This window comes from Eumetopias jubatus, unplaced genomic scaffold (genome assembly GCF_037043125.1).
Source record: "Eumetopias jubatus isolate StellerSeaLion01/CBP00866 unplaced genomic scaffold, mEumJub1_p1.0 scaffold_16, whole genome shotgun sequence".
Classification (NCBI taxonomy): Eukaryota; Metazoa; Chordata; class Mammalia; order Carnivora; family Otariidae; genus Eumetopias; species Eumetopias jubatus.
Genome location: NW_028274822.1, coordinates 86,938,588 through 87,057,067, shown reverse-complemented (window position 1 = coordinate 87,057,067; position 118,480 = coordinate 86,938,588). Strand labels below are relative to the sequence as shown.

The 118,480-nt window shown below is 39.8% G+C and overlaps 2 protein-coding genes across 6 annotated transcripts; one reads left to right on the top strand and one right to left on the bottom strand.

Moving 5' to 3' along the window:
• Positions 1 to 21,917: 21,917 nt before the first annotated feature.
• KNTC1 (kinetochore associated 1) lies at positions 21,918 to 97,280 on the bottom strand. 2 transcript variants are annotated; one of them, XM_028092439.2, is made up of 64 exons: positions 97,197 to 97,280; positions 94,747 to 94,917; positions 87,252 to 87,372; positions 85,598 to 85,713; positions 85,159 to 85,237; positions 84,255 to 84,335; positions 83,345 to 83,379; positions 82,638 to 82,748; positions 81,739 to 81,832; positions 81,322 to 81,374; positions 80,991 to 81,106; positions 80,606 to 80,660; positions 79,784 to 79,882; positions 78,503 to 78,546; positions 78,125 to 78,190; positions 77,951 to 78,026; positions 74,685 to 74,810; positions 74,505 to 74,594; positions 74,095 to 74,148; positions 73,451 to 73,512; positions 68,796 to 68,907; positions 67,637 to 67,780; positions 67,389 to 67,445; positions 67,194 to 67,295; positions 64,443 to 64,562; positions 64,207 to 64,350; positions 63,602 to 63,700; positions 62,874 to 62,977; positions 62,364 to 62,463; positions 61,628 to 61,762; positions 59,930 to 60,049; positions 58,080 to 58,152; positions 57,406 to 57,473; positions 53,703 to 53,983; positions 52,932 to 53,104; positions 52,405 to 52,502; positions 51,830 to 51,968; positions 51,263 to 51,319; positions 50,615 to 50,778; positions 49,266 to 49,370; positions 48,749 to 48,877; positions 48,023 to 48,139; positions 47,109 to 47,218; positions 44,421 to 44,625; positions 41,502 to 41,591; positions 40,435 to 40,606; positions 40,292 to 40,350; positions 39,932 to 40,148; positions 38,946 to 39,019; positions 38,464 to 38,674; positions 38,223 to 38,332; positions 35,813 to 35,859; positions 33,901 to 33,979; positions 32,587 to 32,705; positions 31,933 to 32,068; positions 31,190 to 31,285; positions 30,774 to 30,830; positions 28,031 to 28,085; positions 27,879 to 27,942; positions 27,222 to 27,351; positions 25,604 to 25,693; positions 25,002 to 25,147; positions 24,132 to 24,222; positions 21,918 to 22,147 (listed from the first exon to the last, which is right to left on the bottom strand). In XM_028092439.2, the coding sequence occupies exons 2-64, from the start codon at positions 94,873 to 94,875 to the stop codon at positions 22,127 to 22,129; spliced, it is 6,627 nt and encodes a 2,208-aa protein (XP_027948240.2). In that variant the 5' UTR covers positions 94,876 to 94,917; positions 97,197 to 97,280; the 3' UTR covers positions 21,918 to 22,126. The 2 variants fall into 2 exon arrangements, with proteins under 2 accessions (XP_027948240.2, XP_087875501.1); XM_088019375.1 differs by lacking the exon at positions 30,774 to 30,830.
• A 286-nt stretch (positions 97,281 to 97,566) lies between these two features.
• Positions 97,567 to 116,321, top strand: RSRC2 (arginine and serine rich coiled-coil 2). Of its 4 annotated transcripts, none has more exons than XM_028092441.2 (10): positions 97,567 to 97,703; positions 101,488 to 101,644; positions 102,814 to 102,857; positions 105,329 to 105,519; positions 106,331 to 106,534; positions 109,039 to 109,161; positions 111,795 to 111,874; positions 113,505 to 113,734; positions 114,155 to 114,244; positions 115,674 to 116,321. In XM_028092441.2, exons 1-10 carry the CDS (start codon positions 97,698 to 97,700, stop codon positions 115,851 to 115,853), a joined length of 1,305 nt encoding a protein of 434 aa, XP_027948242.1. In that variant the 5' UTR covers positions 97,567 to 97,697; the 3' UTR covers positions 115,854 to 116,321. The 4 variants fall into 4 exon arrangements, with proteins under 4 accessions (XP_027948242.1, XP_027948241.1, XP_027948245.1 ...); XM_028092440.2 differs by having other exon boundaries at positions 113,502 to 113,734; XM_028092444.2 differs by lacking the exon at positions 97,567 to 97,703 and adding an exon at positions 103,668 to 103,745 and having other exon boundaries at positions 101,602 to 101,644; positions 105,307 to 105,519.
• The last annotated feature ends 2,159 nt before the right edge of the window (positions 116,322 to 118,480 follow it).

The window sequence follows — 118,480 nt, the reverse complement described above, 5'->3', positions numbered from 1 at the left end:
CGTCTGCCTTTGGCTCAGGTCATGATCCCAGGGTCCTGGGACTGAGCCCCACATCGGGCTCCTGGCTTGGCGGGGAGTCTGCTTCTCCCTCTCCCTCTGCCTCTCCCCCTGCTCATGGTCTCCCTCTCTCTCTCTGTATCTCTGTGTCTCAAATGAATAAATAAAATCTTAAAAAATAATTACATACTGTACAATCCCATTTACGTAACATTCTTAAAATGATAAAATTATGAAAAAAATAGATCAGTGGTTGCTAGAAGTTAGGGAAAGGGTGATAGGCCTGGTAGAGCGTGAGGATGTTTCTTTGGGGTGAGAGCCATTTGTATCCTGAACATGGTGGTGGTTTTACAAAATCTATGTATGTCTGGGGCACCTGGGTGGCTCAGTCTGTTAAGTGTCTGACTCTTGATCTCAGCTCGGGTCTGAGAGGGCGAGAGAGCACAAGCAAGGGGAGCAGCAGAGGGAGAAGGAGAAGCAGGCTCCCCGCTGAGCAGGGAGCCTGATGCGGGGCTGGATCCCAGGACCCTGAGATCATGACCTGAGCCAAAGGCAGACGCTTAACGACTGAGCCACCCAGGTGCCCCTGAGTTTTTATTCTTTATGAGCATTCGGGTATATGTACACATGTGCATGCTTAGGTCAACTGACGACTTCAGCCACCACCCATTCTGTTGATGAGGCCCCCATCTGACCAGATTCAGCTTATCCTCCACCTTCTTTTGCATCCCTGCCCCCAGATGCCCTTTATGTTTTAAAGATTTTATGGCTAGCCACTTGGGAAACGGATAAAAGGTAACCCAAAATAAGCTTGTTTATAAAAAAAACTAATAAGATTAAAAACTCTCACAAAATGACCATGGAAAACTTTATGCTGACTGGAAGAAGCTGGAGCAAAAAGGCCCACATAGTGTGTGATTCCATTTATATGAAATATCCAGAACAGGTAAATCCACAGAGACGGAAGGTAGAATGGTGTGGTGGCTGCCAGGGGCTGGGGGAGGGGAGAATGGGGAGAGACCGTTAACCGGTGCGGGGTCTCCTTTTGGGGTGATGGAAATGTTTGTGAACTAGACAGAGGTGGTGCTGCGCAGCATTGAACGTACTAAATGCCAACGCACGGTTACGTTAGGTGAATTTCACCTGATTGAAACTAACAAAAAAATGGGTGGGAGCAGATTCTGTAGAGTAACTGTCCCTGCTTCTAGCTCATCCGCGCTCCTGTGCTTCACTTCTCCATCTGTCCCCGGTTCTCTCCCATGTCAGGCCAGACTTCTGCCCCAGAGACACTGAAGGGGAAGTTAGGGCAGGATATTAGGTATGAGCCAGAGTCTATTGTGATTGCTGGAAACCTCTAGATTGGGTGATTCTCATGTAACCATTTTCCTTACTCTTGCAACCCCTTGGAGTGCGACATGGAACCAGAGCATCTGACTGAACTGCTTTGTTGAAGTCCTAGCCCCCAGCACCTTCGACTGTGACAGTAGTTGGAGATAGGTTCTTTAAAGAGGTAATTAAGTGAAAATGAGGTCATTAGGATGGCCCGAATCCCACAGAGCTGGTGTCCTTATAAGAAGAGGAGGTTAGGACAAGACACACACACAGAGGGAAGTCCGTGTGAGGATGCAGGGAGGACACGGCCGTCTACAAACCAAGGAGAGAGGCCTCAGAGGAAACACCACCATCACCGTCTTGACCTTGGACTTGTGGCCTCCGGGACTGTGAGAACTAAATTCTTGTTTAAGCCCCCAGTCTGTGGACCTTCTGTCATTGGTGGCCCTCACAGACTCACAGGGTCTTATCACCCTTCTTATATGCCTCAGGCAGCCAGTGGTTCCAGAGCTCAGCTGGAACGTCCCATGTGTTTATTTAAAACCACTTATCACCTATAAATCTGAAGAGAATTTGACATAAGGCCTGCCATGCTACACAGCAGAGAAATTCAACTTTAGAGAAAGTAGACCAACACTAAGGACAGGTTGACTTTTCATAGGCAAACAGTGTCCAACTGCTTCTCTCTCTTCCTCTACCTTTTGTTTGATGTTGGAAACCGATCTCAGAATTTATTAAAACGCATATTTTTTTAAAGGTTTTATTTATTTGTGTGACAGAGAGAGACACAGCGAGAGAGGGAACACAAGCAGGGGGAGTGGCAGAGGGAGAAGCAGGCTTCCCGCGGAGCAGGGAGCCCGATGTGGGGCTCGATCCCAGGACCCTGGGATCATGACCTGAGCCGAAGGCAGACGCTTAACGACTGAGCCACCCAGGTGCCCCTCAGTCATGCTTTTAAAAATATGTATCTTGGGGCACCTGGCTGGCTCAGTCGGTAGAGCATGGGACTCTTGATCTCAGGGTCGTGAGTTCAAGTGCCATGTTGGGTGTAGAGCTTACGTTAAGATATATATATATCGTAACAAAATTACTAAAATTATTATAGTCAATCAAAAAAAAGCCTTCCTCAATATTCTTATCCACTGTTATTTCTTTTTTTTTAAAGATTTTATTTATTTATTTGAGAGAGAATGAGAGATAGAGAGCACGAGAGGGAAGAGGGTCAGAGGGAGAAGCAGACTCCCTGCCGAGCAGGGAACCTGATTCGGGACTCGATCCCGGGACTCCAGGATCATGACCTGAGCCGAAGGCAGTCGCTTAACCAACTGAGCCCCCCCCAGGCGCCCTCCACTGTTATTTCTAACAAAAAATATTCACATAAAGCTCCTAATGATTATTTTCCTAAAACAAAAAAACTGAATTGTATCTTTTCCTGCTTTGGAAACCTTCAGTTATCAATAGAATAAAATTCAAACTCAGCATGGCCTTCCCCTGCTGGGCTGCAGGGTACCCGCACAGTATGGTGGACGTGAAGGAGAATGGCCTTTGGAATCAGGATGAAATTTCAGTTTTACCACCCACTGACCAGGTGCCCGGGACGAAGAGAATGAAAGAGGCTGAGGACCTTTCCAGCTTTTGCAGCTCCTGATTTATTTTCTTACTGAGATATAGTTCACATACTATAAAATTCACTTTTTTTTTAAGGCTACTTATTTTTATCTGTGCTGGACACTTTCTGACATTCAGACACATCCCTAGAAGGGCTGAGAGGGTCTGGACAAGCAGGGCACACAAATCTGAATTGACATCAATGCCCTTCGTGTCTTTCCCACTGCGGGCTCCGCCAGCGCTTTCCTGCACTTCTCGACTGCCCAGGGGTCGGTCCTTTATTACTGATAGAGTGAAATGAAGACAGGATTGAGGAGAACCAACCAACAGAGGGAAGCCGGAGAGAGATGGCCCTGTGATTCTGGCAGCCGCAACAAGTCCCCTGCGGGTGGCCAAGTATCCGTGGTCAGGGCTGGCTTACAGACGCACCACCTGGATTCCCAGCCACCCGAGCCATTTTTGAAGAAACCAGTACGCCGTGCAACTCCCAATGACCCCGGCATCAAGCTCTCAACATTGACCCAGCCCAGGACACCTACGCAAACCGTACTTACACTTGATCTTGGCCAAGAGGACTAGAAATGATAAATCCACCCTTGTAAAGTGGTTTTTAGTATATTCACAGTGTTGTGAGGCCATCCCCTCCATCTGATTCCAGAACTTCTTCATCATCCCCCAAAAAGAAACCCTGTACCCGTTAGCAGTCCGGCAGAGTCCCTGAAGCCCCTGACAAACACCAATCTACCATCTCTCTTTATGGTCATATTTTTAAAAATGAAGAAATGCGGGGCGCCTGGGGGCTCAGTCAGTTGGGTATCCAACCCCTGATTTTGGCTCAGGTCGTGGTCTTGGCATCATAAAATTAAGCCCCACATCTGGCTTGTTGTGGAGTCTGCTTGGGGTTCTCTCTTTCCCTCCGCCCCTCTCCCTGCTCTCTCGTAAATAAATAAATAAATAAATAAATAAATAAATAAATTTTAAAAATCTTGAAATTCTTAATACTTTTTTTGTTTTTGAAATCTCAATACTTGTGAGAACAGTTTATTGAGATGTAACTCATATAACAGAAAAGTCACCCATTTAAAGTGTGCGGCCCAGGGGCGTCTGTCTCAATTCCTGGCTTGTGGAAACCGTCAGAGATAATAAATATCGTTGCTTTAAGCCGCTATGTTTTGGGGTAATTTGTTACATAGCAATAGATAGGTAAAGCAGGCAGAAAATAGTGGATTCTGGGAAGAGCCTCCAGGTCTGTAGGTTCTCCAGAAGGAAGTTTCCCTTGGCTTCAAATGAGCATTCTGGGTCTTCTCGACTTCCCAGAGCTGAAGTTGAATGAGCTAATCACCCGCAGGACGCTTGAGAATGGTACCAATATTTGCTGGCAGTACCGCTGCCATTTTCCTCTCTCCAGGAGACCTAGTGGAGAATCTAAACCCAGTGCAGCTTCAACTAGTGGGGTCGTCACCTCATACAAACCCAGTGTTTCCATAGGCTTCACTATCTAGGTGTTTCAGTGTAAACAAACTCTTTCAATGACATTGGAAAGCGATTTGGTGGTCTGTAAGTTCAAGAAAGCATTATCTCTTTTTTAAGATTTTATTTATTTATTTGACAGAGAGCAGGAGAGAGAGTGAGAGAAAGCACAAGCACGGGGGAGCAGCAGAGGGAGAGGGAGAGGGAGAAGCAGACTCCCTGCTGAGCAGGGAGCCCCATCTGGGGCTCGAGCCCAGGATCTGGGGATCATGACTTGAGCTGAAGGCAGACACTTAACAGACTGAGCCACCCAGGCACCCCAAGAAATCATTATCTTTAAGGAACAATCTCTCATGAAGCTGCTTGGGTATAACATATGTATAAATATATCTGTATGATACATTATTTTTTGAAAATTCAAATGACCTATTTGGACGACACTCATATGGTTTATGTACTTTAACATCCGTAATCTTACAGATGATTTTTTGTATTAAAAATATAATTTATAATCCGATCCCTTTCTTTAAAAAAAGATTTTTTAGGTTTTATTTTTTTTTAAGATTTATTTGTTTACTTGAGAGAGAGAGAGCGAGTGGTGAGAGGGGCAGAGGGAGAGGGAGAGAAAATCCCAAACAGACTCCCTGTTGAGCTCAGAGCCCAATGCGGGGCTCAATCCCACAACCCCAAGACCATGACTGAAGACCACGACCCGGGTGAAACCAAGAGTCGGATGCTCAACTGACTGAGTCACCCAAGTGCCCCAAGTTTTTAAGTAATCTCTATACCCAACGAGAGGCCTGAACCCCAAGATCAAGAGTTGCACCCTCCACCAACTAAGCCAGCAAGTATCCCTATAATCAGATCCCATGTCTTTTTATTGGAAACTGAGGCACAGAGAGGTTTAATCAGGGCCTTCTGACTCTAAATGAGGTTAACATTGACTCTGAGAAACCCAAAAGACCAAGAAGAGAGTGAAGATGGGCTGAGCATTCCCCTGGCACTGGGCAGCTCAGGGAGACTGTTCCTGGCACACAGCTCCTAAAGCTCTTGTGGTCTTCAGGGATAAGAGCATCTTTTATATGCTAATGAGGTTGACTGGTGGCTGAGGACTCCTCCAGCACTGTGGGATGGGGAGCTGATTGCCAGAAAGACCAAGACATGATTGGAGGGTTGGAACTTTTAGCTCCCTCCCCCAACATGTCTCCCCCAACTTCTAGGGAGACTGGAGGATAATCAACAATGGCCAATGATGTAGTCAGTCATGTCTCTATATTGAAATCCCCATAAAAACCCCCAAACAGGGGCACCTGGGTGGCTCAGTAGCTTAGGCGGTTAAGCACCTGCTGTCAGCTTAGGTCATGATCCCAGAGTCCCAGGATCCAGCCCCGCATCAGGCTCCCCTCTCAGTGGGGGTCTGCTTCTCCCTCTGACCCTCCCCGCTTTCATGCTCTCTCTCACTCTCTCAAATAAATAAAATCTTAAACAAACAAACAAAAAACCCCTAAACAATGAAGTCCAGAGAGCTTCTGGATCATAAAGCATCATTATGCTGGGAGACTGGTACACCCCAAATTCACAGGAATAGAAGCTTCTCTGCTCTAGACCCTTGCAGACCTCATCTATGTACCTCTTCAACTGGCTGTTCATTTATATCCTTTATAATATCCTTTCTAATAAGCCAGTAATAATAAGTAACTCACTTTCCTGAGTTCTGTGAGCCATTCTAGCAAATTGCCCAACATGAGAAGGGGCCACGGAAGCCCCTGATTCAGAGCTGATTGGTCAGAAGTACAGGTTGCAACGTGGGACTTGCAGCTGGTATCTGAACTGTCAGGACAGTCATGTGGGACTGAGACCTGAACCTGTGGGGTCTGATGCTAACTGCAGGTACTTAGTGTCAGAATGGAGCTGAATTCTAGGACACCCACCCAGAGAGCTGGAGAATCGGTTAGTATGGAGAAAAAAACCCACACATTTGTCAGAAGTGTTGTGAGTAAAAGCAGATCACTCATACAGAGGAACAGAGGCTTTTTGTCAGCTTGCACGATGTCGGAAAGCCTCAAGGATGAAACCTCAGCCCCAAAGAGCTGACCCCGAGGAATAACAGTCCATTAAAGGGGTCCCAGCACCCAGAGACAGAAGTGGACAGAGATGCCTCTGAATTTAAAACAATCATAAACAAGAGCACTTCAGCAAATCCAAATACAGCACAGAATGAACTTTCCAGAGCTGAAATACATGATATTCAAGATTAAGAAACTCATGAGTTAAAAGTGAGTAGGGTCTAGGGCACCTGGGTGGCTCAGTTGGTTAAGCATCTGCCTTTGGCTCAGGTCATGATCCCAGGGTCCTGGGATCCAGTCCCTCATCAAGCTCCCTGCTCAGCGGGGAGTCTGCTTCTCCTTCTCCCTCTGCCTGCCACTCCCCCTGCTTGTGCTCACTCTCTCTCTCTCTCTGTCAAATAAATAAATAAAGTCTTTTTTTTTTAATGTACGCATATGACTTTTTTTTTTAAAGATTTTATTTATTTGACAGAGAGAGCGAAAGAGCCCAGGCAGGGGAGCAGCAGAAGGAGAGAGAGAAGCAGCCCCCCCGCTGAGCAGGGAACTTGATGTGGGGCTCAATCCCAGGACCCTGAGATCATGACCTGCCCAAGGCAGACGCTTAACTGACTGAGCCACCCAGGCGCCCCCGCATGTCACATTTTAAATCTAAATGGAGCAGAATACACTGGGATTTGTGGAACAGGGAAGGACTCTTAAAACCAAGCAAAGATCCTCCAAAGGAATTCTTACAAATACTGGATTATCTCAGCCAAAACTGAGAGAACAAGATGGGGCATAAAGAGTGTCATGGGTCTCAGTAGGAAACACACATGGGGAAGGAAAGATGAGGAAGTGAAAGTGTTCTAAAGGTCTCATCCCACTGGATGAGGGAGAAGAGGAGGAAAGAAATCAAGGAAATGGTTAGTTATGTGCCTCTGATTATGGGAGCAGGGAAGTTCGTCACATAAGAGATACGGGGATCTTAACCAAGCCAGGGAACTCAGAAGCCAGGAAAGAAAAGATGGATATATTTCACTATGTGAAATTTAAAATGTTTTGTGTGACAAAGGATACCATATATACAGCAAGTTCAAGTGATGGAGCTGGAAAAATATTTGTAATATAAATCACTGTCAGCAACTGGAATTGCCTTATTATGTGCCTGGCACCATTCCGTTGACTCTACGTGTAAACTCATTTGTGTCTACAGCAATACTCTGAAGCAGGAATGGTGATGACAGTGATGATCACTCTTTTTTTTTTTTTTCCTTTGGGGAGGGGCAGGGGCAGAGGCAGAGGGAGAGAGAGAGAGAATCCCGAGCCGACTCCACGCCCAGCACAGAGCCAATGCAGGGCTTGATCTCACCACCCTGAGATCATGACCTGAGCTGAAATCAAGAGTCAGATGCTTTTTTTTTTAAAGATTTTATTTATTTATTTGAGAGAGAGAATGAGTTAGAGAGAGAGAGAGCATGAGGGGGGGAGGTTCAGGGGGAGAAGCAGATCCCCCGCTGAGCGGGGATCCCGATGCGGGACTCGATCCCAGGACTCCAGGATCATGGCCTGAGCCGAAGGCAGTTGCTCAACCAACTGAGCCACCCAGGCGCCCAAGAGTCAGATGCTTAACCGACTGAGCCACACAGACACCGTGATGATCACTACTTTATTGATGAGTAAACTGAGGCCTAACAAGGTTAAACAATTTGCCAAGGTCACATGGCCTGTCAGGGCCTGAGTTCTGATGCAACTCTTGGCAGCCCCACCCAGAAAACAGTGGCCAAATGGACACTATATAAAGAGCTTTACAAATTGACCTAAACAAGACAAACAATCACTACAGAAACAGACTTAGATTATCGATAGACTGTTCATAGAAGAGCAAAATGAAATGACTAGCAAATGTACAAAAACACCCTCAATTTCAACAGTGGTCAGAAAAATGCAAATTAAAGAAACAACAAGACATGAGACTGACACAAACGGAGAAGAGAGATCTTGTCAAATGCTGGCAGGAATGTGGAGGAAAGGGCGCTCTCCTACATGTGGCTCTTACAGCCATTTGGGAAAGCTTTCTGGCAACATGTGTTAAAATTAAAATTAAACATACCCTTTCACCCATTAATCCCACTCCTGGGAATCTGGCCCAAAGAAATAAAAACACTAATACTTAAGGACAAGGATGTTTATCGGAGCATTGTTTTTTGTGGCAGAAAACCTGTCACAAAGTGAATCCCCATTAACAGGAAAGGGGATCCATTGCCTGAATTATGTTACATCCACTGTATACACATTTCAATAAAATAAAATCAATCAGGCTCAGCAACATGGCAGCCCACTGGCCCAAAGGGCTGGCTAATGTGCTTTTCGTGAGCCAGCAGTGTTTTTATAAATTCCTGCAGGCTTCTGCAAATATTTCCATTAGACACAGAGCCTGCCCTCCATAGGGTCATGGTACATAAACAAATACATGGTGTATGTGTGGTATTAGCATTTCATGGTGGTTGGAGGGGAGGTTGGCAAGCAAGTGGAGGGATCAGAACTCTGCTATGTTGCTGGTGAGACGTACAGTGGTGCAGCCGCTGTGGAAAACAGTTTGGGAATTCTCAACAGGTTAAACATAGAGGTACCATATGACCCAACATTGCCACTCCTGCAAACATATCCAAAAGAATTGAAAACATGGGTGCTCAAACAAAACCTTGAACACAATATTCACACCAACACTATTCATGACAGCCAAAAGGTGAAAACAACCCAAATGCCCATCAGTGATAAATGGATCAACAGATGTGGCCGATCTGTACAATGGAATACAATTCAGCCATAAAAAGGAGTGAAGCACTGACCCTGGCACAATGTGGATGCACCTTGAAGACATGATGCTGAGTGAAAATGAAAAGAGGCCAGACACAGAAGGTTCTGTGTTGTTTGGGTCCATTCTAGGAAATCTCCAGAACAGCTCAATCCATAAAGACAGAAAGACGATTAAGGGTCACCAGGGGCTAGGGGAGGGCACAGGGGGAACGACTTTTCAGTGGGTATGGAGTTTCTGTTGGGGGTGATGAAAACGTCTTGGAACTGGATAAGGTGAAATGGCTGCACGACATGGTGAATGTACTTAATGCCACTTTACTTTTTATTTTTTTTCAAAGATTTTTTTATTTTTATTTTTATTTGACAGAGAGAGAGCACAAGCAGGGGTAGCAGCAGGCAGAGGGAGAGGGAGAAGCAGGTTTCCCGCCGAGCAGGGAGCCCGATGCGGGGCTCAATCCCAGGACCCTGGGATCATGACCTGAGCCGAAGGCAGACGCTTAATGACTGAGCCACCCAGGCTCAGGCGCCCCTAATTTTTATTTTCTTTAAGGAAAGGCAGACTACCACATGCAGCACCTCCTTTGGATGTGTCTGGAGTCTTGGAAGCTTGACTACCATACACTCTCCTGCAAGTGGACCTTGAGAGCTTGTTTGAAGGCTCTAGTTGGGGATATCATTGGGTATAATAGTCATTATCCAATTGTAGTAGGTTGAATGGTGGCCCTGAAAAAGATATGTTCCCCAGCCTAACCCCAGGCACCTTATTTATGAATGTGACCTATTTCGGAGAAAGGTCTTTGCAGATAATTAAATTTAGGTCAACAACATGAAATCATCCTGGACTACCTGGATGGGTCCCAAATCCAATCACAGTGCCCTTATAGTAGGCACACAAAGAGGAGCGACACAGAGGAGAAGGTGACATGAAGACAGAGGCAGAGAGTGGAGTGAGGCAACCACAAGCCAAAGAATGCCTGGAGCCACCGGAAGCTGGAAGGGGCACGGAGGGATTTTTCCTTAGAATCTCTGGAAGGAGTATGACCTGCCAAAACCTCGATTTCAGATTTCTGGCCTCCAAAACTGTGAAAGACTAAATTTCTGTTGTTTTAAGACACCCAGTGTGTAGTAATTTGTAACAGCAACCCTAGGAAATGAATATGCCAGAACAGAGTGCCTTTTTGAGCAAAACTTAAACACCAGGCCACCTCGGGGGCTGCCGGTCAGCCAATGGACGATCCCCGGGCATGCGTACCACTAGCTGCTCTAATCAGCTGTAGCCAGAATGGGGACAAGACGTAGTATTTGGGCCACAGACTTCTCTTCCAGCATCACACAGAGAGAGCGACACGAGCGATTCCAATTCAGTTTTTAAAACTTCCCCGCTCTGGGATTTATGGGTATAAAACAATCATCTTCAAACTTAGTTTGACTTTTCTCATGAACATTAAGCTGAAAATAAATAGATGCCCATTGTGCTCCAAATAGTGTCTCTGGAGCCTGCCCTTGGCCTTGCTGGCCTATTAAAGGACTTCCTTGACATTTCCTTGCTGTAACCACTTTCCCCGAGCCACCACATTAGGGGAGCACTTGTAGCCTCTCTACTGTCAAGGAGGGTCTGATCAGAATCCTTCCTCTCTTCTGTACTTTCATAGGACCCCGGGTTTTTTCTTCTTCATAGCATTTATCATAAAGTAATTAAGTAATTATCTGCACAATTACTTGTTTAGCTTCAGTCTCGTCCACCACACTGTAAGCCCCGTGAGGGCAGGAGCTATGTGTCTCTGGTTGCTATCATTTCCACAGCATCTTGCATAGTGCCTGACACATAGTAGGCACACAATATACATTTGTGGAATAGAGGAATAAATGACTTCCATATCACAGTGGTGGAGGCAAAGGCAAATCTGGGTACACAAATCAAAATCTAGAAGACAATTAAATCAATGAAGCACATTCTCATTTGATGCACACCCCCAGGGTCTCTACAAGGATACCATAGGCAAGGCATACTCTGGATCCACCAGGGTCCTTCCTCTAGTATTTTTAAGGTCTTCTACTTCACATGGCCTTGATCCTCTGGCTGTTTGTTATGACTCTAGTACCCACACTTCTTCATTAAGACAACTGTTTATAGAATAGACAATCCCTAAGGGAAAGGTTGTTTGGCAGCTAGAACAGAGAAGTTCACACCCTTGAACAGGATACAGATTGCTCTAATATTATTGAAAGGGGTGGTTGGCAGAGAACTTGCTACCTGCGTCACGGTGTCCGTGCTCACGGTCACCACCTTCTGCAAATGGCCTTCCTCCCAATGTCCGTGTCCTTCAGAGGTCACTGGGTTCAAAGCCAGCTCCAGGGTGTGTGAATCTTGTGAGGTTAAGCCAGTCGTGGCTTATTATTCTCCTTGCCAAGACATTGCCGTAGGTATGGAGCTGCGACACAGTTCTGACTAGTACGATGTTAGGGGAAGTCTTCTAGGGACACTTTTATGAAAATTTCCCAGCAATGCCATTGCTGGGTATATGCCCCCCAAAATTGAAAATCAGTTACTCAAACAAGTGCATGTCTAAGCATGTTCATGGCAACATTATTCACGATAGCCAAAAGGTGGAAATAACCCAAATGTCCATCAACAGTTTGATGGATAAACAAAGGGTGGTGGATCCATACAATAGAATATCATAAAAAGGAATGGCAGGCTGTTACAAGCCACATTGTGGATGAACCACGAAGACATTAGACCAGTGAAAAAAGCCACAGAGAGGGCCTCATATTGTATGATTCCAATTTTATGAAATATCTAGAATACACACATCCTTAGAGACAGAAGCTAGATTAGTGGTTGCCCAGGGATCAGGAAGGGAGGAATGGGGAGTGACTGTTTAAGTGGGAATGGGGGTCTCCTTTGCGGGAGATGAACATATCTGGGACTAGAGAGAGGTGGTGGTTGCACAACATTGTGACTGTACCAAATGCCACCTTTAAAGAAGGTTAATTTTATGTTGTGTGAATTTCACCTCAATAAAAAAAAAAAAGGATTTGGGGGGAGAAAAGACTTTTGAAAATTTTGAAAATTCTTGAGAGATGTAATGCTTGGAGCAGCTGAGCCCTTTTGCATTGTGAGGAGACAAACCAAGGACAAGCCAGAACAGTAGAGAATGGCCAAGTGGAAAAATGGAAAGAATCTGAGCCCTTGATTACATCATTGGCAAGTTGGGGGAACTTGGTCTCTAGACTTCTGATTATGCAAGATATAAATGCCCTCTTTGCTTCCAGCCACATCTAGTTAGGTTTTCTATGACTTGCAGCCAAAGTCAGTATAGACTTCAAGGTTCTGAAAAAGCAAGGCAAAGACATTAATTTTATCCAAATGGGAGCAAGAATCACAAGACTAACAGTGGCCACCTTCACACACTTTATGGGTGCTCTCATGGGAGAGAAAAGATGACATCACGCATTCCTATGGCCAACATGAAAGAAACACCCCTCTTCAGCTTGTAGGTAAAGAGCAAATGATGACAAATTCTTGAGAGCAGTTCATCCTCAGGGTTAGGCAGAGAGAGAGTGTGTGTGTGTTCCTCAGGATGAACCCCAATCTCATCCTCCCTGTTGTCTCTAGCCAATCTTAGTGTTTCAAGAAAAGGATGGACTAGATTTAGGTGCAATCTTGAAATAATTATAGCTGTCGGCTCTGAGCACAACAGGCGAGATAGAACCACTGGCCACGCTATGGTGTCTGTGCGGCTTCTCTTGGGATTTGAGAGCTTAGCATCTAACACTGACACGTGATCAAGCCTTATCAAAAACTCCGGCTTTCTTTTTCCAATCTATGTGGTGAAGGTGAACACTTCCCTTTTGAAAGACAGGTTGACTTTTCTGCATCACTAGGTTGTGACCTGGGGAAAGCAGTGAGAGTTAAGTAGTCCTGTCTCCACCGTGTTTCCTTCACTTTCCCATGGTTCTAGAAAGTCCTGGCAGCGCCACCTTAGAAGGTTCCTGCTGGACTCCACACATAGAAAGCTTTCAGGAAAAGGATAATGCAGCTGGGTAGGCTTTTATAAGGGCATTTGAGGGCTAATATTAGGGATTAGTACTTGAAGTGTTGTTGGATTTGATCTGGCTCTTCTATAGTTCTTGGCACCTAGTCCTAAATCATTGTGTAATGTGTAAACTATGAAAATAAATGACTTAAGTTGCCTACCTTAAAAACCTGTTTCACAGCTGATGGATTAAAGGAAATAGGTCCTTTGCCTATGCTGATTGAGAGGCTACATTTGTCTATAAAGTTTGCAGGGAAATAGCCATGAGGAAAAATGAATTAAGTTTTATCCCTCCGAGAATATTTGATAGGGATGCGGCATTACATTTCTCCGTTTTCACACCGTGATTTTTTTTTTTTTTAATTCAGCTAGGAATTCAGAGAGTCAATGGGTCTTGTCTATAAAGAGGTTGAGTTGTTGATTCAAGAAGTCTTCAATCGCCTGGAATGTGAGGTATTTACAAAACAATGGGTAAGTGTGCTAAAATAAAAGGAAACAAAATACAAAATCTTGCTGACCTTCAGAGGACCGCCCGCAGGAGGTCACTGAGTTCTTGGAGCTAAATCTAAACCATTGGCGACGTCCTGGGGGGTTTGCCTGGGAGCCAGCTTCAAAGAAAGGAAAGGGATAGAGAAATAAAAAAGATTGTTCTTTGAGAATTGTCCTTCTGGTTACTCTTACCCACTTTTGAAACCTGTTGATTCCTTAGCTTTCCTAGAGATTTGGTAGTGGGGTAATTAAAATGCACATGACATTGGTTCCCAGGGCAAAAATGACAGGACCCAGAGCAGAGGGCTAGGTTCTGTTTTAAAAAACCTGAAACACTGAAATCTGTAATCATTAAGGAGGAAAATGCTAAAGAAACATGCATGGTTTATTCATTAGAATCAGGGATGAAAATAAGTAAAGATAGAATCATAAAAATCCAAAGAAAGGAGGTTATGATCACCTTTCAAAAGAATAGGGTTCCTGGGGCGCCCGGGTAGCCCAGTCGATTAAGCGTCTGCCTTCAGGTCAGGTCATGATCCCAGGAGTCCAGTGTCGGTCTCCCTGCTCCGCAGTGAGTCGGCTTCTCTTCCTCTCCCTCTGCTCCCCCCCGACCTCGTGCGTGCGCGTGTGTGTGCGTGTGTGCGTGTGTGTGTGCGCGCGCACGCATGTGTGCACCCACACTGTCTCAAATAAATAAATCTTTAAAAAAAGAATATGGTTCCTGATGTGAGGAACAAAGGCAAAAAACCTGCAACCCGTTGACAAATACTTGAGGCAGGCAGAGTAGGACTTGACCTCCAGGAATTCCCAACTGTCTTAATATTAATGCCTTGCTAGAAGAAGAAGGCCCTTAGCTTAACAATAACTAGGCCTCCGGAATCCTGTGCGTCTTGTTTAACATATGAAAGTCCTTTTGGAGACGTCCTTTTGTCTTTACCTCCCCCAACTCCAGAGTACATAATCAGTTGCTCCTCACAAGCCCACAGGTGCTGTCCCCGGGCTTTAATAAAAACCTTTTTGCACCGAAAACAGCTCAAGAATTCTTTCTTGGCCGTCGGCTCTGAACCCCAACATTTCCCATCAGTTCCTGTAGTGTTCAGCCCTAAAAAGGAAGGAGACTCTGACACCTGCTACAACGTGGATGAACCTGGAGGACATTGTGCTGAGGGAAATAAGCCAGTCACAAAAGGACATGTACTGCATGATTTTACACATAAGAAGTGTATTGTGTAGGGGCGCCTGGGGGGCTCAGTCGGTTGGGCGACTGCCTTCAGCTCAGGTCACGATCCTGGGGTCCCGGGATCGAGCCCCGCGTCGGGCTCCCTGCTCAGCGGGGAGTCTGCTTCTCCCTCTGACCCTCCCCCGTCGTCTCATGCTCTCTCTCTCTCTCATTCTCTCTCTCAAATAAATAAATAAAATCTAAAAAAAAAAAAGAAGTACATTGTGTAGTCAAATTAACTGAGACAGAGAACAGAATGACGGTTCCTGATGTGAAATGTTGAGGTTCGGGAGTGAATGGTCAAGAAAGAATTCCTGAGACGTCTTCGGTGCAAAAAAGCAGCACGGGGACAGGACCCGTGGGCAGAAGAGCTGCCCTGGGGTTGGGAGGGGTGACTGATTTAGTGGGGCTTAGGGAGAGCCCAAGTCTCTAAGGAATTTGGAAGCAAGATTTCCAGGACCTGGAGGAGTCATTCACTACTGTCTACTAAAACCTTAGGAGACCCTTCAGTTGTTTAGGTGGCCATACGCTTGGGGAATGATTGTCAACGTATAGCTTGGGGGTCGGGATAAAAGGAGGTTCCAGAGGGATTTTTATACGTTGAAGAAGACTTGCAGGATCCTGGAGGTCGGGCTAATGCCATACTAAGGTTCCTTTTTGCCCTTAGCAAAGTATTAACATCAAGGCAGTTGAAGTCCTGGAGGATGGTCACTCTGCCTGTCCCAAGTATCTGTCAATGGGCCACAGGTTATAAGTGATGTGGTTTTGGAGTATCGGTGAGGTGTAGGGGGGTGGCGTCCGGAGCCGACGGCCAAGAAAGAATTCTTGAGACGTCTTTGGTGCAAAATGGTGGTTTTATTAAAGCCCGGGGACAGAACCCGTGGGCAGACAGAGCTGCTGCCCCGGGATTGTGAGGGGCGAGTGATCATATACTTGAGAGTTGGGGGAGGTAAGGAAAAGGGAGGTTTTCAAAAGAACTTTCATATGTTAAGGACTCACAGGATACTGGAGGCCTCGCCATTGTCAAGTTTAAGGTTGCTTTCCCCTCTAACAAGACATTAAGATAGCTGGGAGTTTCCTGGAACCTGTCACACAGGTCCTACCTGGCAGTGTGGGGATGGGGGTTGCAGGTGTCAGCTTGTGCTTTGTCCTCAGCTTGCCTTCCGCTCCCTCATCACAGAGACCGAAGTGGACTTTGAGGAGCTTGTAGTGGGTCGAACAACGTCCACTCCAAGATTCACGACCACATGGAATGTGACCCTATTTGGAAATTGTGTCTTCGAAGATGTAATTTAGGGTAAAGATTAAGATGAGATCCAACGACAAGTGTCCTTATAAGAGACAGAAAAGGACATTCAGAGACACACAATGGAAGCCACGTGATGATGGAGGCAGAGACTGCAATAAAGAGGACACAAGCCAAGGACACCTAGAGCCACCGGAAGCCAGAAGAGACAAGGCAGGATTTTCCCTTAGAGCCTTTGGAGGGATCATGGCCCTGCCAACGCCTTGGTTTTGGACTTCTGGCCCCCAGACCTGTGAGAGAATAAATTCCTGTTTTGTTTGTTTAAGTTGGCTCAATGCCCAACGTGGAGCTCGAACTCACAACCCCCAAGATCAAGAGTTGCGCCCTCTACGGACTGAGCCAGCAGGGCACCCCAAATTCCCGCTGCTTTAAGGCTCTCGATTCATGGTAATTTGTTATAGCCACCTTGGGAAGTAAGAGACATTCGGGGCAAACGGGAGAAAGTGAATTTTCGACAACTGCGTTTCAAGAGACCTAACATAGGAGGCCAACAGAAAACTCGGCGAAGACTATGGCTTGGTTTCGTCCTTCCGGGCCTTTCTTCCTTCACACTTAAGATCTCTTCATCTCCCTTATGACCCTCACCATTTACCTTTTCTTTCCATCCTCACTGTCAGTGTCTCTTGTCCACCTCTAAGCCCAGAAGTAAAAATGAAAATCTAGAAAAGTCCCACCAGCAATCCAGATGAACACAAAAGCATGTAACTTCCTGAGAAAAGGTGACCCGTTAATCCATGACTATACAGAATTCTTACTTCCACATGGCAAACTTATGAATGATTGAACTCAATGTTGAAGACTGTGCTTGGTTAGGAGTGTTTTAAATTTTTAAAAATTTTTTATTTTTAAAAAGATTTATTTATTTATTTATTTATTTATTTGAGAGCGAGAGCCCGGGAGCAAGGGGAGGAGCAGAGGGAGAAAGAATCTCAAGCAGACTCCCCGCTGAGCAAGGAGCCAGATGTGGGGCTCCATCTCACAACCTCAAGATCACGACCTGAGCCAAAACCAGGAGTCGGATGCTTAACTAATTGAGCCACCCAGGTGCCCCTTCATTTTTATTTTTTTTTAATGTTTTTAATTTAAGTAATCTCTATACCCAATGTGGGGCTTGAACTCATGACCCTGAGATCAACGGTTGCTTGACCTTCTGACTGAGCCAGCCAGGTGCCCCAAGAGTCTTTTTTAAAAAAGAGGGTGAGAGGGATGCCTGGGTGGCTCAGTTGATTAAGCATCCAACTCTTGATTTCGGCTCAGATCATGATCTCAGGGTCAATGAGATGGAGCCCTGTGTCTGGCTCCGAGCTGAGTTTGAGTGAGCTTGAAATTCTCTGTCCCCCTCATCCTGTGCTCCTCCCCCTGCTCATGCTCTCTTTCTCTAAAAATAAATAAAATCTTTAAAAAAATAATAATCTTGGGGGGCGCCTGGGTGGCTCAGTTGGTTGGGCGTCTGACTCTTGATTTCGGCTGAGGTCATGATCTCAGGGTCATAAGATTGAGCTCCACATTGGGTCTGTGCTGGGCATGGAGTCTGCTTAAGATACTCTCTCTAAAATAAATATTATTTTTTTAAGATTTTATTTATTTGACAGATAGAGAGAGAGAGGAAGCACAAGCAGGGGGAGTGGGAGAGGGAGAAGCAGGCTCCCCACTGAGCAGGGAGCCCGACATGGGGCTTGATACCAGGACCCTGGGACCATGACCTGAGCCAAAGGCAGACGCTTAACCAACTGAGCCACCCAGATGCCCCATGATCATTGAGTCTTATCTGGTATCTTAGCTAAGTCTGGGTATACATATTGGAAAAAAAGTTGAAACTTTCTAAAAGTACCAAGATGTTTCAAAAGCTATTGGATATAGTGATTTTTTTCATAATAGCCAAAAGGTGGAAACAACCCAAATGTGCATCAATGGATGAATGGACAAACAAAATATGGTCCATCCATAATATAGAATATTATTCTACCATAAAAAGGAATGAAGCTGTGACACATGCTCCATGATGAACTTTGGAAGCAGCATGCGAAGTGAAAGAAGCCAGGCACAAAAAGACACAAATTGTATGACTCTATTTATAGGAAATGTCCAGAATAGGTAAATCCATAGAGATGGTGGTTGCTTTGGAGAAGGCTAGGGTTGGAGGCGGGGAAGTACGGGGCTAGCAGCTAAAGGATATAGAGTTTCTTTTAGAGGTAATGTAAATATTCTAAGATTGACTGTGATGATGGTTATATCCGTGAAACATCGAGCTGTACACTTTAAATGGGTGAATTGTATGGTACCCGAACTATATCTCAATAAAGCTTTTTTAAAAAAAAACAGTAAGAGTAGTTATCCAGGGAAAGTCAGTTTAGAGGTCACATTCTTGAGTCCTATGAACGTTGGAAGGTGAGGATTGCTCTAGAAATTTGTTTTCCCTTTAGAAAATATTCAGCTTTGGTTGGGTCTAGAAGCACATGCTCTTGTTTTCTGGTTGTTTTCAAACATGTAAAGAACGCCAGACACCACCACCACCACTTTGTCTTTCTCTAATGCTTCGTAGAGTTTATGGTAAGACTTAGCTGTTTTGAGTTAACATTTAGACTCATTTCGAGGGATCCAATGTGTTAACATAAAAACTGCAAACAGGTTCCAAATCTCTGGGCCCCAGAAGACACAGTAGAAAGAACACTGATTATCCTACATTTTTCCAGGCCAGGATTTCTATCCAGAAGGGAGGGGAGGGAGAGCACTCCACTAACAAAATTCTCTACTCCAAGTAGTCAAAGCAATGAAAATTTAGCCACCTCGTTCAAAGCAAGAGTAGATGAAAGTCTGGGCATGAGTCATGAGAATATAGTAGTGCCTTTTACTTATTTAGTTGTTGCTAACTTCCCCCTTTCTGTATAATAAGGTGCTATCACATGTTCATGTTAATAAGTTAGCTACCCATTTTCAGGGTAAAATACTTTCAAGGAAGGAATTTTACCCTGAAAATGGGTAGCTAATTTATTTCATACATATTTATTAAGTCTATTATATGAGACTCTGTTTTAGAGTTTGGGGACGACATGATGAGTAGTGAGACAATCAATAAACCCGTCAACCATGATAACTTTGGATTGCTTTAAGAAGAAAGTAAATATGTTAACGCCATAGCAAGTGACTAGGGTAGGGGGGCAACTTTGGTTGGGCTGGTGGGGAAGGCGAGTCAAAGGAGAAAGTGGTAGACATTCAGGCTTTTAGAAAGTTAGGTGGGGCTGAATCGTGCAGGACCTTCTAAGCCACTGTATGAATGGCAGGGAGCACTGAGCTGTAACTGAAACCCAGCTTTCTTCCTTTCTTTTTTTGTTTTTAAGATTTTATTTATTTGAGAGAGAGAGAGAGAAAGAGCGTTTGCGAATACCAGTGGGGAGAGTGGCTGAGGGAGAGGGACAAGTAGACTCTCCGCTGAGTGAGGAGCCCCATGCTGGGCTCAATCCCAGGACCCTGAGATCATAACCTGAGCTTAAGTCAGATGCTTAACCAATTGAGCCACCCAGGTGCCCCTGAAATCCAGCTTTTAATCCAGTGCATCATACAGATGTGACCGTTTCCAGGGAGTGCCTTTTTGCATTAGATCTACCAAGAGGAGAGCCTTTTATTTATTTATTTGTTTTTAATGTAGGCTCCACACCCAGTGTGGAGCCCATGGCAGGACTTGAACTCACAACCCTGAGATCAAGACCTGAGCTGATATCAAGGGTTAGATGCTTAACCGACTGAGCTACCCAGGCACCCCTGAGGAAAGCCTTTTTATAACTCATCTTCCTAAAGTGGATTCTGTTTCTAATTTGAACAAAGGTGCCTGTGTGCCTCAGTTGGCAACTTGGGTCTTGTACTAAGTGAAATGCGGAGCCAGTAAAAGTGTGATGCAGGCACAGACGAGATCTGGTTTGTTTTAAGGATAAACAGCATGGAGAATGGCTGTATGGAGACAAGAGTATAAAATAATCAAGGCTAATAAAAATATAATAAATAGAACAACAAGGACCCTGCCTAACTGTATTTTTGAACTTCAAATGAACTGAAAATAAATTTTAAATTTATATTTCAAAAAATTACTTCCATGGTGTACCTAAAGCTCACCCTTTGCTGATCAGAACTTTATTGGAAACACTGAAACCAGTGTTAAGATTGGGAAAGAATCATGCAACTTAGCTTGAGTCCATCAGGCGTGCAGAGTCATTTCCCATTTGTTACCTTCTGGTGCCACCACTTGACCCCTTCCATTCCTTGCACATTTATGCCCAAGAAGACAATTCCAGGCTCTGTTTTCAAAAGCAGTCAGATAGTTTTCGTAAGGTTCCATCACATAAATATCAAAGAAATACAGACATAAATAGTGAGATACCATTTTCACCTATCATACTAGCAAAAGGTTTTTAAATGTCAGACTGGTCCATGTTAGGGAGAAGAGGTAAAGCAGACATGCTTCTTGCTGGTGAGAACGGGCATTTGTGGAGATCTTTCGGAACATAGGGAGTCTGGCAAGGTGCATCTAGGGCTTTTAAGATGTTCTTCATTCCCTTTCATCTGGTCAATCTGTTCCTGCAAATCCATCTTAAGGAAGTAATCCCAAATAAGGAAAAAGCTTTGTGAAAAATATTGGTGTAGTCTGAATGTCCAGAACAGAGCAAGTGGAGGATCATTTAAATCTCCTTAGGAGGTTTTACAAATGCAGGAACTAAGGCTTTGAGAAGTTACAGAACTTGTCCAGGATCGTTAGGCAGCTAGTACGGGAAAGAGCCAGGATTCAAATCCAGACTAGTTTTACCCCCAAACCCAAGTTTTTAATCACAATGCTACACTGAGTTTTCTGTATAGAAATAATGTTTTTGTCAACGGGAAAAACAAAGGAAAGCTCATTCTATGTATAAAATTCAACTTATTCAAGTTATACACCCGTCTAGAAAAAGACTACAAAGACGGAGTAAGAGGTGCGGTGGTTTCTGCGCGGGGTGGCAGCTGCGGGCTTTCAGCTCCACACTGCCCCCCCAGGCCAGCCTGCGTACTGCTGCCGCTGACGGCCGGCGACCCGCTGCCGAACAGGTTCCGGTTTGGTTCTGTCATTCTTGGCATTGGCACGAGAATTAGAAGGTTGGAAAAAGCAAAGACTTGCTTCTTTTCTCTTCTGGTGGTGGCCTGACAGTGGCTCCCCCAGCTCAGTGTTGCAAAGGCGGGGAGGGGAGCCAACCCAGGGGCGGCAGCCTCCAGATCTCAGCTAACAGCCCCTTCCCCTCTGCCTCTCTAGCCCAACCCCTCTCCACCCATCTCCCCGTTGCTTATTCAGTCCTTTTAACACCTTTGCAACCAATTCCTGGCATCCAATCCTTCTCTGCCTGAAATAGCTAGAGTGGTTTCTATTTTTCAGGCTGGCCACTGATACGGTCTGCTGCAAAACTTAGATACATATTTACTAGAATTACATTAAAAATATTGACATTATTCTTATTTATATATGAAGATACAGGATATAAGTAGTTTTTTATCTTGTGGAGGGAGCAAAGTATTTTTGCATTTAGTTTCCTTCATATGGGGTGCAAAAGATCAATAGTCTCCATAAGTTATACAAGTGACTGGTAAATAAAAGGTTTATTAATTCAAGACATGAGTTCTTCATAGGATAATCATACTGCTATGAAGCACCTTAGTTGTTACTTGCTGGTTAACATTTGACAAGTTATAATATATCAATTGTACAATTTTAAAACTGTAATAAATATGATTAGTTAATAGTAGACTCCAAGCTTCCCTTTGTTCTTAAAAAAGGTTGGATGATCCACTATGATCCACTAAGGAACATCTAAATGGGAAGAAACACAGAAGCATTTTTATTAGTGTCATTTAGTTTTTTCAATAGAAAACGGTCTGATAAACTATAAAACTGAGGGCTTAACTGTATTGCTAAACATCTACATGTAAAATTATTTGACATTTAGATAGATAGGACTAGAGAAAAACAGATACATTTTATTTTTTTTTTAAACAGATACATTTTAAGGGCCACAAATTTGTCTCCTGAATCAATAATCTCCCTTTTAAAAAAAAGTAATCTTATGCCATTGAACACAACAGACTGGAAGTGAACAAGGGAAGTTATTAATTAAAGTTAAAATGTACGCTTATTTTAACATGCTTGATCTGGACCAAAGGAGGGGGGGAGAAAAAGCCCACAATAATTTAATTAGGTTTACTAAACTACCAAAACATGATCAAAGTAAAAAATTTTAGGGGTGCCTGGCTGGCTCAGTTAGTGGAGCATGTGACTCTTGGGTCTCAGGGCTGTGAGTTTGAGCCCCACGCTGAGCATAGAGATTACTTAAAAAAAAAATGAAATATTGGGATGCCTGGGTGGCTCAGTTGGTTAGGCATCTGCCTTTGGCTCAGGTCATGGTCCCAGCGTCCTGGGATCGAGTCCTGCATTGGGCTCTTTGCTCGGTGGGGAGTCTGCTTCTCTCTCTGCCTGCTGCTCCCCCTCCTCATGCTCTCTTGCTCTCTGTGACAAATAAAAAAATTTTTTTAAAGGTTTTATTTATTTGAGAGAGAGAGAGAGAGCGCATAAGCAGAGAGAGTGGGAGGCAAGGGAGAGGGAGAAACAGGCTCCCCAGGGAGCAGGGAGCCCGATGCAGGGCTTGACCCCAGGACCCCGGGATCATGACCCGAGCTGAAGGCAGACGCCCAACGACTGAGCCACCCAGGTGCCCTATTTTTTTTTTCAAATAAATAAAATTAAAAAAAATAGGATTTTTTTTTAATAAAGATTTTATTTATTTGTCAGAGAGAGACACAGCGAGAGAGCACAAGCAGGGGGAGCAGCAGAGGGAGAGGGAGAAGCAGACTCCCCACTGAGCAGGAAGCCTGATGTGGGGCTCAATCCCAGGACCCTGGGATCATGACCTGAGCCGAAGGCAGATGCTTAACTGACTGTGCCACCCAGGTGCCCTCCCACCAAAAAATATAATCTTAAAAAAAAAAAAGAAGTAAAAAATTTTACCTTATATTTAAGTTAAGGATAGGAGTAAGAACAATTTATATGCATATTTTACACTTGAAAACATTTGGAAGGATGCATACTAAATCCTATTAACAGTGATCCTATTTCTGGGTAGTGAGATTTCAAGAGATTAGGGATTGTTTTGTTTTTGGCTCTTGCAGAATTTTTTTTTTTTTTAAAGACTTTTTATTTGTCAGAGAAAGAGAGCACAAGCAGTGGGAATGGCAGGCAGAGGGAGAAGCACACTCCCTGCTAAGAAAGAAGCCCGATGCAGGACTCAATCCCAGAACCCTGGGATCACACCTAAGCTGAAGGCAGATGCTTAACTGACTGAGCCACCCAGGTGTCCCTCAAATTTTTTTTTCTATAGTGAACATATGTTTTTGGTAATTAAAAAGGAGAAGAATTAAAAGCAATTAATGCCCAAGCACAACATTAATCAATGCTTTTTGAAATTTAGTTTTTCATTTGCTTCAATATGAAAAATAAGACTTTATGAGGAATTGTAATGCTGGAAAACACCCAAGAGACCATGTGGTCCAGATCCAAAAACTAAACCCCGCATAGGCTCAGCGACTGGCCCGAGGCCACACTGCCCAGAGAGTAGAATCATGGCCTCTTTGATTTCTGGTCTAGGACCCCCTTACACAAAAAGCAAAATACAAAAATATACACAGTTACACATAAAAATACATTTATCTCCACAACACCAGAACAAGTTGGTTCAATGTCAAGACCCTAAAAATATAAATGGTGTCAGGTTAGAACCCAAGTAACAGTGGGCCAGCTTTACCTTCAGGATTTCACAGGGAGCGGTGTCTGGTGGTACAGGCTTCCCACAGTGCTTTGAATATTCAGTTATAAAGACTGAAGCTTCATCTAAACTATGGAATTGGAAAGAAAAAGAGCATCATGAGGAAAGTCTCGGGGGGGGGTTGATAAATATGTTCGCTATCTTGACTGTGGTGGTGATGGCTGCAAGGGGGATATATATGTCAAAATTTATCAAACTGCATACTTGAAATATGTGTAGCCTATATGCATATATATATTGATTATATCTCAAAAAATAATGTTTATAAAGGAGAATGTGTAGCTCTGGTTGGATCACAAGCGGTAAACAAGCAGAAGGAAATGCATGGCATGGAAATGCATGGCATGGTAATGAGAAAGGGACGCATCCCAAGTGGCCACCACAGTTAGACTAAATGTGGGGATGGCCCAGGAAAGACTTCTGTCCTGACCAGGCTGCCCTTCCTTAGTACCAGCCATTTCTCCCTTCTCCTTTTCACTTTCCAAATTCATTCCCAACCCTAACCCAAGCAGCTGATTTCCAAACTTGTGGGTGCAGGAAAATTAGACAATCAAGCTTAGCAAAAATTATATTACATAAAAGCCCCCAATTCTCTGAGCAAGTGTCTAAGGAATAAAGCTGTAACTCAGGTTGTAAAGCAGGACTGTGAGGGGCACCTGGGTGGCTCAGTCGTTAAGCATCTGCCTTCGGCTCAGGTCATGGTCCCAGGATCCTGGGATCGAGCCCCTGGGATCACGACCCAAGCCGAAGGCAGACAGTTAACGACTGAGCCACCCAGGCACCCCCAAAATAAAGGTAAATTTTAAGAAAATTCTACAGTAAGGTGTTTTTGTTTGTTAATTAACTTACCTTAATTCACTTGCCAGATAGTTTACCAGGTCAGTGATGTTGTTGGTATTCATCATGTGCAATTTCAACACTTGAAAGTATTTTGTCTTTGCCAAAATCCCAAACTCCTTCTTACTTATGATATTATTGAGAATTAGATTTCTAATCTATAGAATAACAGGTATCATTATATTAAAAATGTGTGAAATTCCAAGGCCTTATTCAATACCCAAAAATTTCTTACAATCACAAGTTAAATTAGCATTGTGTTGTGACTAAGCCTCTTTTTTAATGAAGTGGGGAAGGGGAGATGTTTTGGCCCATTTTAGTAATGGATTAAATCAGTAAGAAGTAATTGCTGTTAAGCACTTTGGAACTTTTTATGAGGAAGATCTGTTTACAACAAGCATTTAAGGATATAAATTTTCCACTGAGTACAGTAGCATATAAGAGAGAGGGGTCTCTGCCTTTTAAAAAATTTACTGAAGTTTTAATAAAAGCCAAACAATTTTACATATTGCCAAACAGATAGTAGTTTTTAGCTTAATTTTGATTTGGGGAAAATTATTACCCTCTAAGATCAAATTTTTCATAGCGAAAAGGAAATGAAATTTGCCTCTTACTTGATGTGAAAATCCTGCCAACTGGCCAGTATTCATATGTTCTTCTAATTGTTGCAAAATGATCTGAGGACTGCACGAGCCCAGAAAATTCTAGAGGAAAAAAAAATCAAAACCACAATTAATGGAAAAGTGCTATTACTACTAATTTCTGTTAAATCTGAAAGATTTTCATTCTTAAATTTGGAATATTTAAGAATTTCTATTATAGGAAAAAAACCACCTCTATCATGTAACAAAAAATTATGGAAATAAGGAAGAAGACATTTTACAAATACCTATTGTAACAGCAAGAGCTGTTTAACAAGCATTTTGTCATTCTAAGTGCCAAAAAGAATCTATTTAAATAATAAAATTTTGAAAAGCATCAACGGATGAGTTTATAAATAGTAAAAAAAAAAAAAAAACCCAGGGGCTCCTGGGTGGTTCAGTTGGTTAAGCAACTGCCTTCGGCTCAGGTCACGATCCTGGAGTCCCGGGATCGAGTCCCGCAGCGGGCTCCCTGCTCAGCGGGGAGTCTGCTTCTCCCTCTGACCCTCCCCCCATCTCATGTTCTTTCTCTCTCTCTCTCAAATAAATAAATAAAATCTTTAAAAAAACAAAAACCAAAACCCAAAGTCAAAGACAAGCACAGATGGCTGTGAAAAAATGCAATGAATAGATCAAATGACAGATAAAAAAATATGCGTGTTCTTTTATATAGATCTCTATCTACTGGCTTATCTACCTTTGGGGAAATCCCGCAAAACATTCCCAAGTGCTTTGTTCTCTTTGTTCTGTATTGTAAAGGGAATGAGTTATTTTTTTAAAAGTTCTGTCCTCAAAATGCTCCTGGCTCCCTTTGTCAGACAACCACACACAGAACCCTCTCTCTTAACTCCCACATGCAATCACTAAGTCATGCTGCTCCATCCAGGTCGCTCTCACTGCCACCACCCTGATACGGGGACAAATGCCCACAAGCCTCTCCCACCCATCCACAGGCTGTTGTGTGTGGCTCCAGTGAGATCCACGTCCGGTCAAGTGCAATAGCTTCCCACTATTCCCTTCTTGCCTCCTCTCTCCTCCGATCAAGCCCATGGACTGTTCCTTCTGAAACAGGGCCTGACCATTTCACTTTCCTCTTCCAGGAAAACTGTGTTCCCCCACCTCCACCAGATAAAGAACAAGGTCCAAATCCCTCTTTTTTTTTTTTTTAAACATTTTATTTATTTATTTATTTGACAGAGAGAGAGAGAGAGAGAGAGACACAGCGAGAGAGGGAACACAAGCAGGGGGAGTGGGAGAGGGAGAAGCAGGCTCCCAACTCAGCAGGGAGCCTGATGCGGGACTCGATCCCAGGACCCTGAGATCATGACCTGAGCCGAAGGCAGACGCTTAACTGACTGAGCCACCCAGGCGCCCTGGTCCAAATCCCTCTTAAGGCATCTCTCAGTTAGACCCTGACCTACCTTTCAGGTTTACCTCCTGCTAAACCTGTATACAAACCCCCTGCCCCACTCAGACTGATGTACTCATGCTTTGCAGGACTGGTAAAAAGAAAATGCAACCCTTCTGCAGGGGACATGCAGTATGGGACCTTCTGTTTTGGCAGCCCCAGAGGAATAATTTGCAAAGATACCTTAATTTGCTGATGTCTTTTTTCCGAGTGGGGCATAAGCATTAGACAGGCCAGTGCAAAAGCCGGAAGCTCTAACTGGACATACTGCCTGGCTACTCCAACCATGTCGAGATCATCTGAAACTGGACATCTTCAAGAGAACACATGCATTTGTTAATATTAATTAATTTAATTTGCTACCTGACTGTGCTTTCAAAGACTTTAAGCATTAAAATGCTGGGGCATAACATACACTTAGTAATGAGTAGCTCGAGTCTTTCATGGCATTCTTCGTGTAATAAAATAACCTACCTACTGGAACACAGAGTACTTCTTGCTGCTGTGATTATGTCTGAAAGTCCACACATGCCTAAAGACACATTCTCAGAAGACTCAAAACCTCCGAGACAGCACTGCGTGATTTAGGGTAGTCGTAAAAGTACTCTATACATACATTAAAACTAATTATGGAGAACACTTACTGACTATCCATTTATTAGCTGCACTGCATGTGGAAAGTAGACATTGTAAAAATATGAGACAGTTTACCTTAAAAACAAGTGGTGTGCTTAACTTCCCAAGAAGAAGGAATTACTTGAAAGACAGGTTTATTAGAAAAGAATTTTATAAGCAATATATATGACTTTTTTGGGATAGGAAAACAAGTATTTTACTTACTCTAGAACAGCAACGAGACTCTCACAACAATCTGATAACTGACTGGGGCTCAGAGGACAAGATGCTGAAAATAAACAACAATAATGTACACACACACACAGGTATAGAGCTATAAAACGCTACTGTCAGTGTTTCAGGGGAGAGAAAAATACCTGAAAGTAGGGGTATCTGAACCACACGCTGCCAAGCTTTGCTGAAGTAGGGAACCTGGGGAGATAAGCACATTATGGGATTCACGCCTGGGGTATCACGAACTCTCTTGGTTTTGCAATCACGGAACTATATGCTTAGAGCTTATGTTCTGAACGCTAAGACCAAAATCATAAATTGGTATCTTCCTGTTTGAGATGGTTAGATTTTAGGGTAATTTTCTTTCCTTCCCTCCCTCTTTTCGTTCCTCCCTCCCTTCCTTTCTTTCTCTCTTTCTTAAGTTTTCTTTTTCAAAGTAAACTCTACACTCAAACTCATGACCCCGAGATCAAGAGTTGCATGCTGGACTGAGCCAGCCAGGAGCCCTTGGATAATTTTCTTCATAACCATATAGTTCAGGATCATATTATACAACCTTGGCTGATACATTACTGTTTCATTTGGGGGAAAAAAAGCATCAGAATCCAACTCAGAAAACAGAATTTATACTGTTGTGTGCCAGACATTGTGTAAGAGCCACAGGAAAGGGGCAAGCAGACAAGAGAAAGGATTTCATTTTTGTTTGTTTTTAAAGATTTTATTTATTTGACAAAGAGAGAGACAACGAGAGAAGGAACACAAGCAGGGGGAGTGGGAGAGGGAGAAGCAGGCTTCCCACGGAGCAGGGAGCCTAATGCAGGGCTTGATCCCAGGACCCTGGGACCATGACCTGAGCCGAAAGCAGACGCTTAACGACTGAGCCACCCAAGTGCCCCAAGAGAAAAGATTTCAAAAAATGCATACGGCAACAACATAAATTTCCACTCATAGGGGAGGAGTTAAGTGACTTACGGTACATTTTACTCCTTATTACAGAGAATAAAAGTTAAAAGCAATGAGATGTCAAAAAAGATTAAATGTAGAGGTCTCATAAGATCCAACAATCCCACACACCTAAGTATATGCTCACAAGAAAAAAAAAACCCACATACACCCACATAAAAACTTGTACACAAATGTTCACGGTGCAGTGTTATTCTTAATAACCCAAAAGGGGAAATAACCCAAATATCCATCAACTGATGAATGGATAAGTAAAACTTGGGTGTGTTTATACAGTGAACTTTAGTTGGCAATAAAAAGGTATGACATCTGCCTGACATCCGCTACCACACAGATGAACCTTGAAAACATGATGCCGAGTGAAGGGAGCACAAAAGGCTATGTGCTGCATGATTCCACTGACATAACATGCCCAGCATAGACACTCCAGGGGCTGGAAGAGGGAGGAATAGGGACTGACTGCTAATGGATATGGGGTATATTTTTGGGGTGAAGAAAATGTTATAGAATTAGAGAGTGGTGATGGTTGCACGTGGTGAATATACTCAAAACCACTTAAATGTACATTTTATTGATGTATTTTTGAAACTTTTATTTTTTTTAGTAATCTTTACACCCAATGTGGGGCTTGAACTCCAGACCCCAAGATCAAGAGTCACGAGCTCCACGCACTGAGCCAGCCATGTGCCCCTTAACTGTACGCTTTAAAAGTGTACATTTTACATGGGAATTATATCTCAATTAACAAAAGAAAATAGGTCTCTATGTGCTGTATGGAACAGTCTCTGAGGCACCAACGTTATGTGGGGCAATAAAAAATCTAGAATTCATTGCATTTATATGTACAAAAATGTATACACACCCACACACGTACAGACGCACACATGCACGTGCTCATATGGTAATAGGAAAGTTCTAGAAGAAAACAGTGTAAACAGTAGTTACTTCTGGGGAGATAATTTTGATGGGAAATGGTAAGGGAGAATTTTCATGTTTTACTCAGCATGTTTCTATATTTTTCTAATGTATTAAGCTAAGAATAGATGAAATATTTCCACATTATATAATGATTATATGGTACACAACTTGTGAAATTTAGAAAAGATAAATAAGACATGGTGTCTGATTTAAAGATCTTCCAAGCCCAGGAGGGGCAGTCGAATGTGTAACACAACAAATTACACTGTGACAGGTGTTACGGCAGAGCCAGGGTTTGGAGAGCTTGCGTGAAGGTGTGGCTCAGGAGGCCTGGAGGGCTGGGGCTGGCGGGGTCCTCCAAGAGGCAACCTCTGAGCCAAGTACTCTGGGTCCTGGCACCATTTTTTTTTTTTTAAGTTTTTATTTATTTGACAGAGAGAGAGAGAAAGAGAGAGAGCATACAAGCAGGGGGAGCGGCAGGCAGAGGGAGAAGGAGAAGCAGGCTCCCCACTAAGCAGGGAGCCCAATGTGGGGCTCGATCCCAGGACCCTGGGATCATGACCTGAGCCGAAGGCAGACATTTAACCGAATGAGCCACCCAGGTGCCCCCCTCAGAGCCATTTTAACGGGACATCAGTTCTATCTGAGGAGCTGGTTACTTTACCTCATGTACCCGGCAGCCACAGGGCCATTGAGTATAAATATTAAATTCTTTTTGTTGTTGTTGTTGCTAAAGATTTATTTATTTATTTGAGAGAGAGAGCGAGCATACGGGTACAGTGTACACGAGTAGGGGGAGGGGCAGAGGGAGAGAGGATCTCAAGCAGACTCCCTGCTGAGTGCAGAGTGTGCCATGAGGCTCAATCCCAGGACCCTGACATGAGGCTCAATCCCAGGACCCTGAGATCAAGACCTGAGCTGAAATCAAGAGTCAACACTTAACTGAGCTCTCCGGGTGCTCCTGAGGATTAAATTCTATAAAATTTACTTCAGGAAACTACATACCTGCCATAAAGAATGGATACTAGAGATGGCGGTTAAAACTTTCCTTAGATAAGGAATCTGGGGGGGGAAAAATACAGTTCAGAAAATCACCAAAATGGAAAACTTCAACATGAAATATCAGATTCTTAAATTTTCAAAAGAAAATTTCTACCGTGAGAACGACCAGGGAAGTTCACTTACTACATCACAAATATCAGAAAAGGTCAGGGAAGCTTCCGTTTGTTTCCAGGGAAATTTATGTCATTTTTGAGTTAGCACTTCCTCTAGCCCGAGACCAAGTTAAGCTTGGCACGAGCCCAAGGACGGTGGACGTTTGCAGCGTACATCTGCTCAATCACAAGTATCCGGGCAGAATGCTTAAGAGTCGCTGTGCGAAAGCTTTCACACAGACGGCGGTCCGGGGCACGGGGTCTTACCAGATTGAAGCCAAGAAGCTTTTGCAAGAGTCCATTCCAAAGTTGCAGGTCGTAGATTTTGTACTCTAAACAAAGTTCCGTCACCAATCTGACCGCCTGAAGCGGAAGATAAATTTAAAAAATAATAATAACCATACTGCTTCAAGATACCAGGGGTCAAAGCACCTGTGGAAAAGGTAGGCCGGCTACACGAAAATACGCTCATAATGTAGGTGCGTCTGTTGCCTAATTTCAGGGAAGGCCCCCCATCCCTCTAATGAAAGAAAAAAAGAGACTAAGGTTATTCTGTTTCTTTCCTGCTGTCACGGATTCAAACGGCATCTTGGACTTTCCCTGCTGCCTTCCTTCTACCCAAGAGCAGTTTGCCTGTTGGCCCCGTAACCTTCTCGCCCTAGGCTCCGACTGCCCCAGAGACCGGACTCCCGCAGGCAACGAGAAGAGGAGCGGCGCCCCTGCCGGCTTAGAGGCAGGCTCTCCTCCCCATCTGGACGAGGACACACAGGCCCTGGGACGGGACTACAGAAGTGTCCTCCTGCTGGTGGGGCTCAAGCCCCAGGCTTTAAAGGACAGACGTAAGGGGACCCCCAAGTTGCGTGTCACCTGGCAGGATAGGGAAGTAGAAATGGTCTCAGAGCAGTAGGCTTGCTCAGGAGTGAAGAGTGTCTCTGGTTTCAGGCATTTGGGTGAGTATGGTGCATCAGAGAAGATGGCGGACCCACCCTCAGACAGCTCCAAGTACATACCATGGATTCATGGCTGTGGTTTTTCCATAGACCCTTAACCATTCCTTCTTTAGGACTGTTGCAAAATAATTCATATGTGATGGGGATATTCAAAGTCTCAAATGACGCCAGAAAAGTTATACATTTCAAGTAAGATCTGGAAAACAGAGGCATGGATGGGACTCATTCTTATAGACCACATTTACATTTAAGATAAAAGCCACCATAGGGCAATATTAGGCCTCTTTGTTTTTAAATGTCTATTTTTTAGGCTTCTAAATATATTCACTGAATATAAGAGTAGAAAGAAATCAATGTGAACAAGATCAAGAAAACACTCAGTTCCTAAATGCCTCAAAAAACTAGGGAAACAAGATGTTCTCAGAGGCCTATGTCCCCTTTGCCAAAATGGCGAGGACATTCAAGGCAGCAGAACTAGGTTTACTCGGCTATTCTAACGCACTCTTACAAACTAAGGGGCTTAACGTACACTTCCAAAGAACCAACCTGTTTCCCATTTCTTTTCTTTTTTTTTTTTTTTAAGGTAAGCTCTACACCCAACTTGGGGCTTGAACGCATGACCCCAAGATCAAGAGTCACATGCTCTACTGACTGAGCCAGCCAGGAGCCCCTAGTTTCCCATTTCATAACACAATTTAAAAAAATTCTACTTACTTCACTTCTTCTATGGGTTTTTTGAAGAGAGATTCTATAGTTTCTTTGTCAGCCAAATACAGAAGACACTGAAGAGCTCGTGCTCTGTGGGCAAAAGTTAACTGGCGCACACCCAGGGTCTGTAAAACCAAAGCAGATCTGCAGAGACGCACGCATGCTGTGGCTGCGTACATGAGTTTCAGCTTAGGTAACAGAAACCTCATTTTTTTTTTAACATTAAAGTCAATCTCTGCCCTTAGGGAACCAGTGGTTCTCAAAGTGTGGTTCATGGACCCCCGGCAAGCCTCCCTCAGACTCTTTCAAGTGGGAAAGGGTCAAAGTTCCTTCACAATGATACTAGACGTTCTTTGCCTTGACACCGCATTGATACTTGCCCCGGTGGGTAAAACTGCTGGGGCCAGTCAGGGTAGGACAGACAGCTAGCCGCTGGGCTGCCAGGGCGTTCTTCACTGCCGAGCAAAGGTGACTTCCACTTACCAAGGTTCTTGGTGGAACAGTAAAAATTAGTTTATGAAACCTCAGCTCTTGAATACATTAACGAGTGCACACCTGAATACATATTCATTAATTAAAATGTATTCGTCAATGTTCTGGGTGACCAGACGGGAAGCACATGTAGAGCATACTGCAGACAGATGGTTTTTCAGGGAAAAGCACGTATGTGAATGAGCTGTGAGCTGAACTGGGCACTTTTCATGGAACGCCATTTTTATCTGAAGCAACGACTAACAGATAAACTAATATGCAAGGAAAGATAAAAGGGATTTTCTCCCCCTCTTGCTGTCGAGGACATATAATCAGCATCTGAGAATTCCCCTCTTTTCTCCTTCTAGCCAAGACCCATTTGCCTCCTGGCTCTACACCCTTTCTCTCCCTCTGTTCAACTGCCTCAGAATAGTTCCACAGGCAAAAGCCTGAAGGCCAAAGAGGTGATGTTGCCTTTAGGGAAAAGGGAAAGTTTAGTGTAGCTAAAGTTTAGTGGGGAGGGAGGGAGCATGACTAGAGGGTGCAGCCCGTCCTGAAGGGCCCCTGGTAGTAGGAATGTTGCCTAACCAAGGAGTTAATAACTATGAACACAGATAACCGTGGGAACTGTCATAGGTTCAGTCTGCCAAACAGGATGTTATGGAAGCCAGCACTAAATGGGGCTTGCAGATACTACAATCCTGATTATGAAGTAAGATATGCACTACTTTGAATAAGTGAACATTATCTTAATCATCTGTTAATGATATCAAGCATGGTAAAATATGCAGGAAAAAAATGCTAAGCTGAGATGCAAAGATGAGTTCTGACTCCGTGTCCAGGGCTTACAGTTGTAGCTGATGTTGCAAACACGAACAGCATTCTTGAACTGTAATCAATTGGACGAGACTGAAGGAGATATAGGACTCTGGGAAAAAATATTTTAAATTACATTTAGATTTTAATTTAGTGACAGATTACCCAAACAACAGACCTGTTTTACAGTCCTTAGAAAAAGTCACTAGGCATCCCAAACATGGGCCTGAAGGGTTATGGGTCAAAGGCATTTTTGCTTTTCCCTTTAACGGATGCTTAATCTTTTCTTGAGTTCTAATCATAGCTAAAGATAATAAAAATAATAAATGCTAATCGTCTCTCGGCCTTTTGGCTAAGGTCAAGTGTAATAATAAATGCTAGGCCTCAGTCTTCTCATCTATCAGCTAGTCAGTCTCTGACAATTTAAATTCTATTTAAGGGGCGCCTGCGTGGCTCAGTCGTTAAGCGTCTGCCTTAGGCTCAGGTCATGATCCCAGGGTCCTGGGATCGAGCTCCGCATCGGGCTCCCTGCTCAGCAAGGAGCCTGCTTCTCCTTCTCCCTCTGCTGCTCCCCCTGCTTGTGTTCTCTCTCTCGCTGTCAAATAAATAAAATCTTTAAAAAAAATAAATTCTATTTAAGAATTTTTTTTTTTAAGATTTTATTTATTTATTTGACAGAGAGAGACACAGCGAGAGAGGGAACACAAGCAGGGGGAGGGGGAGAGGGAGAAGCAGGCTTCCCGCAGAGCAGGGAGCCGGATGCGGGGCTCAATTCCAGGACCCTGGGACCACGACCTGACCGCTTAACGACTGAGCCACCCAGGTGCCCCTCTATTTAAGAAATTAATGCAAACTACAGCTACAAAGTACATTGGACACATGGAAAATTCTGTGTTAATTCACAGGACCTGTTAAGTGTTCAACCTCTAGACTCAGGCCTGACTGGCCCCCTCCAGAGGAGAGTAAGATGGACATGGTGGGCAAGGGTACAAGGGAGGGAGAGGATGGAACTTTCGGTGGGAAAAGGCAGGAAGTTACAAAATTGGCATGAAGTACCCCTTTGAGATCTCCTTAGGATCTTCATTTTTTTCTTCTCTCTCTTTGAATTGTTTCCCTCTAAGACTTTCCATTGTGACTGATTCAGTTGGACGTTGCAGGATGAATCTACCTCTTGCTTAGACAAAGGTGCCCCTGTGTCTGAACGACTAAGCGAGGACAAGGTGGGGTCCACAGGAAAGGAGTGACTGGAGGGGGTGGTAAGCCAGCTCTGGCCAAGCCAGGGGAAATTCTTCTCTTGGGTTTGCCGTTCCCTATCAGATCTCCAAGGCTGATGCAGGGCTTCACAAGTTACTTGACCCACTTTTGGTCTAGAGCAGGAATGGCAAAAAGCTGCCGTGCCTGTCACCACTCCCTCTCCCATGCCTGTGCCGAGCATCATTAATGGATTACCACATCTTTTTTGATCTGGGCCCAGATACAGTTGGCAAGCCATGACCAATCAGATTTAGCACATTAGATGAAACCAATGTGCCTTCCTAGGTCTGTCTCAGGTTAGAAGGGGAAAGGAATCCTGGTGGCCCATACGGGAACCAGCCCAGCTTACCAGGGTGAGAGAATACATAGGGGTCTGGGGCCAGAGTCCTAGCAAATAAAGAGAGTTCTCCTTTGCTTGAGGTGCTTTCTTTGCTAAAGCTATTCTAGGAACCCTCAACATTGGTAGGGACTCACTGAGGGTTCAGAAATTCTGGATCTTGGTTGTTTCTTATTTATTCCACTGGAGACAGTTGTACATACTCATGGCCATATATCAACGGAATGATTCCTCTCAGAGACTCTGACCCAAGTTACATGAACAAAGTCTTTTCAAAACCAACCTCTGACAGATTTATTGTAAGATTCTTACTGGGCAATAAGATAAAGGCACATGTAAGTAAAGAAAGAGTACCTTCGTAGTGCTTCGTCTTCTTGAAGTTCAAATAATTCTGACGGTTTCTTTGAAAAAGTGAAAAAATAAAAAATAAAAAAACTACTGAAAGTTTGCTGACTATATAAGCTAATATAATCAGACGAAAAACCCAATATACAGAATTATGTTTACATAGAAGAAATCAGAGTAAAACCCATCACTTTATGAAAAGATTTTTCCTTTAAAAAGGGGTTTCCTCACATTTATTCAGTCAGTAAATGTTTACTGAGCACGTACTATGTGCCAGGCACAATTCCAGGCACAAGGTGGCCTGAGTGAACAAAACAAATGTTCCTGTCCTCCTGGTGCTCACAGTCATTGGATAACTTTTAAAAGGAAAGGACTCCATGGATTTTAAAGAGTCGTTCAGTAATTCGGTATATCCTGGGACTTACAAAGCCATGTGCAAGGTGCTAGGTACAGACACAGTTCCTGGCCTCAAGACGCTGTCGTTCAGTTCTCCAAATTTACGTAAAAGTTAAAACATGCCGGTTTCTGAGTCAACCAGATTCTATGTGGCCTAGCTATGTGGCCCAGCTATGCTTCTAACCGTGTCCAATAAAGCACAGTCCTTGCTCTTCATAAACACTTCATAAACAAAGAAATACTTGTTACAATGAATACCAAGGGATATAAAAACTAATTAAAAATCTAATGTCTTTCCAGTTATAGTATTTGTTTATAAATAGATTTTTTTCAAGCATATCTGCCTAGCTGGATAGAGGAAGTCTCTCTGGCTGAATTCTGCCTGAAAATGCAGAAGCAGTACAGAAAATTCTGCATTTGGAATGCCGAATCCCAGCATAAATTTAGATGTTAATGACACTATTTCTAAGAAACTGACACTATGTGCCTACTGATGTGATACACTAAAAAGAACACGTCACCTATACGGTGTTCTTACCAAGAAGACACAACCTGAATCTAATCATGAGAAACATCGTGAGACCGAGACATTTTGCAAACCAACTGGCTGGCGCCCTTTAAAAATATCAATATCCCATCACAGTCAAAACAGACTGGAGTAAGAATCATCAGTAGATGCTAAATCGGGTTATATGTGTGGTGGGGAAAGGAGTTTGAAGAGGAGCAGGTTATTAAATTGTCTCCCCTAATAGTTACAAAAAGAAGAAATACAGTATAACTATGTTAATAGGGACACTGACAACATCGTAACCAAGTTATTTAAATTCACATCACCTATTAGGGCAAATAGATAGAGGCCTCCATATGTCATACCCTGAGAAGGACACGACATCACTTAGGCAGGATTCTAGCCCAAACTGCATCATTTGAATCTTATCATGAGGAAATATCAGACGAACACAAACTGAGAGGCAGCTTATAAAATAACTGGTCTGTACTCTTCAAAAATATCAGTGTCATAAAAGACAAGGAAAAGCCATGGAGCTGTTTTAGATTAAAAGAGACTAGAGACACAACAAATACATGCAATGCATCGTCCTAGACTACATCCTGGTCCCAGTGAAGGAGTGGGGAGGGGAAATTGCTATTAAAGACCCTTATTGGGACAATTCATTATATTGTAACATGGATCATAGATTTGAGCCTATGTTTGTGGTATATCAATAATGTATCAATTTTCAATTATCTAATTTTGATAATGATAGTGTGGTTAAGTAGGAGAAAAGCCTTGTTCTCAGGAAATACAAACTTGTTAAGGGGTAAAGGGGCATGCATAGGCAATTCATTCTCAGACAGCCCAGAAAAATATTATAAATATATATATATATTATAGGGTGAAACAAATATGGCAGAATGTTAAACATTGATGGAACTGGGTGAAGGATGTACAGGAATTATTTTCAACTATTGCAACTTTTCCGTATATTTAAAATGATTTCAACTAGGGGCGCCTGGGTGGCTCAGTCGTTGAGCGTCTGCTTTCGGCTCAGGTTGTGATCCCAGGGCCCTGGGATCGAGCCCCGCATAGGACTCCCTGCTCTGCGGGAAGCCTGTTCTCCCTCTCCCACTCCCCCTGCTTGTGTTCCCTCTCTCGCTGTGTCTCTCCCTGTCAAATAAATAAATAAAATCTTAAAAAAACAAAAACAATGCAATGTCCCTTTTAAAAAAATAATAAAAAAATAAAAAAAAATGATTTCCACTAAAAAGTTAAATCACATGACCCTAAGAACAGGCCACTCTTTTATACAAGAGTTAATCTAGAATCACCAAAAGGTAAAATAGTTGCAAAACAATATTTAAATGAAAAGAAAAAGGAAACAACCCCATTAAAACTCATCAGATAACAGAAGGTATTAAAAGGAGCCAACGTTCCTTGTTCTAAGAGTCTAAGCCCCTCGTTAGAAGGTTCTGTCAGTGCGGGACAAGAGACAGAACAACAGATCCTCCGGGAGAATGGACTCACCTCCCCAGGCTTTGTGGGCGGGCATAGCCACTTCTCCAACAACATGTCCCAGACCTTCTCCAAATTAATTTCATTAACTTCAGCAATTTCTTTGGCAGCTGTGTGAATATCTAAGATATTCAAGATAAAGAATTAAAAAAAAAGAAAAGAAAAGAAAACCCCAAGCTTTCAATGCAAGATAACTGGGAATCAAATTGATAGTTCTCCTTGAGCAGAAAGATGTGCGGCGTCTTGTCCTCACCTGGATAGTCTTTGCTGGACGAGTTCTGAATTCGTTGACTGATGCTCGGGTGTTCGTACAGACTGACAAGGAGATGTGCGGGTTTTCCTATGACTCTCAGATACTCTGCCAAGTTCAGCTTGTGGGCTATGAGCACGGCTTCAGTGCCTGACCGCCGATACTGGATATGAAGCTTCTTCAACAAAGCCTCTGCTTTTTCACGTGTTTCATCCTTTAAAAAAAAAAAAAATCACAAGCAAAAGGAAAATGTTCATCTCTAAACCTCAGGTGAGGCAAAGAATTCATCTTTATCAATCAAGGTCCCTCCCTGCCTTAGTTACGTCCTTACAGAGCTACACAAACCCTAATCTTCTTTCTCCATTTTAGGCATCCAACCCTCCAAGATGCCCATCCCCGGAGCAGGATGAGAAGGTTCACCAGGGGAGCACGAGTTAAGTGAAAAGAGAGAGGAAGGAGCCTTCCACCAAGCAGTTCAGACACACCTGAGATGGGATGTTCTGCAGCCATCTCTCAGCTAGATACAGGCAGAATTTCAAGCTGGACATCTTGAAGGAACCTGAAAAGACAAAGAGATTTATAAGCAAATTTTAATCAAGACAAATTAAAAAGGTTATTTTTTTAAAATGAGAATACACACTCAGAGTAAAAAAAATAATTTAAACAGGACAGAAGGACACACACATTTTAATCCAAATGGAGTAAGATCATACATGTAGTACATACAGTTCACTGTTCTCACTATACAGATTCCTTGGCTATCTTTCCAAGTCAACTACATAGTATTCCATTCTATGAATATGCTCTATTTTTTTTTTAAAGATTTTATTTATTTATTTGACAGAGAGAGACACAGCAAGAGAGGGAACACAAGCAAGGGGGAGTGGGAGAGGGAGAAGCAGGCTTCCCGCGGAGCAGGGAGCCTGATGCAGGGCTTGATTCCAGGATCCTGGGATCACGACCTGAGCTGAAGGCAGATGCTTAACGACTGAGCCACCCAGGCGCCCCTATGCTCTATATTTTTAAACAAGTTCCTGACAAATGAACATTTAAAAAAAATAGTTATTTTCAATTTCTGTTACAACTAAAAACATGGCAGTGCGTGCCTGTGTTTGTGTGCTCGTTTGGTTATGTAAGAACACGTAATGATTCATTACTAGAAGTATGAGTGGATACTAGGAAGCATCAATTTCTATCCCTACCGACAAGGTGGAGAGCACCCACATCCCTGCACCCTGATAAGCTACAGGGAGCCTTGCTGACTTCACCGGAGCCTTTTCAACATTCAGCAAATTTTAACAATGTCAGCAATGCACCAAGTGAAGACAGAGGGCACACATAACATTTTTAACTACCATCGATAGTTTTAAATGCCTCTCCTTAAAGACAGAGAGTCCATTTTTTTTTTTTAACTGCAAGTTCAAAACAACAAGCCAACCATTTTGAGCCCATTTAGAGGAAGAATCCATACCTTCTGGGATATCCTGGGCAAGACTGATTCCAATAGCCACAGCCCACTCTGGGTTAACTATAGACAGTAAGTAGGATTCAATGGTTTGAGTGATCTTAGTTATTTCCTTGTTAATCAGCATTGAGGATTTAGCTTGTGTTAACTTCAGGAGCTTCGGCTTCAGTTTTTTTTCAAAAACATGCTTGGCTGTAGACACATAGAGAGTGTCCAAAGAGAACTTCAAAGAGAGGACAAGAAAAGTTAAGGCTGATTTATATGCGCACCTTTAAGGGTTTACCTGAAAGCAGCACAAAACCCTACACAGGGTCTAAGCTAACTAGAGGGTATAAAGATATGTCTTATAAAGTCTCAACCCATTACCTTCATTAATTTAGAAATTAAGAGCAGTGTTGGGAAAGATTCTTCACTGAGTTCTGTAGCTAAAAAGGAAACAAGAAGAATATGATTTGCTTAAGAAAAAAAAAATTAGCTATTCAGTAATACTGAAAAGTTAAGGAACATACAGAGAATTTTCCAGAAGTTCTGTGCTGTGCCAAAGAATATTAGGTGAAAAGGCAGTCTAGTTTGGGCAGCTGATGGCAAACTTATCACATGCTCCAACATATACTGATATTCTAGGTCCACTGGAGGAGATATTCTTCTGTATGATTTCAAATGTTTCAGAAGACTCAAGGCCTAAAAAAAAAAATATATATATATACACATATAAATGTAATTTCCTGTGAGATTAAACCAATCTTGTTTCTGAATTGTCTAACTTGATAGCATCATGGATTTCCATTCCCGAAAAGGTCTTGTTTTCATAAAGATACACAAAAAGCTTTTGTAGTTTTACCTCTAAAGTTATTCTTCTAAACCAAAACCATAATTTATACAATGATTAAAGAAATTATGTGTGGAGAAACTAATGGAACCCTGTTGTTGGTGGGATGTTTATGAGTTTGACAGTTCCTCATGTCGTGTTTGAACAGTCTGAGATATCTCAAAAATACCCTATTTCATTTTAAATACATAGGCAGTAGATCTAAAATTAATCCTCTATATCCCTTATATTTCTTGAGCTTATATCTGATATTTTTGGGGCTTGTAAAACCTTTTGAATCAACCCATTGTCTTTTAATTTTTAAAACTCCAATTTAAAAAGAGATAAAAGCTACTATGACCAAAATTTAGAAAAGACTAAAAAGTTACTGAAAGCACTAGAATTGAGTCAGTCCTACCTACTAATATAGAAAGTGGAATCTAACTCTGGGTCTCACATGCTATTTTTTTCCCCCTTCTTCTGAATCACAAAAATTTTGCTTTAATTCTTCCAAATCAGTACTTTAGTGACTTCATGCTCTTGGACAAATTTAAATTGCTTTAGTAAAGCAAGAACGGGATTAAGATAAATAATAAAATACAGAGAGCATGAGAAGTCTTTTTACTTCTGTATCCCTTTCAAAGAAGACAGGAATAAAATAGGAAGCATAAAGGATAGTCCAGAAAGATACTACGTGACTGCAATTCTGTAAATGATCCAAAAAGAAGCATAAAGATAATTTTTAAATGTATAATATATTAGTTATACCTGATTAATATTAATGTTGGTTATCCTTTCATCGGCTCTTTCTATAACTTTTAGGATGACTTCAATCATTTCATAATCATAGGGATCCAACTGTATAAAAGTAAAAATATATCAAAACTTAAGATGGTCAGGCCAGGAGATGGTTTTATTCAATTATGGTCATCAACACAGGTTACAAATATAAAATCTCACTGCACCATGGTGTTAGATTAGATTATTCTTTTAAAAATGAACTGAAGGGGCGCCTGGGTGGCTCAGTCGTTAAGCGTCTGCCTTCGGCTCAGGTCAGGGTCCCAGGGTCCTGGGATCGAGCCCCGCATCGAGCTCCCTGCTCGACAGGAAGCCTGCTTCTCCCTCTCCCACTCCCCCTGCTTGTGTTCCCTCTCTCGCTGTGTCTCTCTCTGTCAAATAAGTAAAATCTTTAAAAAATAAAAATAAAAATGAACTGAAATGGGGGCACCTGGGTGGCTCAGTCAGTTAAGCGTCCAATTCTTGACTTCAGCTCAGATCATGATCCTCAGGGTCATGAGATCGAGCCCTGAGCCCTGTGTCTGGCTCCATGGTGGGCGCGGAGCCTGCTTAGGATTCTTTTTCACCCTCTGCCCTTGCCCCCCTACCCCTGCTTAGGTGCTCTCTCTCTCAAAAACAAACAAACAAAAAAACCCTGAAATGTTCTTAGCTCAAAATTAGCTCTTTATTAGTTCTATCAGGATAAACAAATGTTCTTTAAAATGTTTCTGAAGTGACTTTAAAAAGAAAGCTGTTCCTAGGGTACTAAAAATCTAGAAACAATAAATGTATTAAAATTTCATAATTTTGTAAAATTTTTTATTTTTTAAATTTTATAAAAAAGATTTTATTTATTTTCTGTCAGATAGAGAGCACAAGCAGGGGGAACGGCAGGCAGAGGGAGAAGCAGGCTCCCTGCTGAGCAAGGAGCCCGACACAGGACTCGATTCCAGGATCCTGGGATCATGACCTGAGTCAAAGGGAGACACTTAGGGGCGCCTGGGTGGCTTAGTCGTTGAGCGTCTGCCTTAGGCTCGGGTCATGATCCCGGGGTCCCGGGATTGAGCCCTGCATCAGGCTCCCCACTCCGCAGGAAGCCAGCTTCTCCCTCTCCCACTCCCCCTGCTTGTGTTCCCTCTCTCGCTGTGTCTCTATTTGTCAAATAAATAAATACAAAAAAAAATCTTTTAAAAGAAAGGCAGACACTTAACTGACTGAGCCACCGAGGCGTCCCTGTAAGATGTTTTAATTAGAATTCTTTTTTTTTTAAGATTTTATTTATTTATTCGACAGAGAAAGACACATCGAGAGAGGGAACACAAGCAGGGGGAGTGGGAGAGGGAGAAGCAGGCCTCCCACAGAGCAGGGAGCCCGATGTGGGGCTCGATCCCAGGACCCTGGGAGCATGACCTGAGCCGAAGGCAGACGCTTAACGACTGAGCCACCCAGGTGCCCCTAGAATTCTATGTCTTCCATTTAAAACAGGAGAAGTACAATAGGAGGAAATGGACCTTTTCTTGGAAATGATGTAACTGAAAGTGTGGACCCCCAAGCAAAAGTTTTTCAAAGGATTGCATTCTTGCTCTAATCATATACTGAAATGCCAGAATTAATTGGGTGGCATCTATATATGTTCATAAAGAGAAAGGAAGTATTCTCTTTGTTCTTTGTTTCTGCCCACACACCATTACTTTTTTTCCATTTCTTAAATGCCAAATAAAGTCAAAAGAATAACACTGAACTAAGTGGGAAGATGATTTCTGTAGTACCTAGAACTTTTGAGCAAGTCTATATTATTTCTAGCTGATTTTCAGGCAAAATATAAAACTGAAGTATTTCTTGTAGTCTTCTAATCCTCTTTACCCTTCCACCCACTTTGACTCCCCCAAGAAACTACCCTTCAACCTAAAAGTTTTAATTCTCATAAAGATCTACTAAGAAATAATCAGACAAGAGGGCAAATATGTATATATATGAAGATTTTCATTGTAACAACTTATTTTTTCTTAAATATTTTATTCATTTATTTGACACAGCGAGAGAGGGAACACGAGCAGGGGGAGTGGGGGAGGGAGAAGCAGGCTTCCCGCGGAGCAGGGAGCCCAACGTGGGGCTGGATCCCAGGACCCCGGGGTCATGACCCGAGCCGAAGGCAGACGCCCAACGACGGAGCCACCCAGGCGCCCCTCATTGTAACAACTTATAATAGTGAAATGTACAATTTAAATGTCCATCCATTAAAGGCCTGGTTAAATACAGTATGTTTTTTCCACACTATGGAATAATACATATCTGTTAAAAATGAGAAAGATGTGTATTGTCATAAAAAGAGAGTAACAGGGTAGGATCTTTAGCCTACGATAGTCACCAAACTACTAACATTTTTATCTATGGGAATGGGGTTATAGAGAAATGTCACTTTTTAATTTATACTTCTACTTTGATCTTTTCAAAGAATGTGTACTATTTTCAAAAATCTGGAAAAAAAAAAAAAGGCTATTTCTGGGGGCACCCGGGTGGCTCAGTCGTTAAGCGTCTGCCTTCGGCTCAGGTCATGGTCCCAGGGACCTGGGATCGGGTCCCACATCAGGTTCCTTGCTCGGCAGGGAGCCTGCTTCTCCCTCTCCCTCTCCCTGCCATTCCCCCTGCTTGTGCTCTCTTGCTCTCTCACAAATAAATAAATAAAATCTTTAAAAAAAAAAAAGGTTATTTCTATTTTCAGAAAAAAAAAAAGACCAGAAAATTGTTGTATTAAATTATTAAAAAGATAGAAATCTAAAATTATCAAAATTGAAAGTTGTAAAAAATATAGGACTTGCATGTCCAGCTTGTTGCTCAACGTCTCTAAATAGACTAAGGGTTGGAGGGATGGCTGGTGTGACCCGATACATTCATTTCCCGTTCATCTACCTTGTGGAGTATTCCACTAAGACTGATGACCAAATCTTTTGTGCTCGTCAGTAGAGGAACCATTTCCAGGGCTTTGGCCAGGAGTCTAGGGTGCTGCTGCTTTGCGGACTGCGTGCTCGCGTCTCCCTGGCTCTGGCTGGCACTGGTGTGTAGCAGTGTTTCGATGAATAGCTGGAGAGCTGCATCACAGTCTAACTGAAATGTGCTAAAAGAAGTATTCCATTACACATTAACTTCCCCGCATGCGTGGGTGTCCATACAATTTCTCCCCTACACGCTCCCATCACTGGACTCCAATAACCCTCTCATTGCCTAGTCTCATTATCAGATCATATACCTGCCATCAGGGTTAATTACTGCCTTTAAAAAATCAGAACTTGTTCTTGGCAGCCATGTTGACACGGCACAATACTGGAGAGAAATTTGTAATAAAATTGAAAATATTTAATTCCTTTCATAGGGCAATTCCACTTTCACACACTTTGCAGAAGTCACCAAGATATACATATAAGGATGTCCACTGCAACAACTGTTTGTAATATTTAAAAATTGAGAACCACTCAACCATCCATTGATATGGAGCTAAATAACTTATTCATACAAAGGAATACCAGAGTTCAAGAGCTATGAGGAAGGGCTATATGTCCCAGTCTTGTAAGACATCTTGCTAAGTGAATGATGCATGCTACAAAATGGTTTGTAAAGTATGATTCTGTTTTTGAGGAGTGTAAAGAATGCATGTTAGCATTTGCATAGGGGAAATAAAGAACAATATAGGCCAAACTCTTTTAGCAGTGATTATTCCTGAAGGGTGAGACTATGTGGAACCTTGATTTTAATATGTTCCATCTGAATTAGAAAAATAAAGACTTAAAAATTAAGAATGAGATTAATATAGACAGAGACAATTCCAATGTCTTAAACCCTATCAATAAGATGGTAGTTTAATCTGCTGCACAGAATAACCGAAATATCAAGAAAAGCTTTAAGAAGTACCATTTTAAAGTCATTCCCTGAAATTCTAAAGGCCATCTAAATTTATTCAGCTGGACTCCTTGGGGTAAAAGTGTCACTATCACACAAATACAAATCATTAATGCCACACGAGCAACAAGAATGTGAAATGAACTTGACATTATTCTAGCTATTTACAGCTCAGAAAAGGGCTCAATACTACAAAACCAAAAGGCAAAAATCTACCAGGAGTTCAAATTAATAAACAAGACAGTGTGTGCACCCCATTCTGGATTTGTAGCAGTCCAAACTGAAGAATGGCATGGTTTTGTTATTTCAAAGTACAGTTAGTCGAAGCTAATTAGAGCTAGGAGCAGTCTATAGCTTTTGACTTGCAGGTTCAGGATGGTGGCAGCCAGGGTCCTCACTAACCTCTCCTTCATCCACAGGAAGAGCTGGGTACCTGCCTGGTGAGGAAGTGTGCTCTTAACAGTAATTCAGACTTCACTCATCTGTCACCAACTGGATGAGGGTTATAGCACTTAGTATTTTATTTATTTTTTTTTAATCGTTTTTTTTTTTTTTTAAGATTTTATTTATTTATTCATGAGAGACAGAGAGAGAGAGAGAAGCAGAGGGAGAAGCAGGCTCCCAAGGAGCAGGGAGCCCGATGCGGGACTCAATCCCAGGACCCTGGGATCATGACCTGAGCCGAAGGCAGATGCTTAACCATCTGAGCCACCCAGGCGCCCCTAGCACTCAGTATTTTAAAAGCAGTCACTTATTATTTGACCTTGAGCAGGTCACCTAATATGGGGTTTGTTTTCTCATACATAAATTGGTGAGAATATGCAATAAAAATTGTAAAAAATTAAATGGTGGTGTGTGTGAAAGAACTTTGAAACTGATAATGTGACAGCAAACTGGTCATCCTATTTATTAAATAAATGCCTGAGATTATTTATTCCTACTCATCACACTGAACTGTTATCTATAAACAAAACATTCAGTCTTAGTTTTCTCTATTCACTTATTACTTTTAAAAATTCTCCCTAAATCATATTCTTCATTATGTCTTAATTTAAGATGACCCTGAGTTAATCTGATTTATAAGTTCAATTGCTCGTAACCATATTCTCAAACTTTCCTGAACATGGGGATCATCTGGAACTCCTCATTAAGGATTAGATTCCTGGGCCTCGGCCCAGATCTGCTGAGTCAGAACTACCAGGGAGGGGCCCAGGAATCTGTATTTTAGATCAGGTGCCCCATCGGGTGTCCCAGGTGATGCTCATCATGAGGCAAGTTGGGGAAACACTTAACAGTGGACTTAAAGGGTGATAACTTAAAAGAATTTAATCTGGTTCTGGGGTTTACTCAGTTTGGGGATAAACAAAAGTAAACATCAGAGGTCCATGGACCACATGGAATAATCAACTTTAGGGGCAGCTGGGTGGCTCAGTCATTAAGTGTCTGCCTTCAGCTCAGGTCATGATCCCAGGGTCCTGGGATCGAGCCCCACATCGGGCTCCCCACTCAGCGGGAAGCCTCCTTCTCCCTCTCCCACTCCCCCTGCTTGTGTCCCCTCTCTTGCTGTGTCTCTCTCTGCCAAATAAATAAATAAAATCTTAAAAAAAAAAAGGAATAATCAACTTTATTATTGTGTTTTTGCAGTAAGGACTTCCAGTTTGTTAAGCTAACAGCAAAAAATACCACTAAGGTTTAAAGAATTACCAGCAATATTCCAGAATGAGGCTGGTGTCCATATCTATATTCTCCACAAGAGCTTTAATGAGGTCCTTCTTGGTGAGAAAATGTTGCCTGAAAACTGGCTGGAAAGAAATCTAGAAATAAAAAGAGCAAAACAAAAATCCCAGTAAAGTAAAATGTACTAGAATAAGGACACTGTGGTGATTTGCCTTTTTATAGAGAAATATTTTTCTAGACTCCTCCAACTTTCTGTTTTTTTAATCATCCTACTCAGCTTGACCATGATTCTGAGGTTTCAGGTATATTTGGCTGTGGGTCCAATATCTCTCTTAGTCACACTAACCTGTGGCTCTTCATCAGTCAAGCGTGGTTGTTAGCTATAACCAGTCCCATTACTGCATACGAATTAGGCTTCAAAACACATACCACTTCTGCAGTGATTACATTCCTGATAAGTCCACTATTTGCGAATAAGGTAAAATGTTTTTCATGCATAGTATAATGAAAATAGGGTTTTGTTTGTTTTTACAAAGTGAAAAATGACTTTTCCCTAGTAGGAGTACTTAAACCTCGGTATATCTGTATATACACTGATGTTGTCTTTAACCAAACAGCAGCACAAAAGTAGGAGGCTAAAGGCTAGGTCTGAAACACCTTAGATGTTAATGTTAGATATATTTCTATAAATGAGAAAGCTAAGCATATAAAAATGTCAAGCCCCTTCTGATTTCCTTGAAAATATTGAAAAAAGGAAATGAAGCAAACGGTCCTTATTTGTTTGAAAACACCAATGTGTATACTTAATATAACTAAAATCTATGAGTCCACAATATACATCCTTTCTCTGAAGAAAAGGAAAATGAGATCTTTGTTTTAACTTTTCCTGAGGAAAATCATCAGAATGGATGAAACTTCATGGCACTCCAAAGAATACTCACACCAAGTTTGCCAAGACGAATACCCCACCGGGCATCAGTACTGAGCTCACGGAACTTAAGCTCCGTTTCTATTTCCTGATAGAGGCTGGCCAGCTGAGAGCCCACCAGAGATATTGCCTAAAAAATTAAAATATAAAATTCAGTTGCAAATAGAATACATTCTAATACCTTTTAGATGAAACCCAATAATGAAAATCATAACCTCTCTTTGTAATAACAGGATGGAACGTTACATATTGCGTGATACACAGTCATTATTCAAACAATAGTTAGGTCACTCAACTTTTAGTATGATGCCATAAATTTAGTCTGGCTTTCCTTCAAAGAAAAGGCCAAATTTTGGTTATCCTGCAAACAAAACCCCCACAAAAAGCAAATTTTAAAACAAAGAATATCAAAGAGAAGTTTTGCATCTGTTAAACTTGTCCTACAAAAAGAACAGGCTCATGGGTCTAAGACTTGAAAATAAGTAGAAGAAATCAAGTTCTATGGCTGCATACATATTTAAGAAATTAAAAATATAATTCTTTGGTTTGAACAATGCTTATAACCTGCATACACATTCACCAGTGAGCCACTAGTCAAGGAAAAGCTGGTAGAAAGTAAGCGAGTAAGCTTGACATTTCTTTTGCATAAGTCTTTAAGATCTGAGGGCAAAGCCATTTCATTTCTTCCTTAAATGTTTTAATACTTCAAGAACTGAGGCTGTTCTTCCTCCGGTCATACCAAAATTTTGTCGTAATTATGCCATGCTTTATCTATGAGCTTCCAGAGATTTTCAAACACTTCTTTTTGGGGTAAGAGAGTGCAGTAACCCAAGGCCAAGTCAAGATCCACCAGGCGACAATTAAACACCTATCAGAGGAAAGCATCAAGAGAAGAACATTCTTTACAATCAAAACAAAATTTGGTCTCTGAAGGCTCGTTACTAAATTTAATTATAGACCCTAGGAAAGAATAAGTGTTTCATGAAAAGTTATTTAGAGTAACTCAGTTCCAACTTGTTTGCTTCATTTTAACATCCTTTATCATTATCATAAATTTAAGGAAACAACTCTAACAAGTTCTATATAGCATGGAACTCCTTTCTTCTCCCCTGTGTGACAATTCCATCACTTCTCTTCAAACCCCCAACACCGTCTCCCCATCCCTCACTCTTATCCTCACTGAGAAATCAGAAGCAACCAGAAGAAAGGAGGAAATAAAAAGAGAAAGAGAGAGCTTACCAAGAACAGATACTCACTTTGTGCAGTAATGTTGTAGCATTTCCCCTGATAAATGTAACGGCTTTCTCTTTCAATTCCGTAACAACATGCTTTGATTTAACTAATGTAGCCTCTCCAAACAACTTTTAGAAAAGAACAAAAGAACCTTTAGGTCCATTTCTGTCTATGCATCATTCTGAAAACTTTCCTCAAATATTAAGGAACTTTGAAAATTCATCATTATATGCAAAATGTGTTGGCATTTAATTTACAATGACCAGACCACTACGGCTGGAGGGGAGGGGGGTGGTGGAATTGACTGGGAAGGGGCAAAAGGAACCATTTCAAATATTCTCTATCTCGATTGTGGTGTTGGTGACATGGTGACTACATTGGGTGATACACTTAAAAATGTGCAATTTTGAAAGTTACACTTAAATAAAGTTAAAATTTTTTTTTTTTTGAAGAATTTATTTAGGGTGCCTGGGTGGCTCAGTTGGTTAAGCAACTGCCTTCGGCTCAGGTCATGATCCTGGAGTCCCTGGATCGAGTCCCGCATCAGGCTCCCTGCTCGGCAGGGAGTCTGCTTCTCCCTCTGACCCTCCCCCCTCTGATGTGCTCTCTCTCTCGTTCTCTCTCTCAAATAAATAAATACATCTTTAAAAAAAAAAAGAATTTATTTGTTTATTTGACGGAGAGATACACAGCGAGAGAGGGAACACAAGCAGGGGGAGTGAGAGAGGGAGAAGCAGGCTTCCCGCAGAGCAGAGAGCCCGATGCGGGTCTCAATCCCAGGACCCTGGGATCATGACCTGAGCTGAAGGCAGACGCTTAACGACTGAGCCACCCAGGCGTCCCAAAGTTAATTTTTTTTAATTGGCATTTAATAAATATCAATAGAACAGTAGAAGTGAATACAATTCTCCCTGAGACTACTCTCATAAGCATGTTGTCAACAGGTACTTTGTCTTCTAGACTCTTTTCAATGATGCTGTCAGGTTATAATTATAATAATTTGGGTCACAGTAAAACAAATAGCAGATAGAGTTTTAACCTAATGGGGTCACTGGGTTTGGAATAAGATGACACACTACTACAACCTAAAACCTCAGACGACTGATTTCACCTCCCTCAGTCTGCTTCTTTATTTGCAAAATGGAGACTCTCCGGGTGGTTGTCAAGATTGAGTATGAAACGAGTACAAGAACCCTGAACTATACCCGAACCTCAGCAGCTGCTCAACAAATGTTTCTTAAATCTGACAAATTATCATTGTCCTTGCTCCAGAGCCAAACTAGAAAATGCGGACTGTAAATTCCTTTGTTTGGCAGTGCTTTTGTAATCTGTATTCATCCAAAGTGAAAGCATTTTGTTCTCAAAACTGTACCTTTCCACTCAGACTGGCATTCATGAAGCTTGATGCAGAGTGCTGAAGACAGGTACCAAATGAACCAATGACAAATCTTAGGGCCAGCTCCCACTGGCTAGATTCCTGAAGGTTCTGGAGCAGGGCAGAGATGGAGTTTATAATAGGTAAAATAAGATTGTCTCCTGTGAAATGACAAAAGTATTTTATTTCAGTAAAAGTACTTTAATCCATTTAGATTTTTTCAAAGAAAGAAAGATCCTATTACTGAAAATTGTTTCCAGGGACAGCCTATGTCTTCAATGGAGTTGAGGTCATAGAATTGGTTCTCAAAAGTGAGTATATGAATTAACATGGGCTTGATTTAAACCAGAAAATAACTAAGTTTAATTGTAACTTGTCTATTTTGAGATGCTTAAGTCATTAACCGAAAAAAACCCACTTCTCCATTGGGAAGACCAAATTTATGAACAGATACATAAAAGTTACTGTTATAAGCCAAATGACACACTTTCCTGACCTGCTGGAAGAATAATATGGTAACAGTAATAACTAAGTAACCACATCAAGAACATTAAGTTAGACTCGTATCCAAGATTTCAAGGAATTTCTGTATTGGTGTATTTATAAAATCTTAACACAACAGTGTACATTTCTGATGTCAAATACCTTCATTAATAGAGCGGTATGGTAAACTTGTAGAATCCAAGGGATGTCTCTTGCTTTCTACAAAAAAGAGTAAAGTACATAAACTAAATAAAACAACTCGCTCATATTCCAAGAGATATTTAAATATTGTGCTATTATCAAAAAATGTCCTAAAGTAAACTGCCACTGTAAAAAAAATTTAAGTATATATAGAAAAATACACAGATGAGTGTACAACCCGATAAAGTGAATATATCCATATAACAGCACCCAAACCAAGAAACAGAACCTTACTAGCACCTGAAGCCCTGTCTTGCCCCCATTCCAGTCATTACCCACCCCTAAGGTAACCTAACCAGCCACTCCCCTGATATCCAACAGCACGGCTTCCTTGTAGCCTGTCCTTGAACTTTATGTAAATGAAATCAGACAGTATGGTATGTCTTCTTTTGTGTCTGGCTTCTTTTGCTCAGCATTATGCCTGCGGACTCACCATACTACCATGTGGGGTTCTAGTTCCAAACCTCCGCAGTTTAAACTTGCATAAGGCAGAAATACATGGAAAATAACAACACAAGTGACATTTACCAGTGAGAGGCACGAGTGATGCAATCAATTCATAAATAACCGGGAGTACCATCTGCGACTCAAGTACTATCCCATCTTCACTGAAGAAGTCACTGTAAGACCACTCTTCATATGGGTCTTTGTGAGTTCCGAAGGAAGTCTGAATGCCAAATCACACAGAAATGACACAAGTAAATACAGTCCAAAACACAACTACCACCTTCACCAGGCAGAACCCAAGAGCAGATGTATTAGAGCCAAATGCAGTTTTGAGGGTCAAAACCAACCGTGGAGTCTGTTTCTTCAGGTCTGTGGCTCATAATAACGCCATTTTAAATTAAATTGTTATTCTTAAAAGGAGGACAATGTCCAGAGATGCCTGGCTTGAGTCCCAACATTCCAAAAGATAGTGCAACTTAAATTGGCCCATAAATGTGACTGGAAAATAGGTCTCATGCCCTTGAGATTTCTGGCCTCAAATAAGAAAACACAAGAGGTGGATTTGGTATTTTGTAAACTATGCAAGTGATTTAAAAGTGGTACATAAAAGATGGGTAGGGGTTTTGTTTAAGGAAAAGAAATTTAAAAGCAATTACTTTTATTAGAATTCCACAGTCATCCATTTGGCACTGCCTGGAAAGCTCTACTGCTGTTAAGGTATATTTACATAGTTCTAAAGCATCTAGTAAAAAATCTGAAAGAAAATGGGAGAAAAATCATTATACCAATATTTCATGTGTTTGAAATAATGAAAACAGTCTTCCAGTAACTACCATTCAAAATTCTACAGGCAGCCACAGGGTAGAGAGAAAAGTTTCCACAAAGCTCTGACTACCCTAAATAATGCAGTTCAACTTTTTTCTTCAGCTCAGCTGAGAAGATCATAGATGGAGAGGCAAGGAATTTCACAATCCCATCAAAGTGAGTATCAATAGTTGGAAATGACATTGTTAACACCTGTAAATATTTGCAAACAGTAGTCCCCATAGAGGATCGATTATAACTGGCTCTTTATAAAATGGAGACAATGATCTTTTGTCCTTACAGCAAGGTCCATTTGTACAAAGACAGCATGTGGAAGACCAGTATGAAACAAAACTATGTGTATTATAAATCTTGTCACCTGGGCTGCAGATGGTGGCAGCTTGGCAAGCTAGCGCATGTATTTCTGAAGGAAGATTGAGGCCGACAGGTGTTGCCATCGGAACGTCGTTAGCCACCATGTGACAAAGCTTCTGACACATCAGAAACAGCAATTTTCCGGTGTCTGCGTTGCAGTGATACTTAAATAAGTCTCTGGAAAAAAAGATGTGTCAGAAGTTAGAGCACACAGAGCAAATGCAAATGCATTTGCCTTTCTTGGATTAATATATGACCACCACCATCATTTAAAATGTTTTTAAGATGTATTCATGGTATCTAATGTGCTTCGTCTTCAAACTTATCTGGGACACCATCAACTGTCGGAGTGCAAGACAGTTAGGTTACCCAACAACTCCTTGTTAGTTACTTGCCTTCTATGCCACCACTTTTTTTTTTTTTTTTTTTAAGAGAAGGAGAGAGAGAAAGAGAGAATGAGGGGGGATGGAGGGGCAGAGAGAGAATCTCAAGCAGACTCCACACCCAGAGTGGAGCCCGACACGGCTTGATCTCACAACCCTGAGATCACAACCTGAGCCAAAATCGAGAGTCGGATGCTTAATTGAGCCACCCAGGTGCCCCTATGTTACCACTTTCTGACCCTGAAACCCAAACTAGGCTCTGAGAGTGAGAAACCAAGAATGACTTCCATGAAAATGAAAATGTCACTGGCCTGACCCTATCACCACAGAAGTCAAGGAAGCAAGTGTTCCTTGCTTCAGATAAGCCATGCCTGCACAGGGCTGGGACTCACTTGCACCTTCTCAGGGCTGCTTCCAGATTCCCGTGGTTTAAGGCTCTCAAGGTCAGCTCGGCCTCCCGCTCTTGCACGGATACCTGCAGCACCAGCGCCTGTCTGTGTAGCTTGGACTCAGCGCTGAGGCTCTTGTCCTCAGTAGGTGCAGGCTCTGCAGTGCCCTGGGATTTGTGTTTGGTCTGTGTGACTTCGTGAGCTTTGATGTACTGTTCCCGGAGCTCTGCGACCAGGGCACTGTTGCTGTAATCTCCAAAGGACAGGAAGACCTCAAAGTTCTCCTAGCAAGGCAAGCAGGACAGCGTGTCACATCTGTTCACTTCATCTATTGTTAAAAAGCATTGGCAAGGCTCAAACCTCTCCTTATTTCTCCCTCAAAGACTACTTCCTTGTAAATTAAGAATTTAAGATTTTATATTTCAAGTTATGAAAGTAACGATATCATAAACAGTTTGGAAAATAGGAAAAGCCATTTTAACCCAGGATTTTCTGTGTCAGCACTACTGACACCATTTCTCAGTGTCAGATCATTCTCTGTTGTGGGGCCTGAAGAGCAGGAGAGACAGATTAAGTATTAGATTTGGGTGATTCCACCCTGGTGGCTCTAAGAACCCAGCTTTGCTCTTTTCTGTAATAACTCCTGGTTGGCTGCTAAGTCCAAACCTGGAATTTATTTTTCTGACCCAATAAAAAAATCCCACTGAGGCCCATGGAAGGATACCAACAAGTAGCGACAGTGAGTCCGCCCTTCCTCTTCTTTTTTTAAGTAATCTCTACACCCCATGTGGGGCTCAAACGCACCACCCTGGAATCAAGAGTCACATACTCTTCCAGATGAACCACCCAGGCACCCCTAGACCTTCTGTTTTGATGCCACACTTTAGAGCAAGGTTTCTCGATCTTGCCGGATCATTCTTTGTTGTGTGGGCTGCCTGTGCATTGTAGCAGCATCCCTCGCCACTAGCCACTGGAGGCCATGGGCACCCTCCTCGCACTACTTGTGACAATCAAAAATATCTTCAGACAGTGTCCCCTGGGCACAAACACACACCTGAGTTGAGAATTGGTTAACCTAATAAGCAGTGACCACTTACTTTGTATTTCTTCTGAGTGTCTTTTACCAGCGTTTTGTGGCTACATGGCTAATTTCATATATTACTTTCTCCAGTTAACACTATGGCTTTTCCACTTTCTTCATCACTACACAGATTCCACAAATATTACTATTATTTTTTTAAAGATTTATTTGAGAGAGAGAGAGAGAGCATGTACCAGCGTTTTGTGGCTACATGGCTAATTTCATATATTACTTTCTCCAGTTAACACTATGGCTTTTCCACTTTCTTCATCACTACATAGATATCACAAATATTACTATTATTTTTTTAAAGATTTATTTGAGAGAGAGAGAGAGAGCATGTATGAGCAGAAGGAGAGAAGCAGACTCAGCTGAGCATGGAGCCTGACGTGGGGCTCAATCCCACGACCCTGAGATTATGACCTGAGCTGAAATCAAGAGTCGGTTGCTTAACCAACTGAACCATCCAGACACCTCACCACAAATATTATTTTTGACTGTTGCATAACTTAATTTATGGTGCATTCTTTATAAAATGTAAAATTTTGAAACTGATGTTTTCCCCCCAAATATCAGTGATCTTTCCCAAAGGGGATGCATCAGGTAGAAATACTTATTTATAGAAATACATTTAGTATTTCCTATATTTACTACAGATAAGATTCATTATATGTTGCAGTTCCTGCCTTACTAGGAACCACAGAAATGTTTATGCTTCTATCACCATAGACTGTCTCTGGAAAAATACACAAGAAACTGGTGATGGTAGTGGCACCTAATGTGGGAACCTGGAGAAGCAGGAGTGTCAGGATAGAAGGAAGACTTGTTTTGCACTATATACTTTTTTAAACCTTTTTTTTCGATCAAAGAATTAATTCCTTATTGTTTACAACACTCAGTACGGAATTTTATTAAGTTTATTTTTTATTGTGGTAAAATATACATGACATAAAACTTACCATTTTAACCATTTTTTAAAACCTTTTGAATTAGGTATCATCCACATATAATCTAGTCAAAGATAAACATAGAAGTGATTAAACCAAGAGGTTTCTCCTTTTTCTTTTTTAAGATTTTATTTATTTATTTGACAAAGAAAGAGAGAGAGCACAAGCAGGGGGAGTAGCAGGCAGAGGGAGAGGGAGAAGCAGGCTCCCCGCAGAGCAGGGGGAGCCTGATATGGGACTCGATCCCAGGACCCCGGAATCATGACCTGAGCCAAAGGCAGTGGCCCAACCAATTGAGCCACCCAGGTACCCAGTTTCTCTTTTTTCAGTGTGCATCTTTTCCCAAAGGAATGCAGCTTCTGTGTAGAGTCAATATATTCCATGATTTTTAAAGGATATATATATATATATATTTTTTAGTGATCTTATTTTAACTGTTTACTGCTGCTCAGACAGTGCCAAATAGAATAAGCAAGGGTACTGGGGTAAAACAGGTGGGGTATGAGTAGTGGTTCAGGTGACTAGCTCACTATGCTCACTGCAGCACTACTCACAAAAGCCAAAAAGTAGAAACAACCCAAGGGTCCATCAACAGAGGAATAAACAAAATGTTGTCCATCCATATAGTGGAACATGATTCAGCCAGAAAAAGGAACAAAGCACTGAAACCTGCTACACTGTGGATGAACCTTGAAAACATCATGCTGCCTGAGAGAGGCCAGACACAAAAGGACAAATATTGTATGCTTCCACTTGTATAGGAAATATACAGAATAGGCAAATTCAGAGACAGAAAGTAGATCGGAGGTTACCAGAAGCTGGAGGGAAAGGGAAGTGGGGAGTTACTGCTTAATGGATAAAAATGGATAAAATGCATAAAAAGCAGAGTTTCTGCTGGAGGTGATGAAAAGCAGATAGTGTTGAAGGTCATATAACATTGTAATTAATGCCACTGAACTATATATTGAAAAAATGGTAAAAATGGCAAATTTTACATTGTTACCACAACTATGAAAACTTCATAATATACCCAAACCAATGAATTATACACTTTATTTTTTCATGGAAGTTTTTTTTTTTTTTTTTTTTTTTTGAGAGAGAGAGCAGAGTGACAACACAAGCTGGGGGAGGGGCAGAGGGAGAGGGAGAAGCAAGCTCCCTGCTGAGCAGGGAGCGCAATGCGGGATTGGGCTGAAGGCAGACACTTAACCAAATGAGCCACCCAGGTGCCCCAAATTATACACTTTAAATGGATAAATAGTATGGTATATGAATTATATTTCCATAAGGTTGTTTTTTAAATGACTGAGACAGAGAAAAGGAAAACCATTATGCTGTATTTATAATTCCCAAAGGCTAGTACAGAAAATTTTAAGGACAGGGGCGCCTGGGTGGCTCAGTTGGTTAAGTGACTGCCTTCGGCTCAGGTCATGATCCTGGAGTCCCAGGATCAAGTCCCACATCGATCCCGCATCGGGCTCCCTGGGAGCCTGTTCAGCAGGGAGTCTGCTTCTCCCTCTGACCCTCCTCCCTCTCATGCTCTCTCTCAAATAAATAAGATCTTAAAAAAAAAAAAAAGAAACGAAAAATTTAAGGACAGACTAATCATTTACGTCAAATTCACTAATTAGTAATGTAATTAGTAAAGTAATAATGTTCAATATACCAACATCTTTACCTGTAAGCTAGCAACAACTTTAAATAGTTTCAGAATTTCTTCACATTCATCCTTCTTCTGTAGATTGTCTGTAATTAAATTTTTTAAAGTTATAGCAGACATCCAAATTCCCATATTATCAGAATTTTTGAAAGCTAAAATTTTAATTGGCTATGGTTTTCTTATCTCAAGTCTTTTCAGAAGCTTGAGGTAACAGAATTTAAGTACAAAAAGAAATCTAATTATTCTTTCTGAAGGCAGAAAAGAGAGATTTATGAGTAACAAGAGAAATGACAATTTTTCTGAAATAAATTGTAGTTTTTTTCTCCAAGAGCCTTTCTTTGTCAATGTTTTACTTAAGTTCAAGTTTAAACAGGTTTTCGCCTGACCGTGGCCAAATAATAACTGAGAAATATAAGCAATAAGTGCAAGGCACCAAAGAATCTAGTCTAGCCTTAAATAGCTTACTGAAGCATATAAGTTGATAAGCTGATTTTAGATGCTTCTGTTTTTACACTAGTAATCAAAAGAATAAAGCAAGGAAGACTTTTCATGAGGAAAAATGAGTGGGATCAATGAAGACAATGAAAGCCAGGAAAACCAGGGGTAAGGACAAGGCCCGTCACTGATGCTCCTTCCTGAAAAAGGCAAGCTTCAGAATAAAACCAAGATGAGGGCAGAGAGGTACAATCTACCTTTCCGGATGTCACACAGTATTTTAAGAATGTCTACGGATGTCTTCGCTATGGACATTCTCCAGGTCTTGTCCTAAAAAGAAAAGTAGAAAATGAAATCTACTTCCTTTATTCACCACTTCACTAGTACACATACAGACAAATACATAAAAGCCACAAAATCAGGAAAGAAAGTAAAAATGGCTGAAGAAATGGGAGGTCCATGTTAGAGGGAGTCAGGCAGCTGAGAAATGGATCATAACTGAATCACACAGAATGTAAACATGAAAAACACCAGTATGAACGCTTGGGTATATGATTTAGAAATACCAAGAATATGCAAATCTCCCAAATCACCTTTTGGCTACAATGTAATTAACAGTCACTTCGGTTTCACTCTTTTTTTTTAAATAGTTTTTATTATTTGACAAAACATTTGGCAAAGTTCTCTGAAAAAGTTAAAAAGAACTGAAGTTGTTTAAGCTTAGAGAATGAAAGTCTAAGAAATAATCATTATCTTCAAGACCAACAAGATTAAAACAAACAAAAAGATAAGAAAAATCAAAGAAGGAAAAGTTTTAATTAAAGACGTGGTGTACATGAAACGCTTCAGAAGTGCCAGGTCCACACAAAGTACTCAAACATTTCCATTATGGGGTACAGCTGGTAGTTAAGAATATGGACTCTGGTATCAGACAGGGTTTGAGTTGAGGTTCTGCCACTATGTAATAACCTTGCGAAAGTCACTTAACTCAAAATGTTAGTTTCTGAACTTAGTCTATAAGGAGTTGACAATAGGAACTATCTCACAACTTTGTTGCGAAGAGGAACTGGACAATTCATTTAAAGTATTTAACCTAGGGACGCCTGGGTGGCTCAGTCGTTAAGCGTCTGCCTTCGGCTCAGGTCATGATCCCAGGGTCCTGGGATCAAGCCCTACATCCGGCTCCCTGCTCAGCGGGAAGCCTGCTTCTCCCTCTCCTACTCTCTCTGCTTGTGTTCCCTCTCTCGCTGTGTTTCTGTCAAATAAATAAAAACTTAAAAAAATAAATAAAGTATTTAACCTAAGGCCTCCAGCATAATAAGAGCATAATAAATATTAGATTCCAAAATAACCAAACTCATTTCCCTAAAGGCAAAAAATTACTGAGATGGACTGCTGAGACAGGTTGGGGATGTCTATCTCTAAAGGATAAAAAAAAAAAACCTCAACTACCCTGGATAAATTAGGTATTTGGTTCCTCACCTCTCTAAAAAGAACTGACGCTCTTGAAATTGTTTCAAGTTTCAATGTTCTAAGATTACTTAGATATCTATGCGTTCTGTGGCTGACATATTTCTTTTTAAGATTTATTTATTTATTTATTTATTTTAGAGTGAGACCATGAGCAAGTCGGGGGGCAGGGCAGAGGGAGAGAATCTTCAAGCAGACTCCCTGCTGAACTTGGAGCCTGATGTGGGGCTCCATCTCATGACTCATGAGATCATGACCTGAGCCAAAACTAAGAGTTGGATGCTTAATTGACTGAATGTGGCTAACGTTATTATTTGACAGTAATGACTATGTCTTACACAACACAAAACATGTTTATATTGCAAAGCTTTATGGAAAACCCTTTGTGTACAACAACTACTTCAATTAATCCTTCTGGTTTGTAGATCCTAGATTATTCAGTGGGGACTCAAGCCATCACTCCAAAGCCAGACATATGTGGTTCTTTTCTATGTAGTAAATTTACACAGGGATTTTTACATTAGGACATTCTAGCAGTGAGAAGAGAAGATATTCCTATCTGCTTATTTATCTTTTCTATCCTGTTGATTACTACCCATAAATATTGGATTTATCTACATTTTAATGAAAATCTCACCTCTTTAGAATCATCTGGTTCTTCTTGTAATGCCAACTGTGCCCAAATGATTACCCGTTCTGCAGTTTTCTCAGCTTCAGCAGGAGGCAAAGACCTCAACAGAAGGACACAGTCTTCACCCTATAAACAGTGTTTGAAAGGAAGAAAAAAGTGTTTGAAAGGAAGAAAAAACAGCTGGTACTTGTAAAGGACAGTTTAGACATAACTCTTGCTTTTTTCTATCTAAAGGTGAAAAGACAGCATTTAAAAAAAAACAGAATATGGTCTGATGTTTTAAAAAAGCTGATAACTGGTTTTGATGACAGCAAACAAAATTAAATTCAAATATAACCCTTTGTATTTTGTAATTCTTAAATATGCTCATGGTTATAGAATTATATTAAAATAAAGACATTTAGGGACGTCTGGGTGGCTCAGTCGTTAAGCGTCTGCCTTCGGCTCAGGTCATGATCCCAGGGTCCTGGGATCGAGTCCCACATCGGTCTCCTTGCTCAGTGAGGAGCCTGCTTCTCCCTCTCCCTCTACTGCTCCCCCTGCTTGTGCTCTCTCTCTCTCTCTCTCTGACAAATAAATAAAAATCTTTAAAAAAATAAATAAAATAAAATAAAGACATCTAAAATACAAAAAGAAAATGCACATCCTATTCTGGAATCAAAGGGTACTACAGCATATATAAAACATGAGTCTATGTTTCATAAACACCAAAGAGTATGAAAGCACAACAGCTAGTCACAAAATATGTTTGTTGGGGGATGGGGGGATGGTTTAGCCTGGTGATGGGTATTAAGGAGGGCATGTTCCGCGTGGAGCACTGGGTGTTATGCACAAACAATGAATCATGGAACACTACATCAAGAACGAATGATGTAATGTATGGTGATTAACATAACAATAAAAACATTAAAAATTAAAAAAAACAAAATATGTTTGTTTTTTTTAAAGATTTTATTTATTTGACAGAGAGAGATACAGCGAGAGAGGGAACACAAGCGGGGGAGTGGGAGAGGGAGAAGCAGGCTTCCCGAAGAGCAGGGAGCCCAATGTGGGGCTCGATCCCAGGACCCTGGGATCATGACCTGAGCTGAAGGCAGACACTTAACGACTGAGCCACCCAGGCGCCCCTAGTCACAAAAATTTTTTTTTTTTTTAAGATTTTATTTATTTGAGAGAGAGAGAATGAGAGATAGCACGAGAGGGAAGAGGGTCAGAGGGAGAAGCAGACTCCCTGCTGAGCAGGGAGTCCAATGTGGGACTCAATCCCAGGACTCCAGGATCATGACCTGAGCCGAAGGCAGTCGCTTAACCAACTGAGCCACCCAGGCGCCCATCACAAAATATTTTTAAAGAACCTACAGATTTGAAGAATGTGGTCAATCTAACATCCAATATTTTCATCTTGGTATAACTTTTTTTTTTTAAGATTTTACTTATTTATTTGAGAGAGAGTGAGTGACAGAGAGAGCAAAATAGTGGGAGAGGGAGAGGGAGAAGCAGACTCCTCACTGAGCAGGGAGCTCGATTCCAGGACCCTGGGGTCATGACCTGAGCCGAAGGTGACGCTTAACTGATTGAGCCACCCAGGTGCCCCTTGGTATAACTTTCTTTTGTGCTAATCTATTCGGATAATTTGATTGATTTGAGCTTTTACAGATTTACTTAACAAAGAACCTAAGAAAGGACAATACAGAAATTTCATACCTGTTCTCTATCAATCAGGTCAATAATCCTTAGACTGTAAATTTCATCGTCAGGCAACATATATGCTTGAGCCACCTTCAAAGCATCTTCTAAAGAAGATGGGACATCTTGCTTGAGAATGTATCTGACCACCCTCTGAAACAGAGACAATATATACATTTCTTTGTTATGAAATCTCAGAGAACCCAGAAATCCTTTGTTCATAAAGGCAAAGTACTCATCAAATTATAATCAAGCTGTAAAAAAACTAAACTGTATGAAAAATTAAAACATGATTTATATTCTGAACTTTATGAAAGTCCTGTCTACCTTCTCCCCCCTGCCCAGGTTTATTTGGGCATATAAGTGACAAACACCGCATATATTTAAGGTATACAACAGAATGATTTGATATACTCCTTTAGCTTCTTAATGTATTTATTTGTTATCTTTACTATCCTAATAAACAAGTGAATACCCAATTTTTAAAAAATATTTATTATTTTCTTAAGTTTTATTTAAGTAATCTCTGCACCCAGTGTAGGGCTTGAACTCATGATTCTGAGATCAAGAGTTGCACACTCCACCTACTGAGCCAGCCAGGCGCCCCTGAACAGCCTATTCACACTCTATCTAACAAAAGGATAGTAGTGGAAAACCTAGCTCTGTTAGCCTTTAAGAAAATAAAGTCCTCATTACATTTCCCAAGCTGCCCTCAGAACCGAACAGTTCAAGACCCTTCAACTACTGTACTTACCATGATTTCCTTGTTTAAGAGGTTCACCTCCCTTACTCCATAGCCTCGTAAAAGTTTTTTCATCTCCATTAGTTTGTAACTTTCCTGCAACAATTTGACTCTAAAAGGAAATTTGTTGATATTTTTTAAGTGATTTTTAAAAAGATTTTAGTTATTCATTTCTTTGAGAGAGCAAGAGAGCGAGTAAGCTAGCACAAGAGTGGGGAGGGGGGTGGGAAGGGGAGAGAGAGAGGGACAAGCAGACTGCGCTGAGCTCAGAGCCCGACATGGGGCTTGATCCCAGGACCCTGAGATCACGACCTGAGCCGAAATCAATAGACAGATGCTCAACTGACTGAGCCGCCCGGGCGCCCGAAAAATTTGTTGATATTAACATGGATGGTCTCATTTTTTTTTTTTAAAGGAAATAGTAAGGGACACAGTAAAGGGCATAAAGCATAAATGAATGTCAGATGAAAACAGGAGGCTTATCCAACACCAACACCACTTTCTGGGAGAATGTCCTCTTACTTGGGATGGTCCATTTCTAAGTGCTGCCTCACCAGCTGCTCCACAGCTGCGCTCCACGGAACCACCGCCGCATACATTATCTTAAGCACAGCATCAAAGATGAGCTACGAAGACACACACACAGACCGTGATGAGCCAGGATTCATGCTTCATGCAAAGTAATGACACTGCCTCATCTACAGCAGGGGACTTACCTCTACTCTGTGGTACTCTGAGAATATCTCCTCTGACTGCAAAAGTCTATGCTGCTTCTGATTCTCATACATCAAGAGCGATTTCATTATTTAGAGAAACTCAGAAAAGGATTTTCTCGGCTGCAAGTGAAGTCATATAGCCCTATTCCTTTCTACAGTCTCTAATCTCTGTGTTTAAAACTATTTTTCATGATTCTATTTACACTTTATAATGGTGACCAGTAACAATGGGAAGTCACTACAAAAGCATGTTATAACAGATTAAAAAAATGTGTCCATGTTTGTATAATCATAGGAAAACCTAGAAATATAGGCATCCAATCATCCATGGCAGTTTTTCTAGGGATGGGAATGAGAAAATGTTTACTTCTTACTTTCTATAATGGAATTATGGGTGGTTTTTTTTTCTTATTCTTTTTCCAAACTTCACAAATTCTCCTTAACAAATGTGCACTGCCTTTGTGATCAGAGAACAAGTTTTAAGAAAAGATGTGTTGCTCAAAAGGAAAATCGACATGGTCACTATTTACTTACATCTGTGTCCGACAAACATCCTATTACTGCCATGGCTTTTGCTTCCCATGCAGTTTCAAAGAGTGATGTGGACTTCGAGCTACATCTCTTCAATAAATCCTAAAAGGGGATAAACATATATATTTTTTTAATTTAAAACTCTCACTAAAAAAAAAGTAAAAACACATATAAATATAGATAAATAGCTTTTATGGATGTGGGAAAAAAAAGCCAACTACTTAGCCAAGAATGTTACAGTGCTCAAAAAAACACAAAATTGCCAAAGCCTTGGCTTTTAGTTTTGTATGGTACAGAAAACTTAAGAAGGAAATATTCTTGAAGAATCTACAAATGAGATGATTGCAGCTTATTAATGTGTACCAAAAATTGCTCACATCTATTGAGCTCATGCTCCTATTATTTCACAATAAGCATTTGGAGAAAGTCCTAATATTATCCCATTCTGCCCAAGGTTACCAGTCAATCAGTAACAGTTATGCCACATTAACAAATACAATATGCTGCATAAATATCCCAGTGGTAAAACATGACATTCCTTATAGGGTTAAATGTTTAACCACTGACAGACAGATGCAAGGGGAAAAGACCAGATCTAAAGAAGTTACCTCTATGTAGAGCAGGAGAAGTTCCTCCTCTTGTAAGCCATGTTCCCGCATGTAAACTCGTATAAACTTCTCTAAGACAGAAGGAATCAGCTCTGGGGCTAACACTTTATCAAACATGCGGAACACAATGGTGGTTGTATTCTCCTGGATGCCAAGAGAAAGGTGGCTTAGATGCAAGTTCTAGTCATAGTGGCTGTGATTAAAAAATAACACTTCTGATAAATCTAGGCTTTTACCTTCTCGAAATCAGAGAGGGCCAATTTGCAGTTGTATTTCCTATGCAATGTGATCAACTCCTGCAAGTTATTTACCAAAGTCCTTAGCTGACATACTTCCTCTGTGTTTTGATAATCCTTCTAAAACAAAAGTGTGAGACGGGAAATATACAAAAAATCAGAATTATTTCAGATAAAATAAAAAATGACCATGATTATGTACATAAGAGGAAATCTGCACCTAATGCCTTTAAATTTTGTAGAATTTTAATTCATTAACTAGTACAAATTAACAGATCAGAATCCAACAGAAATCTAAAACCAATTTTCTTCCTAAAATATATATATACACACACACACACACACACACACATACACACACACACACACACACATATTTATATGAACTTCGATGTTAGGGGCACCTGAGTGGCTTAGTCAGTTAAGCATCTGACTTGATTTTGGCTCAGGTCGTGATCTCAGGGTCTTGGGATCGAGCCCCAAGACGGGCTCTGCATTCAGCAGGGAGTCTGATTGAGGATTCTCTCCCTCTCCCTCTGCCTCTCCTCTGCTTGCGCTCTCTCTCTAAAATAAATAAGTCTTTAAAAAAGAAAAAAAAAAGAACTTCAATGTTAGTGTAATTTTTTTCTTTTAATATTTTTTTTAGAGGGGAGGGGCAGAGGGAGAAAGAGAATCTTAGGTAGGTTCCATGCTCGGTGTGGAACCTGACACAAGGCTCAATCTCACAACGCTGAGATCACAACCTGAGCTTAAATCAGGAGTTGGACACTCAACTGACTAAGCCACCCAGGCTCCCCGAAGATTTCATTTTTTTAAGTAATCTCTACGCTTAACGTGGGGCTTGAACCTACAACCCTCTCACGCTCCACCAACTGAATTAGCCAGGTGCCCCTGAATGTTAGTGTGATATTTTATACTTAGGTACAAAAACATCATTTAGATGGCCCTCAATGTCCCATCTATATAGATTAAGACCAGATATAAAGCTGTAACATTTCCTAAACTTATATACAAGGAACAGAATTTTCAATATTGATAAAGAATTTTTTTTTAAAGATTTTATTTATTTATTTGACAGAGAGAGACAGCGAGAGAGGGAACACAAGCAGGGGGAGCTGGAGAGGGAGAAGCAGGCTTCCCGCCGAGCAGGGAACCCAATGTGGGGCTCGATCCCAGGATGCTGGGATCATGACCTGAGCTGAAGGCAGACACTTAAGGACTAAGCCACCCAGGCGCCCCTTGATAAAGACAATTAACAGGGAAAAGATAGAATAGTGTTTTATAGCAAGAGGAAAAAGCTCTTCTATGGAAAAATGTATTATAATGATCATATACATTATATATTATAATATATATTGATTATATACATTAATATGCTGCTTTAAATGTACGGAAAAAATTCCTGTTTAATTTTTAACAGTGTATAACCAATAAGTACAATTATTGGCAGGAATCTGCTATATCAGAAAGCAGGAGGACATTTATTATTTATTTTTAGGCTCTAGAAATTTAAGGAATAGGTGCAATTTCATAATGTATATTATTATATAAGTTCTACCCTCTGGTACTTAAGTTCTTAATACTTCCGATTTGAGATCATATTGGGATGTCTCACATATTAGTTTATAAACTAATTTATGGCACCCCAACAAACTTTTTTAAAATACAAGAATGGGGGCGCCTGGGTGGCTCAAACGGTTAACCCTCTGCCTTTGGCTCAGGTCATGATCCCGAGGGGCCTGGGAGCAAGTCCCACATCCGGCTCCCTGCTCAGCGGAGAGCCTGCTTCTCCCTCTCCCTCTGTACCTCCCCCTGCTCATGCTCACTCTCTCTCTCTGTATCTCTCTGTCTCAAATGAATAAATTAAAAAAAAAAATCTTTAAAATACAAGAATGTACTTTTCTTTTTTTTCAATATAATGAATGCTTTCTAGTTTTTAGAAACTTTTTTTTTAAAGATTTTATTTATTTTATTTGAGAGAGAGAATGAGAGATAGCACGAGAGGGAAGAGGGTCAGAGGGAGAAGCAGACTCCCCGCTGAGCAGGGAGCCCGATGTGGGACTCGATCCCGGGACTCCAGGATCATGACCTGAGCCAAAGGCAGTCGCTTAACCAACTGAGCCACCCAGGCGCCCTAGTTTTTAGAAACTTAAAGGGAAAAAGAAATTAACTTAAGAAATTTAGAAACCAAATAATAAATCCAGTTCATGAACCTCAAATTAACATCAGTATTCCTGAGCTTAGTAACCTTTCTAGCACTGCTATTTTTTTCAGTCAAAAAAGTCCCAGCATTTTTTTTTTAATTTGATCTTTTTAAAAAATTTACTAGTTCTTAAGCCATAATGGCTACTGGAACGCCTAAGAAATGCAATCAGAACTGGGAGTGATTTGCTGGTTTAAATAAGTCCTTGAAAACTAATCCTAAAGCATTATTAAATTTCATTCCTTTAAAGGACTGTGAACTTCGGCCAATGCAGAAAATCTCAATTATACTATTGAGGAGTATGTTTACATATTGTTTCCCATTTGGTTGGTTCAATAGAGAAAAACAAAGCATTAAAATAGGCTGAAGTTGTGATAGGAATATCAGGAAGAAAAAAAGCACATTTTTCTTTTTGTGAATTTTAAAAGTACACAATAAAAAAACAAACAGAAAATTTAAAAAGTGGATGTATTTCTAAGTACATGTACACAAATCCTTTAAAATAAATTGAATGCTTTATTACTGAAAATTCATTTTCTATATCATACCAAGGAAATCCAATGCCAACAGGACATCAACATCAACTCATCTGGTTTTTCTGCTGTAAAAAATACCTCCGCCAGTTGAAGTCCATTTTCGGGCCAATTTGCCTTTAAAGAGTAACACAGACCATTATAAGTAATGTTATATGCCACTGGGAGTGTGTGAAATATCTTTCCCGTGCTAATTATACTGGGTATTACCTTATCAGTTAATTCAAGGTTCCTGGCTGCCTGTTCCAACCATTTTGCAAGAATTTTCTGAAACAGACATATCATTTAAAAATAAAATCCTCAGCAGATAATCACTGAAATAATTTAAAACCCTCATGATAATATTTCGACAGAGACACTGAACGAACTACCTGGCGTTAGGGCCATTTACTCTTCAGTGATATAAGGCAAAGGCTAGACCTGAATCATCCAGAGTGGAAATGATGAAGGCAACTCACCTGCCCTTCAGGTACAGCCCTTCTCACAAATGGGATCACATCATTTTTAAGCCACGGGCAAAGCTTTTGCAAAGAGACTGGTGTAGAAATTGAGTTGAGCAAGTTCTCAAGCATTTTCACATCAAATTTGCTTTCAAAATTTGCCTAAATTATACAGAGTGAGAAATTAAGATCTATCAGACAGATTGAAAATAACAGCCTCCCAAAATGGAAAGACTTGTTAGGAAGTCATTTCAAGAAATACTTTTTACTGTCTTAATTATAAGCACTAAGGGTGATTTACTCTATACCGATGAGTCCTTGGCAGCCACAAATCCATGAACTCTCACGGCAACAAGTACCAACTAAAAAATTAGGGGGCAGTGGAACTGGCAGAGGAAGGAAAACTTAACAGGAGCTGACAGTACAAATCCTAACAAGCAATGTGTCCATGAATGACATCACACCAAGATACCACTTTTTGGACCTAACGATACCTGACAACGCTGAAGGAATAAGAGCAGAAGTGCTAATGCGCAATCCTTTACACAGTCTGAGCTGCAATAGGAACCACCTCTCCACCAATACTACTTAAGAAAGCCCATCAATAAATCATTCAATAACACGTAGCCTTTTTTTTTTTTAAAGATTTTATTTATTTACTTCAGAGAGAGAGAGAATGAGAGATAGAAAGCACGAGAGGGAAGAGGGTCAGAGGGAGAAGCAGTCTCCCTGCTGAGCAGGAAGCCCAAGGCGGGACTCGATCCCGGGACTCCAGGATCATGACCCGAGCCGAAGGCAGTCGCTTAACCAACTGAGCCACCCAGGCGCCCCAACACGTAGCCTTTTTATTTAAGATTTTATTTTTAAGTAATATCTGTGCCCAAAGTGGGGCTCAAACCCACAACCCCGAGATCAAGAGTCACATGCTCCACCAACTGAGCCAGCCAAGTGCCCCAAAATGTTGCCTTTTGACCTAAGTTTAGGAGTTAGGCTCTGAATGAGATAAAACACGTTTCTAAGACATCTTCACCTCTAATTTAATATCACCAGGATAATTTTTCCAAACATTTCATTTCCCAATCACACCTGACACCCTTCATCCACGTGAAGACAACAGATTCAATCACCTATCCCAGGAGCCATAAAGCCATTAACAACAAAATGCAAAACAGATTACCCGATGTCGAAGCCAAAGGTACTGTGCACAAACAAGGTTTCCTTCTCTTAGCTGTAAAAAGATATCCTTAAGGTCATCTTCATTATGCAGAAATTCAATCCAAGAACTACCACTGCAAAGTCAGAGAAGAAAAAGTAGTTAAAAAAAAAATTAAGATCATAATGTTACAAGTGGATACCATTAGACATTTTAACTAGTAGTTTGGGGTTGTTTCCCCCCCTCAAAGTTAAAAAAGTTCCAAAGATTATACAGTAAAAAGCAGTTTCCTTCTTATCCCAGACTTGTAGAACTCCTGTCATCCTCCCTGAAAGTCGTATCTCTTCTTATAGGTCCTTCCTGAGATAATCACTGCATATACAAGCAATCAAGTTTTTTTTTTAAGATTTTATTTATTTGAGAGAGAGAGAGAGCAAGCAAGTGAGAGCAAGTGCCCAGGAAGGCACAGAGGGAGAGGGCGAAGCAGACTCCTCACTGAGCAGAGAGATCGATGCAGAACTCGATCGCAGGACCCCAAGATCACAACCTGAGCTGAAGTAAGATACTTAACCAACCGAGCCACCCAGGAACTCCTATTATTTTAAGTTTTTAAAATGAATGAGGGGTGCCTGGGTGGCTCAGTCAGTTAAGTATCTAACTCTTCACTTTGGCTCAGGTCACGCATGATCTCAGGGTCCTGGGATTGAGCCCTGCGTTGGGCTCTGCACTCAGCGGGGAGTCTGCTTGTCCATCTCCCCCCCTCCAAAATAAATAAAATAGGGGCGCCTGGGAGGCTCAGTCGTTGGGCGTCTGCCTTCGGCTCGGGTCATGATCCTGAGGTTCTGGGATCGAGCCCCGCATCGGGCTCCCTGCTCAGTGGGGAGCCTGCTTCTCCCTCTCCCACTCCCCCTGCTTGTGTTTCCTCTCTCGTTGTGTCTCTCTCTGTCAAATAAATAAATAGAATCTTTAAAAATAAATAAATAAGTAAAATAAAAAATAAATTAAAAAAAAAAGACAACTGAGTAGGTACCATTCAGGAACATAAAAAAAGGACAGAATGAGGAGGACACATAATGTCCTTAAACTGGAAGATTCAATACTGTAAAGATGCTGGTTCTCCCCAAATTGATCTTCAGTTCAGCATACTCCCAATAAAATAATAAATAAGTAAAAATTTAAAATCCTAATAAAAAAGGATTTTTAAAAAAGATTTTATATCTTCATTAGAGAGTTGTATGCATACAAGCAGGGGTACGGGCAGAGGGAGAGGGAGAGAATCTCAAGCAGACTCAGCACTGAGCCAGAAGTGTGACGCAGGGCCCAAACTCACAACCCTGAGATCACAACCCAAGCCAAGATCAAGAGTCATATGCTTAACCAACTCAGCTACTCAGGTGCCCCCAAAATAACATTTCTTTAAACTGGGTAAAGATACTACCCCAAAGATACAGATGCGGTGATCCAAAGGGGCACCTGCACCCCAATAGCAGCACTGTCCACAATAGCCAAACTATGGGAAGAGCCCAGATGTCCCTCAACAGATGAAAGGGTAAGGTTGATGTGGTCTATCTATACAATGGAACACTACTCAGCCATCAGAAGAAATGAAATCTTGCCATCTGCAACGATGTGGAAGGAACTAGAGGGTACTATGCTAAGCTAAATAAGTCAATCAGAGAAAGAGAATTATCATATGATCTCACTGATATGCAGGATTTAAGAAAGAAGGTAGAGGATCATAGGGGAAGAGAGGAAAAAATGAACAGGACAAAACCAGAGAGGGAGACAAACTGTAAGAGACTCTTAATCTTAGGAAACAAACTGAGCGTTGCTGGAGGGGAGGGGGGTGGGGGGATCGGATGGCTCGATGATGGACATTGGGGAGGGTATGTGTTGTGGTGAGCGCTGGGTGTTATGTAAGACTGATGAATCACAGACCTGTACTCCCTGAAACAAATAATACATTTTAAGTTAATTAATTGAATTTAATTAAAAAAAAAAGAAAGAGTAGGAATAAAAACACAAAGAAACAAACAAAAAAACTTAGGAAAATATTGGTTTGAAGGAATTAAAACATATACTTGAATCAAATCTCAAAATAAGAAAACCAGTGAAGATTGTTTCTAGTTGCTGCTATAACAGATTACCACAAAGTTAACTACTTAAGACCACAGAAATTTATTATCTTACAGGTTTGTGCATTAAAAGTCCAATAAGTGTTCTCAGTGGGTCAAAGTCAAGGTGTTGGCAGAGGTGTTCCTTTATGGAGTCTCTAGGGAAGAGTCTCTTGCCTTTCTCAGCCTCTAGAGACCACCCATACTCCCCGGCTTGTTGTCCCTTCTTCCATCTTCAAAATCAGTAACATTGTATCTCTGACCATTCATCCTTTGTTATATCTCCCTCTGACCACAGCCAGGAAGGCTTTCTCTGCTTTTAAGGACTCAAGTGATCCCAAGTTATCTCCCCATCTCAAGGTCCTCAACCTTCATCACATGATGGTCATTTTGCCAAGTGATTATGGGGATTTGGACCTGGACATCTTTAAGGGGCTGTTATTCTTCCAACTGCAGGACCCTTGCAAGCATAATGTTTCTAAGATTCGTCCATGTTGTTGTGTGTGTGTCAGCAGTCTGTGTTCTATTGCTGAGCAGTATTCTTTTGTGTGAACACATCACAGTTGTACGTCTACTGTTCTGTTGATGGATGTTTGGATTATTACCAGTGTTTCGCTACTATGAAAAAGAATGCATTTTTAGGGGCACCTGGGTGGCGCAATCAGTTAAGCATCTGCCTTTGGCTCAGGTCATGATCTTGGGGTCCTGGGATCAAGTCCCGAGTCGGGCTCCCGGCTCGGCAGGCTCCCTGCTCCCTGTCTGCTTCTCCCCCTCCTTCTGCCTCTCCCCCCTGCTCATTCTCTCTCTCAGATAAATAAATAAAATCTTTTTAAAAAAATGCATTTTTAGATTGTTTTTTATTTCTCTTGGGTAAAGATGTAGGAGAATTGCTAGACTGCAGGGTAATCCCATGTTTGACTTTTCATGTTTACTGGTCATTCATAGATCTTCTTTTGTCATGTGTGTTCAAGTGCTTTGCCCATGTTTTGGTTTTACTAGGCTGCTTGCCCTTTTATTATTAGTTTGTAGATGGTTTTTCTATGTTCTAAAAACAAATCCGTTGTCAGAAAAAAAAAGATGATGTGATATATCTGTACAATGGAATACTACTCAGCCATCAAAAGAAATGAAATCTTGCCATTTGCAATGACACGGAAGGAACTAGATGGTATTATGCAATCAGAGAAAAACAATTATCATACGATCTCACTCATATGTGAATTTAAGAAACAAAACAGAGGATCATAGGGAAGGGAGGGAAAAATAAAACAAGACAAAATCAGAGAGGGAAACAAACCATAAGAGACTCTTAATCACAGGAAACAAACTGAGGGTTGCTAGAGGGGAGGGGGATGGGGCATGGGGTAACTGGGTGACGGACATTAAGGAGGGCATGTGATGTAATGAGTCTTATAAGGCTGATGAATCACTGACCTCTACCTCTGAAACTAACAATACACTATATGTTAATTAATTGAATTTAAATTTAAAAAAACAAATAAACTGGGTAAGGTGATTCTCATTCTAAATGTCATACAAAAAACCAAATATGAGAAAATTGCTCCCCAAATTCTGAAAAGTAGGAAAGCATAGCAGGGCTAGTCTACCAGATAACAGGGCATTCTAAAATTACACTAATTAAAACTATATGACACTGGTGGGTACCTGGGTGGGCTCAGTTGGTTAAGGATCTACCTTCGGCTCAGGTCATGATCTCAGGGTCCTGGGATCAAGCCCTGTACCAGACTCCCTGCTCTCTGGGGAGTCTGCTTCTCCTTCTCCCTCTACCCCACCCCACAACTCGTGCTCTCACTCTCCCTCAAATAAATAAATAAAATCTTAAAAAAAAAAACAAACCCTAATTGATACTGGTGAATGAATACCATAAAATCAACTGAATACCAAGTCCAGAGATAGACAAATACAGGTCAGATTGTTAGCCTAACACTGCAACTAGCAGGGAAAGGGGGATTGACTAGCCACAAGGAAAAAAATAAATCTTCCCTTCATTGTTAATTTGGCAAATAAACTTGTATTATCTTTAAGATAACTATATCTCATTTGTGTAAATAATGATATTCTTGGGGCACACGTTAGCATATCTAATAGAATCAACTGCCAGAAGTGAAATTGCTAAGGCAAAGATATATGCATTTATTTTTATTATTTTTTTAAAGATGTTATTTATTTTTTGACAGAGAGAGACAGCGAGAGAGGGAACACAAGCAGGGGGAGTGGGAGAGGGAGAAGCAGGCTTCCCGCGGAGCAGGGAGCCCAATGTGGGGCTCAATCCCAGGACCCTGAGATCATGACCTGAGCCAAAGGCAGACGCTTAACAACTGAGCCACCCATGAGCCCCAGATATGTGCATTTAAATTTGCCTTTCAAATTTATCAGTTCCCAAAGATGGTGTAGAAGAGTATCTACAACCTAGCAGGAAAATAATATTTTCCATCACCCGATTCCCAGAAACACATTCAGTCAAAGCAATACTTTATCTTTTATGATATTCTAAACTAAAACCTAATTCATAATCTAAAAATAAAAAATGAGGAATGTACACACCTGAATTTTTCTGGTCCAAATGCTCCATAAAAAGTAGTCAATTTTGCGTGAGCCCTTAGTACCTAAAAAGAAATAATCTGATAATCTGAATGTCATATGCAAGAAAATTAAAATTAAAAACACCAAAGATTAGGCTTTCTGTTTCAGAAGTCTTACACACATGCTCATTTCATCCCATATTATAGGTCAATTCTCATAAATGTTACAAAAAGAACCTTGGAATAATGGAAACATTTCCAATCACATTCAGTGCAATAAAACTGCAAAGGAGAAGGCATTTACACGTTGATTGTAGGTGCTCCTCAAAATTAATTAGTTTTCCCAGTGACTTATAAATGCCCTTATGTTAAAACCCAGTTGGATTATACCAAAAACTTACTTTGAAGTAAGAGTTTAAACCATGATAGTCATCATAACAGTTAACATTTGTGTGCTTAACCAGTGCCAGACACTATGCAAAATGGTTTATATGAATTATTTCATTTGACTTCAAAATAATCCTGCAAGTACTATTATTATTCCCATTTTTCAGTAAGGAAACAAGAATTAAAATAAGTTGCTCTTGAAAAAACACAGGTCTATCTTGAATTGAAAAACATATTATAAAGGTAAATTTCCCCTCAAATTAAGTATAATGTAATTACCTCTTTTAAAACATCAGAATAGACAGGAACAGTTTTATATTCTCTTTTCAAAAGCTAAGATGAACAATGAGAAACAATGTTAGAATATCTGCTATATTAGTTTTTTTCATGAAAGAAGATGGATTTTCTGTGAAAGGAAACAAATTATCAGATCACATTGAAATCTGAGATGAACAGTGAACGATAAATAAATGACATATCTTAAAAAAGTAATGCATCTTACAGAAACAGCTCACAATATTTTGCCCATCTGTTACACCTTGATTTTAAGGAATATAACTAGCAACGGTATTCAAAGCTCACTGAGGGGAACCTATGGCAAAAATGTCTGTGATGGAGACAGAATTCATTTTTTTTGAGATGGTTTCTTTTGCATGACACTAACAGGTAAAAATGTTATAAAAACTTACCCTGGTTTTGGCATAATTTAGCATTTCCTGGGTGGTTTCATAGGTTAGCCACTGAGCCTCCAAGCAGTAATTCACCACAAATTCATCATCCTGTTTCAGAAATGCCAGACACAGTAAGGTGACCTAATGTTGATCAGTCCATCAATCTGAATACTCTCGCACTCGACAGGGAAAACACACCTGGATTTTATGTAGATTTTCCTTAGCTTCATCTACGAGTTTCTGCCATTCGGTCTGCTCGCTGGTGTCTGCAGAACTCAAGGCTAATCTCTCTAATATATCGTTGGATTTCACCTTGTAAACAAGCTGTAATATAAACATGCCACATTAAGCAACTTGAAGCAAAATAATGCCTGTGCGTGACTTCTTAGGATGCAGGCAACAGACTATTATGAAAAAAGGGGAAGCCTCATGTGGTCCAGGAATAAACAGTAAAACAGGTAATGCTCAGATAACCCAAAGGTAATCCAGATTGCTAAGAGTTATGGAGACCATTTGAGTCCTGAACTACATGTGTCAAGCAGGGTACTAAGAGCCTTATGTGAAGTATCTCATTTAATTCTCATAAAAACCTGAGCAAGCATTTACACCTCACCATAATGCTACGGGATAAATACTAACATTCCCGTTATACCATCAAGAAAACCAAGACTCCAGAAAGGGTAAGTAATGTACTTGAAACTATGCAGTTCCAAAGTAATGGAGCTGGTTTTTAAAAGATGACCACACAATTATATTGCATGCCTCGCTTTCTAAGTCTGTCAAAGGTTCTTTAGCAGGTAGAAAAGCCTGAGTTAGAATACCCAATACTGGGGTGCCTGGTGGCTCAGTCAGTTAAGCATCCAACTCTTGGTTTGGGCTCAGGTCATGATCTCAGGGTCAAGAGATTGAGTCCCAAGCCCTGTGTCAGGCTCCATGCTGGGCATGGAGACTGCTTAAGATTCTCTCTCTCCCTCTGCCCCTCCCCTGGCTCGTGCACACTCTGTGAAAGAAAGAAAGAAAGAAAAGAAAGAAAGAAAGAAAGAAAGAAAAGAAAAGAAAAGAAAAGAAAAGAAAGAAAGAAAGAAAGAAAGAAAAGAAAAGAAGAAAAAAGAAAGAAAGAAAGAAAAGAAAGCAAGCAAGCAAGCAAGCAAGAAAGCAAGAAAGAAGAAAGAAAGAAAAAGAAAGAAAGAAAGAAAGAAAAGAAAAGAAAGAGAAAGACAGAGAGAGAAAGAAAGAAGAAAGAAAAAAGAAAGAAAGAAAAAGAAAGAAAGAAAGAAAGAAAAGAAAAGAAAGAGAAAGAAAGAGAGAGAGAGGGAAAGAAAGAAAGAAAGAAAGAAAGAAACCCAAAGCTTTAGGTTCCCTTTTTATAAACAAAATGCCAACTTTGACAAGGACTCTGTCATTCTGAAAGCTAAAAATGGTAAGAAAGCATAGTTTCTCTACTTGTATTTCTCCACTCCCTGAAAACTGCTTTCACTGATTCTGATTTTTCACTCCATTCACTTTACAATTTTTTAGATATTTTTAAAGTAATTTCTATGTTCAATGTGGGACTCGAACTCATGATCGCAAGATCAAGAGTCGCAGGTTCCACTGACTGAGCCAGCCAGGCGATCCCATTCACTCTTTTAAAAAATAGTTATTATGAAACTTTCAGATGTTCAGAAAGTAGTAACAGAACACTCATGTACTCATCACCCTACTTGAAAATAAATATTACCAATACAGCTTAAGACCCCCTTCTCTTCTTCCCAAATACATCGTTCTCCTTGTCCCAACCAGAAGTATCCATTACTCTGATTTTGATGCTTAATAGCCCATTAATTTCTCTATCCCTTTACTCATATACCTTTCTACACAACACACAAAATTGTTTTATGTTTTAAAATGTTACATTTTATTTTTTTAAAGATTTTATTTATTTATTTTTGTGAGAGAGAGCGAACACAAGCACAAGTGGGGGGAGGGGCAGAGGGAGAAGCAGGCTTCCCGCTGTGCAGGGAGCCCGATGCGAGGCTTGATCCCAGGACCTTGGGATCATGACCTGAGCCAAAGGCAGACGCTTAACTGACTGAGGCAGACGCTTAACCAACTGAGCAACCCAGGTGCCCTAAAATGTTACACTTTTAAAACAACAAACACAGGAGTGCCCACCACCCACTTAAGGAAGTATTAACTCTTTACTACAATCAGGCTTTTTCCTTCATTACTCTCCAGGACTTTTTAAGGGATGTCAATGACCTAATCACCAAATCCAACAGACTTCTTCCAGTTTTAATACTTTACCTTATCTGTAGTATTTGAAACTGCTAATCACTCCCCACTAGACTCTAAAGTTTCTCCTTCCTTGACTTCTATCAATAATCATACATTCTTGGGTTTTCCTCCTTTATTTCTCTCCACATATGCATATAGCCCTTATTCCTAACTTTCTACATGCTAGTGCCCCTGGATCTCATCCTGAGATGAGATCTCTCTACTCTACACACTCGCCTGGAGTGGTCTGGCCATCCCCCCGTGTTACCCACCTCTAGATTCAGATCAGATCACTCTCCAATCTCCTACCAGATAACCTCATTTCACAAGACCCCTTCTATGCAATTTTTAGAAAGCAGGCCCTTCATCTTTTACCACTACCTGCTCTTCCACACATACTTCTCATTTTAGGAAGTGCCATCACCATCTCACAGGTATGCTGAGCCAGAGTCCTGCCAGCCCATTCCCTACATTTGTCCCTCCCGATGTTTGATCACTTAGTTCCACTGATTCTACCTCCTCTGCACCTCTTGTATCAGACCCTCCCTCTTATACACCTTCACCTCCCTGCACTGGCTCAGGTCTCATGCAGAAAGTTGTTGTCTCCCAATTGGTCTTCACACCCCTAAGTCTGCCCCATCCCAAACAATTCTCTAGCTTTACAAAGCAACAATCTAATCAGGACACTCATAGTAGCTCCCCATCACCTGCAAAATACAATCTAAATCCTCTGCAAACTCTCTGTCTCTCTGACAAATAAATAAATAAAATCTTAAAAAAAAAATAAATAAATCCTCTGCAATACACACAATACTCCCCAGGCTCTGGTCCCCTACTATTCCATTGTCAGCTCCTTTTACTCCTTTGCGCATATAACCTATTCTCTACTCCTACCTAATCGGGAGTTCCTGGAAGCCTCAAAAGCCTCCCTCACTTTACTCATGCTATCCTTGCACCTAGAATTCCCTTCCTCTTCCTGAACCATCTGGAACATCTTCAAGATCTGATATAAAAATGATCTCCTCTGTGAAGTCTTTCCGCCCCAGTAAGCATCAATCTCCCCTTTGAATCCCTAGTGTACTTTGGTCATATCTTAATTATAGGCTCGATCATTAAATTCCAATTACGCTTTACGTGTCTGCCTCCCCAGTCTCCGTTACATGAAAAAAGTCTTGTTCGATGAACAAATGAATTCATGAATGATTTACCTCAACATCTAGTCCAAACTGAATGGCAAAGCTCTCGGCTTCAGCAAATCTGTGCTTGTGAAGTAACCGACTCAATCTGACAAATTGAAAAAGAAATTTCAGTAAAACTTTTATTCATCAGGGAATTTAAATTTATCATTAAGGGGTAAAGCTTAAAAGAAAATGAGAAGTTACCTGTTTTCTGGTAAAGCTTCTGTAAGACACCTGAGTACCACGACAGAGACCGAGTCTTCAGATAATCTGAAAAGTTTTGGTTTTTTTTAAAGATTTTATTTATTTATTCGACAGAGATACAGCGAGAAAGGGAACACAAGCAGGGGGAGTGGGAGAGGGAGAAGCAGGCTTCCCGCTGAGCAGGGAGCCCGATGCGGGGCTTGATCCCAGGACCCCAGGATCATGACCTGAGCCAGAGGCAGACACTTAATGACTGAGCCACCCAGGCGCCCCTGAAAAATGTTTTTACTGTAAGTGTATTGGTCATTAATATTAATAAGTAAATTGTAGCTTAGCTGCCATTTAACAACTTATTTGATAAAATAAAACATGACCTACTTTGAATCATTTTTGCAAATTCCTTCCAGAAGGTATATGGTATCCTACAACAATAAAAAAAATGTTCAAAATTGAAATATAGAAATAATTCATTTTATAGTTACTAAGGTAACAACTGGTTTAGGTGAGAATTATCTATCAATGGATTCTAAATTCACTGCAAAAAACCAACGGGGAAAAGGATATTCTCGGAGTCTCAGAATACCACCACAGAATCTACTTAGCAATGACAAAGGGGAAAAAGTACCTTACAGTGGAGAAATCTGGCAGAATTGCCCTAATCAAGTTATCACACTTGTCATCACTAGTAATAGGACAAATGGACATGAGCCCCTTAATGTGACACAGTTCAATACAGTATTACCTGTGTGGTATCCTTGCCAGGAAAGCTCAGCATGCATCTAATTGTGACAAATCCAAATAGAGGGACATTGTATAACACAACAGGCTAGGATTCAGAAAATGTCAATGTCTTAAAAAAACAAAAGACTAGGGAACTATTACAGATTAAAGCAGACTACCATGTGAACATGACAACAAAATTCCATGCATGATGCTTGATTGGATACTGGATCAATGAAAAAAAAAATTTTTAAGTAATTGGCACCATTGGTAAAATCTGATTTGGATGGTATATTTCATAATAGTATTGTATTAATGTTAAATTTTCTGAGTGATAACTGTGCTATAGAATAATGCACTTATTCTTAGGAGAGACCTCCTGAAGCATTTAGGGCTAACAGACCATGATGTCTGCAAGTAAATTCCAAATGGTTTGGAAAAATATAGTGTGTCTGTGTGTGTCTGTGTGTGAATATACGAAACAAATGTAATAAATGTTCTTTAAAAAGATTATAATAAAAGATAAGTCCATAAAAGCAATGACCCTCCCCCCAAATTACTTATCATTCATATTTCCTGTGGAAACAAAGAAAACTGAGTAAGTAGATGATTCAGGTTTTATTTGATTACTATGCTTTTCTTTTCCTTATATGAAGACTGGTCTTTGGCAAGTGCACTTGAAAACATCTGGTAATAATAAATATAGTTGTAAACCTGAGATCTGTCCAGGTATTACACCAATTTCCACTCATGCTTAGCTTACTTAACTTTAAAGGGAAAAAAATATTTATTTATTTAAGTAATCTCTACACCAAGTTTGGGGCTCAAACTCATGACCCCGAGATCAAGAATCAAATGCTCTTCTGACTGAGTCAGCCAGGTGCCCCCTAGCTTACTTCATGTTTTTTATTATAAAGTACAAAATATATATCAACATACTGTGCTAATTCCGGATTGGACCAGAGAGGAAACGCTAGATACTTCTAAAGAATACAGTATTTCCATCGTAGGTAATGAATAAACCATGAGATTTTTCATCTAAGAAAAACAGAAGAAGAGCAATTAGTATAGTAGGTCATATAAATTTATAAGAACAAGATAGTACTTCATAATCATGGGTCTAGATTAAAACATTTGGCACAAGGCTAAATGCAAAAAACAATTTTATAACTAAGTCCATTACTGTATTATTTAAATGTTACATATAAAATTATGCCCTATTCCACCCTCCAAATCTGTTGAATGAAAAAACATATACCGGAAGTTCATTCTACAATTTGTATTTAAGGTGAATGTAATTCCTAACGGTAGGAGTCACTCTAATGAACATTTTCTTGTGGATATTTTTAATATTGCTCCATTTGAAATGGAGAGCTGAGATTTATATCCAATTTTCTAAGATTTTATTTATTTATTCATTTATGAGAGAGAGAGAGAGAGAGCACATGAGTTGCAGGGGGAGGAACAGAGAGACAGGGACAAGCAGACTCTGCTCTGAGTCCGGGGCTCAATCTCACAACCCTAAGATCATGACTTGAGCTAAAATCAAGAGCTAGACGCTTAAGCGACTGAGCCACCCAGATGCCCCTCCATTTTTTTTTTTTAATAAGTAAAAAAGACTCTGTAGGATTATTTCTGATTTGTTAAGTCTGTGTCAACACAGAGTTAAAATGCTATGGGCACTACTTAACCACTTTCATTTTATTTAATGCTATTTCTAACACATAATGTGGACAAATGCAAAATAAAATTTTCCAATACCTTCTTATCAGTAGTAGTTGTCAGAGCTACTAATTTGAGATTTGCAATCCCTTGCCTAAAAGAGAAAAGGTTTAAGTGATTCAAGTAAGTTGTGCCAATTGCTAGATATAGGCTAAGTCAAAGGAATATTCTAAAAGGTTAAAACTGATTCCCACAGAAGACAATGAACCTGATTTCTTCATGTTTATGGCCCAGACTGACACTCTTTCTAATACAACCACTTGGAGGTTTGTAATGCCTATTTGTTCTCAATGAATCTGGCCAACAATGGAATGGTCCTTACCCTGTCAGTCTGTGCACAGGGTTAGTGAAAATGTAATACATAACGAATGATCAAGAAACCTGGTTATAAAGAAGGGAAATCACTACTGGTGTCATAATGTACCACGTGACTGATGAAGGAGAATCTGCTTCTGTGGTAAGAAGAAACTCTCCGATGTGAAGAGAGGGCCAGTTCCATATGGGAATCAGAGTGTAAATATCCCAGACGCTCAGCACATTCTGTAAAAAGAGACATATCACGGACACATCTTAATGACATTTCAAGATCTTACATTGCAGGCTCTATCGTTTGATATGTGTACTGAAATAAAGCACAGCACACCAGATAGTAATCCACCCCAGCTAAAGTCCTTGTCTTTGTTAAGTCTGACAAATTTTTGTTGCTCTACATAATACCAAATTAAAACACCGAAAGAGAAATATCGGAAACATACATCAGTATCAAGAACAAAAAGTAGATTGTCTATCAACTGGAACTTCTTTGCACCTACAAAAGAGAAAGCAATGTGTGTAAAGATTACATTTTTGTGTTACAGATAGCCATGTTTAAATAATAAACTACCATTATTTATGGAAAGGCAGAACTACTACCCTTAAACAAAAAGTTCCCATTCTCATATTCCTGCCTCTATATATTTTAGATGACAATGAAAATGTAAAACCTCCCAAAATGAAGAGTTAAAAACTGAAACAGGTCAAGAACAGTCATGTATGTGGACAATTACCAAACTAATCTGGCTTGTTTCAAAGAGCAGTAAGGTAAAATGGCCCATTTTTCAGACTTAGCATATTGACATGAAAATTAAAACTCACTCAAAATGACCTCAACTAGTTTCATTAACTTATTTTACCTTTAATAATCTCTGTATCAAGAATATTCTTAACTGTCATTCCTTCTTTTGAAGAGTCTGGTTCCCATTTTGAGACTGCACAATTACCGGTTCCCTACAGAGGTGAAACAGCACATCAACTGCAAATTTGGCTCTCAGATCTGAAGTCTCCTCGAAGTAGAAACACCCAAGTTGTACACGTTACTAATTTCAAAACATACTTATGTATTCAAGCCCAACTAGCTTTTATCTTCCAGTTCCTCACTTAGTCTGCTTTGAACAGAACAGAATGGAAAGAATAGCAAACTTGTCTGTTTGCTGTTATCCCATGATTTTTAATAAGGTGCGGGCATATTCACGTAACTCACTGCAAAGACACAGGGTAAACTTTAAGACCTCTTCCAGTAGGATGAGATATAGTTTTTGGTTAAGTATTTTCATTAAAGTAACCACAAATTTTTGAAAAAAAATTCAAAAATATTAATTTTAAATCATTTGAAACTCTGATGAAATACTGAACTGGATACATAGAATAGAGAAATGTGGCTGCTTCTTAATATAAAATATAAATCTGGCAGGTAAAAATGTTACAAATGCTGTAATTATATTGAATTGTTGCCTATTCCTTGAATATAATTAGAATATACTCCTTGAATATAATTAGGTTTTTGTTGTTTTTGCCTAGGTTCATAACTGAAAGAAATGCTAAATTTCAGGTAGAAATTAGTGAAAATAAAGATGCACTATGTTTTCCAACATAGAAACTTAGGTGTATTTACTGAGTTAATTTTATGACTTTAATTTTACAATTTCTCTGTTTCTATTACACATTACAAATTAATTCATAATTTAATCAAAACTATGTGCTAATGAAGAAACACCTCAGAAGCAAAAAAATAAAATTTTATAGAAAGAATTACCCCAATTATCACAGGAATTTCACTTGCTAAATCTCCAGCCACAAGGTTGAGACAACCAAGAGTATGATAATTTTCAGTAGAAATAAAACCAGACTTGATTTGTCCTTGTAACTGCAAAATTAAAAAAAAAATAAGAACGTCAATATATGCTCCACAGTCCAAATTCCTTGGAAAGTTGGTAAAAATGAGTTTAAATCAATCTGTTTTAAATGCATTTTTTTAAAAGATTTTTTATTTTATTTTGACAGAGAGAGAGACAGCGAGAGAGGGAACACAAGCAGGGGGAGTGGGAGAGGGAGAAGCAGGCTTCCTGCCAAGCAGGGAGCCCAATGCAGGGCTTGATCCCAGGGCCCCGGGGTCATGACCTGAGCCGAAGGCAGACTTTATGACTGAGCCACCCAGGGGCCCCATAAATGCGTTTTTATTTTTATTTATTTTTAAATACATCTCTTTTTTTTAATGATTTTATTTTTAAATAATCTCAACACCCAACATGGGGCTCAAACTCACAACCCTGAGATCAAGAGTTGCGTGCTCCACTGAGGGAGCCAGCCCCTATATAAATGCATTTTTAAATGGCAATGTTATTAAAATGTTCTATCACATTAATTCCCAAAATATCAGCCACTAGACAATATCCAGAAACACTCTCCTAAACTTACATTAAATATAAGTTTCAAAAGGAAACTGTGGATTTCTTTTCTTACCTCTTTTGCTGTATTGAAGTCTACATTCTCAATCGCTGCATGAAAGGAGAGAACGAAAGTTACAGTATTAACCTACAAAATACATACAAGTCACCCTTGTGTGTCAAGGTGAGATTATATACACTATGCTTCTAGTGAGAAGCACTGGTGACTTTTCAGTTTTGCCCCTGACCACTGATATCAACTGTGACAACATGTCATAGGGCACCAGCCAGGCTGCCTCTTTGTCCCTGGAGTGCGACTGCATACTTTCCCTTACCACGTTTCTACCTCCTAAAGGGGTGGTCTCCCTGCTCCAACTCTCTTACTCAAGCTCTGAAGTCCTACCTGTAAGGTCTTCATCACTTTGCACACCATTTTGGAAGAGTGCTTTTACTTGTCTGGTTCCTTCTCTAAACTATGAAGAACTATGTCTTGTGGTATCCCCAGGACTTTGTACATTCTTGGCACAAAGACTATGAAAAAATATTTGTTGAACACATGCGCCAAACAAATTCCTCAACCTTTCCCACCTCAGAGGGATGTATGGTCCATACCACTCACTTAGCATATACTATGGATTATTGCGTGTATTGTTAACATGTTTATACAGTCATATCAGTTTCCAGGTTCATTCATTCCATCAAAAAGCATTTATTACTATGCTATGTGTAGTATAGCTTAGTCTGGTCTCCCCGACTAAGCTATAAACTCCTTGAAGGCTGTAAACAATGTACATTTCTTCAGATTCTGTTGCAGCCCTAATAGTGAAGAATAAGCAATATATGAATACTTAAAACTATAGCTGGTATTTTAGAACCTAATTAAACTAAAATAATATTCTTAAAGAGATATTTAAAATTTTACCCAAAAAACTAGTAAGAAATATTGCTACAAATCAGTAATAATAATAAAAAAATCTATTATTTACCTTGTTGAATTTTTGCAAGTTGAAGGTTTGTAATACAAAAATATCCATTGTTTGTAAGCAGCAGCATATAATAGGTACCTACTGAAATAAAATCAAGCCAGTTTTTCTAACAGATACACAGATATAAAATTTAAGTGTTTGGGGCACCTGGGTGGTGCAGTCAGTTAAGCGTCAGTTAAGTACCCGACTCTTGGTTTCAGTTCAGGTCATGATCCCAGGGTCATGAAATCGAGCCCTGTCTTGGGCTCCATGCTCAGTGCAGAGTCTGCTTGAGACTCTCTCTCCCTCTCCCTCACCTCCCCGCTCCTGTGAGTACTCTCTCTCTCTCTCAAATAAATAAATCTAAAAAAAAATTTAAGTGTTTGGACCTACCTTAAAAATATGTCAATTTGCTCATTTAAATTCTAATCATCAAACAATATGGTAATGATACAGATAAAGCTTATTTAGAAAGAACTGGTCAGTTATTTGCAAAACAATGCTAACTTCTTTGAAACTTTTATAAATCAAACTTCACTTGCCAGGAAAAAAAGAATCTCAGATATAATGAAATAAATTAAGGTCCAATTAACACTTGTTAAAATAAAAATATGATAAATATGCTGAAACCTACAAAAACATTTTAAAAGAATATAACGTCTCCTTGGGAATCTATAGAACTCTCAAAACTATAAAAATGAATTTCGAATATCATGTTCAGAGAAAGTATATCTAAGTCCCTGAAGAGAGCTAAAATACAAAAACTTATTTCTTATCATGTTATTTGAATCACTAGAGAATTTAACATTGTATAGGAGGCATAAAAATGAACTGTAGTTAATAAATTATTAGATTTGTAGTTAATCTGGATTTTTTTTATTGGATATTAGTCAGAGGACATTGAAAAAAATTTCAAAAAACTTACCTTCACTTGAACCGTCTTTCTCAATAACAAGATTCCGGTAAGTACACTGATTTTCATCATTAGCTTTCTGAACAAAAGCCTAATTGCAAATTCATTTCAAATGATAAGATTAAACCCAGAAAAATACAATCAAGAATTATATTCTTTAAAGCCTAGTATTATCAATTGTCATTAGCAATAATTCTGCCTATAATTCCAAACATTTTAGTTTTAAAATGGAAAACTATTTTGGACAAGCATACTAGGAATATATTCAAAGCTTAGTTTTTCAATTTTGCATTTACTTCATATGTTTCTAAGATATGATTCTTTAATTTAATGTAAGGACATTATTCTTTTAATTAAAAACAAGTTAAGTAGTGGTTTGTTACAGTTTTAGTTGTCTAAGAGGTAATTTAAAATTTAAGTGACAAATATGAAAAACATAACAGGGTCTTACATTAGTGAGTAATGTTTGCTTTGATGTTACATGAATAAGATGTAAGTTGCCACTTCTCTCCCCAACCAAAAGAAATTTTCCTTCTTGACAGAGGCCAACGACATCTACTTCAGTATCTGAAAATTTCAAATCAAAGTTACAAACTTGCATCGAAAATCTTATTTTCAATATTAAAAAAAGAGCAATTTTGTCATTAAAAGTCAACTATTCAAGCTTCTCTTAAATATGTCCCAAAGGTGGGGATTAAAAGAAAAAAGAATGTTACTCTTATTCAGTCAACAAATATTTACTGAGCACTTCCTACAAGCTAAGGCTTTTTGCATGTATCTGAGAATATTAACAAAAGAGTCCCACCTTCATGGAGCTCAAATTCCAAGGCAGAAATAGATGATAAACAATGAGGGCATAATAAATTATATGACATGTAAGAAGGTGGTAAATTCTCTGGAAAAAAGAAAAAGTAGAGCTGGGGAAGATAGCTTGGAAGAGCCACACATGGTGTGGGGCTGATTGGAGGGCTTAGGATAGCCCTCTTGGATAAGACATAAGCAAAGGCTTTCCACAAATGTAATTACACGTTAACACAGCCCACTATTTCATGGTGAAATTGTGAATCTTGTAGACCATTCAGGGTAGATACGTTAAGATTCTACAAAACAGGAGTTCCTTGCCTCCATATTGCAATCAGGATTGCCTTCTCACATGCATACCTCCTGAGTCCTTTTCTGTTGTCTAAGTTCCTAAACACTTCAACAACCATCTCTCTCAAAATTTCAGAAAAAATGCTCACAATGTTTCATCTATTTTCCAGCACAATCATTGACTTGTCCCTTAATTTAGTCTTATGTCCATATTTGCATAGTTAAAGCCTTTTAACTCAATGAATTAATTCATTAGTATTTAAAAAGCTTTTATAGGGGCACCTGGGTGGCTTAGTTGGTTAAGCATCTGACTTTGATTTCGGCTCAGGTCGTGATCTCAGGGTCCTAGGATGGAGCCCTGTGTCGGGCTTCGTGCTCAGCGGGGTGTCTGCTTGAGATTCTCTCTCTCTCTCTGCCCCTCCCCCCACTGGTTTTTCTCTCTCTCTCATTAATAAAAATCTTTTTATAGGGCTATATATATTCTAAAGATTTTATTTATTTGAGAGAGAGAGAGAGGGAGAGCACAAGCCATGGGGGAGGGGCAGGAGAAGCAGACTCCCCGCTGAGCAGGGAGCCCAATGTGTGGCTTGATCCCAGGACCCTGGGATCATGACCTTAGTTGAAGTCAGATGCTTAACCAACTGAGCCACCCAGACGCCCCTACAGGGCTATACATATACAAGATTCAGGAACTTGAAAAAAATTGGGCTCAACTGGTTTCCACAATATTCTAGTTTTAAAAATCATGGATAAGATATAAACAAAGTAGTTAACTGTTTCTTTACGTGTATTCACGTATACATGCACCCCTTAGATTTATTGAGAGAAGGGATCATCTCAGGATCCCTTGCGTGTGGTACTCAGCACAGAAAAGGCACTTGCGATTAATTTTTTGAAATTAGTCCAATTTCAAGTCTTAGGAATAATGGAGTAAAGAAAAGGCAATGCAGTAGAAATTGGTAGCAAGCTATACCTGACTTCCAATTCATCTTATTGTATTGCATTAGACTTACCAAATATAAGATGCAGTTGAAGCAATCTACAAACACTGTCAAGCAGGATCACTGATTGGTCTATGACAATAATAAACCCATTACTTAAGCTGCATGCTTGTATTTTTGGATTTAATGAGGCCTGTGGGAGGTAAAAGCAGGACTAAAATAAAACGTTTTTATACACGTTTAACAATACTTACCAAGAGTATCATCATAGTCCCAAGCACCCACATTTAAGTTAACTTTTTTCTTTAGTCCGTACCTCTAATTGGTCAAGTTTTTCTTTCTACGGTATATCGTGAATCCATTCAGAGTCCAAAGTGGGGAAACAGTCCAAGATTGCTAGGAAAGGGCAAGGGATTCTCTTGTGCAAGTCTTTGTTTCCTATGGGTGGATCTTATGCCTGCAGGAGCAGGTAGGCATCAAAATGAGTGAATGAGCCAAGATTGGCACAAAGTCTCAGTGTCTGAGATGCGAGGGGGTCAGAGGTGGGATGTGAACTGGAGGGCTCACGTCCCCACAGACAGTAAAGAGAGCAGAAAGAGATTAAAAGCTGGTGGAAATGCAACCCTGGCACGGCCATGCCCAATTTACCAAGAAAACTGGATCTTTATGTGAAATGTTGAGTTTTATTTTTTTTAAGATTTTATTTATTTGAGAGAGAGAATGAGATAGAGACAGCATGAGAGGGGGAAGGGTCTGAGGGAGAAGCAGACCCCCTGCTGAGCAGGGAGCCCGATGCAGGACTCAATCCTGGGACTCCAGGATCATGACCTGAGCCGAAGGCAGTCGCTTAACCAACTGAGCCACCCAGACGCTCCCTGAGTTTGTTTTTTTTTTTTAAGATTTTATTTATTTATTTGACAGAGAAAGACAGTGAGAGAAGGAACACAAGCAGGGAGAGTGGGAGAGGGAGAAGCAGGCTTCCCACCAAGCAAGGAGCCCCATGTGGGGCTCGATCCCAGGACCCTGGGATCATGACCTGAGCCGAAGGCAGACGCTTAACGACTGAGCCACCCAGGCGCCCCTGAGTTTTAAATATTGGCAGCCGAGTCAACATTTCAAAAAATACTATGGAAGCCAATTATGAGTCTCCAGTTTTCAGCTTCTGGGTAATTGGAGCTCTGCACGCAAATGTAACTTCTTTTTCTTTTTTTTTTAAGATTTTATTTGTTTATTTGACAGAGAGAGAGAGAGAGCACAAGCATGGGGAGAGGCAGGCAGAGGGAGAGGGAGAAACAGGCTCCCCGCTGAGCAAGGAGCCCAACTCAGGGCTAGATTCCAGGACCCTGGGATCATGACTGAAGGCAGCCACTTTACCGACTGACCAACCCAGGCTCCCCGGAAATGTATCTTGAAGAAGTTGGACAGTTTAGTGTTTGACAATGCTTGGTTACTTGCTAGCTGAGTATTCTTGGGCAAATGCCTCAACTGACTGTCCTCAAAACAGGAATAATAATAATAATAATAATAATAATAATACCTATAATGCTGGCTTATATGAGGATTAAATGAATGAATTTGTGTAAAGGCTTAGAAAATAGCCCTGCATATGATATATGTTCAATAAATGTTAACTGTTCTTATTCTTCCCTGGCTAAGTTTTAATCCAATCAGTTCATTTTGTGCTTGTTTCAACAGTCACCTCCTCCAGGTGAAATTCTTGAAAATGCTACCACATTCTGATGCCTCTTATACTTTTTTAACTTCTTTCTTCTAATAATGAGAAGTTTTATACCAAACCACTGCAAAGAAGGAACTATGCTATACCTTCCTGGGATGTCCCCATACAGTTCTCTCTGCTTGGACAGCTCTCCTCCCTCTTCTTTTTTTAAGACTTTATTTAAGAGCAGTTTTAGGTTCACAGCAGAACTGAGAGGAAGGTACAGAGTTGCCATATATCCCCAGCCTCCAGACATGCACAGCCTTCCCCACTATCAACATCCCCCACCAAATGGTACATTTGTTACAAATGTTAGACCTACACTGACACATCATCGCCCAGAGTCCGTAATTTACATTATAGTTCACTCTTCCTATAGTACACTCTGTGGGTCTGAACACATGTATAATGACAGATATCTGTCATTATTATATCATACAGAGTAATTTATTGCCCTAAAAATCCTGGGCTGTGCCTATTGGTCCCTCCTCCCCTCAATCTCTAATCCCTGATAACCATTGATCTTATCACTGTGTCCATAGTTTTATCACTTCCAGAATGTCATATCATTGGAATGATACAGTATGCAGCCTTTAGATTGACTTCTTTCACTTAGTAATAGACATTTAAGTTTCCTCCATGTCTTCCCATGGCTTCATAGCTCATTTCTTTTCAGGGCTAAATAATATTTCATTGTCTGGACGTACCAGTTTATCCATTCACCTACTAAAGGGTATCTTGGTTGATTCCAAGTTATGCCAATTTTTTAAATAAAGCTGCTATAAACATCTATGTGCAGGTTTTTGTACCTGTAGATGTAAGTTTCAGCTCCTTTGGGTAAATACTGTGGGGTGCAACTGCTTTGTTGGTATTGTGTTAAGTATGTTTCATTTTGGGAGAAACTGCCCCACTGTCTTCAGGAGTGGCTGTACCATTTTGCATTCCCACCAGCACTGAATAAGAGTTCCTGTTGCTCCACATCCTTATCAGCATTGGGTGTTGTCAGTGTTGTTGATATTGGCCATTCTGATAGGTGTGCAGGGGTATCTCATGATTGTTTTATTTTTACTTTTTTTTAACTTTATATTTTCTTAGTGATCTCTACACCCAATGTGGGGCTGGAACTCACAACCCCAAGATGAAGAGTTGCATGCTCTTCCAAATGAGCCAGCCAGGTGCCCCTCATGATTGTTTTAAATTAAACTTCCTCGATGACAAGATGTGAACCATCTTTTCATATGCTTGTCATCTGCATATCTTCTTTGCGGAGGTGTGTCTTAGGGTCTTTGGCCCATTTTTTAACCAAGTTACTTGTCGTTTTATAATTAAGTTGGAAGTTCTTTGTATTTTTTGGATACAAGTTCCTTGTCCGATAACTGTCTACAAATTCTGTGAGTTGTCTTTTCACTTTTTGGACTGTGTCCTGAAACACAGCTTTTAATTCTGATAAAGTCCAATTTATTTTTTTCTTTTGTCACTTGTGCTTTTAGCATCACATGTAAGAAGGCTTTGCCTGATCCAAGGTCACAAACATTATTTTGGTTTTTGTTTTGTTTTGTTTTTAAAGGCAATCTACTTTTTTAAAAGATTTTATTTATTTAACTGTCAGAAAGAGAGAGCATAAGCAGGGGGAGCAGCAGGCAGAAGGAAAAGCAGGCTCCCCGCCAAGCAAGGAGCCTGATGCGGGACTCAATCCCAGGACCCTGGGATCATGACCCAAGCCAAAGGCAGATGCTTAACCAACTGAGCCACCCAGGCATCCCACAAGGATTATTTTGGATTGTGTTTTTTAATTTCAAATTCCATTTGTTCATTGCTGGTATATAGGAAAGCAGATGACTTTTGCATATCAACCTTATATCCTGCAACCTTGTTATAACTGTTTCGGTTTCAGGTGTTTTTTTGTCAACTCTTTCAGATTTTCTACATAGACAATTAGGTCATGTGCAAACAAAGTTTTATTTCTTTCTTCTCAGTCTGTATTCCTCTTATTTCCTTTTTTTTGGCTTATTGAATTAAATGGACTTCCAGTATGATGTTGAAAAGAAGTAGTGAGAGGGCTATCCTTGCCTTGTTCTGATTTTACTGGGAAAGTTTCTAGTTTCTTTGCATTAAGTATAATGTTAGCTATAGGTTTTTTTAGATATTCTTTATCAAATTGAGTAAGCTTCCTTCTATTCCTAGTTTACTGAGAGTTTTTACCATGATTGTTAGATTTTTTTAAATGCTTTTTTTGCATCTACTGATAGGATTATGTGATTTTTCTTTAATCTGTTGATATAAAGGATTACATTGATTTTTTTTCCAGCTTTACTGAAATATAATTTGTAAGTAACATTGTGTAAGTTTAAGGTGTAAAATGTGATAATTTAATATGTATATATATAGTGAAATGATTACCACAATAAGGTTAGTTAACACATTCATCACCTAAACATTAGTTGATTTTCAAATGTTTAAGCAACCTTGCATACCTGGGATAAATCTTACTTGGTTGTAGTATATAACTCTTTATATATTGGATTCAATTTGATAATATTTTGTTGAAAATTTTTTCATTTCTGTTCGTGAAAAATCTTGGTCTGTAGTTTTCTTGTAATGTCTTTGCCTGGTTTGGGTATTAGGGTAATGCTGGGCTTATAGAATGAGTTAGGAAGTATTCCCTCTGCTACTATCTGCTGAAAGAGATTGTAGAAAATTGGTATAATTTCTTCCCTAAATGTTTGGTAGAATTCACCAGTGAACCCATCTGGGACTGGTTCTTTCTGTTTTGGAAGGTTATTAATTACTGATACAATTTCTTTGATAGGTAGAGGCCTATTCAGACTGTCTATTTCTTCTTGTGTGAGTTTTGGAAGATTATGTCTTTCAAGGACGTGGTCCATTTCATTAGGTTACCAAATTTGTGGGCACAGAGCTGCTCTTAGTATTCCTTGATTATTCTTTCAATGTCCACAGGGTCTGTAGTGATGTCCGCTCTTTCATTTCTGATATTAGTAATTTGTGTTCTCTCTTTTTTTCTTAGTTAGCCTGGCTAGAGAATTACAGATTTTATTGATCTTTTCAAAGAAACAGTTTTTGGTTTCATTGATTTTCTCTACTGATTTCCTGTTTTCAATTTCACTGATTTCTGTTCTCTTATTCTTTTTTCTACTTACTGTGGATTTCATTCGCCCTTACTTTTTAGGTTCCTAAGCAAGAAACTTAGATTATTGATTTTAGATCTTCCTTCTTTTCTAACATATACATTCAACGTTATAAATTTTCCTGTAAGCATAGCTTTTGCTGCACTTCACAATTTTGATAAGTTGTGTTTCCATTTTCCCTTTTCCTTAAGGCCCAAGTGCTAATTTCTTTATGAAATGCTCCTTAAACTGTCCCCACCCACAACAAACTCTCCTCCCTCTTAATTCTTACTGCATTTACTGTCTGTACCATTCATTTGATATTTAGCATATACTGACTTGCACAACTAAGTCATTTTTATCACTGATGTCCTGTCTCCTTCACTTTAAGGAAAGATCCTAAAAAGATGAGATAACAGGTTACCTTATATTCTTTTTTTTTTTAAGATTTATTTTTTATTAGAGAGAAAGTACAAGCAGGGGGAGCAGCAGGCAGAGGGAGAGGGAGAAGCAGGCTCCTTGCTCAGCAGGGAGTCTGATGCGGGGCTCGATCCTAGGATCCTGGGATCATGACCTGAGCCAAAGGCAGAAGCCCAACAATCTGAGCCACCCAGGCGCCCCAGGTTATCTTTTTTTTTTTCTAAGATTTTATTTATTTATTTGACAGAGAGAGACAATGAGAGAGGGAACACAAGCAGGGAGAGTGGGAGAGGGAGAAGCAGGCTTCCCGCGGAGCAGGGAGCCCGATGTGGGGCTCGATCCCAGGACCCTGGGATCATGACCTGATCCGAAGGCAGATGCTTAATGACTGAGCCACCCGGGCGCCCCACCCAGGTTACCTTCTATTCTAAGAGGTTAGCATAGGGTTTTGGACATAGAGTGATGAGAGATACTCCAAGCTAATAACAGATGAAATTTTAGTTCCTAGCTGAATTTGTTGTTTTTGTTTTTTTTAAAGATTTTATTTATTTATTCATGAGAGACAGACGGAGAGAGAGGCAGAGGCAAAGGGAGAAGCAGGGTCCCTGCTAAGCAGGGAGCCCGATGTGGGACTCAATCCCAGGACCCTGGGATCATGACCCGAGCCGAAGGTGGACGCTTAACTGACTGAGCCACCCAGGCGCCCCGTCCTAGCTGAATTTGAAGCTCAATACACACATACTATTATTTTTTAATAGGAGTCCTCAGAGCTCAAGAAAGGCCTGGACTACTTCCATGTTTTGAGGCTCCTGATAATACTAAAATATAAATGCCACTTTCTCATTACAGAACTTTCAGTATACTCTAAAATTTTTGCTTTTAACAAATAAACAATTTAATACCAAGGAAAATAATATATTTGTACTACTCATAATGAACATTTACAAATTCTGCGATTCATAGTCTACTAAAGGCAGTATAGTTAAACAATAGTATGCAAGCTGTGTAAAGAATGGTATATTTTTTTTTAAATCCTATCAGCCAGTTTCTCTGAATACATATAGAACCTCACTTGAAAAAAAAGCCAAAAAGCCTACATTTGAAGTCCTTTATGAATAAGGTCCCCAGAAGAGGCCCTTCCTTTGAAGCCCTAGAAGATACAATTTTGTCTCTAATAGTTTTCTTCTTTTTATTTAAACTTTTTTTCTTAACTAGAGGATTAAATATTGTATTGACTTACTAAGGGAAGGGAAGGGATCCTGGGCTATAATACTGTGAATAAAAATCAGATGTACTTTCTTTACAAAAAAACCCTTTGTTTACAAAAATTACTTTATCAGAAGCAAATTACTGAAAAAGAAACTGTAAGATAAAAAAACTACCTATAATATTTTCTACAGGATGCAAAAAATAAGGTTTCAAGCCTGGACTGAGAATGGTAGAATTATTTTTTTTTAAGATTTTTTTTTTTATTTATTTATTCGAGACACAGAGATAGAGAGAGAGAACATGAGTAGGGGGAGAAGTAGAGGGAGGGGGAGAAAAAGGCCCCCCGCTGAGCAGGGAGCCTGATGCGGGGCTCAATCCCAGGACCCTGGAATCATGACCTGAGCTGAAGGCAGACGCTTAACCATCTGAGCCACCCAGGCGCCCCGGTAGAATTATTGTTAAAAGAAGAAAATTAGTATGTGGAATGAAATGCATGGACCGGGCGCCTGGGTGGCTCAGTGGGTTAAGCAACTGCCTTCGGCTCAGGTCATGGTCCTGGAGTCCCGGGATCGAGTCCCGCATCGGGCTCCCTGCTCAGCAGGGAGTCTGCTTCTCCCTCTGACCCTCTCCCCTCTCATGCTCTCTCTCTATCTCATTCTCTCTCTCAAATAAATAAATAAAAATCTTTAAAAAAAAAAAAAATGAAATGCATGGAAAGGATAAATGTCAACCTCAGCAGAATGTTTAACTCAGGGATGGAGTACAGGGGGAGCATGGGATTGGGAAGGGACCCCAGGGGCTTCAAATCTATTGATAATGTTTTATTTCCTAAGCTGGTGGTGGGTATTCTCTGCTTCGCTTTATTTATATTCTATTGGTCCAAATGTCAAGAAGAGCTCTGAAATGTTCAATTTCGGAAATAGTGATCTTAAGACAATGAAGGGGAATTCACATGGAAATTTCCAGTAATCTGAGAATGAACCTTGATTCCCTGAGAAATGCTATATGCATTTATAGAACATCTACCATGTGACTACTGGGCTTACTAAGCCCTTAGCAAAAGTGTTATAAATGAAAACAGTACCATAATCATTACCTTTTCAGAGGAGATCTTTGCTAGCAAATCAACTTGATATAAAGCAGTTCCGTGTTCTTTTCTTGAACCAACACTTAGGTACCCACTTCCTGTATCATCACTTGTCAACAGTTCAATCTCATTCCACATGTTTCTGAGATTGTCTTCCTCAGCCAGGAACCACTGCTTTCCCTGTGACAACACGTAAAGTTAGAGAACAAATTATATTGCTGCAAAAATACAGTTCCTTGGAAAATGAAAAGGTTTAATAAACACACACACACACACACACATATATAACACACATACATCAATCAATCAAGACTTTTGAGTTATTTCTGTAGTCACTAGATACTTCAGACCAATAAGATAAATGGAACTAGAGCTATGACCATCATCAGAGAACAATATATCCATCTAGGAACACAGACAAATCTGATCTCATCAATGTATCCTACAGCTTCCAGTATTTTGTGTGCCTAGCTTGAAATTATAACAAGTTTTCATTTGAAATAAACCTTTTAGCAGTATAGCAATAAATAGCAGAAGCTCTAAAGTCAGACTATCTGGGATATCTTAGGATGGTTAAGGTTCCAAATGAACTTTAGAAAAAGTCCATTAATGTTTCCAGTATTATACAGTAAATGAAAATGATAAGGGTAAAGGGGAAAAATTGGATTGTTTCTGACTAAACCAAAGAGTATACCTGTAAACCTAGGAGAGTCACTTGAACATCTCATCAGCAAAGACTTATGTAACTCATTTTATGTGTGCTGTGAGTGGGAATAGAATACTAAGATGAAAAACAATCCCTTGATCAATCACTGGTGGGAAATAGCAACCAAATAATTACAACTGTTTTGATAAGCGCTAGCAGGAATATGTTTTAAATTTTATGGAACATACAGCACAGGGAAGGTGCTTTTTCATTTACAACCAGTTGTCCTTGAGGAAGCAATGTAATCCTTGTTCATTAATTCTCTGTAATAGGAACATAGTTGTACCTGCAAAGGTTATGAGTTTTATTTTTTTTTAAGATTTTATTCCTTTATTTGAGAGAGAGAGAATGAGAGAGAAAGCACGAGAGGGGGGAGGGTCAGAGGGAGAAGCAGACTCCCCGCTGAGCAGGGAGCCCAATGCGGGACTCGATCCAGGGACTCCAGGATCATGACCTGAGCCGAAGGCAGTTGCTTAACCAACTGAGCCACCCAGGCGCCCAGGTTATGAGTTTTAAATACTCATGCAACAATGCTTGGTTCATGGCAAGCACTCAGTATTAAGTGTTAGATAATTTATTATTTTCATTGGTGGAAGCAGGTAACATTCAGGCTATGGTCATAGGAGGTTTTTAAATACAGGAAGAGTTCTTACCAAGAGTGTGAGCAAGGGTACAAAATAAAGCATGTTAGAACAGACAGTAGTTCTAGTGGTTGGTGTTTGGGTGGGAATTGGAAGGAGATTAAGACAGGAGGGACAGGTTGGGGTGAATACTTTTATGGGTCTCTGTGTCCCACATCTGAAAAAAAATAGAGAAATATTATCAGCCTTCCAGGGCAGTCACAGTCACTCATTCAACAAATGCTTATGGATGCCTCCTTTGTGTCAGGGACTGTTCTAGAGCTGGAATACAGCCCGGAAGACAGCAAAGGCCTGCAATCATTATGAAGTTTATATTCGTCGCCTACGAAGGACAGATAAAACAGTTAACATGTATTGAGTATGCAAGATAGTTTTGAATGCTTTACTCATTTAATCTGCACAACAACCCATTTTACAGCAAAGATAAGAGCCAGGGATTAAATAAATGGCCAAGGTGGCCTAAAGCGAGTAAATGATGTAGTTAGACAAGACACAAATTCACGCCTATTAACTGTTATACTGCCTCCCTACAAAAATAAATAAATACGTGCACAATACAAACAGTGCCAAAGGTTTTGAACTAAACGATGCTCGGGTGGGGTGGGGGGGTCACCTAAGAAGAACCTGTTAGGTAAAGGAAAGAGAGGACATCAGAGCTGAGATCCCAAGAGCAAGAAGCCAACTCTGCAAAGCTCGGAGAGAAGAGATGCAGGCCGAGTGCAAAGGCTCAGAGGCTGGAACGAGTCCGGGGCGGCAGCCGGGCCACAGCAAAAATGGAACAGTGCAGAAGCTAAACGAATCCTCGACTTCAAGATTGGGTTTTTATGCTCGGTAAAGACACTAAGGAGACGAATGACACGATCTGATTAACGATTTGAGACCAGTCGCGCTGCTGGGTGGAGAACCTATTAGCGAATTAAACGAAATGAAAGCGTCAGTTAGGCCCCCATGCACAAACGCTCCCAGCAGGACAACGGACCAGCAAGAACCGACTTCAAACTCTCTCCCGCCAGCGTCTTGATGGGAAAACACACGAATTGAGCTGAGGCCGCTGTTACTTCGACCTGAACCCACCCCCAGGTCTCTACAGCAACGCGTTTCCCCCTCCTCACCTGCAACTGAAGAAACTAAAGAAGAACACTCAAATTTATCGCCCCTCTTCCTGCCACCTACAACTGTCCCTAATCTCTTCAGGGTCTAGCCCACGGGTTTAAATTGGCGGGAGAATACCAAGCCCAACCCCCTTTACGGCGGCCGGAGGAGGTCAAAATTGCTTTACAATCGAAATAGGAAGTCGCCCCACCCTAAATTCCACCCATTCCGATTTCCAGGCTACGCAATCTAGGGTGTATTCTTGGCCCCGCCCTCCTCCCTGTCTTTACACGCCCCCTTCAAAAGAACAACCAATCACCTCCTCGAATCGCGTTGCTATAGAGACTCTTATCACCACCTTTTTTTCTCCCAGCAAGCCGTGCGACGCGCCGGGCCTCATCCCCTTTGTGCCATCCGGGTCTCTCGCGCGAGCGATTTAGTCTGTGGCGAAGCGTCGGGGCGGCCGGTACTGTTGAGAGCGGCAAGTGGAGGCGCCGCCCTAGCGGCTAGGACTGTGGACTATGGCGGTAGGTGCCGACTCTGAGTTTAAAACCAGGGATATTTTTCTGCTACTCTCCAAAGAGTGGGTGAACGGCTCTCAGAGCTGTTGTCCGCGCGTGTGTGTGGACAAAATGGCGCCGCGGCCTTCTTCTGCGCCCGCCATCATGGCTGCCTGCTTTAGGGAGGGGGAAATGAGGCGGTGTCGGTGGGGGTGGGGAGCCGCAGGGAGTGTCTTTTTTTTTTTTTCCAGAACTTTCCTCATCTTTTTCCTAGTCCCGTATTCCGTTCGGCCCACAGACCGGCTTCCAGTTTAGCTTACTCATTCTTACTAGTCGTTTATATTGAGTTTCATTAGGGCTTGGGAATTTATGTTTGCGTTGGGGTAGGGCTGGGGAAGAGAAAAAAGGGATGGGGGCCTTGAAAAGTGTTGGGTCAGAAAGGCGTTGTCTGTAAGGGGTAGAATGGGAGAAGAGAATCGTAACGTTTTTTTGCTTTGTTTTGTTTTTGCTTACGCTCAGTAAAATTCTGGTTGCATAATTTTAGTTAGTGTTTTGTCTGTGAAAACCTTACTTTAATCGTTAGTACGGAGCTGAAGAAGGTGTTGCTTGCTCAAAGGGAGTAAAAAAATCGACTTAATTACGAGAAGGTTTTGGAACTACGAATTCCGATTATCGTTCCGTTTCCGAAGCGGCTCGTGATGTAATCGTTTTTGAAGTCTTTGAGAAGCATTGAAATAAAGCCTTCTCGGCGTTTTTTTTTTTTTTATTTAAGAACCCTTCGTTGACCCATTTAATTTTAAATAAGAACTATAGTTCTTTAAGAAGCCTGCTCTGGGTATAAGATGCCCAATTCTGGTGGATCACATTTTGTGATTACTTCATTTTTCTTAACCGTGTTAAAAGAGAAATTCAAGCATCTTGTATTCCTTTCCACTGACTAGAAAGTTCTATTTACTTAACCTTCAAAAATAAGACTACAAATATACCGAAAAATTTGTAGTTTGCCCTTGCTAAAAATTGGGGTATCGAATTAGGATGGTTTCTGCACTCCCCTCCCCCGATACCTGATTGAATTGAGAACTGATTTTGTATAAGGTTTCAAACAGTTGGAAGGCTATTTGGCAACTAATCGATGTAATGTTTTCCTTTGTTTAAATGGTGTTTTGGGCCTTTTAATGTACTTTAAAGAATAACATTTTACTTGGGCTCAAATATTTTTAAAAAATGAAGTCAGTTCAAACATTTGGTCCTTCAATACCTCCTTCAGTAAAAAGACACAGTCCCCTGGAGAAGTGGCCTAGTACTAAATCCAGTGTACCTTCTTTGCACTGGAAAAAGATGTGTGTACTATGTCTTGAGAATTATTAGGGTTTTAAACAAGATGTAAATGTTAACAGTGGTGGCCTAAAAAAGCAGGTGCTGGAGTAGAAGACAGTTTTGCAGTTAGCATTTAAGAGTTAGTAGTATGTACATCCCTGATAAATCGAAATAAAGCTTAGAAATTTTCAGAGAAATTTTATTCAATTGATTTTTTGGATACTTTTCATTATACCACAATAAAATAGCCTTATGGGAATAAAAGTTTTGTATGGGAGAAGTGACCACCTATCATTCGTAGTCTGTTTAGTGATAGGATGCTTTTTTTTCCTATGGTATATTTTACAGGTGAAAATGGCTGTTTGGTGTAAGTTATTATCTTGTATCGCAGGGTGCCTGCCTTTAAGCAAAGGGCATTTAACTTCCCTAATGCCAGGCTTCTGTGATGTTAAGCATGTAAATAAACCATTGACTGAAAACTTGTACTGCCTGGTCCAGATGCTTTTTCCATGGAAGGTTGTTTTCAGTTCTCATCATGATCTATGGAAAAGTGAATGAGATGTGCCAGTGGTTCGGGAATGCTCGTTTTGGCAGAGAAGTCGCATGCACTGCGAGAAGTGATAGCAGTGCTTAAGTTTTTGTAATTTTATTTTACCAAATGTAAGCTCTACCAGCACTTCACAACATCACAGACATGTGAAGTAGTTCATAATAATGATAATGATGAGAACAAGAATTAAAAGAAAATGACCAGTGTTGTGAAAATCTTAATTATCCTTAATTGTGTGTGATACAGCATCGTTTAGTTGATAGTAGACAGCAGAGAGCTAGAGTACCATCTTGGGAGAGGCAGGTAATGTTGCTGGATCTCCTTTGTAAGATCAAAAAGTTGAACTTGTTTCTGTGATGAAAACTTTCATCACAAAAATTTTATGATTCCAGAAATCACCCATACATAGAAAACTGGAGAAGGAATGTGTGGTCACAAGAGAGTCTCTCCAGTAATTAGTTGCTTCCTTTGTGCTTGGTTGTTTTATTTTTTTAGCATTGTTAGAGGTTTAACATTTATGTCTTTCATCCTAGGTAAGTGTGTAAATCTCTTCTATAATCAGTTTTTGAGTCTAGCATTGAGTTTTGCACATTTGTGACTCTCAGTAAATAGTTGCTGAAGTAATGTAATCTCTTCACACTTAATTTGTTAAATTACTCCCTATTTAGTTCCCTTGGCATTTGTTTTCTGCAGTGATTTTCTTAAGGAGTTTGTTGTCATATTATTTCTCCTGAAAATCCGTATTTATCCAATCCAGAATTTTTGGTAAACAGCATGGTAATAAATATTTTAGGCATTGTGGATCACATATAGTCTCTGTCCCATTCCTTGTTTAATAATCCTTTCAAAAATGTGAAAACCTTTCTTAGGTCGGGGGCCAAGTAGTCTGCCTTCCACATACTACTGAAACTGTTTCCCCTACCTTTTATCAAAATCTGACTTGGAAACATTCAAGTTTTAGCTTCTCAAAGCTTTTTTCTGTGATTCATTTAAATCAGTGTCTTTCTTTGTGTGATACTCTTGTTTGTAATTTGGACCACACCGTTCCACAGAGCCACAGAAATACTTCTCTTTTTTAATTGAAAACTAATAACAGGAATTCATTTCTTCAATTGTTGATTGATTGCTGTGCTGAGTACTCAGTTATGAGCAAGTAAATGGGAAAACAACTGATACTTAGATGAAGGAACCTCCTTTTAAGTAAATCAGGACTTTTGGGAAAGAGTGTGTATATTTGATTATTTTTTACAAAATTTGCATTGTCAAAATTTATAAAATGCTTTAAAGCAGAAACGACTTAATGTTTCCATAGCCCCGAGCATATGTGAGGAGAGGCAGACCATATTTTGCAGCAGCACTGTGCCAAGGGGCTGTTTTCATTAAAGAGGGTTAATGAAATTAAGATTGGGTTCTCAGATAGGTAAGTTAATTTTGCTTATTCTTTTATAATCTAGAAGCATTCTGTGCTGTTCTTAGATTTTACAGACTTAAGTCTCTTTAAATTTTATTCATTTTAAATGGCTTTTTAATGTATGCTAATTTAAAATAAAAGTATTGGTAAAGTCAGGTAAATGACTTCGCAAATCTAAAATGGACAGCATTTTCTCTGCTTGAATGTTTATTGGAGATACTTGAAATTCCTACTCTTCCCCTTCCCCCATTGTTTTGAAAGTTATTAAAATAATGATTTTTAAAAATTAAAGACATCAGCCTAATTACATATGTCTCTTTGTTACTGAGTTAGTCTCATTTCAATTTATTTGGGCTTATTTATCGGGTACAAATAATTAGCTACTTAGAAATTGGCCATTCTCATTTATTGATTTTTTTTTTTTAATTTTGTAAAATTCCAGGATGATTCTCTTTCCTCCTTCTCTTTTAAGAAATTAGAAACATTTTAAATGTAATTAAGAATTTAATAATCATTTCTCTTTAAACTTTTAGGCTAGTGATACAGAGCGAGATGGACTAGCCCCAGAAAAGACATCCCCAGATAGAGATAAGAAAAAAGAGCAGTCAGATGTATCTATTTCTCCTAGAGCCTCAAAACATCATTATTCAAGATCACGATCAAGGTCAAGAGAAAGAAAACGAAAGTCAGGTATGAATTGTTGGAAACTGTAATCATCACTATCCGTGTAGATGTGTGTATAAGACATAGATTTAGTTTTTGATATAATTAATACGTGTTCTTCCCAGTTGAGAAATGAGTAATGAAAGTACATTGGTAATTTTCTGGAGATTTTTTCAGTTATGAGAAAAATGTCCTCATGCAGAAATTTTAGGACTTGGCCAAAGGCCAAAATATATGTTTAAGTTTGTGTCACAGTAATTATTTGTTAACCCTGAGATGTTTAAATTTCAGTCTTTCAACATTGGTAAAATATTTTGAAAGCTGTGTCTGGGCAGTGGTATATTATTCTGAGCTTACTTAACGTGCTTTTTGATGTAAGTTACAAGACCCATTTTTAACCTTGTTTTTCATTTAACTTAATGTTAAAATATTTCTGAAGCGAGAGGTTTTGGCGTTTTGAGATTTCTTACTGGTTTACTTGAAAAAGAACTAATGTGGTATAGAAAGTAGGATGTTTTGCTGTATACTTTTTAAATTACTATTGCGATTTAATGAAGAGGTTAAGTGAGAAGTAGAATACTAATGAGTTAAAAGTTTTTTTTGTTTTTTTTTTTTTTAAGACCTGGGCTCCAGTTATTTATGCTTTATGCCTACAGATAATTATCTATAAAGTAGTTAAAATTTAATTTTATGTATTTGAAACTGTACAGTATAAAATCACTTTTGAATAGAAATTTCCAAACTATAGCACCCTGTTGACTACTTATGCTAAATACAGTTCAAACTGTTTATTCCATGCATTCTTGTTTTGTTCTTATTTACCTCTAATAAGCCCCTTTATAAATTTTTTATGCAGTGCAAAGCAAAATGGGCTAGACACAATGTTTTGTGAATTAATCTGTGACAAACTGAAAGTATGTTTTTGATTTGTCATGGAGGATTTTTTGGGGTTTTTTGTTTGTTTTGCTTACACTCAGTTACATTCTGGTTTTCAGATTGCTTGATTTGTTTCAAATATATGCAGTGGTATTAAGTAGAATAATCCCACCCTGCCAAAAAAAGAGTCTTTAGAAGATAGTAAGTAGAATTTTAATTTAGTAAAATGGATTGGAAATTGTCTTTTATTTGAGTATTGGGATTTGTGTTTAAAATGTTTCTGTATCTTGTTTATGGTGAATTTTTGTATGTATTTACAGATAATGAAGGAAGAAAACACAGGAGCCGGAGCAGAAGCAAAGAGGTAATTAACACTTTGTAGTGAATAGGCACTTTAAAATTCTTGTAAAGTATCTGGTAGAAATGTTTGTGTGAATATATGATATTGTCAAGGTAAGTACCAAAACTTGAAATTTAAAAGGTTAATTGGGTTATAAAATAAGCATGATATGGATTCATCATTTTTCAAGAAGATAGTTGTTTATATGAAAAGTTCATTCAAAAACTATTAATTTTGTTATGTTGTGAAAATATTCACAATAAAAATTTCATATGAAGATTATAATTGGTTTTTTTAGGCCTGTCACACAGAGCTTCCATTAATCTGAGGTCCCGAGTCTCCTTATACCTGACAACTGCTCAGGATTTTCATATAGCAATCATCTTTAAGTAGCAATATCGTAGATATCTGGACTTTTTCTTTATGGAAGATAACGAGAGTCCTCTTCTCATTAGCAAACCAGCTCAGTTTCCCTAAGAATAGTATTGAATTTGGAAATAAAAGTGTCTGTGAGGGACAGCTGGAAAGGTGGCGGTGACAGCAAAACTTGAGGAAAAAGAAAGCAACTGTGTGAAAGAAAAGCAGGCGTTAACTTGCTCGCCCACCTGAGAAGACAAGGAATGAGCCAACAAGGAAGAACAGAAGTAGGAGCCAAAAAGGGAGGAGAAGAGTCTTGTGGGGGCTGGGCAAGGGACTCCTAAAAAAATGTGGGCAGGGACTTCACCTCTTCCCCTAATGGAAGCTCTGTTAAATTTTTAATTTAGGAGAGTTTTTGTGAAAATGACTATTTTGTTTAGCTCACATGATAACATTTCTATAATAAATCATACTCAGCGTGCTAATGCGCGAAGAGACTGAACTGAAGACGCTGCAGACTCAGATAGCAAAATAATAAGCCTACTTCATGATAAGGTAACTATTAGTCATTCAAACTCCTATTTCCCTTAAGTATATCTTAAATCAGTTAAGGGTTTTAATGTCTTTTTTTTTTTTAATTAATAGTAATGTTATGTTTGGAAAACTGGTTTGAAATAAACTCTAAAACTTTTGGAAGTTGAACCACTTAAAGCTTTTCCAGTTTGCCACTATATGGCAAAATCAAGGAAATACTTTTATAAGCTCATCTTACAGAGAACTGGCAATGAAACTAAAATTTAGCTGTGTCTCCAGGTCTCTTATTTTTCTGCAAAATATTAAATAACATACTATGATTCTTTTCAGATATATCATGCATGTTCCAAAATGTTTGGCCAAGTTTCTGTTTTTAAGCAAAGTTAATCTTGAGTGGAAAGAAAAATGCAATGGCCTTTTGGGAAACATGAATTAAGTGTTCTGTTGTGGTAGAAAAGCAGAGGCCTGGGCGTAAGAACAACTTGGGGTCTGGGTTCAGCTGCTACCATGTAGCTTTGTGACTTTAGATCTTCGTTTAGTTGTACTTAAAGTAAGGGAAGTTTAGAGGATCTGAGTTTCCTTCCAGCTTTGAAATTGTGATTCTGAGATGTCCAGGTTTTTAAGCCTTAGCTAAAAGATGTATTTGACAACTTAATGTGAGGAGATCTAATGTTTATCACTTCCTAATTTGGTATGTGAGAGTAGGATGGAGACTTGATCATGCAATTAATTTTAGCTCAGTCTCTGCATATGTTGTGAAAGCAGAAACCTTGTTTTTTATCTTTCAGAGTATGGGGGAAGTATGTATTGTATAATGGTATAGGGATTAATTATGTTGTGCCTAGTTTGATTTCATAAAAATTAAAACAGATACGGTTGCCATTTTCTACCCTAGGTACATGAAATGTAATAGAACGTCTGCCCGTTGGGATATTGCAAGATGAAAAGTGATTGCCTCTCACAGTTTAGACATTGGGAGAAAGATCAAGAACCGTCTTTTAGAGAGGATGTGGCAGTATAGTTATAAAAAGGACACTTCAGCTCTGCGTAAAGTAATTTAAAATTGCAGAAAATACTAATACTTAGATTAATCTTATTTAGCAACCTAATTGAAATGCGTTTTCTGGTGCATTTCTTTGTGTCCTGATCATCTTCACTTGTTAAGTTTTTAAACCTAAAATAATATGTACTCTGGTTATAGAAGTTGATGTGTATATGTATACGTGATCTGTTTCTCTAAAAGGTCTGTTGGAAGTTTTTGAAAGTTTTGATACATGTGTACTTCCCTTACTCCTTTAGATAAAAGAAACATCAGGGATTCCTCTTTTTTTCTGATAATAATGGTTTTTTCAATATTATTTCAACATTGAAAATCATTGTTTTAATTAATATGGGGAGGAAACTGCATTTGGGGGATTTATAAAGACAAGATTAGTAATATTCATCTGCAACATTGGGTGATGTGAAACTAGATCATTTTTTTTATTTGCCACACACTCCTAAGGTTACTAATGTTGCATCACAACATTTTTGTCTACTGATACCCATACTAACTCTCTTTGTTGCACTATTTTCCTGAAAGAACCAACTTCTTCTTAAAACAGGCAAGAAGACATGAATCCAAAGATAAATCATCCAAGAAACATAAGTCTGAGGAACATAATGACAAAGAACATTCTTCTGATAAAGGAAGAGAGCGACTAAATTCATCTGAAAATGGAGAGGACAGACATAAACGCAAAGAAAGAAAGTCATCAAGAGGCAGAAGTCACTCAAGATCTAGGTCTCGTGAAAGGTAAGTAGTTCTGCTATTTATGAGTTAATGCCATGTAAAGAGCTATATTATGTAAAGCTTTTCATGAACCCAGCAGTACCCAAACAATCTTAATTAGAAAATATTTTTTGCTAGCGTACCTATTCCTTTGCCAACAAATGTCTGGTAGTAGCTGAAGTCTTTGGGGCACTGTTTGCTGATAAAGGCAAAAAAGATGTTCAAGACTAGGGGATAAAGGATGATTATGATTAACATTCAATTAGTATTTTTTTTATTTCATGATTTACCTGTCACTTGGCAGTGAAGAAAAATACATAGCTGACTTAGTTTAAGTCAATATGACAATCCTTTTACATTGTCAGTGTAGGATTTGTTTGCTCCTAAACTCTAATTTAGATTTTCCTTTGTGGTATTGAAAACTTCTGGGACTTTTGTAAAAAGAAGCCGGTGTTTAATGTATGTTTGGAATTTTCTGTGGGAATACATAAATGGTGTATCAGATTGGGTCAAAATTTTTTGTTAGTAGGATAACTTGTCATCTTTTAAGTTGCATAAATACTTCGATAAGGCAGTAATAGGTTTCAAACTATTAAACAGAATCTTAAGTTGGGTTAGGATGCATTGCATTTTTAACATGTAGCTTTATTGTGTTCCCTCTGAGACATCAGTTGTTTTAACTTCTTCCATTGGAAGCCTCAATTAGCCTTTCTATACACAATACAGAATAGTTTATTGCCTGGCTTGACAGCACATACTGCAGATAATTCATAATATCTGTAACTTTAAAAGACGCAGTTTTAAATAATTACACATTTGTGTGTGTTAATTTCAGGCGTCATCGTAGTAGAAGCAGAGAGCGGAAGAAGTCGCGATCCAGGAGTAGGGAGCGGAAGAAGTCAAGATCCAGAAGCAGAGAGAGGAAGAAGTCACGATCCAGAAGCAGGGAAAGAAAACGTCGGATCCGATCTCGTTCCCGCTCAAGATCAAGACACAGGCATAGGAGTAGAAGCAGAAGTAGAACAAGGAGTAGAAGTCGGTAAGTATTCATCATTTTGAATAAAATCCATTGGCTCCCTCACAGGGTCTGTTTATCTTCCCTCAATCTGAGAATATCAGAATTGTGGGTCAGAATTTTATTTATGAGTTATAAAATATTTTAGCATTCTTACAGATACTCATTTAATCAGATCTTCTGTGAAGCGCAGGTCGAAATAGTCGCTATTAAAATTACTTCAGTTGTTTTGGATGTTGAATTATGTTGTGTATAATCAGTAGTTTACACTTACTGCATGCCTAACATGTGCTGTGTGTTATGTCACAGCTCTTTCCATGTACTAGCTCATTTAATTCTCAAAACAACTGTTTTGTGAGTTAAGACCATAGGGCTTAGAGAGCTTAAGTAACTTGCCTAAGAAGCCTCAAATCAGTTATTAAATGGGACTGTCAGGACCAAGTCCCAAGTATGCCTGAATGCAAAGTCAATATATGTGCTTAACCCACCATACTGTATATGCTGTTTCAGGTATTCAGAAAGATGAGCTTAATTCAAACCTATCTTGATTGAGAGGAGGCTTTAATTTGTTGAGACAGGAAGTACAATAAAGAGCAGAAGAGAAAAATTTTCAATAATCAATATATTTAGTCTGTACTTCAATTATTAATAGTACGTATGCACAGATACTGATATTAAATAATGGAAGACTTTTGTTAATTTGTTGCTCAAGTTAATCTATAAAGACTGAAATACAGATAAAAATAGACTGTGTTTATTACAGTTAATTGACTTATCTCTTGTTTATCAGGTTTTTTGTTTGGGGTTTTGGGTGCAAATGGGTTGTTTTTTAGATTTTCATGTATTTGAGTAAGAGAGTGTGTGCGCGGGCGCCTGGGTGGCTCAGTCGTTAAGCGTCTGCCTTCGGCTCAGGTCACGATCCCAGGGTCCTGGGATCGAGTCCCGCATCTGGCTCGCTGCTGGGCGGGAAGCCCGCTTCTCCCTCTCCCACTCCCCCGCTTGTCTCTCTCTGTCAAATAAATAAATAAAATTAAAAAAAAAAAAAAAAAAAGAGTGTGTGCCCTGCACAGGAGATAGGGGAGAAAGAGAGCAGACTCCTTGCTGAGCAAGGGGCTCTATCCCAGGACCCTGGGATCATGTCCTGACCCGAAGGCAGATGCTTAACTAATTGAGCCACCCAGGTGCCCCCAAAATGGTGGTTTTATTAAAGCACAGGGACAGCTAGGGCCCCCGGGTGGCTCAGTCATTAAGCGTCTGCTCTCTGCTCAGGTCATGATCCCAGGGTCCTGGGATCGAGCCCCGCATTGGGCTCCCTGCTCCGCGGGAAGCCTGCTTCTCCCTCTCCCACTCCCCCTGCTTGTGTTCCCTCTCTGGCTGTGTCTCTCTGTCAAATAAAATCTTTTTAAAAGGGGGGAGGCGCCCGGGTGGCTCAGTCGTTAAGCATCTGCCTTCCGCTCAGGTCATGGTCCCAGGGTCCTGGCATCGAGCTCCACATCAAGCTTCCTGCTCAGCAGGGAGCCTGCTTCTCCCTCTCCCTCTGCTGCTCCCCCTGCTTGTGCTCTCTCGCTCTCTGTCAGATAAATAAAATCTTGAAAAGCACAGGGACAGGACCCGTGGGCAGAAACAGCTGCTATTGATCAGTTTTTAAGTTTTTTTTTTTTATTTTATTTGACAGAGAGAGACAGCGAGAGAGGGAACACAAGCAGGGGGAGTGGGAGAGGGAGAAGCAGGCTTCCCGCGGAGCAGGGAGCCCGATGCGGGGCTCGATCCCAGGACCCTGGGATCATGACCTGAGCCGAAGGCAGACACTTAACAACTGAGCCACCCAGGTGCCCCAAGTTTAATTAATAGTTTAGCTTTTAGTAGTTTACTAATTTGAGCTTTACCGGTTAGGATTTTAGTGCATGTAGGTAAATGATAATTTTACCATTATCATTAATATTTTATTCTCCATCTGGGTATATGGGCCATTATTTCTGGTATTTCTAGTTTTTTTATTTTTATTTTTATGGCATTTCTAGTTTTGACCACTGCTACTCTATTTTATTCTGCTCAGTGCTTATTTTTTATCTTTCATTTTCCTCATTCTTTTTTACTGATTTTGTGCTTGGGATTTTTTTTTTTTTGACCTTTACAAATTCATTGTAGATTAAAATACTAGGAACGTTTAAACTATGGATCTCACTACTAGGGGTTTATCCTACATACTGACCTACATGAATATAAAATGATTGATGTTCAAGGCTAGTCTTTGCAACATTGGGTGTAATAGCAAAAGATTGGAAAACATTTTAAATAGTCTATCTGTAACAGGGAACGTTAAATGAACTTAGAGAAAAATAGCATATTCAAGGAACCTTCCATACCTGTGGAAGTTGTAGGACAGAGGTGGAAAGGAAAGGGTCTGAAATATGTTGTCTGCTGTTTGCACTTTTGTTAAATCTCTGTAAATATAATTGATTTTGATAAAATGAACTAATTATTACTGCTTTGCAATATTGCAACATGTGAAATATGATTTATTACAGAGATAGAAAGAAGAGAATTGAAAAACCTAGAAGATTTAGCAGAAGTTTAAGCCGAACTCCCAGTCCACCTCCCTTCAGAGGCAGAAACACAGCAATGGATGCACAAGAAGCTTTAGCTAGGAGGTGGGTATATTTTCTATTTGATGCATTTTTCCTTTTCAATTTGAAGTAGATACTCAATTCTGTGGACAAAGTGAATGCTTTCAGAGTTTAAGTCAACTAGTTAAATATAGCCATGATACATACTGTGCGAATTTTGATCTAGTACTAAGTAGTTTGTTAATTCTCATTTTAAACATTTACCCATTTGTGCAACTGGAAAGACTACGATGTCTGCAACAGTTTCTGTTTTCCTTCATGATTAACTGATTCATTTTTCTCAAATTTAGGCTCCTAAATATGTTTGGTTTGCAATAGAAACTTTTTTTAGAAATCTTAAATCTGATTCAGGAACTCTTAAATTTGGCCTGTGAAATTGCATTGTCGTTTTGTTTTTCTTCTTCAAGAAGACAAAGTCTGAAACAATTCTGTCAACAGGTTTCTTATTTTGAAGGTGGCAAATAATAAACATTACAAGGTGATTTGTTTGATCTTGTCAATTTTACTGCTGATAACAGGGAGATTGTTTTATGTTTTAATTCTGTAAGCTTTTCAGAGATGTTCTCTGGTAATTGTGGGACTACATACAGGGCTGTCTGGCTGAAATGTGCAAAACTGTTGAAAGAACTGCCTCATACAGAGAGGCAAGAAGTAAAGTAAAATCCAAGTGCTTGCTTTCAGGTTTTCCCATATTCTGAAAACTATACTCTTGATTTTGGGGTTTTTTTCCTTATGAAATTGAGTTTGTATTTTTTTTTCATTACAAAAATACAGTTATCACAATGTAACCTGATGGGTTGCTGCCCTGTGAACCCAGCCTGGCAGAAACTCCAGCTGAACAGCAGCAGCAGCAAAGGTGTGAGCTCGCCCCTTCTTCATTCCATTCACCTTAGTGAATGGTGTTAATTCCAACCTGCAATGGCCATTTTAAATACGCATCAATAGTAGTGAATCATACTTTTGTTTGTGAAACTAAAATCATCAGAATTAAGAAATAATTTATTATATGTGAAGTAATTAAGAATGGTCTATTAAGTCTGACCAGTATTTTTTTTTAAGCCCTAAAGTCTATTCTTTATAAGTTCATTGCGCTTTAATTTTTGGCTTTTATTGAAGTTGAAGCTATTACTAGCATCTAAAACTTTAACTTAAAAAAATAATCTACTTAGTGGTTTTCAGATGACAAGTTTACATGAAATAACTCTTTTAAGAAATACCAGATTGCTTCTTGGCTACTTTGAAATTTGAAGGCAGATCTTTTGTTAATAATATACTACGGTATATAGATCTTTTGTTGTTGTTCCTTTTTTGTTTTTAAGTAAGGACAATTTTTTTCTTTTTTTTTTTTTAAAGATTTTATTTGTTTATTAGAGTAGGAACACAAGCAGGGGGAGTGAGAGAGGGAGAAGCAGGCTTCCTGCTGAGCAGGGACCCCGATGCGGGGCTCGATCCCAGGACCCTGGGATCATGACCAGAGCCGAAGGCAGACGCTTAACAACTGAGCCACCCAGGCACCCCATAAATAAGGACAATTTTTGAACTGCTTTGAAAATAGTTTTAATATCTGTGTACCAACATTTTAACGTTACACCTAATCAGAAGCTTATTCCCAAGGACAAAATCGTCTGTACTGTGTCTTTCTTGCATGTGTGCTCAATAAAAGGGAATAAAATTATATTGTTTTATTCATTTTATGTAAATTCAGCAGTTAAAACCGATGCCATTTTCCTACCCATAGTACCCCAAAACAAAAAACCTTTTCCTTAATCTTTGCCCCTTTATACCACAGTAGAGGAGGAAGGGGTTGGCTTTTAACTTACGATTGGGAAATCAAGGAGTCTTGAAGAAAAGAGGTTTCTCTTTCAGGAACTCATGAAGATGATATTAACAATTTGCTGTATAAGAAGTAGATAATGACAGTACGTTTAATATATGCCTATTGTAAATTTAGTGTGAACTACAGTCTCTCTTGTCTGAGGATGAATTTGTGTTTCATATTTCTAGTTCCATTGCAAATGATAAATTTCTTAAGCTGCTAAAAGTTAATTCCCTAATAATTTTCCCCCATTTTATTTAAATTATAGAGAATGGCAAATAGGGTTTATTTGCCCCTTTTTTACTTTTGGCTTTTTAATTTTTATTAATTTAAGGCTATGATAAAGTCTGTTTAAATACGAAAGTCGTAATTGTTATGTTTCGATTGGCCTTATCCTATATCCGCTTCCCCCAAGAAGCATGTAGGTAATTCTGTAAACATTGTTTACTGCATTTAACGTACCCTAAGACTTACTCAGTTCTCAATATGTCATTTGCAAGATGTAATTTTATCCTTACTGCTATAACCAACACTGATAAGGGTTGAATAATTTTTATTTTTTAAAACTATTCTCTGTGGGAACTGTGTGTAAAAGCTATTCCAGTTTTTTGGCTATTCCATGATTTTAAAAATGTTTAAAATCATTATTGAAATACTCTTTAACTGTGACTATCTTAAGACTGAATGCTTTTTTTCCCCACATACAGATACCAATTTGTGTTGGTCTTAATTTAAAATTCTATGTTAAGTGTTTCGTTTCTATACATGTGGAGAAATACAAAGATAAATAGGGATTTTATATTGAGTATTATTTTAAATTTATTAAAATTGTCTTTGACAGGTTGGAAAGAGCAAAGAAATTACAAGAACAGCGAGAAAAGGAAATGGTTGAAAAACAAAAACAACAAGAAATAGCTGCAGGTAGTTTATTTTCTTTACTATGGTAGTATGACATTTCTTTGTAGAAAATCTGAAAAGCTCAGAAAAATGCAGGAAGAAAATCACCATGATGCTTGCTACCTGTCAGTGCACTGTATATCTGTTATTATTACTGAAATGTGAACATTTTATTTTTAATGTTCACTTTCATACCTCATAAATTCTTCATATGTATTTTTTTTTAAGATTTTTTTACTTATTTGTGAGAGAGAATGAGAGGGAGGAGGGTCAGAGGGAGAAGCAGACGCCCTGCTGAGCAGGGAGCCCAGTGGTAGGACTCGATCCCGAGACTCCAGGATCATGACCTGAGCCGAAGGCAGTCGCTTAACCAACTGAGCCACCCAGGCGCCCAGTGCATATGTATTTCTTACTTGGTTGATGGCCTGATTTTGACAGTCACTGTTCTTATTCATATAACACTTTAGCCATCACTGCACATGTCTTTTAGTCATGATTTTATTAAGTTTATTAAAATAATGACTGAACTGGGGTAAGAAATCAAGTTATTAGACTAACACAAACATTGCCTGTGGATGATTGAAGGTGATCAGAGAGCTTATTGAATTACATGAGATGTAATCTGGAAGGTGTTTTTTTTTTTGACATTCCTAGTAAATCGGTACTTGAAATAATCAAAATTGTACAAATTGTGTATGTCTGGCAGACTCAGGTGGTAGAGCAATGCAACTCTCAATCTCAGGGTTGTGATTAGATTGGGTGTAGATTACTTAATAAATTTTTTTAAAAATATTAAATTGTACAGATTGCCTTTATGTATTCATTTATTTATTTTAGATGGGGGGCATGGAGGGTGAGGCAGAGGGAGAGGAAGGGAGAGAATCTTAAGTAGGTTCCACTCCCAGCTCGGAGCCCAATGCAGGGCTTGATCTCACAACCCTGAGATCATGACCTGAGCTGAAATCAAGAGTTGGAAGCTCAACCGCCTCAGCCACCCAGGCACCCCCACCATTTTACTTTTAATACATCGTGAGAACAAAACTTTCATAACTGGATTCCCATAGTATTAGTAATTAAAAGAACTTTCTAAGCTTATATTCTGGGATGACAGAAAAATATGTAATCAGAACAGTCTTTCTGTTCACAAAAAATTGACTCCATTCCTGACTGAATCACTTAAAATGGAAATACCAGGCATGGCATTTAACTTCTGTAGGATTTGGGCTTTGGATTTGTTAAATGTGCATCATACTTGTTTAATATCTTAAATGTTAAGAATTTCAAATGAATGTCTAAATAACCATTTTGTAAGCTCTTAACCATACAAAAGTATTTGTTTTTACAAGTTTAGCTACATACAAGTATCATAATTCATTTTCTTTGAAATCACAAATCTTTTTACTATTTGTAGAATTCTTACTATTTTTAGATATGTAAAGTGTTAGTACATATAAGGGATGACATCCAGAAATGTCTATTTATAAATATTTTCAATAAATTTTTCCTAAAATGTTAATTGCTTTATAAACTAACGTCATTATTTTGGTAAAAGTATTCTGCCTTTTTGTTAGGTTAGTTCTTACATATAAATGCACTACTGTAAATCAGGAGGTTGGTTTTGGTTAGTTTTAAATCTATGCTTCTCTCTCAGCAGCTGCAGCCACTGGAGGTTCTGTGCTCAATGTTGCTGCCTTGTTGGCATCAGGAACGCAAGTAACTCCTCAGATAGCTATGGCAGCTCAAATGGCTGCCCTGCAGGCTAAAGCTTTGGCAGAGACCGGAATAGCTGTACCTAGCTATTATAACCCAGCAGCTGTGAATCCAATGAAATTTGCTGAGCAAGAGAAAAAAAGGAAAATGCTTTGGCAAGGCAAGAAAGAAGGGGTAAGTTCTTTAATTCTCCTCTTTTGTCATTTATTTCTAATTAGCAGTTGCTTAGGAAAACAAATCTGGATTGAAAAAGATTGGTTTGTGTTTATTTTTTTCTATAAACTTGATTGTTTTAATTTACCACAATTTAGTGTTGGAAAAAGATTGATCTAAGAAAACCAGTAGCGATTCAAAGAAAGACAGTATTCCCATACATTTATAATGGGGGAAGATGCTCCTTGGCTTAGGCTTTTTCATAAATGATATAAAGTACTTCTATTTCTTTGCTTCATTACTTTATAATAGAAATCTGAAAATAATTATAAACTGAAAATAATTATAAACTGCATGGCACAATGCTGTAATGTTATTTCTTTTAGACTTTATTACGTAGCTAAATTTTATGAATTGTAAAAGTTCAGTGTTTCTTTACAGGACAAATCCCAGTCTGCTGAAATATGGGAAAAATTAAATTTTGGAAACAAGGACCAAAATGTCAAATTCAGGAAATTAATGGGTATTAAGGTGAGTTATACACTTTGAATTAAAATTCATATTAACTTAACATTTTCAGGTTAACATTGGTCCTCACCCTAAAAGTTAATTTCAGTAATGTATGAACTCTGGGTACTTTCTGGTGGTTTTTCGTTTTGTGCTTCAGATTAATTTCACAGAATTATGTTGTCATCATTAGCTGACTATACGGATTATTAAATTTAAATTAATGTTGGTTATAACTTATTTATACCTTAAATGAACCTTTTTCTACATCATAAACTTTTCTTAGTAAATAAAAATGAAATTGTAAATGGGAATTAATGAATTTGCTTTTTAAAAAGTGCTCCTTTAAAGCTAACTGTAGGGACTCCTGGGTTGCGGCTCAATTGGTTAAGTGTCTGCTGGGCTCAGGTCATGATCCCAAGGTCCTGGGATCGAGTCCCACATCAGGCTCAGCGAGGAACCTGCTGCTCCCCCTACCTGCTGCTCCCCCTACCTGCCGCTCCCTGTGCTTATGCGCACGCACACTCTCTCTCTCTTTCACAAATCTTAAAAAAAAAAAAAAACTGTACTTGGAGTCGGACCTTAATATTTAATGTTTCCGGAAAGCTTTTTTAAAGATGTAGGGTTTTTTGGGTTTTTGGTGGCTTTTTGTTTTTCTTGGTGTGTGTTTTGTTTTGTTTGAATAAAGTGGAAATGTAAGATTTCATATTAGATTTCATATAACAGTCTGGAAGAAAGTTCACAAACTTATTGATTACTTAAGGGAGTTGGTTTTTCATTGAAGGGATATTTGGCTTAAACTAAGCTTCACTAAACTGGCTTTTTTGGAACATTGCCAGACAACCTTTGCATTTGCTGCTACCTTTCCCTGCTCTAATTCTTTTCTTAGCTACCAGCATCATTCCTTTCTTTTGTTTCTGCTCAAATGTCAACTTTTTAGTCCTCTCTCATTTGCCTTTTTAAAAATAGCAAGCACGGGTATTCTGGGTGGCTCAGTTGCTTAAGTGTCTGCCTTCAGCTCAGGTCATGATCCCAGGGTCCTGGGATCCAGCCCCGCATAGGGCTCCCTGCTCAGTGGAGACCCAGCTTCTCCCTCTCCTCTCCACTCATGCTCTGTCTCAGTCTCTCTCTCTCAAAGTCTTTTAAAAAATAATAAGATAAAAATAGCAAGCACACCATCCCCATTTTCTGCTTTTCTCCTAGATTTTACTTACATATTGAATGGTATGTTCTACATTTTCTCCCTCATACCCACTAAAATGAAGTTGATTTTGCTTATATCCTGGTTTATCCCAATACCTAGACATTGCCTCGCACTCCATGAGTGCTAAATGAATGAATGGAAGGCAAATACGTATCCTAAAAATGTGATTTGTTGGTACTGTCATTTGAGAAGAACACCTTAGTCTCATTTCCATTTATTTTAATAATATATTTTTTATCTGAAATTTAGAGTGAAGATGAAGCTGGATGTAGCTCAGTTGATGAAGAAAGTTACAAGACTTTGAAGCAACAGGAAGAAGTATTTAGAAATTTAGATGCTCAGTATGAAATGGCAAGATCACAGACCCACACACAAAGAGGAATGGGATTGGGTTTCACATCATCAATGCGAGGAATGGATGCAGTTTGAAAAAAATCAGACTTTAATGTTTGGGACTTTATGGACTTCTGGTTCTGATGTCAGGTCCTTGTTCACCAAACAGCTAGCATTCTAGCTTGCATGGGTGTTGCATTGACTTTAATTTATTGAAAAATACGATTTTTTGTAAATATCAGATCAGTGATACTGGTGTTAGTGTTGTAATCAGGTTAAACGCACCTCCATTAAACTTGACAGGACTATAGAAGGACAATATTTTTTAGTTCATGAATTCTACTTTTCAAATATATAAAAGCTGCAGGTGGGATAAAATCTCATACATGGATATTTCGTGTCCGCTGTCTTGTGTACTTTTGTACTTAACCTTGTACAGTTATTTTCATCTCTTGAAACATGAAAGAAATGTTATGTAGATGTTCTTTAGAAGATCTGGCCATTTGGTACATAATCCAGCACAAATACGCTGGGTGGTGATGACAATAAAAATGGTTTTCTCAACACTGGTGTTAATTTAAGTTACCTGGAATTCTTATTTGAATTTGTTTCATAATTTTTTGTAGCATTTTGCAATTGCTATTAGAGAACACTAGGTAGAAATTCCTTTTTTTTTTTTTTTTAAGAACAGTTAACTGCTCTAGGTAATACCATGGTGAGCAAAACTGTAAAAGGGAGTTGGGAGGAGTAAACAAACTTATTATAATAATACTGTTTTCCTACTACTGTAAGGAACAGACTTGGTGTACAGTATTCATTATTCCATGTTATTCAGGAAATAGATTAATACATTAAAGGGATGTAAGCACTTTTATTTTAATAAAGTGCCTTATTACAAGTTCTTGGTATGCCCTTTGCTCATTAAATCCTTAAAATCTTCAGTAGCACAAAGTACTAAAATATTAGAAAATCACTTTGTCACTACGTTAAATAGGGCATAAATTTGGTGGAGGGAGGGGACTACAGAACTTAAAATTCATTTGCTTTTATTACTACAAAATTCACGATTCACCTTTTCCTAGAAAAATCCTACAACTCCACATTGTATTAGCACAATACAAGGGAAGTGTACTTAATGGTAAAACTTAACACCTTTATTTTTTAAATTTATTTTGAGAGAGACAATTGGGGGAGGGACAGAGGGAGAGAATCCTTTACAAGCAGACCCCTTGCTGAGTGCAGAGCCTGACACGGGGTTCTACCACAACACACGAGATCATGACCTTAGCAGAAACCGAGAGAAGACAACCAACTGAGCAACCCAGGTGCCTGTTACACTTTTCTTTTTAAAATGAGTTCATAAGTCTGGCCAACTTGCTTATTGGACATGTTTTGTGATAAATGATGTGTGGTTGTATTAGATTTTTTTTTTTTAAGATTTTATTTGACAGCGAGAGCAGGAACACAAGCAGGAGGAGTGGGAGAGGGAGAAGCAGGCTTCCAGCAGAGCAGGGATCCCGATGCGGGGCTCGATCCCAGGACCCTGGATCATGACCCGAGCTGAAGGCAGATGCTTAACTGAGCCACCCAGGCGCCCCTATAAGATTTTTTTTTTAAGTATTTTGGTAAATGTTTAAATTATGCTTTCCTAGGGACGCCTGGGTGGCTCAGTCGGTTAAGTGGCTGCCTTCGGCCCGGGTCATGATCCCAGGGCCCTAGGATCGAGTCCCACATCGGGCTCCTTGCTCAGCAGGGAGCCTGCTTCTCCCTCTCTCTCCCTCTGCTTGTGCTCTCTCTGTCAAATAAAATCTTTAAATAAATAAAAAATAAATTACGCTTTCCTAGAGCCAATTATTTTATGAAGTAATGTCTCTTCATCATGCTTCAGTGACAAAGTCAAGTTTCTGGGGGAATGACACTTTTTTTTTCATTCTGGAGTCCCCACGGTTCAAATTTTTCAGGTTAGCTGTATCTTAATTTCATTAGAAATTTTCATGGGCAGGACGCGTGGGTGGCTCAGTCATTAAGCGTCTGTCTTCAGCTCAGGTCATGATGGATTGAGCCCCGCATCAGGTTCCCTGCTCAGCGGAAAGCTTGCTTCTCCCTCTCCCACTCCTTTTGCTTGTGTTCCCTCTCTCGCTGTGTCTCTCTCAAATAAAATCTTTTAAGAAGTTTTCATGGGCTGGGGCACCCGGGTGGCTCAGTTGGTTAAGCGTCTGCCTTCTGCTCAGGTCATGATCCTCAGGGTCTTGGGATCTAGCCCTGCATTAGGCTCCCTGCTCAGCAGGGAATCTGCTTCTCCCTTTTCTGCCCCTACCCCCTGCTCACATGGGTACTCACGCACTGTCTGAAATGAATAAATAAAATCCAAAAAAAATTTTTTTGTAAAGATTTTTTATTTATTTGACAGGGAACACAAGCAGGGGGGAGTGGGAGAGGGAGAAGCAGGCTTCCCGCGGAGCATGGAGCAGCCCAATATGGGGCTCCATCTCTAAAAGGCAGTGTGGAAATGAAAGCACTACATTAACTGCTTGCTGTGTTTTTCCTTAGTATTTGAGGTGCTGGCCATATATGAGTGATATGATCCATCCTGCACTCATCTAAAGCAGTAATTTAAAACACTGTAATAGCCAAGTTTAAACAAATGAAACTAACTTTACAATATCTAAAATAATTCAACAGGTAATCAGTTAATTTTGAGGCTCAGTTGGTTAAGCATCTGC

Bases quoted from the DNA above. Each gene is read 5' to 3' on its own strand.
- KNTC1 (XM_028092439.2), bottom strand. From the start codon at position 94,875: ATGTGGAATGAGATTGAACTGTTGACAAGTGATGATACAGGAAGTGGG. The intron at 62,464-62,873 runs GTAAGAGGACAT...ATTTCCTTTTAG, and splicing joins TTAGAAATGGACCATCCCAA to AGTCAAATTGTTGCAGGAAA. The intron at 57,474-58,079 runs GTAGATTGTACC...ATTTAATTACAG, and splicing joins ACTGTGTGACATCCGGAAAG to ACAATCTACAGAAGAAGGAT.
- RSRC2 (XM_028092440.2), top strand. The intron at 101,645-102,813 runs GTATGAATTGTT...ATGTATTTACAG, and splicing joins AGAAAGAAAACGAAAGTCAG to ATAATGAAGGAAGAAAACAC. The intron at 111,875-113,501 runs GTAGTTTATTTT...CTTCTCTCTCAG, and splicing joins ACAACAAGAAATAGCTGCAG to CAGCTGCAGCCACTGGAGGT.